The sequence below is a fragment of the Sorex araneus genome, chromosome 6 (genome assembly GCF_027595985.1).
Source record: "Sorex araneus isolate mSorAra2 chromosome 6, mSorAra2.pri, whole genome shotgun sequence".
In the NCBI taxonomy this organism is placed as follows: domain Eukaryota; kingdom Metazoa; phylum Chordata; class Mammalia; order Eulipotyphla; family Soricidae; genus Sorex; species Sorex araneus.
In genome coordinates, this window is record NC_073307.1 from 25,837,357 (window position 1) to 25,981,535 (window position 144,179).

Genomic DNA, 144,179 nt, shown 5'->3' on the forward strand with positions numbered 1-144,179 from the left:
CTTGGCCAAAGCATGAGTGTGGTGAACAGCCACAGGGTTGGAGAGCTGCTCCAGATTAAAGTCCATTCAAAGAATCCTGGCCACTGAATGCAGTGTGTGGCCAGTGGGTGGCCATGGACTGGAAAGGTTTGGCATGCAGACTGCAAAGCTAGGTGACGTATACAGGGTGAACGCTAACCACCCCAGAGGGAAAAGCTTCCAGTTCTGAAGGGGCCTTTGAAATGGCAATTTTGCAGCTCCTGTTGTCCTAGCTGATCTCTCCCTATAGGCAGGTTGCCTTCACCAGGGAATAAGCAGGTATTCCCGGAAGGGTGCCCCAGATTCAGAAACTCCCTTGGCCCAGCAAGCATGCATGAGCAGAGTGCTCTCGGGTAGACATTAGCAATCAATCACACACCTGTAAGATCTCCCGCAGAAACTGTGGCTGCAACAGGGGCTTGGAAGCAGAAGGTATTTACCCTCAGTCAGAATGGACATAGTCCACAGGCCAAATTCCAATATTCTGCAACTGGAGCTCAGTGACCTATGAATACCTGGCCGCAGCCCCAGGCCCTGGTAAGCCCCTGGGAGGATTCCCCAATCCTGGTGAGACAACAGGAGGTGTCAGCCGTCACCCCAGTGACTCACCCGACATTAAAAACTGGGGGGAGAAGGGAAAGGAAATGAGTGATCATTCATGTTTAGATGCATTTGTCTTCCTGGAGATTTATTCTGGATTATGCCTCTGAAACCAACTCATATACTGACAATGGCTTTTGTGCAGAAAACAAAAGGAAACTGCAAGGGTGCTTTGATTCTGAGTTCTGAGAGGTTTACTGGCTTGAATTGTACGCGGCATCGATTCACCCACAGCTCCATCAGATGGTCCTGGCAGAAGATTCGACAGACCGAGTATGGAGTTTGCATTTTCCATGTCTTCAAGTCTCTTCAAGCAGGGCTGGAATTGCACAATGTTCTCTCCCACGGCCAGGTGGAAGGCACGTGAATCCATGGGCTGTGCAGGGAGGAGGAAAAGACGGAAATTCAGGGAGGGGAGGCAGCTGTCGGCGATGGAAGCTTTGTCAACAGTATTTGCCCCATGCTCCTGGGTCTCATCCGAGGTCAAGATGCAATTCGGGTTCAAGCTAATAACAGGGCCTTTGATGGCAGAGGTCTGCTTATTGGCGTCAAAGCGGCCGCTTGGCTGCCTCTGCTGAGATCACACAGAGAAGAAAAGCAGGGCTGAATTTTATCTCTTGGATGGGGGTGACCCAGAGCCTGGCCTCTCACAGGGATTAAGTGTCTCACAGCAATGACAATGGCCAGAGCAAACGTTCTCTAAGTGAGGGCTTGACAACCAGCAACCCAACTGATTGTCTCTGTCTTTTCGCTCCACAGATAAACACTAGAATGAACTTCCCAAACTGATCATCACAGAGGCATCCAGTGTTTTACACCCTCCCGCTCTAAACAAACAAACAAAAAAGCAATTTCTCAGCCCCCAATCCAGAGAGCGCCTTCCAGCCTCATTGCTTCTCATCTTTGGAAGCGAGGAAAGCATCCATGGCCTGGTGAATAGCTCGATCTTGCAGCCAGAATGTCCCTGCTTGAAGGACTCTCCTCACTTCGTTTTCTTTTCTCTCGCCTCAGGAACATGTTCACTCAGGAGAAGGAAAGCTAAAGCAAATGAACTGACAGTCACTGGGAAAGAAGGTGGAATGACACTGTTCCCCCAGATCCAGTCAGAGTTATTCCCTAGCCAGCGGTAGGAAAGGTGACGCCAACCTGCATCTTTGGGCCGCCTAGAATAAGAGGGAGTAAGGGTCATGAGAGAGGACCACTGGTGATACAGTGTCTTTTTTCCACCATAATTCTGCGTGGGGAGAGGCTCATCATTCCAGATGTGTGAAACCCAGATAATGTTTCACAGCTCAGAATCCTTCTGCTCCTCCTGGGGACCCATAGGAATGGCACCTAGAGTTACTATCTTCTGGTCGTGCCTGAAATCTGTGCTCTTTGCGGCTGCTGAGCAGAGAGGAAAAAAAATGTCAGGATAGCTGCCCTGGGCTCCGAACTTTAGAGGGCTGATGAGGAGCACTCAGCTCTCCCAAGGCTGCTGCTGGATGGTATTCTTCCAGAAGGGTGGGTGGTCTCAGACCAGGTCTAGCTATCAGGATTTCTCTGGAGAGCCCATGAATAGAGGACCAGGCAGACAGCTAGCTGGTGGCACAAAGGTGGGAGCCAGTGGGGCCAGGCGTGTTTGAAGCTCACCTGACCTGTGGGCCCTCAGCCCTGGGTGCTGGGCAATGACTCGGGTGAGCCAGTCGCATCTCTCAGTGAGAGCAGCTGGAGATGTGAAAGGGAGGTGAGGGCAGGAAGGCTGCCTTTGTGCTCAGGGTAAATAAGCAGCTGGTCAGAGGGTGGGTGGGAGGCTGCTTCTGCTCTTCACGGAGGACTGGGAGTTTACTGACTTCTCCCACATTCCTTCTTCTCCATAAAAACATGAGTCGTGTGAAGGAAGCATCCTCTCCCTCTGCAGCAGCTCGGCCTAAGAGATCTCAGTAACCTAAAGTCCAGTTGGCATCACGAACGAGATTTCTTTTTTTTTTTTTTTTTTGCTTTTTTTGGGTCACACCTGAGGCAATGCACAGGGGTTACTCCTGGTTCTACACTCAGGAATTACTCCTGGCGGTGCTCAGGGGACCATATGGGATGCTGGGATTCGAACCCGGGTCGGCCACATGCAAGGCAAACGCCCTACACGCTGTGCTATCGCTCCAGCCCCACGAACGAGATTTCTGAGCACAGGGAACTTCTCTATACAGCGCTGCTGCACAGCCAACAGCAGCCAGCAGGACACAGGCCCGAGAGTTTCTTCCATGTGAAATTCTGAGGTGAGCTGGAAAAGACACAATTTAGTCGCTGCCCCCTCCCAGCCCCACTTTATCTGGGTGTACCCCATGAGCCCCTTGACTAAGATGACTTTAGGAGGCCATGATCTCAGCAATCATTTGGCCTGAAACCAGAGGCCCCTGCCCAGGATTTCAGAAAGCAGGCGGTAAGAACATACCTTCCAGGAGCTAAGGACAACTACCCAAACGTTGGGGCCCACAATTTCATTGCCAGCCCTGACACCTCCCTTCAGACTGGAGTAAAAAGGCCAGGGTTAGGGGCCGGAGCGATAGCACAGCGGGTAGGCGTTTGCCTTGCACGCGGCTGACCCGGGTTCGATCCCCGGCATCCTATATGGTCCCCCAAGCACTGCCAGGAGTAATTCCTGAGTGCAAAGCCAGGAGTAACCCCTGAGCGTGTGTGTGACCCAAAAAGCAAAAAAAAAAAAAAAGAGGCCAGGGTTAGACCTAAGACAGCCACATGTAAACAGTCTGACTTGGAATGGCAACATTTAGGTGGTCCGTGGACCAGTCACGCTGCTGAACAGTGTCCCACACAGAGGCTGTGCTTAATGCCTGTGCTCACCACGGCGGGTGGGGTTGAGCGTGACACAGCCTTTGTATATGAAACTCCCAGGGAATGAAGCAACATGCTTCTCTGCCTGGGCCAAGGCTGCTGTGGCCACACACCACAGCTGTGACTCTAAGTCCCCTCAAGTCGGGCCAAGGAAGTGCAGGAGCAGGGAGAGCCCTGGTTCCAAACCCTCTCCCCCAAGTAAGAACGAGAGCCGCCCCCTCACACTCTGCCCCTGAAGCTCCTAAATGACAACAGCATTTTCAAAGCCAGGGCCACATGGTCCCGGACCCTGGCTTGTTCAAGACCTGGGAAGACGTTTCGTGGGACTGAAAGATGTTTTGCAAGTGAGGTCACTGTATGGCTTTGTACCAAAATGCCCCAAAAAAAACCCCCAAAGCAGAGCCCCACTTTGCGAGAGACTGCAATGGGGAGGTACTTGGATGGGTGGAGCCGAGTGTGCTTAGGGTGGGCTCCCAAATAGGAGCTCAGGAATCCCCTCAGAACAGAACGTTTTCCCTGTGACACTGTGTGTGTGTGGAGGAGGGGGGGGGGGACAGGACTCAAGCAATGCTCCCTGGCTTCCACGTGCTTCATTCCGATGCCCCATGCCCTTCCTTATGGTTTTCCTGCCCTGCAAGCCTGCCTCTGAGGAAAAGAAAGGACAGAGACATGGCACAGGGGTTTGGCACAGGAACTTGCCTGCAGCCAACCCAGGGAAGATCCCTGACATCACATATGGTCCCTGGAGCACTGCCAGGAGTGATCCCTGAACACAGTGCCAGAAATAATCCCTGAGAGCTGCTGGATGTGGCCCAAACCCCTGGAGAAAGAAAGAGGGAAGACTTGGAGCCACGACTCCAAGAAAGGTCTGACCAGCCCGCTGTGCGCCACTGGCCCCACTGGCTCCTGGTTCCCCCTCCCCCCAGCGGCTCTGACAGTACCCCTAGTCTTCCCCTGGGCTAGGGGGGGCTATCTTCTGCTTTCGGATATCACTGACCCTCTGGCCCCAGGCTGCCTGAGCGGCTGTCCAGGCCAGGAAAGGAGGGACCTTGGTAAGACCCTGGCTACCACATTCCTGGATATCCTGGCTCGGTGGGGGTGGGGTGGGGTCCCCAGTGGGGACCCAGGTAGCATGAGTGGGACGGGCACCCGAAGGGGAATTCTGGTCAAGCTGCCTGTGGTCAGACCCACGGGGTGATGGAGGCCCAGGGCACTTGTGTGGCCTCTCCTAGCGTTACACCGCCGGTGGCCAACAGGTGGCAGGAGAGATTTGAGGAGCGCGCACCTGAGGGCCAGGCCGTTTGGATGGCGCTGCAAAGGGCTCTCTCCGCCTCTCCGGGAAGGGCCACCAGGGAAGGAAGAGCCTGGGAGAAGGCGCCACAGCCGCTCGGAGCCGGCTCTCTCCCTCGGCCCCGCTAGGAGGAGCGCACAGCCACCAGCCCGCGGCTCCCGCTGCCCGAGGGGGCCACGGATCCCTTTGTGTGGACCCCTAGAGCCAGCCCCTAGAGCCCCATCTCGGTCTTGGGGTGCAAGTTCCTCCAGAGGCCGCTGTGACCTCTGGGGGCCGGGGGCGGTGCAAGCCCATGGGCCCAGTGGGCAGTCGGGTTTTGAGTTACTTGTAAGGAGCAGGAGCTGAGAGCGGGAAGTGGCAGATGCAGGGGAGCCGGACAGCAGAGGGACACCGGGTGAGGTCGGTCATCAGCTTCTGGGCTTCTCGCAACCCACAGTAGTGATTAAAAAAAAAAAAAATTCACCCTTTCCTCCCCGCCAAGAACTGACATAGAAACGCGGGGGTCTCTTTATAACTAACATTGCTGCTCACCAAAATTCCAAAGCGGACAGAGGCAGAACCTGGGCCCTTGGTTTGCCCTGGCTCCACGGCATTACAGACAGTGAAAGGAATCCATCAGGTTTAATTGGTTCTGCTCGGGTCCTAACGGAAGGCTGGGGAAGGCCCCCTTACACTTCGCAATTTGAAGTTTGAGAGCCCTAAACTAGTGCTGTGAAACTAATGTAGTGTAACACCCAGGGCCCTCTCTGCCAGTAGGAAATCATTTTTTTTGCAGAGCTTCTAAAAACCAAACCAAACCAAACAAATAAATCAAATGATTTTACAATGTGGAAAAGCCATGAGTGTGCTGGGCTGGAGCAATATTCAAGGGCAGGGAGGCGGTTTGGGGGGCGGCTGGAGGCCTCTGAGCCACCCAACACCGACAGCTTTTGCTGGGAGCAGCACTGGGGGCCTCCAGCCCCGCTGGTGGGGGGGGGGAGGAAAAAAAAACCTGGGCCACAAATTCAAAATGACAGTTTTAACAAATGCGATTTCAGCTTTTATATTTGGATTTAGGAAGGGGATGATGGCCTTACCCAGGAATCGCTATTAAATAATAAGCTTATAACATATTTGCTGACGGCAATATAGACCTTGCTTCAAATTAACTTTCAAGTGTGCTGCTGATCCAACTTGTACTCAGAAGGAAAACAAAGCTGGCGACTGGGCAGATTTAGTCCAGGGGCAAATGGACAGAAGGTACACAAAGCTGATCGGCGCTTTTGCTACCTGAACGGCTGAAAGAGTCTTTAAAATTCAAGAGGGTTCTTTCAAGGTTTACAAGAAAACATTTCCCCCCTAAACTAATTAGAAAAAAAAATTTTTTAACATTTAGAACAGGTTCAAGCTCTGACCTTTCCGTATCTTAGAAGACAGTTTTAATGCATTTACTTTATTATGAAATTGCAATATTTGTTAATGAAATAGAATTGGTTGCATCTGTAAGTTTACAAGTTTTTAATATTGACCAGTCATTTGACCAATGTAGAGAGCAAATAAATATCCCCCCCATGTCATTATTTTAATTTCCCAGAAACAAGCACTCCTTTATTATCTTGTGACCTACTCAAATGAGAATTATTGTTAGAGTTGCATGTTTTTTATACCTGCTAGAGTGTTTAGAGGCAACAGCGCCATATTTCTCTGGAAAGAACATTTTTGTTGAACTTAAATCCAATCTTACCTGCCTATCTTATATTACTTGGGGTTGAGTAAACTATCGCTTTGGAAAAGAAAAACTGGCGACCATAAAAGAGGGGAAACGAATAACAAGATCTCCTTCGGTTGTGGCAAGCAGAAAGTTACTATTATTGTTGGGCTGGAAAACATTCATTTTGGAAAACACAAACAAATGAAGGGACAAACGGAGGAGGATTAAGTAAAGGCTGAAATAATACAGCTAGCTGTCTGTCGTCCGTGTCGGCCTTCCAGGGGAAGTTCACGCAAAATTGGGTTCGCCTTTACTGAAGAAATTAAGGTGATCTGACTTCATGCTGAGGCTACAGGTCTACAAATCACTCATTACGCACACACTCATCCAACACAAGGAAAGCGTCTATGGGGACTTGAGTCCGAGAACCTCCGTGGTGCTGAGAGCAGGGCCACAAAAGAGAAGCCTTCGCTGCTGTTGTTTCCAAATGATCCCAGCTAATACCCCGGCTGATTTTCCTGTCGCTCACCGCTTTAGCATCGGAAGCATGTGATCGGCCCTCCAGATGCCCATTATTAATTGCTCTCTCTTTGATGTCTGAACGTGGACGGAATCTACAAAGGCATTAACGTAAGAAAATAAAGCCTCCTGAAAAATTCCCAAGTCACTAAGCAGTGCCGGCAGTGTGTTCCTTGGTCATTTGCTCACCTTCAGTGAAAATAAAATCCCAAACCCCAGACATTTTGCTAAGCATTTCCATTTTTAAAATAATAATAATAATAATAATAATAATAATAAGAAGAAGAAGAAGAAGAAGAAGAAGAAGAAACAGAAAGAAACAGAAAGAAAAAGAAAGAAAGAAAGAAAGAAAGAAAAGGAAAAGGAAAGGAAAAAGAAAAAGAAAAAGAAAAGAGAGAATGAATGAATTTCCAAAAGTTGTCTAAGATTTCTGCTTTGTTGAGGGAAAAAAATCAGGGACACATTTGCTCCCTCCAGAAGTACTTATAAAATTAAAAGCAACAAATTTCTTAAATGCTTATGGTTCAGGAATTTGTATGAAAAGAATTATAAAAGAAAAAGAGATGGAGGGGCACGTTGGATAAGAAAACAAAGGTTAAAGAGTTCCATTGGACGAGTGAATAAAGGCCACCTCCATACAAATACCTACACTTCACCGATGTTTATTTTCTCCCAAGAGACAACTTTATTTTTTTAAAGGCTTATCATGAGGGAAATCGCTGACTATAGGTGAATTTCTTTTCTCAGGCGGAACTCAAATAAAGATATTGTTATAACATGGTTTCTTGTGTGCAATTTCAAAACAAATAGACTTTTGTTTTTACAAACCATTTATTTGGGGGGATTTATTTGAAGAAAAATTTTCCTTTGCAAAGAAAAATTTGTAAAAAGCTACATGTGCAGATCACTTGACCTGCTGCCTATCATAACATCTTTACACATCTCAAGGATTTAACAGAGTGAAAGGGAGAGAGTAAAGAGACTGCAAGGGCAGCCCTGCACGGCTTGCATGGATGGTTGCTCTCCTATGTAAAGCTCAGGAATACATCCATCCCAGAAATATTTGTTTATCGTGAAAAAATATTTCAGTCCCCAAATATTGAATTCTTTCGAATTTTTTTTGGGCAAGGTCTCTTTGCCATCTGGAATTAGGCATGCTAGCAACGCTAGTATTTTCAAAGATTAGATTTTCTCTCGTTCTAAAATGTTCTCAAGCACAGACCTGAGCAATCTTGCTTTTCCAAAAAAACAGAGGAGGAGGGAGACAACCGAAACTGAGAATTTTAAAGAAAAGAAAATTCCCTTCTACAGAGCGTCGCTGAGAAGAAATGGTCTCAACTGAACGGTCTTTCTTGGAATCAAATTAAAGAAGCTTTGAGTGATCTCCAAGCCCCAACTGGGTATTTGCTCTCTGAAATGGTGCACAATTAAAAATGAAGTAAATATTTAAAATGATCTTCCTGCTCAAAAGAAGAATTGAAAATTTAAATATTTACAGGCTGGAATCTTAGAATTCTGATTCTTCTACTCTTAGACATTTCAGGGGCACAAAATAGAAGCAGAGATGTAGTTTCCCGATGTTTAAAGATTCCCTCTGCAAATAATAATATCACAGCTACAGAGCGTACAAGCGCAGCCAACATAACAAAGTACTAGCTAAATGTAAACCCTCTCAGCGTTCTCAGTAAATCTAAATAGGTACGAAATCAAAATTGAAACAAGAGCGAGGTCTAGTGTTAGTCCTTTCAAAATACTAATTTAATAACTCTCCAAGAAATAGTGTTTTAGGAAAGGCAACCCAGATGTCAGCATATAAAATCAAGCTATAAAGTGCCCTTCAAATATATTTCAATCATTTTTAAATATTTACATTTAATAAGGACAAGTTTTTATGGCAAGAGAGAGGTAATTACACTTATCATTCACAGAAAAATGTAGTTCTAATGGCTTGTTATATTGATTTGAAAAGGTGAAATAGTAACCTAAAATATGTCATTGTAATGATTTTTTTTTTCTTTCCTTCTTCTGTTCGGCAACTTGTTGCTTTTTCAAAAGCAAATTATGACATGCTCTCTGTACCTCTGTTTGGGCTGGGTAGGGGAGAAGCAATTGTTAAAAATTATTCCTCTTGGGCCTTCTCCCTTCTTTGCTCAATGTCCCCAGTTATGTTGAACTGAAAGCTCCAGTATTTGTGCTTTGGGGGATAATTAGAAGAATCTTATCGGACTTTTATAGCCCTTCCTAATGAGGCTATTTATTTGGCAAACATTAGCCAGCCAAAGGATTAGTAACACGTTGATATGGGTCTTACTGGAGCTGCTCCCCTCTTGCCTGCTATCCACAAAAGCCTATCTTATCAGCAGAGCAGGCTACTCGGCAAGGCCAGGCCTCTGAAAACTCACCAGGGGTCAGCCTTCCTCAGTCAGAAGTGCTGAGACCAGGGCCATGCAACATTCAGGTTTAGCCACTTCCGAGGCCAGCTACCCCATGCAACTGAGGGTGCTGGAAGACAGGGAGGGGCCAAAGCCTGGGAATCAGCTGGGTAGGTCTTGGGGGGAATATCCTGACATTCAGCCCGAAGTCACCCCTGGGAAGGACCCAGTTCTGTGCATCCCAGGGGCCATTCTCTTTACAAGGAAATACCGACACTTAAGAGTCTGTCTCTCCCCTCTCTCTCTCTCTCTCTCTCTCTCTCTCTCTCTCTCTCTCTCTCTCTCTCTCTCTCTCTCTCTCTCTCTCTCTCTCTCTCTCTCTCTTCCCCCCCCCCCATCTTTCCCCTCTTCCCCCACTCTTCGCACCAGGCGGGAACACAAACAGAGGGAGGGAAAACTAGTTACCTCTCCTGAAACACATCCACAAGTTTGCAGACTCTGACCTGAGTTAATACTCAGGGAGAGAGTATCAACAGGATGGAAAAAAAATGATTTCTAAAGTGATCTAAGATGAATTCATACATAAAATACTCTCACCACTGGCAAGAGGGCAAAGGGCTTTACATGTCTGGACGGGGAAGTCCTGACACATTCTACAACTAAGAAGGGCAGACTAAGGAAATAAATAAGAGTGCCTGGGCCAGCTTTTCCAAATCGGCCAGTGTGGGATTCCCAGCCTAAGGCCTCTGACTTCATTTTGGGCAACCAGGCTGGAGGGGACAGCCTTGAGGTAAGATGACAGGGTTAGGTTCACAAATGACCTAAGGTGGATAAATATTTGTAAAACACTTTGAGAGTTAACGAGCTACACAAGCACCCAAGCTCCAGAAAAGGCCACCCCCATTTGTCACTTAGGAAATGCTTCAGGGGAGCTCACATTTGAGGTCCAGGCCAAAAAGTGGCCTAAAGGGGGAAACCCCTGATGGACTGTGACCAGGCTCTCTGGGTGGAGAAGATTCCAGAAAGAATGCTCTAGTCTGAACTTGCCCCAAGAGTGAGGAATTTTTCTCTTTTTCTCTTTTTCTTTGAGGGGGAGGGGGAGTTGGGGGCAGTACCTGGTGGTGCTCAGGGTTACTCCTGGCATTTTTAGGGAACAACATGATGCTGGGGAGTCAAACCAGGCCTCATACATGTTCTCCAGCCCTCTGAACTGTCTCTCCAGTCCAGGAGAGAAAATTTCATTTCTTAATATTATTATTATTATTGATTTGGGGGCCACATCCCTCAGTGCTCAGGGTTTACTCCCAGCTCTGTGCTTAGGGATCACTCCTAGGGAAGTTTGGGTCATACGTGGTGCTCAGGATCAAACCTGGGCTAGCCATGTGCAAGACAAGCGCCCTACCTGCTGTACAATCGCTCCAGCATTCAGGAGAGAATTTTTTTTTTTTTTTTGCTTTTTGGGTCACACCCAGCGATGCTCAGGGGTTACTCCTGGCTTTGCACTCAGGAATTACTCCTGGCGGTGCTTGGGGGACCATATGGGATGCCGGGGATCGAACCCAGGTCGGCCGCGTACAAGGCAAACGCCCTACCCGCTGTGCTATCGCTCCGGCCCCTCAGGAGAGAAATTTTTAAGCTCCAATTTCTGCAGTCACAGAGCAGTACCCTCATGGTGGGCTACACTACTTACAGCTTATCTCCTGGAATGTGAGGTGACTGTTTCTTTCAGGAGAAGTCCTATGAACTTCAACCCTAAGGATGACCCTGCTGGGGATAGAATGGTCAGTTGGGAAGGCTGTCACCCCTACTCCTAAGGTCAGGGTTTGACAACATCCAATCTCTGGTAAAGAGGCAGAGGTAGGCGGCTCTCAGCGTGGCCTCCCTCTCTTTGTCGAAGACAGGCATCCCAGCCGCAGAAACAACTCTTGCCATTGGCGCTGCTTCCATCACCATAGCAACTGGCGCTTCCAGAGAGGCTTCCAGAGAGGCTAACGTGCTGGAGTGGGACTTGAGGCCAAATTACAATTTCTGCAGCTCAGCTTGTGCCTCACCCACCCCCTGCCTACCCTCCCCCCCAGCCCCACCCCTTCCTTTAGTGCCTTCAAGAGCCTGGGTCCTGAGTAGCAGGATCTACAGAGTTGCAGGCCCTAGCTGCTGGAGGTGCATCAGAGCCCCAGGGGCTGAGATGAGACAGGTGAATTCACCCACCACCCCCACCAGCCTACTTCTGGTTTCTATGGCAACAGATGCTTGGGTTGGACCAAGCGTTCCTTGGGAGAAGGGATATCCAAGAGGATCACTTCCATTCCTCTGAAGGAAGCAACTGAGGCCAATGAGCACCTGACTTCAGAGCCTCCAACCACACCCCCTAAGACCCAGAGGCCCTCCAACTTCGAGGAGCTATGCTCATCCCAAAACCCCATGCCCCTTGCTCTCCGAATTCTTGGATGTGGATGCTGGCACGGCCGGAGAGGCCCTGTCTAGACCTTGGCCTCTTGGACACGACTCTGGCTGCCCAGGCTCCAGCTGGGTGAGATCTCCCTGGCTGACCGGAGTCAGAGTCAGGAACAATTTGCCATGAGGGCCTATTCTGCAAACTCGGAGAGACTGGAGATGGGCTATTAGCTACAGCTCTTTTCATGTGGAATTACTTCTACTGGCACTAATACGCCATCATTTGAAAGCTTTAACCCAAACGGATGGGCGTCCGCCCCGAGCCAGGGCTGCCTGGACCGAGGCCGCGGGTCCATGTGCTAGCGATTACCAGGTTGTTTGGTCCTGTCCCCAGTCGGCATTTGTTGCTGTGCACCAAGAAACTGCTGTCAGGAAATGTTCTTTTCTAAATTACATAATTAGGGTATTGGGGAGTGCAGTGAAGGCAGATTAGGGGCATCACTTGTTCTTACTTCAAGCTATGATTCAAAGCACATAAGTAAACACTTAAAACTCTGTGAATGGTTTAATATTGATTAAACAATGATCTCCGAGACTAAACTCCAAGCATGGTAGGTAGAAGGAGCTGGAAGGAGTGAAAACAAAGGGTCGGCTAAAGAGTGTGCATTGATTTACAGGCAAGTGTGGACTTTGACCTGACACATCAAGATCAGGATTTGAAATGATTACCTAAAATGAAGTCCCAGGGTCCTGCCCCTGGGAGCTGATGGTCAGGTGGGGGGCTAAACGGTCGGGGTCGGGGGGGTCAAGTTCTTCCTTAAGAAAGACCAGGTTCTAATCCACACCCATGTCCAGAAACGGAGACTCGGGCAAAGTGCCCTCCCACTGCACTTCATTTATTATTTCTAACTATGGGCCACAGATTTCAACTGGATTAGAAAATCAGGCCGATGCTTCCTGGGAAGCACAGCCTGAGCCTTCCAGAGGCGCAGCTGAGGGAGCATCTCTGAGCATCGGCTTGCTCCACAGGACTTCCCCACCAGCAGTGCCTGTGGCCAAAATCTGGGGGACCGGAGAGAGCTGCCCTGGAGAATTAGGGGAGAAGACGTGAAAGGGAGCATCACTCACCACAGCAGGTTCTCAGAGCTCCCCAGGGTGGGGAGGGCAGGCTGCCTGCACAGAGTGGCTCAGAGAACAGAAAGCAGCCCGCTCAGGGACCCTGCAGCCTGCCAGCCTCAGGTCTGTGCCTGGCAGGAATCACAGACCCACCTCGGGCCAAGCCAGCAGGCTGACCTCAGCAGCCCTTGCCGCCTCCTGGCCCGTCTCTGTGTCAGCGCTCCATGTCCTTAGTCAGGCTGCTGACTGGGGTACAGAGAACCAAGTAGGAATAAAACCAGAAATTAAAGCCAACACTAATCATTTGAAACTCATTGTTCATGGCACTGAGTCATCAAAAAAAAAAAAAAAAACTCTCAGCGCCTCTACCCATTTTCTTTTCTTTTAAATTTATTTATTTATCGAATCACTGTGAATCACAACGATACAAAGATATAAAACACTAGTAGGACTCTACCCATTTTCTAGATGACAAAACCGATACCCGATAACAGGGCTTTTCCCCCAGGGCCTTGGGTCAAGTTTATAAATTATATTTAACCAGCACTGGCATGACCCATATTTTGTGTAGGCTCTATGCTAAAGGTTTTATATATATTTACTGATGAGCTACTCAAGGAAACCTTGAGAAATAGATGCTATCACTTTTACAGTCATTTTATTTTATCTAGGGGTAGGGCAGGTTGGGCCATACCAGGCAGTGTTCAGGGGACCATGTGTGCAGCTGTGGATTCAAACCAGGATTGGACCATGTACACGGCAAGTGCTTTACTTCCTGTACTCTTTCTCCAGCCCCCTAAGGCATTTTAAAATGAACATGTTTAAAAAACCAGAGAAGTTAAGTCATTTACCCCAAGACACACAGCCAGTGAGTAATCACACCAAGAATCTACTGTGAGCACTCAGACTCCAAAGGCAGTTTCCTAAGCACCACAGGGCAGCGGGCAGTCCCTGGCAAGGGGGAGCTTCTGTGGAAGAAGCAGCGGCGGCCCAGGCTGATGAGAAAAGAACACGGGGATGAGAATCTAGAACTGGGGCACCAGCCCCACCCTGCCCGGGAATGACTGATGAGACATATGCCTGGCCTCACACATAGAACATCAGGTGGTTCCAGTCCAGGAGCACAACAAGGTATCAAGTTTGCCTCGGGACGATGAATGGGGTACAGGCCAGTAAGACTGATGGGTGGGGCAGGGGAGGGAGGGGGAGGGCAGTCTACCCCAGCCCTGCCCCACGTGCTTCCCAGGCCAGCAGTGGAGGTTAGTCCCGACTGTAGAACTCCACTCGCCTGCTGCCTCGGTTCCCTTCCACCCACACAGATCCCCCCGGCTCCCCGCTGCTCACAGAGCCCCCCTCTGGTAGTTCCCTCGCTGCTCGTGGTCTGCAGGACCCACTGGGCAGCACGCAGATGCAGGGGTACAGAATGGACACCCCACAAAGGTACTTTTAATTTTCTTTCTATGTTGAAAGTGTGTCCAAAGCATCTAGTCTCTCTCCCTCTGACGCCTGGAGACCCAGCAGGACACTCCTGTGGACAGCAGGGAGCCCACCAGCACAGCTGTGAGTAGAAGGAGCACTGTGCATGGAGAACGCACCAGCATGCCCTGGGCAAAGCCCTCCAGCTCCACCACCATCCCACCTGGGATCTCAGGACGTCTCTCTAATGTGGACTCAGCTGGCATCTGGGCCTCGGGTCATTTGTGGACTTCCCGAGCCTCCCACAGTCCCTGGAGTTCTAGGGATCAGCGGCCAGCACCCAGCCTTACGTAATTCCAGCAGTGGGTCTGGGTGAGGAGTGGGGTGCCTGCCACATACAGCCCATCCTCCTTGCTCGCAGACTCCACTTGTTAAGGCCCTGTAGTTTACAACACCGTTACTGACAGGATGACACATTCCAGAACCACAACCTCCACCAGCGTGATCACGTCCTTCCACCACTGCCCCGGTTACCCCTCCCCACCCTGGGCTCCCCCTCCCTGCCCTGTGGTAAGCTTCCTAATGAAGACCAGTTCTCAGTTTCTGTTGCCTTTGGGTATTTATTGTTCTCCTACTATGCTTCTTTATATCCCACCTACGAATTCCCCTACATGCCACAATTTACTGACCATAACTCCCGCCCACACACAAAATTAATACTACGGGACTTCTTAGGTTGAGGTGTGTAGAGCTGTGGGAATCTGAGTCATGTGACAAGCATAGCCCAAGTCCAGTGGGGTGCTCTTCCCTGTTCTGCTCACGACTGTCCACATCTACATGATGCCGTGTCTCGCACGAGTGTGTGCTCTGTGCTGGGGATTCCTCTATTTAAAATATCCTCTGTGGGCCACGAAGAGGCTCAGAGGGCTGGAGTGCAAGCTTTGCATACAGGAGTCCAAACAGGAGGTTGATTTTGGTTTTGGGGCCACACTAGACTATTTGGGACTGACTCCTGGCTCTGTGCTCAGGGGTCACTCTTGGTGACTGGGGAGCAATAGGTAGTGCCAGGGAATAGAAGAGGGCTGGTTGTATTCAAGGCAAGTGCCTTGGGGCCTGCACTATCTCTCCAGCCCAAGGGAGTCCCAGTTTTCATTCCCAACACATATGGATCACCCTAACCAAGCTGGGTGTGGCTCCCAAACAAATTATAAAAGGGCCCCTCCAAGCACGTTGCTGAGCTGCGGTCTACTTTTCAGTGCAAGAGCCTGTGGTGTACCTTATGGAGAAAAATTAGATACATTTAGAGTTAGACAAGTTTTGCTGGGAAGTGAGTTGCAGTGCCATTGACCCTGAGTTTTAGGCTAATCAACTAACATATTGAACAACCTGGGTTTCCGCTGCTCCAGACCACACTCAGGGTAAGCACTGTAACACCAGGGTATTTTCCTTAAGACATCCTCAGTATCTTTCCTCAAGCTTATTGCAAGAACACAGTCTCTAGTACTAACGCACCATGCACAAACCACGTGCGCATCCATCGCATGTTATCGTCAGGGCTCCTGGCCAGTGTCAGGCTATTTGTAGTGATGCTTGAGACAGGGGGAGGCGGGAGTATTCAACTAATGAGTGATCCTCATCCCTGTGCTTTTAAAGAACCAACAGCATTGAGACACACACACAAGCTTGTGTATCGGTCAGTTGACAACTGGTTTGGGAACTGTTCGGTATCTGCCGAGTCAACATGCACACAAGGACTATAGTAGCTGAGAACTGCCACAAACCAGAAGACCCAATTTGTATTTCCTTCCAAATACATACACACGCTATGCAGGGTGGAAGGACAGGGGGCACCAGCCACTGATCAGGGAGTTGCTGTCATTCCAGATCGGACCAGTTCCCTGACACTCACCTCATGGAACTCTGTCTTCTTCAATGATAAGTGTTTAAAAGAGGAAGCATGTCTGCTCCCAGCAGTGCCCCACTTGCTGGGAACACCCATCCCACATGCCACATGGCGTCTCTAGAATCCATGGCCTAGGAATATGCAGTTCTTCCATCTCGACACACCCGCTTTGCTGGGCCACCCTGGAGAAGCAGGGCCTAGGGAAGAGTCCTGTTCTGAGTACCTCAAGATTGGCCACCAACTTGGGGTACGTAGGAGTTGAAGGCACTAGGGACATAGCCCAGCCCTGAGAGAGGGTCTGACAGGGCATCTAGCATGTCCACCCACTTCCTCTTTACCCGGGGCCTGGCACAGCAGAGATATCCAGATGCCACGTGAGTGCCAGTCTATGAAACTCACGCTAGCCCTGCTGCAAAGTGAGTGCCTGGGTACACTGACCCATGATAGGCAGGTGGCCTTACGCCATGGTCACCTCGGGTGAAGGATCCTGAGCCAGCGTGACGTGCTTCCAGTGCCCCTGCCCCTACCCTGTTTGTCTTTCTGCCTGTACAGCAGAACAGGAGCCCTCTGCAGCCTGCACATGGCCACGGCCAAGGCTGCATGGCATCGGAGGAGACCGTTTCCACTGCAGATGCCACCACGGGCATGACTATGCACACCAGAAAGGAGCAGAGCAGACATGAGAGCGCAGCACCAATGCTGTCCTGCAGCAGCAGGAAGGGGGGCACACCTCAGAGGGAAACGCCGGGTCCCGCACACACTGCCACCGTGCAGATCCTGGTGCAAGGATACAAACGAAATCCTTGGTGCTGACACACACACATACTCTCTCAAACCCACCACCATGAGGGAAAAGATGAGCGGTGGGAGCCCCAGGCTGAGGGAGAGGGCTGCGGGACAGTGGGAGGAGGGCCCGGGCACATCTCTCTGTCCTGCTGCAGCGTGGGAGCCTGTCCCAGCAGCCCCACCTGCCTCCCACCGGAAACCCACGGCCCAGGCCTCCAGCAGGAGCCCAGGTAAGCCAGCCCAGGTGCAGCAGTGACCTTGGCTGCAGGAAGTCCTGTCTCTTGCGCACAGCTAATTGCAGCCGCCGTGGAGGACCCGACCTAATTACACACAAGTATGCGGCCCCCCGAATTCCTGGGCCACCACACACTTGCGGGCGTCCCTGGGGAGGCAGCCCCTGACTCCCGCTCTGGCCCCCGTCCCTCAACCCTTCCGCCAGGCCCCCAGTGTGGCCCCCTCTCCTGCAGCTCACTAGACGCTGGGGGAGCTGTGCCCCTCCCCCACACACACACACACACACACACACACACACACGCTCCCGCGCCTGCCTCCCAGGCACTTAACCCTCATCTCTGCCTAATGTAAATATTTAATCTGCACATGGAGGAGCTGCCCGTCACCTGCCTCCACCCTGGCCCGCCTCATCCACATGGTCTCTCAGTCAAGCCCGGGAACGCAGGGAGACAAATCCCACAGAGCATCCCACGCCGCATGGCACCTGGTTGCGAGTGACAACCACTCCCTCCCCTCCTCCTGGTGATGAGGATCCAGCTCTCTCTTCTGGCCACCCTTGCTTGGAGCGATGTGGGGTGAGGACCAAAGAGGGTGCCAGCAGGGACAGACACATGTGAGCCAACAAGACAGAATGGTGAAAGCCTAATGAGGAGTGGGGTGGGGGACCCCAGGGCCCAATACACTGCAGACGGGGTTCCTTACCCCACCCTCCCCCCAGGGAGCCCACTCAGAGATGAGGACCCCTCTGGCCCCTTCCCAGAGGCAGACAGAACCAGGCGCCTGAGAAGCAGGCAGAAGGAGGACCACAGAGAGAAGAAAGGCTTAGTGGGAAGGCTGGGCCCAGTTACAATGGAGAGCCAAGGTGGGGTCTCCACGGGGTGAGAACACTGTGGGGCCCAGGACAGAGCTGCCCGTCTTCGGCTTTCCTGCAAAGGCCAACACAGGGGAAGCTTTCCAATGACTTCCGGCTGCAAGCCAGCATATAGAAAACATTCCCCACTGTTTTCTCTTTGAAGCTCCCAGCCCATGAGGAGGTATGTTTTTGTCCCTGTCAAATAATATGAGGAAACCCAGCTCTGCCCACCTGGACTGGGATGACCTGGGGCGGGCCTGGCCAGGCTCAAAGCCTGTGCTAAGCCACCTCTCACACTGTTTCCTTCCATCTCCCTGGACTCTAAGACCTGAAGGTTGGGGGGCACCCAGTCAGTCAACACCTGTCAGTCCATAAGAACGTGCTGCCATGAAGCCAGTCCCCTCCTGAAACTAGGGAGATCCCTGTTCCCCCAAGAGTGTGAGGGAGCCAGGAGGCCCTATGGGGATGCACGGGTGGCCAGGATGGCTGGAAGTGGCCCTTAACTAGCAGTCCTATGTCAGCAGAGCCAGAGGGACTGTGTAGTCAGGCTGATGCCCTGGGCAAGGACAGTTCGTGGGTTCCAGAATGCCAGGGAAGCTTCTAAGTCCACTTATACTAAGATAGGAAAAGCCCATTGTGCCCACCTCAAGCCCACCTGACCGCCTTGCACACAGGAGCTAACACCTCAACATAAACCTGGTCTACACACATGTGCCCACTTACATCGCCACCCCAGTCACGCCAACTCACCAGTCATCTGTTCAAGAATTATTCTGATCCTCAACAGAACCTATACCTTGAGAATATAAATAACTGGGGCACAGAGAACAGAGTCCTTGGAACCACACAAACTTGTGCCCAGGCAAGAAGTCCCTGGCAGCCTCTGCAGAAGATGAAGACAGACAGCTGCTCCACTGACAGTGGCTCACAGGGCTGACAATAGGGTGGAGCCAGCCATGGGTGCGGCTGGGCTGGCAGGGCCCCCTCTGGGCAGGGCAGTGTGCACCATCTGGGCCACTGATTACCTCATGCCTCCCATGGGCCTCTCCTCATTCCCCGGTGAGCAGGGGCCACCAAGGAGGTAGTGGTGGCCACCAAGGCCATGCCCAACAACAGGCAGCAGGAGATGGACAGAGAAGAGCCAGGAGCTTCCAAATACCAGAGACAGGGGTGGGAGGCTGAGGACTTCTTAAGAAGACCAGGGTTGCCACCCCCACCCCACTCCTGTATCCCCCCCCCCCCCGCTTCTCTTCTCACTGACAGGGAAGTCAGTGCTGCCTTCCTGCCAGCCACCATCAGAACAAGGATAAAGGGAAATCCCTGTGCCCTCACCTACTATTTGGGGGTGTGACATTCCCAAGGTCACACAACTACAAGAGAGAGCTGAGGTTTGAATTCCAACTCCTATAGAGCCCCCAACTTCTGAGATACCAGAACAGACTCTGCTTTCAAACCCATGGCCCCCACCCTACCAAGGCCAAGGCTGCCCAAGCCACCGAGATCACAGCTGGGCAAGCCCAGGGCCCCGAACAGCGCCTCTCTCCCAGCTCTAACCCCTGGCTTGCTGGCCCTGCCCTCCTGGTGCACAGAGGACACGATGCTTAAGGGAGGAAGCCGTCCCATCACGCTCACCTGCCCGGAAGCTGTAGTCACCTGGCTTCACCTCAATGCTTCCTGCAGAGCAATCATGCGGCAGCCTGGGAACGGCGGTAAGGGCCTGGCCCCACTATTAGGGTAGGTCTGGGTATATGGGGCTGGGGAGAAGTGAGGAGGAAAAAGGGGGGCCCACCGGGCAGGGCTACGTTGCTGAAACCACGAAGCAAAAATATTTTCATTCATGAGTTCATCCAGCCTAAACATGCATCTAATCCCTGGGAACTGACAGTTCAAAACGGCTCCCAGGAGGGGGACAGACAGTGTTCAGTTCAAAGGCAGAAGGGGCCAGGAGACACACCCAGCACCCAGTGACCAGCGGCGGAGTCAGGAACTGCCACACCACCAGAGACAGGGGTGGGAGGCTGAAGACTACTTAAGAGGTGGAGGAGTGCCCCCCTACCCCACCACCCCATAGCTACTCTCACCACCACACACACACACACACACACACACACACACACACACACACACACACACACACACACACGCCCAGGCCCTGGGGCAGAAAGAGAAGGGGCCTTCCAGCTCGGGGGCTGGGTGCAGCCAACTCTCAAAGATGGGTTCTAACTTGAAGCAGCAGCTATCTGGCGGTATGGGGTGGCGGGGAACTTGCAAAGGGGCCCAGCTGGGCCTTCTGTCTAAACAGACCCCTGAGCTCCACTAGGAGGAGGCTTCCAATGCCTGGGGAGCATGGGAAAGCTGGGAAGGAGAGAAGCAGGGATTCCCCAGAGCAAGCTGAGCACTGAGGCTGAGAGGCAGGTGGGCCACTCTGAGTCTCAGGGAACTGTCCCCCGAGCCCAGTCCGGCTGTGGCCTGATTCTCTCCCTCCATGGCAAGAGGGCTGCAGCAAGGAGGTCTCCAAAGGTGCTTCCTGGCAGAGTGTTTACACAAACCTGTAACCTCTTCGGGGAGACTCGGGAGCCTCAGGGATTTTGATCAGACCAAAAAGAAAAAGAAAAGGCAATTCCCCTCTGGCCCTTGCTTGAGTGGTACTTTCGAGTAAAAGCTGTCTGTTGTAGTCAGGCAGCCCCCTGAGAAGCCCACTTTGTGTGAAGACGACAGGAGGTAGGCAGTCTCCCAGGGGCTGCTTCCCTCCAGCTCGACAGGAGTAGCTGGGATCCCTTGGGAGGCTTGAGTAAAGCTGCCTGGGTTAAAGTGAGGAAACCCCAGCACCTACTCGGCATGCAATTTGCACCCAGAAAGAATTCTGTGCCCCTGCGTCCTGCCTTTCAGGATTGCCCCTTTTCCCACGGAGCCATTCCTGGGGCCCTGGCTCCCGTGGAATGACAGCAAGGTCCCCTGTTGCCGGCTTCTTTACACATTTGCACCAGGGGCTTCACTGCACCCCTGGGGGGAACAGGGTTCAGATGCTCTGCTGATCCCCATCGGACCAGAAGAACACAGGGGCCGGAGAGGTAAGCAGTGCCCCAAGCAGCAACAGAGTGTTGGGAAGCCCAGGGGAAAGACCTGGGTGAGTCTAGGGCCAGCAGTCACCCAGGAAAGTCCTTCCAGAGAAAAACCCAGGGTCCAATAAAAGAGGTCTCCAGCCTCAGGGACCAGAAAGATTATACAGTAGGAAAGGTACTGGTCTTGTACACGTCCAACCCTGGTTTGATTCCCAGTTTTATATGGTCCTCCAGTACCACAGGAGTAAGCCCTGAGCACCACCAGGTGTGGCTCAATTTTTAAAAAATAAAAGTTCATATCTAAAGTGAAATCTAAGGTGAATGTTTCTGAGAATTACTCAGCAAAGATGTAGAACTATAGCACTGTCTGTAGCACTGTCGTCCTATTGTTCATCGATTTCCTCAAGCGGCTACCAGTAATGTCTCCATTGTGAGACTTGTTGTTACTGTTTTGGGCATATCGAATACACCACGGATAGCTTGCCAGGTTCTGCCATGCGGGCAGGATACTCATGGTAGCTTGCTGAGCTCTCCGAGAGGGACGGAGGAATCGAACCTGGGTCGGCTGTGTGCAAGGCAAACACCCTACCCGCTGTGCTATCGCTCCAGTCCAGCAAAGATGAGGGCTTAAAAATAAAACAACAAACTACCAAATTGAAGATCTTTGTAGGGCCTCAGGTGATAGTTCAAAAGTGTGGGACACAAGTCTATGTATTGGTCCCCCAACACTCTCAGGTGCCCCAAGTGGTCTTGTCCCCACACTCCCAGCCTTGCAGGGGAAGCCTCTAGAAAAGAAAAAAGGAAATAGAAGGGCCACAGAGGTAGTACATGAGCTAAGGTGCTTACCTTGCACATGTCTAACACAGGTTCTACCCCCAGCACTGCATTAGGTCCCTGAGCTCTGCCAGGAGTGATTCCAGAGCACAGAGCCAGGAGTAAGCCTTGGGCAGTACCAGGGAAGACCCCAAAACAAACAAAACAAGAAGTCTCTGCTTTAGCGGTGTCAGAGTGAGAGCCAAACTCAGTCGTGGGAATGGCCCCTTACCTTATGCCCCCCACCTGTACCAAGCAAGCATCACCTCTCATACTCTCCCCTGGGCCTTGCCATCTCACTGCCCTTTGCCCATTCCAAAGATTCTTAGAAACCCACTTATGGGGAAGCGGCTCCTTGACCAATTGGAAGATATATCAACCGGAGCATTTCTGGTCCCAGACAGGGACCAGAATGATTTCAGATCCCGTGAGGGCAGCATGTTTGAAACTTCCCCCAGATCCTCCGTACAGGGTGGGGGGTAAAGAGGGAAGAGTTTACTTCATCTTTGAAGACACCTTTAGTGGGGTGTTCTAGAAGGCCCTAGTCCGAGTTCTGACAGTGATCTTTGGAAGTCAGGGTACCCTCTGCAGCTCTGCAGCTCCAACTGCTCATCTGGGAAACAGACGTGGCTGAGAACATTCTGAGGCAGCTGGGATGTGTGTCCCAATGAAGCTGCCGAGTTGTGGGTGTGGCATCCCCCACTATAATGGCTCACCTGCTCTCCAGAGTGAGCCCCTAGGGAAAGGGCAGGTGCTTGGGCAGCAAACTCAGGGGTGTTGGCTCACACACACTTGCTGGCCCTGTACTAGGACCTCAAGCCCCCAACAGATACTGCAGTCACAGGGCTGGAGTGGGGTGCCACGACCTGGCACTCACAGCCATGATTCCAGGACCCCAAGTCCTTATATCTGATTTGTGGTGGGGGTGTGTATTCACGCAAAAGTGGTGTCAAGATGCAACCCCGAGACTTAAGCGCCCTAGCGCTGAGCCACGCTGTCCTTTTATTTGAAATGTGGGAGGGGGTCAGTGTCTATACCTCCTGGGTTTCTTGAGGAAGTGAAAACTATTAAAGCCTAAGCACAGAGTTGGCATGTTAAGTGCCCAGCAAATAGTAGTCTTAATCCCAATGTATGTAACAGCCTCAAACCTGAACTGAATCACAGAAGAATCCAGATCCTCACTGTCCATTAGAAATATGATGCACATACATCACTTTAGGAGAGGCCTTCTGAGCCATGTTAAGGAGGACTGCGGGCCACTTCCAGTGATACTTGACCCACTAAGCTGGACAGTTCGGCGCTAGGACCCAAGAATGCGGTGCTGCTTGGGCTCTGCAGTGACGGAGCCCACCTGGGGCCGGTGGTGCTGAGGTTCAAAGCTAGACTCTGTATGTACAAGACATATACCTCTGCCCTATCTCCCTGTGTCTATATAAATATGTATATAATCTTATTTTTTTTTAATTAGACAGACCAGAGAGATAGCTCAGGGTTAAGGCATGGCCAATCCCAATTCAACCCTTGGCACTGCAAATGATCCCCAAATATCACCAGAAGGAATTCCTGAGCACAGAGTTAGGAGTAAGCTCTGTGCATAGCTAAGTTTGACCCAAAACTCCTCCTCAAAGGTAAATAGACGAGTAAAGAAAATTTTAATATTTTCTCTTTAATCCAATATTTAAAAAATATGCTATCAATATGTAATGTATATAAAAATGTAAAGGACTATTTTGTCCTTTTTTGGTTTTTTGAACCACACTCACCAGTGCTCCTTCTATCTTGGTACTTGGCGGGGTCACCCCTGGTGGGGCTCAGGTACCATGCAAACAAAGGAGCTAACCTGGGCCTTCTGCATGCAAAGCACATGCTCCAGTCCAGCTCTCTGGATACTTAATGAGCTACTTTTACATTCCTTTTTCATACTATGTCTGAACTCTGGCATGCATTTAATACTCACTGCACATGATGATTCAGATTCTAGATTTTGCTCAGAAATACTTGACCAGTATTTAGATCTCAGAAAACATAGTAGAAAATATGAGTTTACATGCTTAAGTGGTTCCAAATACACTTAAAAATTTCCCAGTAACATTTTGAGTTCTTGCATACAGTTCTTATAGTTTCCCTCTCCTCCTTGCTATTCCAATTTTTAATTTTTAAAACCTTCATATGGAGTTTCAGGGAGTAATTCAAATCACTGGAGTAATTCACCGGCTCCCAGTTTCAATCCCTGGCATTGGACTGGTGCCCTGAGCAGCACCACTGGGTCCAGTGAGAATTGCCTGGCAGGTCAGAGCGCTTTGCATCAGGACCACACTGTCAGCTGAGTATCAACAGAAGTGCTCCCAAAACACACACACACACACACACACACACACACAGAGCTGAGGAGTTTCTTTCTGAGGAACAAGAAAATATTTTCAAATGGAAAATGTAGCTCCTTGTCCCACAAATCACATCTGAAGTGTTCCACAGTCTCAGTGACCAGTAGTTTGTGACATAGTCACAGCAGATGGGCCCCTTCCATGGGGACTGGGATAGAAGTACCTCCAGAGACAGGCAAAGCCCCGGGGGCTCTATGCAGACCCTTTGGATCCCCAGCCCAAGATCCCCCAGTCCTATAGCTTACAACATTCCCTGAGGCACCCCTGTGTCAGGAGAGGTCCCTCTTTCTTCAGGTGGAAGGGATATGCCTCTGGTAACAGTTGAAGGCTTTGCTAACAATTCTGAGAGTGCTGGGGAAAAAACTGGAAGATATTTCTCCATGTATTAACTAGACTTCTCCTTGAAGATAGGAGCTGAAAGGATCAGGAGATGAAGAAGAGAACAGAACACTAGCTTGAAAGGGCAGTTACCAGCAGGGAGGAGAAAGGCGGTGATAAGCCGCAGATTCAAAGCTTTAGAAAGTAGAACCCCTGGGACCAGTTAAGGAAGGGTAAACAGTGCACCCAACCCTCACAAGGGGAATCCCTAGAAGACAGCCTGGAGTTACCTGGAGGGTGATACACCTTATTCCCTTTGGAATCAGGGACTATGGCACAGGGCCAGACTGCAGGGAAGTGCTCCGTGCAGACTAGGGAAAGGAGACGGGAAGCACTCCAGGCTGCCAGGAGCTGCCTCTGCCCAGAAAGCCCTAGTCAGACTGCTAGGGACACACTCAGACAAATGTGTACAGGTATTTCTACTTAAAAATAACTACAAAACCCCAAAGGGATGTGGAATCCCTTAAACGTAATTGATGACACCACATAGCATATTCTGAATGCATATGTAGGGGGGTGGGGTGGGGGTTGCATGGTCCCCTGCTCCCCACAGAAGTGTAGATGCTGCTCACTGCTGAGTCCCCAGAACCTGATAAAGAGTTTACTGGAGAGATAGACAGGACACCACCGGCGAGGGAAGTAGTCCTGCTCAGTCGCCTGCTGTTTGTGCAAAGTCCTCCCTTTCACACTCAGGCCATTACAACCATGCCTCCTTCCTTGATTTGGTGCCTCTCTTTCACCTTCCCAATCCAGCTGCAATTCCTCTTGGCCCTCCCTTCAAAGGAAATCTGATGGGAGAGGGGCACTAAGAGATAGTACAGAGGTTAATGCACTTGCCTTGCATCCCCTCACTCATGGGATGGAGAGGTAGTATAGGGATTAAGGTGTTTGCCTTGTACACAGCCAAGCCAGGTTTGAACCATGGCACTGCATATGGTTTCCTGAGCACCACAAGGATAAGCACAGAACCTGGAGTAAGCACTACATGGTCTGTTGAGCACCAAGTTCTGAGTAGTCCCCAAGCACTGACCAATGTGACCAAAAACCACCCCTACCGCCTGCAAAATTATAACCAGGGTCCAGGAAGGCAGCCCTAGTGGTCAAATACATGTTCAGCATGTACAAGGCCCTGGTTTGATCCCAGCAACACATACCTACCTCCAAGCACAGACAGGTGGAGACTGGTATCCTTTAAGCAATACTGGGAATGCCCCCAGAATACAAAGGCATTCCCTTCTTCCATCCTCATGCTGACTCTCTTGGTGCAACAGAGCAGCTTGAATTGTCCTTTTACAAGTCAGTCAGAACTCGTGTCTGTCCTCAAATGTTGCAGCACCCCCTTACCCCATACCCAGGCCTGCCAGCAGCCTTTCAGACTCCACAGCAAAGTCCACACTGTCTGGAGCAAGGAAGCCTGGCAGTCTGGTGAAGACAAATGTTCTCGGACGGCAGGATCCTAGCTGAGAAATGTTTCATGTGCCTAGAAATTACCAGAGTGCCACAAATAAAAGCATCAGTTCTAAATCTGTGATAAAGTGATATATATATATGTATCCTATCGTAAGGTCTTCCTTGCAGCTACTGAAATTTGAAATTAGGAGAAAAATCACTCCAAATATCTGAGATGGTATTAAAGTAAAATAAAATAACCCACTAATTTTCTTTGTTGATAAAATCTACTTTAACAAGATTATTCTACTGCTATGGATTTTTTTTCTTTTTCTTTCTTTCCCCTCCCCCCCATTTTCACAATCAAATGGCATGCTAAATTTTCTGTTAAAAGGTTCCTAATGAAAAAAACACAGGGCCAGGGAGATGACTCAAAGAGCTGGCATGCATACTTTGTATGTAGAGACCCTGGTGACGCATGCATGGTCTCCCAAACATGTCTCAAACATGACCCCCAAAACTAATAAACACATCATTTTCTCACATTTAGATACCCCCGAATGCTATACATTAACCCCTTGTGAGCTGAGAATGACAGAATAAAAAGCCTATACCCCATGATGCACCCCCTTACCTCCCTTCACCCCATCTCCTCTCCACTGTGATGGTCCTTCTCCATATATGTGGGTCTCCCGCTCTGGTTAGACATCCCAGAAACATTCTTGTGCTAGGTCTACACTGCTGCTCCTCTGTCTGCCCCCCCATCCACCCACACACACACATGCACCTGTCTCTCAAGCCTCCTACCTGTTTTCTCTCCTTCACCCCAAAGCAGACCCCAGCATTCCCTTAGGACACCCACCATGCCCCCATTCCTTCTCCCTTCCTCCCTTCTAAAATGCAGGCACCTTAAGGACAAAGGGTTTGGTCTATTTTGTTCTATGAGACATCCCCAGCTTCTAGAACAAAGCCAGGGAGAGCACAGAAATTTGAATTTTTGCTGGATTCACAATAGAAAAAGGAAATTGTGGACAATGTCCTCTGTGGTCTCGTCTGACACCAGTCAGCATCCCAGAATCATCTGGCTTCCCTCATGTCCACATTGGTGCATATCACCTCGTTCCTATAGCCCACATGGTCCCTCAATCATCTCTGACACAGAGGTCTCAGTAGGGTCTCTAAAAGACATGAGAGGGCCCCTGCCCACTTCCTACTTCTCCAGTCCCAGCCCCACCTCTCATCCCAAACGCTTCTGGCCCCCATTGCATAGGACACTGCTTTGTTTTGTGATTAGACTGGTGACTTTCCTGGTGAGACCCCATCTGGTTGGGTTCACCTCCGGGTCCCCAGCATAAGCTCCAGGCCTGGTGCCTAGGGGCTGCTGGATGGCTGCAAAAATACATGAATGAGTGGGCGGGCAGAGGCACCAGGAGCCAGCGGCCCAGCGGCCACAGGCAGCAGGCTCAGTGCCACCAGGCACACGCCCGGGTGGGGCCTGTCACCCTGGCTCCCGGCTGAGTGTTTCACAGGGGACCCACAGAAGCTGGTTCTCAGTTTGAAGAGATAATCCAGCTAATAACAGGATTAGTTCAGGCACATCCCCTAAACCATACGCTTGAAACCTCTACCTGGGCAAATGTTTGGCTGGCCTCTGCCAGAATCCCTACCCTCACCAACCACAGGGCCTTCCCCATCAAAAAAAAACAGTCCTTCAGCTCTGCCAAGTGGTGAGGGGGCCAGACGCTGGGGCTCGAAGATGAGCAGCCAGCTTTGAGAGGCACTGGGGTCCCCAGTGCCCCACGTCTCCACCGCACAGTCCTGCCACCTCTCATGTCTGTGCCAAAAAAGGTGATTATGTGGGCGCGGCAGAAAAGGAGACCCCAAGAGGGCAAACACTAGAGGCTCTCAACTGACAAGTGACATGCAGTGAGTGGCACGGGGGAAGGGCTCAGGGCCGGGCTTCACCCCGGGGGACAAAGGTGCTGCAGTGGCATCTCAGATGCTGGCGTCTAGAGGCTGTGTGGCCCAGAGGGTGGGCCCTGGATTGGCAGGGCTAGCTCCTGCTCCCCTGCGCTCCCCCAGCTGGCTCCCCTAAAGCCATGAAGTGATTGTAGAAGATCCCAGCCCTGTGGGATGCAGAGGAGGAGCTACAGGGTGGGACCCGCCAATGATCAGGTGGCACGTGAAGAAGACAGACACCTGTTCACATTTCAAACAGGCTAGCTTGAAGCAGGAGGTGAGAGCAGGGGATGTCAAGGGGCCACTGAGTCTGGGAAGCACGATATAACCATGGAAATGTACTCGGGATGTCCTTAAGACAGCCGTAGTCCCGCTTTGTAACCTTAGTAACCCGGGAATGTACTCCAAATGCGCTTGTGTCCTTGGGGTGGCCCAGACCCTGCTTTGCAAAATAACATGTTTGAGAATTTCTACTTCTGGGGCTGGAGTGATAGCACAGCGGGTAAGGCGTTTGCCTTGCATGCGGCTGACCCGGGTTCGATTCCCAGCATCCCATATGGTCCCCTGAGCACCACCAGAGGTAATTCCTGAGTGCAGAGCCAGGAATAACCCTGTGCATCGCCAGGTGTGACCCAAAAGCCAAAAAAAAAAAGAGAGAGAGAGAGAGAATTTCTACTTCTGTACTCTCCTGCCTACAAATGCCCATCAGAAAATCTGTAAAAAATCCATAAAAATATGGGGCTGGAATGATAGCACAGCGGGTAGGGCATTTGCTTTGCATGTGGCCGACCCAAGTTCGATTCCCAGCATCCCATATGGTCCCCTGAGCACCACCAGGAGTAGTTCCTGAGTGCAGAGCCAGGAGTAACCCCTGTGCATTGCCAGATGTGACCCAAAAAAAAAGCAGAAAAAAAAACTCCATAAAAATTTATAATCTTGCCTTTGTTTGGGGACCAGTCTGAGCTTGGTCTGCCAGCAAAAGAAGTGTTCTCCTGCATCTACAGGCATGCATGCATGGGTTTTCACTGACTTTAATGGGCATTTCCACAATAGTGACAAGAGCTGAAATGCTCTTAAGTTGAAACTAGAACAGAGAGAGAGAGAGAGAGAGAGAGAGAATCGGCCAGAGGTGACTTAGAGACCCTGTGAGAGGCCTGAGGTCCTACTCCAAACTTTCCCCCAAGCCAAACCCTTCTCTGCCTTCCAAACCCCTCTCCCATTCCCAAGCCCCCCTCCCACTGCCAAAGCCCCTCCCCTGCTCAAAAACCTTTTTCTAACTCCAAACCCTCCTTGACTCCAAACCCCTCCATCAATAAGCCACAGCTGGACTTCAGATAACAGGGGAGTCTACCCTTAATCACGGGTGGCTAGTTAAATGTACATGCATGCACATTCATTAAAATTAATACTAAAATTAAAGGGTCCAGAGAACAAGTACAAGCCTAAGTCCCCTGCCTTGCATGTGGCCAACCCTGGTTCAATCCCCAGCACTGCCTATCCCCAACACTTCAACCCCTGAGCACCACTCAGGAGTGAGCACTGCTGAATGTGGCCCAAAACTGTCCCCTTCAAATTAAAATTAAAGTTGAGTGCTTGGAGCACACTAACCACAGTTCAAATGTCCAGCAGTCCCAGATGGCAGTGGCAACAAAGGAACAGGGAACTTTTCCTTCACTGCTGATACCTATACCTATACTCACCTTCAACACCACAGAGAAAGCCTAGCAAGTGCTCCCTCCCATAAGCTCCAGCCACTACTGCATCCCATCACTACTCATACCATCTCCCTTAAGGGGCTTGTAGTAGGGGTGCGAGCCTGACGGACATTCATTTGCCCCTGACTCCTATCCCTCATCTCCTGCACTGGCTGCCACTGCCCAACTGCCAAATTGCCACCCAACCCCGAGCAGAGCTGTAGAGCCATCTACACAGGATCAACACAACTGAAAACAGGAGATCTAAGCTGCAGCCACTGAAACTTTGTAATGTGCCTGTCAAGCTGACAGGTGTAGATGGGGCGGTGGCTGGGGTGAGGAGGGCATATGGGAGCACTGGTGGAAGGAAGTTGACACTGGTGGTGGGATTGGTGTTGAAATATTATATGCCTAAAACACAACTAACAGTAACTTTGCAAATCACAGTCCTTTCATTTTAAAATACGGAAGAAAAAAAATAAAAGGAAACCTATGAGGAGACATTTACTCCAGGCTGGGAAACTGAGCTAGAAAACTGGCTACAGGTGGGCTTCCAGGGAAGACTTGCAGAACCCTCAAACTGACCTACCTATCTGAAGGCAGTAACAGGCCCCCCAGGTTATTCTTCATCCTTCACACTTGGAAATTCTCTTGCCCAAAGTGTATAGCCACTCAAACATGTTTGTCTTTCTGTGGCTAGGTAATATATAATCTGTTCAAAAGTTCACTGTCACTGTCACTGTCGACTTGCTCGAGTGGGCACCAGTAACATCTCCATCATGAGACTTGTTGTTACTGTTTTTGGCATATGCCACGGGTAGCTTGCCAGGCTCTGCCGTGAGGGCGAGATACTCTCAGTAGCTTGCCAGGCTCTCCGAGAGGGGTAGAGGAATCAAACCCGGGTTGGCCGCATGCAAGGCAAACTCCCTGCCACTGTGCTATTGCTCCAGCCCGCTCAAAAGTTAAAGAACATAAATAAATAAATTTATATGCAGACCATAGCAATAGTAAAGTGAGTAAGGCATTTGCCTCACATGCGGTCAACCAGGTTCAATCTGCAGCATCCCATATGGACCCCAGAAAAAGCCCTCCGAGGGCTTATCCCTGAGTGCAGAGCCAGGAAAAAGCTCTGAGCACCCCCAAGTGTGAGGTCCCCCAAATCATTTTCATCTTGTGTTTAATGTCTTATTGACGAACATAGGGAAGGAAATGTATAGATTCATAAATATGTAAATTTATAAATTATTTGTAATTTTCACAAGTTCACTACTTTGGGAAGCAATTAGCAGGAACCTAGGTGGCGATCGCAAGTTTCACAATAACCAATTAGTAAATGATTTGTCTTCTAGTAATTTTTCTTCCTTCCTTCAAGACAAGACAGTTTTTTTCCTTCCTCCAGGCAATTGATTTATGACGTGAAGTTTCCCATTCAAATTCTGTTCTTTGTAGGACAATTGGTGTCAAAAATGTCTCATGACTGCATGACTAACTTCTTAAATTTATAGTGTTACATAGGTCCATTTTCCTTTCCTTTATACATACTTTGGGCAAAATATATGCAAAAATATATGCATTGATCCCACTAAACTAAACTGGAAAAAAAAGCCTGCCCCTTTTCCCCTTTACTGACAGAATAAAGTCATCATCATGAGAATCACAGCTTGATCCAATAAAAAAAAATCACTTTTGAAATTCTTTTACAGAGTCATCAAAACAAATTCATCACCTCCATTCTTTTGCAACAACTCATTTTCAATTACTCTTTCCACGAAGGTATTTAGTATTCTTTTTATTTTTTGTGACTCAAAGAAACAACTCAGAACTGAAATCCATACTTGGAAATGATAAAAACTAGGTGGAAGTGAAATTTCATGGTAAATCAGAGCATTTTGACTCTTTAGCACAATGTAGTGTGGTCAAGGACAGTGCTAACTGTCAGTGCCTAGGAGGAGTGCTTGAAGTGAAAAGGTTTCTGTACCAGAGCCCATAGGGCATTTTGTGGCAAAAGGGAATTAAGGCAGCCCGTGAACTGAGGTTGTAAATGGGCTGACTTAAGCATGAGAACTAGCCTGAATTATCTGAGTGGGTCCACAGCCAAGTCCCTACTTAGAGCAGACAGAAGAAGAGCCAGGATCAGTGTGAGGCCATGTGAGAAAGATACTGCCCACGATCACTTTGATGGTGAATGGAGTCATGTGACCCGGAGAGTGGAAGCCTTGAAAAGCTGCACAAGTCCAGACAATAAGTCTCCCCTAATGCATCCATAAAAGAGTAAAGAGACCCGATGAACCTTGATTTTAGCCCCCAGGAACCAATCTCAGATTTATGACCTCCAGGGAAATACATCTATGTTGTAGTTCATTAGGATGGTTGTGAGAAATTAATACATACTTTAGTATCAATACATACTTTAGCAACCAGAAGCCGAGAGGGAGCAGGGATATGTGTGTACTGCTGTAAAAAGTATCTAAGAGTAGAAGTAACTTAAAAATTAGGTAGTTGCAGAGGCTACAATGATTTTCAACACACAACAAAAAATCTAGTTCGTCTTTAAACACTTAAAAACTATGAACATTAGTGGCTCTACTAGTAAGGACTCGGAGGAATGAGGAATATAGCTAGAAAAACCTCAGTAATTGTAGAGAATATGTAAGTCACTATGAACAGACTCTCAGCAGAAACGTGTATGTTGATGATGCTGCCAGGGGAAAGCTCAGAGGGTAGTGGGGTCATATTCATCAAAATCAGAAGAAAGAAACTCCTAATCAAAGTGGCAGAAAACATAGTGCAATTGTAGCCTGAAGTTGTGTTGGATACAGAACTTGCAAGAAACACACTTGGGTATTTTAGCTGAAGAGGAATTCCAGACCACAAGTTGTAAGAATAGCTTAGGTTGCTCTTGCTGCTTGTGGCAAAATGCAAAAGGAGAGAGAGAAGTGGAAGAAAGGTCAAATGATAAGCAAAAAGGCACCAAGACTTGATTTTGGAAATTCCCCATTGAGGGTGCAGAGGACTCTAGATTATAAGGCAGTCTCCATCAGCAAAGCAGTTTCCAGGGCAGTGATTTTCAATCCTTTTTCACTTAGGCACTGGCACCAGCCTGTGGAACAAGGATGGAAAACCACTATTTTAAAATAAAACTTGAGGCTGTGGGCCAGTCTTGCTAATTCTCTTGCTAAGTACAGGGTCAGAGTACTCAGCTACACAAAAGAGTACTGGATAAGGTTAAGGGTGACCCACAAACTCGCCTCAGCCCTCTCAAAAGACAAAATGAGGGAGCTGGAGTGATAGTACAGTGGGTAGGGTGTTTGCCTTGCAAGTGGCAAACCTGGGTTCGATCCTCAACATCCCACATGGTCCCCTGAGCACCACCAGGAGTAATTCCTGAGTGCATGAGCCAGGAGTAACCCCTGTGCATTGCTGGATGTGATCCAAAAAGCAAAAAAAATTTAAAAAGGAGGAGACCAATGAGATTCCTGATAATGCTATGCCAGCAGAAACATGGATGGGGCAAGTGTGTGCTAAAGGGGACAGAGAAGACAAAGAAAGTATAGACACCTATAAGGAGCCTCCAAAGTGTCCAGGCAGGAAGAAAACATAAAACTCATCAGATGTAAACACATGCCACGTTTAATGAAGGGCAGGTCAGAGGACAAAGCCTCGACAATAAGGCCACAGTCACAGATGACACCTTAAAACCAAGTGAGATAGCTTTTTTTTCTAAATTGATTAGAATCAGTGGCTGGTTTCTTGTCTCCCTTTTTTAAAAGATATATGTATGATGTTACCCTAGGTCTATTCCAACACTATATTTTGTTTGTTTAATTGATTTTTATTTTGGTTTGGGGACCATGCCTGGTGGTACTCAGAGTGTACTCCTGGCTCAGTACTCAGGGTTCACTTCTGGTAATACTTGGGAGGCCACATTCGGTTCTGGGGATCAAACTGGGGTTGTCTACATGCAAGGCAAGCACCTTAATTCTTGTTCTATCTCTCTGGTCCCACTGTACTTTTCTAGAGGAAAATACACAGAAACCTCACTCAGACTTGATTTGAATCAAGATATTAGTAGAATCAAGAAAGAAGGCATTAGAATCACTGATCACTGGAGCTGAGGTCAGGATATAAACCTGCTGTCACTGCCGCTAACAACCTTTTAATACCACATGACTAGTGCTAGTGCTAAACACCAGAACTCTGGCACAGGAAGGTCACACAGCTCCAGAACCACTTTCTTTCTTTTTCTTGTTTTTCCTTTTTCTTTATTTTTTTCTGATGTGCTTGCTGCTGAGGCTCAGGAAGAGAGTACTTAACTCAGTGTTGCCTTCCAAATTGGTCACAGATTCAGCAGACTGATTGGCTCAGTTTGCATCCATACTTTAGCTATAAAGAAATCTAAGACGTATGCCTCTTTGCCTCTCTACATTTGTATTCAGGAAGCATAGTAGGAGACTAGAGTAGATGGCTAGTACCAATCTATTCCACCTACCACAGTCACCTGCTATTCCAAGTACCATTTCATCTTCATGGCTTCCCAGCACAACAGATATAAGTATTGTTCCCAATTTACAGATAAGGACATTGAAACTTAAAAAACTCACTTAAAAGTACTAAAAGACTCACACAAGATCGGGGCTGGAGTGATAGCACAGCGGGTAGGGCGTTTGCCTTGCACGCGGCCAACCCGGGTTCGAATCCCAGCATCCCATATGGTCCCCTGAGCACCGCCAGGGGTAATTCCTGAGTGCAGAGCCAGGAGTAACCCCTGTGCATCGCCAGGTGTGACCCAAAAAGCAAAAAAAAAAAAAAGACTCACACAAGATCAAATGACTGAGAAGGAACCGGAATAAAGCTCAGAATCTCTGAATTTAAAGTTCCTGTTCTTAATCACTGCATGCACATCAAGATCATCCTGGTCCTTGAGGAATCCAAAATATATGGTAGAAGATTAATGCATGTTCAAAATAATGGCAAAAAACTGCACAAAAAAAATCAAACATAATGGACCAAGTTCAAAGGTGAACCAGAGTCAAGGTCCTCCCAATCACGAAGAGCCATTTGAGTGCACACCATTTTTCAGCTACTACTCGAGGTACAAGAGAAGTAGCAGTGATCCGGACACCCCAAATGAAGACAGAGTTGGGGTGGAGAGAGATTTTGGCCAAAAAAACACAAATTCAAAAGTGTAAGCATGTGAGAACAAGTAGGAAAGGCACTCTGTGCCAGGAGAGGTTATAGAGTGACTCGAAAAAAGTCAGAGAAGGCTGTGTTGGGAAAATTACAATTCTACTGAGAGACTTCTGCTTTCATAAGAGAAACTAATTTGAACTGACTTCTCAGGACACCTTTAGAAGTCTAGCTAAAATGTTTTTAATCTTCTCAAAATAATGCAAAAAAAAAAAAACGGCCAGAGAGATAGTACAGCAGTTAAGGTTATCTTGTATGAAGCCAACCCAGGCTCAATCCCCAGCACTTTATGTGGTTCCCCAAGAACCACCAGGTGTGATCTCTGCGCACAGAGCCCAAAGTAAGCCCTGAACACCTGGTTTGGGCTCCTCCCAAAGAAACAAACAAAAAATTTCAAAAGAATCAAAAAGTGAAAAATTACCAGCCAAAACTAAAAATTGAAAATAAGGTAAAAAGCAAGTTACCTTTGCCCCGATGTCATGTTCTGATCCAAATAAATAAGTACAAGGTTAAACTATATGTATGGGTTAACTCCTAGGATGAGGGGGACAAAAATCAAAGTCTCAGTCCCACCCATAGTGGAAATTTGAACTCCCACATCCAGCAAACTAAGTCTCTAAAGGACTTCATTCTCAGAGTGGTGAACCCGAAAATAACGAGCTCTCTTGGGGGTCTGTGGCTTATGGTTTAAATCACCTGAAGTTTGAGGAATCTCGAGTTTGAATTAACTGTCAGTATGCCCAAAGTCCAGCACTAGCAAGTGACAATCATTCCAAAAAGATATATCTTAAGACATTTTTGTTCTAACTGATGAGCAGCACACGGTCAAAGATAACCAGGCACATGAGAAAATAAAATACTAGGAACTGAGTCAGATCTACAGAAACTTCAGACAACAGAATTCTTTCACCAACTATGGAACAATTATGTTTACAAAGAGAAAGAGAGCAAGATGGACACTCTTTACCAGAACAAATGCTCAGAGAACTGATGTACTGACAGGAGTCAAGTAGGTGGAAAGGGCAAGAGGGAGTGGATAGGAAAGACAGCCTGATCCCAGCACAAGGGCCACTGGGCCCTGAGCCCAGCCCCACCACCAGGCTTATGTGTTAGCTCTCCTGGAGACAGTCCAGCAGAGCTGGAGTACAACACCACAGGTGGTGGCGTCACATGATGTGAAAGGACCGTGAGGAGCAGAGAGGCAAGACTCTGATGAGAATTTTGGTGTCTGTCCTGAGAACAATGGAAAGTTGTCCACTGAAAGAACTTTGAAAGATTTTTAACTGGACGTTGAAAGGGACAATGGTTTGGAAGATCATCCTCATCTCCTGCTCAGCTCCACTGAGACCTTCTCCCTTGCACAGTGGAGCTATGGCTCAAAGGGTTGGAGCGAGCTTCACAGTCAGGAGGCCCAGGTTCATTCCGGTACCCCCTGGTTTCCTTAGCACTGAGCATTCATAAGGAGCCCCCAAGCAATGGCAGGTGTGGCCCCCCAAAAACAAACCAAACACAACAACCTAAAGGCCTCCGGGTGCCCTTGGGGAACTCAGAACAATCCTGAGATGCACACCAAGCTCCCATCCTGAAGGGGAGAAGGACAGTGAGATCCTGAAAGAGGCAGTGGCCCCTTTTGAAGGACCTGCTGAGAAACATAAGTGCATTCATTATGGCTTGTATATGTTATTGCTTAAGCATTTGCTTCCTCTAAGGATACTACAGGAAAAATAGCAGGCGGAGCACTTCCTATTGGCAGCATCAGCTCAAGGGTCCCTCTGCTTACATGTACACAGTCTCCCGTGCCATGGTCTCGGGCAATGTGAGCTCTCGGCAGATACGGGTCCTATAATCTCACCAGAAGAGGCTGTGTGTGTGTGTGTGTGTGTGTGTGTGTGTTATGTGCACATGCATGCATGTAAAGGAGGACTGGGCAGGAGGGGCCAAGATTTCATCCTCAATTGAGGCTCAATTGAGTCTAAACTGAGACTCAACTGAGCTAAGACGTATAATGTGGCTAAGGTTTCGGGGGTGTGCTTACAACCTCCTCCAAGAAAGCCATGTTTTGTGGGAGGACAAACAGCCCTCCCCAGTGTCTCACGAAGCACCTCCCTCCTCACGCCAGGTGGGAGGCCCTGCAGATCCATGACCCGTGCAGCGCCCAGCCGCTCCCACCCATGTGGCATTCATCACCCCCAGGCCACCAGGCCTTTGTTCCTGCATGCCGAGGAGCTGCCAATCTGCCCTGCACCCCCACAGCAGGATCCTGGAGGCTCATCCATGGGTCGTGACCCCAGGCAGGACCAAGAGCCACCCTTGGCCCCCGCTCAGAGCTTCCCGGAGAGCCCCTCAGGGGTGGCAAGCAGACCCCTGTGAGACAAGAAACCCTCGGCCATGGTGGGGTGTTTGCGGGGAAAGTTCATTTCGTCAATCAGCCCATTGTTGGGCTGCCAAGCACAGGCTCGTCCTCCCCCGGTGTGTCACTGGGCGCTGTTGACACAGATGTCAACTGTCAAGGGTGCCCTCCACCCTCCGCCTCCCTCCTGGGGCATCCTGCAGGCCCAGCACAAGGGCCTCTGTCGCAATGCTCCCCACTGGCCCCTTGCAAGCCCCATGATTGCCACACCTTCAGAATTGCCAAAACTTGACTGGATACTTCATCACGCGGTGTGCCATGGAGGCTGCCGCTGACATGGACAGGTCTGGCAGATACTTGACTGTGCGCCAGATGACAAATCCCAACTGAGTGAAACCTGCAGACTTCACAGGATCTGCGGCACGGGCTTCCTCCTGCCCTCCCAGATGGAGAGGCCAGGGGGTAGGGGGTGGGGTGCTCTCTAAGGCCCACTTCCTGTGCGGGAGGGGAGGGGTCACAAGGCTATGACTGACTCACCACTTCAGGCTCAACTTCCCTGAGCCCTCTTTACTCCCTCCCGCACTTGTGTCCAAGACTGAGTAGTGGTGGGCACACTGGGAAACCAGGCCCACATCTCCCGTCGAACTGTTCCCCACAGCCAACCCAATACGGACAAGGGACCAAACAACCACTAGAGCAAGTGAAGGTTCTTGAAAATCTTAAAGCTGAGCCTCCAGAAAAGCGATTAGAACTCAAGGAAAAATATGTGTCTTGTACACTATCTCACTTTCTGAGCCACCTTGGCTGTCAAACTGGCACGTGTGTGATCTCCAGAAATGTTCACTGCGCATGACCAAGCTGTGGGAGATAATAAAGAATATAAAGAGCCGGGCTCCTTCCACATGAGTTCCCAACATACTGGATGGGGAAAGCACATGAGCTTTGTGTGTGTGCTAGTGTGTGCTTACACCCCACAAGCACACACACCAGCACACATAAGCACACACATGCACAGGGGCATGTGAATCCAATGAGTGGGTCAGCAGGAATCCCAAAGCGGCAGCAGGCAGGGTGCTTGAGTGCATGAGGTAGGCAGGCCTCCCAGAGGGGGTGAGTTTGTTCTACCTTCGCCAGGTGGCACCCAGGTAAAACAGTGAAGTGAGGGTGAGCACAAAACAGTGAAGTGCTGTGTGGAGACAGTCAACTTGCAATCAAGGAATGGCAGAGACAAGCACGCAAACCACTGGTGTCCAGACAGAAGATGGAGATTTGAAGGGAATAAGAAACTTCCAGATCTGCCACCAGATGGGGAGCAGTGTCCCAGGCTCCCAAGCCAGTGGCCCACTGCTACCCAGATTCAGCACCCAAACACCCCGGGCCTATTCCAGGAAGTGCCTTCTGGCTCTCCGGTGCTCTCACCCTCAGCATCGTGGATGATTCTTGTCCCTGGAAGCCAATCCCACAGAGCTGTAGCAAGGGGGTGGGGGGGTGGGGGGCAGGGCAGGGGACAGAGAGGAGGAGCCAAGCAGTGTCCCGGTCTGGGCCTAAGCCAGCAGAGTTTGACGTACAGTTTGGGGTTTTCTAATTTTGAAACATCTGTGAAATCACGATTTTGAAATCTTGTTCCATTTGGAAATTTCTTTAAGATAAAAACTGAACCTGGCCTTGATGAGTTGCCATCTTGAGCGCTGGCACAGGATGCAGTGAGCAGTCTCCCCTGTCCTCGTGACCCTGGGCACTGCCTCCAGAAGCCTGACTCTGTGACCTGCAAGCAGGGTGGCCAGGGATCTGCCCCCGAAGATGCTGCCAGCAAGGTGGGAGACAGGTATCAGGTAACAAATAGGGTTGCCTGAGCCCCATGTAACCAGCAAGTGGCATGTGGTGGAACATAGCATGCTTTACTTTGACAGCCTTGACCTTGCCATTTTGAAGATCATTCCAATGCCCCATGCTTCAGTTTACCTGCCAAGTAATGTCAGCCCATTGTTTGCTTCCTCTAAGAAGCTCTACCAGCCCAACACAGGCCTGCTATTTAAAAAAATTCTACTTTCTACCAACCACGGCTGCCATCTGCCATCTGGATTTATAGGTATGAAACTAATCCATGAGCTACATAGGACCCCAGAAGCTGGAGTAGCCATGGCAGCTCCTGCCCCCAACCACAGAGGAAGAATATAGAGAGCTATGGCATGGAGGCTGTTGGTCCTGGGAGCACACAGCCCCTCAGAGTGCATATTTCCCAGACCCATCACATCCTGAAGCAGCACACTGGCATCAAGAACCCAAAGGAAGAAAATAGCTATGGTAAAGAACAGTCTAGAAGTCAGCCTAAGTCTATGTTTTCTCCCCAGGACAGGGGAACAAAGTAATTCATGATGAGGTCCCACGTGGGTGAGGCAGGCTGAGGTCTTTCAGGGCTGGCATAGATGACTCGCAAGTAGCAATGACAGGGATAAGATACTACAAAGACTTCCACCCCCCATGCAAATCTAACCTTTTCTAAACTGAAGTAACACATCATATTTTGTAACAGTAGGTGAGTTGAAGTGTGCATTATTAAAAGTCAACATCAGTACTATCACTATTTCACCGCATCATTGTTGCACCGTATTTTTTAGTTTGGTTTGGGAGCCACACTCGGTGGTGCTCAGGACTTTCTCCAGGCTCTGCACTCAAAGATCACTCCTGGCAGGGCTCAGGGAACCAATGGGGGTTTCAGGGATTGAACCTGGATTGGCCAAGTGCAAGGCAAGCACTTTGCCTGCTGTTCTGTGTCTCCAGTTAGAGTTGCACTATTTTTACGTAACGCCAGCACAGCTGAAAAAACAAAAATTCCTCACATAATAGTCACACCCCACTATTTTGCAAAAAGAAAATAGGTATAAACTCTGCAACAATGGCCCACTGAAATGTAGTAAAAGAACACACAGTTCCATGAGCTGTGCACCCTACCTATGTCAAGATATAAATCCCCCCCCCCCCCCGCCCTCATTGAGCTTTTGTTCGTGTATGAACACTTCTCAGCACTGCTCACTGGCTTCGCTCCAAGCGTCCACCAAGCAGCAGGTGTGGAGCCAGAGGTCACTCTGGTCCAAAGAGACCTTTTTCCTGGGAATGGGGCAAAAGAAACTTTGGGGTAGGGCCTGCCCCATCCTTCGGCCCTGCTCTTCCCCTAGCCTAACTGAGGTAGTTCAGCTCAGCCCTGAACACAGTCAGGAAAGCCCGGTGCACGCAGCTGTACCTCTCCAGACCTCAGCAATCACTGGAGTGGAGATGAGAGGACCGTGACCTGGGCAGGGGCAATCAGTGAAGGTGGTGAGTCTATTCACAACTGTTTAGCTTATTGCTGAAACGACCAGCAGGTCAGGGTCCCCTTCTTTGGAAAGGCTCTCAAGTCTGTCCTCCTGTCCTGGAAGTTCACAGTCACTCTGAATGGGTTTCCTTGCTGGGCCACCACCCTGTACCACTGGCCCAAGCTATGTACAACCAAAGCTCAGCACCTGCCATCCTGCCCACCCATGGCACAGACCAAAGAATTCTACAATTCAAGGCCATGACCAGCCTGCTCAGCTTTCATGCTGGTTAAGTTCTGGGGCCAAGAGGCCATCTCCCCTGTGACTCACCTGCAAACAAGGTCACTACCCGCAAGACTAGGGCTGGCCTGACCCGAAGCTGACCCTGTGCGTTTGGGAGGAGGACCTTCTTCCCATCTCCACCTTAAATTCTCTCTCCCAGCATTCTCCAGGCCTTCCACGCTCATTATTCGAGTGAATATCTTGGGAAGCTGGAGATGGAACCCACATCCAACACCTGTACTCTACCACTGAGCCACGAAGTACTTCAAAAGCACAGGAGAGCCCTGCTAATAACTGTTAACTTTTATAGCCCGGGTACTAGTCACTGCTTTAAACGCCACGTGGATTAACTGATTTAATCCTCCAACACACCTGTGCAGTAGGTGTTCTCCCGCCCATTTCACAGATGAAGAGAGGTGCCTTAGGGAGATTAAGGTGCATCAGAGAGGCTACAATAGCTTGGGATGGGCAGATCCAGGCACTAGAAGCAGGCGGCCTGCGTGTGGAGCCCTCGATCTTAATCACCGTCACCCCTTGTATAGAGGGAACCTGGTTTAGGAAAGCAGCATGGAAATTGGTTCCCAAGGGGCCCAGATGAGACACAGCGGGGCCTCAGGGGCCATGGAAGGTGCCAGAAAGAGCAGAGCAGTATGGCCAAGGTCCTGTGCTCCATTTCAACCAGAGAAGAACCTCAATTTCAATAGGACCATCTGACAACACTTGCAAAGATGGGCCCCCGTCAGCAGAAACATTTCAGAAACTTCTTTCATGAGGTAATCCCTAGCTTTACACTTTGGGGGCTGTGTCCTCTGCAGGGTTGCGAGGCATAGGAGGAAGGTGTGAGCAACATGGACTGGGAGCACTTTAGAGCCGGCCCAGAGCTCCTTTCTCCCCCAGCCTCCTAAGCACAGCAAAAGTATGGGGGACCCACCGCCAATTTAGTTCAGTCTGGAAAACCTCAAAACTGACCTGGCTCCTGCTCAGCCCCACCCTCATGTCAAGTCTACCGGGACACTGCTTCACTGGGATGTAGTCAGTGGCATCCCCTTTGCACACAGCCTGTGTGCAGCTGTCCCGAGGAAGGTGGGACCAGTGTTGCCTCCGGTGAAGCGTGGCAGTGAGCCCCCTTCCCAGCTGATGTCACTCATCCTCATGCCCCAGGGTCTCTTGGTGCCATCTCTCTGGGACACATGGTTACAGAAGGGCCCCTGGACAACAGACCTGGGACAAGGCCCCACACCTTGGCAACCAAAGGCAGGCAGGGGCCAGGCACTGGAGGTCCTCCATATCTGCCATGTCCCTGTCACTGCCAATAGCTTCTGTCCCCTAGAGGTCACTTCGTGGAGAGTGAGTCCCGGTGAGCAGAGAAGGCGTGGGGTACAGTTAGCAATCTCTGCTCCCAATCATGGGACTAGGCAGGATGGAAAAAGCCTAGAAATAATCAATGCTGGGCACAGGCTCCTGCAGTGTCACACAAAATCCCTGGAGACTCCTCAGAGCTCCCAACTGGGCTACAAGTTAGAGCCCTCTCCCAGCCCAACAGGGCGCTTGCCAGGAACTCCTGGTGAAATACCATGCTGCTTCCTGCTTGCCGACCCAAGGAAGGAGGCCGGGAGCCCAGGAGAGCAGAGGACAGGCATGGCTGAAGGGGAACCACCCAGGGAGCACTCCAGGACCACTCAGGAAGGAACAAATTGTTCAAAGGCCACAGCTCAGGGCCCACCAGAACACGGGAAGTTCCATGGCTTATTACTAAGGGATATAGGGTCTCTCCATTCCACCTTGAAGCCCCGGGGCAGTTGGCCCAAGAGTCTTCTTGGCAGCCGTGGCTCAGGCAGCCATGGGCAGCAACCCAGGTGGACACACTCATATGGATGCAGGCTCAAACCAGTGATGGGAAGAGCTTCAACCCTTCTGGAAAGGGAAGCTCTCCACCCCCAAGCCACTGCTCCAGGTCCCCACCCCCCGGACATACATTTCATCTGCCTCACCCAAGCATCATGATCCTCAGCAGAGGGGACGGGAAGGTGTCGGGTCCAGTGCCCTGTCCCTGAGGTGAAGCAGGGGCAGTGGGGAACCAACAAATCCAAGATGTACGACACAGGCCTTGCGAGCCCCAGGGGGCCTAGCCCCCCTTCCCCTGCCCCCACACCTGCAGTACCCTCAAAGCAACCACAGACCCACCCTCAGATGACGCCCAGGTAAAGATGCTCAAGACACACCCCTTCAGTGGCAGGAAGGAGCCCAGGATCAGCTTAATCTGTCTCCCCTGTAACAAGGGCTCACATGAGAACCCCCACACACACCCAACCCCCTACAAAGGGCGCCTTTCTCCAGCCCCACACCCGCAATTACTCCCAATTACACGATGTGACAGGGCGCTGGGGCCGGGGCACTTAACTTGGGTCCTGCATTATGCAACGTTTTTTAATCCTCTTACTTAAGGTGGAAAACCGATATGGTGCTCTGAGTTCACGTGAGTGACTGGAAAAATAATTCCAAGAAATAAAAACATCACCATCAATATCACCTTACAGGCTCCCTGAAAGGATTAAAAGGATGCATAGTTTGGATTTTCAAATGCCCTCTTCTGAACTTTGTTGGAACTTTTCGCAGCAGGCCTCCTTGGGGGAGCGAGACAGAGCAGCGTGCCCAGGAGCCAGAGGCAGGAGCTGGGATGAATACCAGCGGCTGGAAAGAACGCAGGCACTCCGGTCTGTGTCCATGGCCACAGCTGGGCCTGCCTAAGGCCCCCCGGGGACCTGTGACACATCTCTTAGGGTCCCCCAGTACCTATGGGCATGGCTGATGTCCTGGCACCATCCAAGCCGGAACCCCAACCATCTGCCTGCCTAAGCCAGGTCCCACCTTACAGGGATGAGGAGACTCCTTAGTGGCCCCGCCCCTCACTGAATATCTGGTCCTCTGGATACACATCCCAGTAGCCCATTCATATGTGACCCCCACAATAAATAACTACATTCCTTGAGTAGCTCAGACTGAAAGGGCCTTTTGCCCACCCTGGGCTCCCCATTTCCTCCAGGCTTAGCTCTGGTGTTCATTCTTTCCCAGCCACCAGACCACACGGAACTCACCTGGGGCCACTGGACAGTCCAGGTGTCTTCCAGCCATGGGTGGGCAGGTGGGCAAACACAGAGCCAGCCCTCTGACACTCATACCCCAGCCCAGGGCCTGGACTTGGGATAGGAGGCAGCAGCCCGACACCAGCAGGTACAATTACAGTGGCTGGGCCCATTAAACCTTGGGAATAAAGAGCTGGCCTGGTAATTACCCCTAATCCCCTTCGAGCCTTTGTCTGTTAGCAGCACTGCCCTAAGCCTAATGGTGTGAGATAAGTGGTGACTCCCCAGCCCTCCCCAGAGCTGCCTCAGGCAGGTCTCAGGTGGGGGCACTCAGCTCAAGCCCACCAGGATGCCTTTCATAAAAGACTCTTCTGACAGGACCCTCCACGAAGAAGAGAGATGTCAAGAAGAGAGCTGTCCAGGTCGCTGTCGCCTCACTGCACGATGAGGTCCGTGGGGCTACAAGATGGAGGCAGCCTTGGTGACAGAGACAGAGGAGTTGGTGTTTGACCAGGAGGTTTAGGCCAGGAAAACTGAAACCATCGGGTCCCAACAGCCATTTCCTCTCCCATATTCAGGGCACACAGAGACCGAGCTGCCCGTGAGTCAGCACAGGACATGGCTTCCATTACACAGCTCAGCCCTCAAAACCGGAATGAGCAAATAACGTGCCAGCTACAAAGAGTCTAGAGGCTTCCACTAGGGGTGGCGAGCCCCTCAGTTCCTGGTAACAGCAGGTGTCTCTAACCCTGAACCTAAAGCCTAGTCTTTGTCCTGAGTCCCACAACCACCCCACTCACCTCCTGAGTAGCAGGGGTTGCAAACTCCAAGCTATGACTTGCATGGGAAGTGAGCCCAGCATGTACGTCATTGGGCAGAACAGAGCCCACTAGTGAACGCTCACACTTATCCCTCCCCACCTCACACACACCCCCTGCCAGAAAAACCCACAGCCCTCCAGATTCTACTACTCTCTGAGTGAAGATGTGGTGCTCATCCTTCGGCAGAGGGGAGTTCCCGGTGACTTTTCTCTAAAGGAATGAGGAATCTCCGTGTTTAAATCTAACTCCAATAATCGAACACACCGGCAGTGTACCAGCTCTGCTGTCTTGATCTGTGGCTTGCAGGGTCCTCTATCCTACTCAGAGCCAGGCCAGGATGTCTCACAGCCCCCACACCTCACTCAGCACCTAACACAAAAAGAGGTTCCTGAAAGGGTGGGTGGATGAGTCAGCAGTAGTGAGGGCTGTGGAGAGTGGCATGTGCGCAGCGAGCAGCAGCCAGGGTCAAAGCAAAGGGATCTCGTTTGAGAGAAAGTGTGCCTGTCAGGCTTTCCCTCTGCCCTGCATTAAAAATAAGAACCCATAAAGTGAAATTTACCAGTTACACATGCGGGGTGGGGGGCTGGGGAAGTGAGGGGAAGGGGGGAGGTATACTGTGATTCTTGGTGGTGGAATATGTGCACTGGTGAAGGGATGGGTGTTCGAGCATTGTATAACTGAGACTTAAACCTGAAAGCTTTGTAACTTTCCACATGGTAATTCAATAAAAGAATAAATTAATTAAAAAAAAGATAAAGAATTTAGCAAATTACCAGGCTATAAAATCAACATACAAAATTTTAAATGGGGGTAATAGCTAACCATAAATAAACATTTATCTTAAAACTCAAAAAAAGAAAAATAAGAACCCTTCTTTCCTTCCAAAATGTTAACTATGGTTGGGGGGTAAATTCAGTGTGGCAGTTGGCGCTGCATGGTCTATGCATTAGGTACAAAAGTTTTCAGACCTGGGAGTCAGGTATAGCTTGATCCTGGGTACTGCATGGCCCTCTGAGCACTACTTGTGCAGTCCTGGTGGGCGCCCGACTCTTGACTGTCCCTCCACACAGCCAGACTGGACACCAAGTTTGACCCTCATGGCTCCTGAGTGCCACCAATCAGAGAAGTGTCAGCCAGGCTCTGCTAGGAGTAGCCCCTATTTAAAGGAAAATAGGCCTGAGCAACACCCCCCAAATGCGGAAAGAATGGCTCCTCCTGAAGAGGAACCCAGCTCTGAACCTAAGCAGCCCCTCTATTCCCGTCTTTTGAATCCTGCAACCATCAACATACAATGGGGTTTTTACAAGGGGTCTGTGGGTCACAGACTCCCAACCTGGAGACCGGAGACTGTGCAGTCAGTTACCAGCCTGTGAGGCAGAGCACGGATGCTCATCGTCCTGTTCTGGCAGCAGCTGGAATGAGCCAAGAGAAAGGAAAATGGGAGCATGGGAGAGAGGTTGACTGTTCTGGAAGCTACTAGATTGGTGGATGTGGGACACTGTGGTGAGCGCAGTCTGCCTGGGCCAGCTTTCAGGACACTGGCTGCCATGCATCGAGCTGCTCAGAAGCAAGCAAAGTCCAGGGAATGAGGCCTCTGAAGCAGGGCTCTTGGGAACAGAAAACAGTTTAAACCCTGAAGGGGAGTGAGATGTCCCCTTTATCTTCCCTGCTCCTTGTCATCAAAACCACAGTTTCTCTCCCAAGCTTTCAGAGGGAGTAGGGTTAAGTACACAAAAACCAAAGTGCCTCATGGGGACAGGGGCAAGGGCAGGTATCACCCTGAAAACAGGTGAGAAGGGCAGAGTTCTCTGATGATTGACACACTCAAGAGTTTGGGGCCAAGAGTTTCATGTATAAGACAAGGCCCACTCCTACTTGAAATCAACCCGCCTTGGAAAAGCCTCCAGAGGAGACTCACTGGAGGGCACTGCCTTCAGAAGAGCTTCTAGCTAGTATTGTTAGAGCAAAGTCCACTGGCCGGATTTCCCACCCACACCCCAAAGGATACTGAGTATCATATTAGGGCCTCATCTTCAGTAGGGGCCAAGAATCACCGGATGTTAAGTTGAGTTTTCAGAGTAAAATATATGCTATATGAAGATCAAGAAAAATCTAGAAAAATAATACTTAATAACTTCAGTCAAGTAAGAGCACTTACAGAACATATAAAATAAGAATGAAATCTGGGGCCAGTTCAAAGGGCTTGCAAAACATGCTTTGAATGAGGGCGGCCTGGGTTCTATCCCCAGCACCATGTGGTTCCCCCGTGGGCCCCAGCACCGCCAGGAATCACTCCCGTGCTCTAGCTAGGACTAGCCCCCGAGCATAGCTAGGTGTGGTGCAAAAGCGAAGGACAAAAAAAATTAATTTTAAAATAAGGAATGGAAAACAATAGAGATAGACTTCTAAGAAATTGAAAATTGGAAAGTAAGAGTAAAATATCCAGTGGATGTGTGTAAAACTGAAAATACAGTCAAGAATTTCCTATGTTGTGTTCTACCAGAACCTACAAGGATGCTAAAGTCCTTCCAGGGGGTCTGCAAATCTGCTGCACTGACATACACCCTAAAGGTACAAGAGCAATTGTGGTTAAAACTGGTCTCTGAACAGAAATCAAGGCACCTTTATTCACTACCACACACTAACAGTAAAAATCTGTCAGTCTTCTCTCAACAATGAGTGAAGTCAAGGGAAACAACTGGTAATATTTTTTAGTGACACTAAAATTTGAGCTTTTAAGCGAAATTAGAACTTTGGGGAACCATAAACTTGATACCAAATTTTTCTGTTAATATTGTAGTGATATTTACAAATACAGGAATCTGGCACTATCTAGAGAAATACATCTGAATTTATAAGATCTGTGTAAGTCAGTGAGCCAATTTTTTACATATGATCAATGAATGGTGCCACAAAATCATACACAGAAAAATTCAAAACACAAAAGAAATGCATGAATTTCAGCATCACTAAGAAGAAAAAGTTCAGCAATTAGATTTTAGATCCCACACCAACAGTAACTTGTGGAAACTCACCATCATAGAGTTGCAGTGTAATTTCAAGCAGAATAGCCACAACTTTTTAAAACAATGAAAACTGTTCTTTTCTTTTTCAAATACACATCCGAACAAGACCAGATTGCCTTCATTTACTTCATCTCTATAACCTATACCACAAGATAGAATGCAGAAACGTGGTAATATATTCATCTCTAGTAAGCCACACATTTTTTTTTAATGCAAAGTTATGCGAACTGGATCGATAGCACAGTGGGTAGGGCGTTTGCCTTGCACACAGCCAACCCGGGTTTGATTCCTCCGTCCCTCTCGGAGAGCCCGGCAAGTATTGAGAGTATCCCACTCGCACACCAGAGACTGGCAAGCTACCTGTGACGTATTTGATATGCCAAAAACAGTAACAAGTCTCACGATGGAGATGGTACTAGTGCCCGCTCGAGCAAATCGATGAATAAGAGGACAACAGTGCAACAGTGCTACAGCAAAGTTATGCAAATTGGTACATTTACACTAAAATTTTGTTTTAAAAGTATAGGTTTATGTTAACATGTATTTATTAAATTAAATGAATCTATACTTAAATTTGTTTCATTTCATATGTGGCAAATAAGTATGATCTACATTGATAAAATGTACATAAAGAAGAGCTCTTTAAGATTATCCAAGATCTTTAAGTATATAAAGATGCCACTCTGTCTAATGTTTATCAATTTAAAGAAGGCCTTCGATTCTGTTGAGACTGAAGCAGTCATCAAAACCCTAGCCAAACAGGGCGTTCAAACTCAGTACATCAAAATCCTACTCGATCTGTATTATAGATTCACTACCAGGATCTCATCATTCTACAAGGAAGTGACCACTGACATAAAGAGAGGGGTTCAGCAGGGTGATACCATTTCACGAAAACTCTTCAGTGCCACCCTCAAGAATGTCATGCGACGACTGGAATGGGAATGAAGATAGACAGTCGGCAACTATATCACCTCCACTTCGCTGATGACATCGTTCAAATAACACCAAATGGCCAAGTGGCACAAATGCTAGCTGACTTCGACCTTGAGTGTGGAAAGATTGGACTGCAGTTGAATCTCAGCAAAACAATATTCATGAAAAACGAACTAGTCCCTGATGTTCCATTTGCTCTCAATGGAATGAACATCTTCAAATGCAGCAGCTATGTGTACCTGGGTCGAGAACTCAACATGAGGAACGACTTGGTGCCAGAACTGCGTAGGAGGAAGAGAGCAGCGTGGATCACCTTCAAGAGCTTCGAAGAAGTGGTTAAGAGGACAAAGAACCTCCGGCTCCGGGCACATCTTTTTGACTTCACCATTGTTCCTGCACTAACATACACCTCAGAGACCTGGGCCTTACGAAAACAGGATGTGAACAGTATTCAAATATCCCAAAGAGGAATTGAAAGAGCTATGCTTGGAGTATCACATTTCACTCAAGTGAGAGAAGGAATCCGGAATTCCGACCTCCGTCGATGGTCAAGAATCAGGGATGCTGTCTTGTTTGCCAAGGCATCAAAAATCAGATGGGCCAGACACATAAAAGCAATTCAGTGACAACCACTGGACTAGAGCTGTTACCGACTGGATTCCACGGGACGTCAAAAGACCGAGTGGCCACCCACCAACGAGATGGTCAGACTTCTTCGTCAAAACCCTGAATGAAGGGTGTGAGGCTCTTCCTGTTCCTGGAGCGAGCAGATATCATTGGGCTACACTAGCATGCAACAGGGACAAATGGAGGCGTTACTGGTGCCCGCTCGAGCAAATCAAAGATCATATAAACAGATTCTGAGACTATTAAAGAAAAAGAGACCAAAAGTTTTGAGAACATTTGGTCTAGAAAGAAAAATGGAAAGATAAACACAGAAGAAAGAATTAATTAAAGCACCAATTAAAAGAATGCCAACATTAAAGATCGTAATAATAATTCCAAAAAGGAGAAAGTAGATGGGGTATTTTTAATCAAATAATTAAAATGAAACAATTAAATAAGGGAGAAAGATTGCGTCCTACACAGTTACCCAGCAGTGCCCAGGGTAACTCCTAGCTCTGTAACTACCCAGCAGTTCTTTGGGAGACCATATAGTACAGGGATCACACCCATGCCACATGCATGCAAAGCATATATTCTAGTCCTCTGAGGCACAAACTGTCCCCTTACATTTTCTCATTAAGAAAAATTTTAAGTTAAAATTCCCAGAGTTTAAGTTTCTACACTTCCAGTAATAACCAAGTGTCCAAATAATAGATTTCTTTAAACTCATATTTGGCAATGGAAACATAACATTTCAATACCGTTATTATAAAGAAAGATTGCCAAAAGTTCTGCATGGGGAGAAATGGGAAGTATCCTAGAAATAGACGCATCTAAAGGCTGGAACACAGTCATGCCAGGATTCTCAATAGCAACATGGAAAACTAGGAAGCAATGAAGTACCATTTTTGTGTTCTAAAGAGAAAACAGTTTTCAATCTAGAATTTTGCATTTAGCTAAACTAGCAACCAAGTATAAAACTCAAACAAGAGGTCCAGAGAGATAGTACAGTAGGTAGAGTGCTTGCCTTGCATATGGTTGACCCAGGTTTTATCCCCAGCATTGTATAGTCTCCCAAACACCACAGCAGTGATCCTTGAGCATAGAGCCACAAATGGGTGGCTCTTATGATCAGAGACAACACCAATGGGTGTGGCTTAAAACCAAAAACATACCTCAAGCAAGAAAATTTTCGAAAATGCAAGACCCTCAATGTCTTTGCCTCCTTTGGCACCCTTTCATAGAGCTATACCAGAAACTATGCTCCCTGACAGAGAGATGACAGGGACAGAGAGAAACAGAAAAAGGCAGGGAATTTGGTGAATAGAACCAGAAGAATGCCTGGAACTGGGAAGAAAGGACTGGGACCATTCTAGTTGGGCCCGGACAGTCCTTCCAGGCTACAAGAAAACACAAAAGATGATCTGATACACCTGAACAAAATTATTCCAGTGTAGTCAAGGAATTGAGGCATGTATAAAAAGTAATAGAAAACCAAGCAAACAAAAAAATCAAGTCAGTGGCTATGTACTTAATTAAAAAGTTCCTTAGGGGAAAAGTGTGGTCACACCATACCACATGTACACTTACACAGTATTCACAGTTATGACCTGATGCTGCTGTGCTTTGTGCAAGAAAGGGGATGTTTGTGTGTGGGTGCGTGTTCGCACATGTGTGCATGTGCACATCTATGTGACCAGAAGAGAACTGACACTGAAAACTGTTCCACATTTGAAAGTCAAAAAATAAAACATTTTTAAGTCAAGAAGTGGTAATACAAGTCTACTCTTTTAAAGTAAGGTCAAAACCAAAAGAAAGTGAAGAATTAAAAAGTTCTCTGTAGCAACAGCACAGCAGCTAGGGCGTTTGCTTTACACATGGCCAACCCAGGTTCGATTCCCAGCATCCCATATGGTTCCCCAAGCACCGCCAGGAGTATTCCTGAGTGTAGAGCCAAGAGTAACCCCTGTGCATCGCTGGATATAACACAAAAAAATAAATAGTGCTCTGTAGAAGCCACAGATGGGAATCATGGTCTTTCATCCTAAATTTAGGATCACTGGACTATAAATCGGTATACCTCAGATAAAATTAAAAAGTTAAATTAAAATCTATCCAGGCACCCAAAACCATAAACTCCCCTCCTCACCATCTCAACCTAAACAGCATTGCTTAGATTTTCATTTGCCTCCTCCCTTCAACTTTGGAACCATTCCATTTCAAGTGGCAAATGTGGCAATATTTGAGGATACAGGCTAAGAATGTGACCTATGCCCCCAGGCTAGTGAAGTGCAGAGGGAGGGTGTGAATTTAGATATTGGGAGGTGTGTCTCTGTACTTCCAAGGTCACTACACCTGGGATGGCTTTACCAGTCTCCCTATATTATCAAGACACACCCGATCCCACCATGTTCAGGCAAAGATGGGCCATAGTCCCAATGGAGTCTGCAGCGCCGGAGGAGCAGAGTCAGGCCTACTCTGCCTCACTTGGTCTAAGAAGAGACCCATAAAAGGACTTGTCTTCAGCCCCATGAACGGACTCCAGGGGCCTCACCTTCCTCTCTTCAAAAATTTCCCATGTGAGGCCCTTCCTTGTTCTTGTCCAGACTCCAGGGTTGGCCAATTTGCAAGAGAAAGAACCTCCCTTGGGTCCAAATTCTCCAGATGAGTTCTCTCCTCCAAGCAAAGTATGTCAAGTGGATGCAAAGTGGCTGCCAGGACACATGCCGTCCTGTCAGGAGAAGGGAGGGCCGGGGGCCCAAAGCTGACTTTGGCCCCAGGGGTAGTCAGAGTTGATGTCTGCCAGGTGTTATGATAGGCAGGTGTAAGGATCAAGGTGGTCACTGCGTTGTAGTATCTGAGAGCTCCTGAATGTGGTAGTGATACTCGAGCTTTAAGGGAAGCATTTGCCTTCCCATAGGGAACAGACCCATGCCTGGGAATCTAAGCAGAGCTCAGGGGCCCAGGGAGGACATTATGGACAGTGTGAATCTCACATTAAAGCAACCCTCCTGCAGGCTCCCCACGGGCAGCTGCAGAGCACACAGCACCATCCTTCCACATCCAGCAGACTGACCCCTGTCACACACAGGCTGGACCCAGAGGGTATGCCAGTGGAAGCCAGCTCAATGACTAAATCCCAAAAAATCAGTCACTGCTGTGGGGCCGCAAGTCAATTCTATCTGTGTAGGAGGATCTGGCTCATTTCTTTTATTTAAAAAATAATTTTTCAATTGAATCACCATGAGGTACACAAAGTTGTTTACAAAGTTGTTCATGGTTGGGTTTCGGTCATAGAATGCTCCAATATCCATCCCTTCAGCAGTATACATTTCCTACCACCAATGTCCCCAGATTCCCTCCCACCACCACTCCCATTCCCAACCCCCATCCCAGCTGGCCTCTATGGCAAGCACCTCTCTTGTCTCCTTTTCTCTCTCCCTCCTTCTGAGCATTATGGTTTTAAATACAGGTACTAAGAGGTTATCACGTATATCACTTTACCTACTCTCAGCACTCAAATTCTTGTTCAGAGTTATCATTTCCAGCTATCATTGTCATAGTGGTCCCTTCTCTATCCTAACTGCCCCTCTCTACTTGTAGCAAGCTTCCATCAGCGGACAAGTCCTACCGCCCTTGTTTCTACTGTCCTTGGCTATTAGTTTCAGACTATTTTTTTATATCCCACAAATGAGTGCAGTCATCCCATATCTGTCCCTCTCCTTCTGACTCATTTCACTCAGCATGATACTCTCCATGTCCATTCATTTATAAGCAAATTTCATAACTTCATTTTTCCTGGTGGCTGCATAGCCATTGTGTAGATGTACCATGTTTCTTTATTCAGTTGTCTGGCTCCTTTCTAGAAACAAGCTGGTTCTGTAGATCCTGAGAGTCCTTCCACCAAAGGCATAGATGATAACTTCTCTGCTCCAAAGATCTAAAGAGGTACTTCTTAACCTTTCCCACTTGAGACCTATTTATCCAAACAGTAAGTGCAACAAGAGTGAGTGCTGCCAGAAACACCTTGGATTCAATAGGCAGTTGATTCTGAATTAATGTTTTATCTGTGCCAATTCAGAAAAGTTTTACTCACCCAAATTATTCTCAATCCCCACCCCATTCAGTTACACAACCCTATATGGGGTCTCAACTCACTGTTTTAAGGAGTTGGTGACTAGAGGATCTCTGATTCCACCACTTCCATCCTCCCTCCCCCAAAAAAACACATGCCCTTCTCTCTTTAGCTGGGAAACCCTCAAGGTGTGGTCCCCATAATGCATCAGCATCATCTGTAGACCTGTTAGAAAAGCAAATTTTCAGGATCCACCTGCCCACCCACTATAAATGAATCAAAAACTGAACATCAGAGGAATCCAGAAATATGTTCTCACAAGCTCTGCAGGTGATCCAAGTACAAGCAAGTTTGAGAACCTTGATCTGGATAAAGCCCCCTCTCTCCCCACCCCGCACCCCACAAACGATGTCTATACAAACAAACTTCTTGCCCTAAACCAGGAAAAACAAAAACAAATAGTTGGTCTCACAGTTTTCTCATCACAGTTAACATCAAACCCAGTTCCTCCAAAATCATTCATCCAGCCTCTATGCGTGTCTGTAGAAACTCGCATGAACATGCGTGCTGCTAAGCTGGAAAGGAAGGCCGGGACACTGCGGCTTGTAACTGTTAGGTGTGTTTATGTTTGCATATTTTAGAAGGACACCCTAAGCTATTCCGAGCACCCTGGGCATGGGACTCAGTTCACTGTCCCCAGATAGGTGGGACACGGCCGCAGGGCTGTTGAGTACTTCCTCAGTGGACAAGGAGCTCAGACTCCAATTAAGATCATGCTGTCCTGTGGTCCTTTGCTCCTGGACAAGGGAGTGCTCCATGGCCTCAGTTAGCTCTACTAGTCTCACACACACAGGGACCTGGCAGAAGGCCTGTCCCCTGCTCCTCCACCCCAGGCTCCTCCCTCTCCTTTCCAGACCACCTCTCCCCCACGTGCCTCACTACTCAAGGGTGCAGCGCCAGGGTCCTGCTCCCTGCATTACTCAAGATTTAGTCACGGGCTCCGGGTGCAGCCCTCAGAGTCCAGCAGGGGTCCACTGAAAAGCAGGCCCCAGGCCAGCCCAGCTGGAGACCTGGGGCCTCCACACAGGGACCCTCAGAGAGAGCCTCATGAAAGCATTCCAGGATGTAATAAACCCGTCAGGCCCCGGCTAATTTATATCGAAGCGGATGATTTCCCATTTTTCAGAATGTAAATGTTTAGACTGCAGCATTCCCCTGCTGCGGCATCCGGGGTCCTGGCACGTGAGTGGTGCGCCCGGCCCACTTCTGCACAGGGAGCCTTAGATGGAAGCACGCGCGCACACCCGCTCCATCATGCATGCACGCGAGCGAGCCTGGCCCCACCCCAAGAGCCACCAACCCGCCTCTGCCTCCACTTCTCCTCACTCTCACTTTCCCAGGGGAGGGCAGGAGCCAAGGAGCTCTTCAAGGCAGGCCCTCTAGGCCCGGGGAGCAGCTCCAACTCGCAAGGTCCTCCAAGACAGTGCTCTTGCGTTTGCTCTTTCCAAACTGGTCCTCATTTGCTCTGGTCTCAAATACAATTTATTAGATCTTTGAACTGTATAAACAGGCAAGAGAAGTAGATTAGCAGGAATAAATATAACAACACAGTCCAGGGAAACAGTGAGCTTTGGCTGAGTGAAGCCTGAGTGTCCTACTGCCCGTGCTGCCTGGAGCCCCATACTGGCCCTGGAGCCCCTGCCAGCCCACACCCTGGGTGGTCATCCCAGAAGACTGAACCCTAAAAAGAGAGAAGCCTCACCAAGGGGGTCACCATCCCAGCGGACACTAACAGCCCTGCTTCCTGACATTGAACAACCCACTCCCAGAAACCACACACAGTCATCAGTGCCTATAAGGACCTAGCACCAAGCACCCCCCACGGAGTAAATGGGTAGCTGGGGAAGGAGGGTGACCTTCAGACTGCCACCTGGTTCCTTCATTTCACACTCTTGCTTTCCCACAGGAGGCCAGGAGCCAAGGAGCTCTCCAAGTCAGGCCCTCAAGGCCCAGACATAGGTGAAGGCATGTGCAGGGTCCCCCCAGATGCTCAAGCAGAATGCTCCACTTCACAGTGCCAGGTGAATCCCACTGCCCTTCCCAGCCGCCTTCTCCTGGCTATGTGTTATTGGACAAGTATCCTCACCTCTCTGAGCCCTGGCTGCTTTGACAGTGAGGTGGGTTCGAAGGAGTATCCCTCTTCTGGCTTCTCCCCGGTAACTGACATGTACTGCTCCCCTAACCCAACGGGTAGTGATGATGACGAGATGAGATGATCCGGAAGCAGACGCTGACCCTGGACCAGAGATCCAGTCCCTGGGGAGCATTTGAGCTGGACAGTGGTGACCTATCACTGTCATCCCGTTGCTCATCGATTTGCTCAAGCAGGCACCAGTAACATCTCCATTGTGAGACTTTTTGTTACTGTTTTTGGCATATCGAATACACACAGGTAGCTTGCCAGGCTCTGCTGTGCGGGTGAGAGATACTCTCGGTAGCTTGCCGGGCTCTCCGAGAGGGGCGGACGAATCAAACCCAGGTCGGTCATATGCAAGGCAAATGCCCCACCTGCTGTGCTATAAAAAAAAAAAAATGGTGACCTATGCTCAGCAAAAACAGATTCCTATCTGAGAGCCTGAGGTCACCAGGTTTTTAGTAGAGGTAGCAGCACGGAATGTCTGTGTCACCAATCAGTAGCTTATTCTAGGAACCCTGGGCCCTAACCTGGCTAGGGCTGCCCCTCCCTGCTGTGATGCTGGGCTTTACCAGTGGGACAAAACTTTGCCTAAGGACAAGGTTTTCAGGAAGATGCTCCAACAGGAGCCCTCCAAGTTCCATCTCAGCTCAGGCAGGGTCCAGAGCTCACTGGGGCTCTGAGACCAAATTTCTCATTTTCTCCAGCTCCAGAGACTAGTAGAGTCTCCTCCCATGTCAGGGCTCTGCAAATAAAAACCGGATCCAGTTTCCTGCTCCCTGTCCCCCCCACCCCCGCCCCTGATTTCACACCCTGGTCTGGATCCAGGAGACAAAGTTAGGTTAGCAAGGACCACCCCACTGCTGTCCTGTGCACTAGACACTCCCTCCCCTGGTGTGCTCTATGAATCTTTTACACACACACACACACACACACACACACACACACACACACACACACACACACACACACACACACGACGCCTCCTGGCCAATCCTAACCGCATAGCACATGGCAAAGCCCTCCCTGCCCCGCCACAAGGCAAGGCAGGCTGGTGAGAAGGAGGTTTTATTCCATTAATTTTCATCTTGGTAATTGGAAGCAGCTCCCTTCCCTGCATCTGTAGGGTTTAATGAGCTATATCGCATCACATTTCCCATAAGGCAGCTGAATCCCGCTACCACTCTGTCATGCCCCATGGCTACTACACTGCCCAGCCCTGCCAACTAAGCAGCCTTTCTCCCTCTCTGGGGCCCATCCTCCTTGGGCCCAGGAGCTGCGGCCCACACAGACCTTGACAAACCCCTTGGTAGACAGCAGAACAGAATCCTCTTTGGGCCCACGTCCACATTATGGGTCATAAAGGCCTTTATATGCCTATAAAGCAAAGTTCCCTCAAAGCCTTTCCATCTTTCAACTCCACCTGCCACGTGCGATCAAGGACCGTAGCTCCCTCACAGCCTAACCCCCACTCACCTTGTACCCCTGCTGGCACCTGCCCATTGAGCAGCTTGGGTTTAACTCATCACTGGACCCAGCCTCATTTCTCTTTCTGCAGCACAGAGGCAGGAAGTACTCTTAGCCCACCTGACTGCTGAGAACCCAACTTGCATTGATTCCTTCCACCATTATAAGCAAATGCCTACTGAGTCCCTAGCCTGTTCCTGGTGAGGCCTGGGGACAGAAGACAGCATGGGTTAGCAAGACCCAGGCCCTCCTGGAGCTTCCATTCTGGGAACAAGTAGCACGACCCACGCTGTGCTGGTGGGGGTGAGGGTGGGGCTAATTCAGACTGAGCGGTAGGATCAAGCAAGTGCACACACATGAGTTTCATCAAATCAGAAGACAGAGGTGATCACACAGTGAGAATGACACACATCACAAAGAACGAAAAACAACCAGTGCTGGCATGGAAGCTGGCAGGGTCATGCAGGGTGAGGTGGGAGGGGTGCAAGGTGGCTATGCCGTTAGAGACTGGCAGCAGGAATTGATCCCTCACCCTGAGCAGACTTTGGTCTGCGTGAAACATCTGGGTCAGCTGAGTCCCCTGAGTCCCTCCACCAAATGTGCTCCCCCTCCTCCTCTAAGAGTCCTGCAGCCTCCATGGCCCTTAGCCCTACTGTTCACAGTGGGGGACCCACATGCCCATTAGGGGAGAAGGTCCAGAAGGAAGATCAGAGCCCTGCAACTTGCAGGGAGAGGAAGCCAGCAAGAGGGGAATTTCACAAAGGGGAATCCCTGGACTGGGGGAAAGAGGAGATGATGGGGGCGGGGGGGGGGGGCCTGGAGGGTCTGGAGAAGTTGGCATGTAGGAAAGAATGTTCTAGACTCAGAATAGAGCAGGTTCCCTATGAGGTCTGAGAAGAACAAGACAAGCGGCCAGACTCAGGCCTGTGAGCTTCCTCCCCTCTCTCTGACCCCACACATAACCCACTCCAGGTTCCTAATCTGGGCTCTGATCTGCAAAAGCTCCTCCAGAGGTGCAGAGCTTGTAAAAGGGGGCCCTGGTGGCATCCAGCACTCAATTACTCATTCATGGGCTGGAAAGATGGCTCGAGGAGCTGGAGCACATGCTTTGTATGTGGGAGGCCTGGGTTCCATCCCTGGCACTGTATGGTCCACCAAGCACCACCATGAGCACTGGCTGTGTCTCAAATAACTGTCACTGTTATCCCGTTGCTCATCGATTTGTTCGAGCGGGCACCAGTAACGTCTCTCATTGAGAGACTTATTGTTACTGTTTTTGGCATATCCGATATGCACGGGTAGCTTGCCAGGCTCTGCTGTGAGGGCTCAATACTCTCGGTAGCTTGCCGGGTTCTCCGGGAGGGGCAGAGGAATCGAACTTGGGTCAGCCGCGTGAAAGGCGAACGCCCAACCACTGTGCTATCGCTCCAGCCTGTCTCAAATAACAAAACATTTTTTCCCATTGGCCTGCTAATTTATTCATTCCCTCCCCGCTCCCCTCTCCTCACCAACTTTGCTCTACAGCACAGGAGGCTTGTCTAGTACAGCAGGCCTCCTCCCTTCCTCATCCAACCCTAGTGTCAAACTAAAGTGAGGTGGCAAAGGATGGCCCAGAGCCCAAATACTTTGCTTTTATCCTCCCTTGAGAACCCATCCTTGAATAAGCAGAAGGGGCTGGGGGCCACAAGAAAATGGGGTGACCGTTCCTGCCCTTGGAGAGCCGGGTCTTTGCCTAGACTCTGGGATGGGACACCCCACCCCACCCTTTACCACAGCAAACATTCAGTATGTTCTAACTCCATTGTCAACACCCATGAGGAATATTTCAAAGCTTCTGCCCCAGGTTCGACCTTGCAGTTGGCACTCCTCTGAGCGTACACAGGCCTCCCATCAGGCCGCACACTGTCTCCACACTGGTGATGCAGACGGGCCAGATGAGGGGGTCCTGGCCCTCACTGAGCTGAATTTCAGAAGGGCAGACAGACAGACATGCAAACACGATTAATAATGAGGACAATGAAGGTAATATTACAGAAATCATGGGGTGGCAGAGGGGGGAACATTTTAACTTTGGGGGGAAAGTCGGGGAGGCTCTGAGAGGTGACAGCTGAGCTGAGAGCTGAATGATAAGGAAATTCTCATGCCAAGAGTTTGGGAAACAGTGGTTCTAGGAAACAGGACAACTGGAGGAGCGGAGGAGGGAGGAAACGTGCTGGCCCACTGCAGACAGAGGAGGCAGAACTGGCACGCACAGAGCTGGTGGCACAGAGGGACAAGCCATCGTTTCCCGCCCCAAGAAATGCCAATGTTTCGATGCCAGTTGAGGCACCAGTTTGCTCCACTCTCACCATGAGAAGGGTGAGACTGGGGGGTGTCACAGCTGCAGACCCGCGAAGTCCACGGGCCAATAGTTTGAAACCACTGCAGTTAAGCTTAGAAAAACCACATCCCCAAGTCTCCATGGCTTCAACCCCCCAGGTTCCATCTCGCTCGTCCTGATCATCTGGCCCCAGTCAGCTGGGGCACGTGCCCTGCCTGCTCCTCATACTAGAACCAGAGCAAAGGCATCAGCGACGCTCCACAATGCTAGGCGAGAGGCAAATGGGCTAGTGAGGCCAGGGAAGTCCCACTCTTGCACACCCTCAGCGGGGAACACTGGCCAGGTCAGGCTTGGGGCTGGCACTCAAAGCCTAGGTGAACAGGTGGGTGGGGTCCCAGGGTTGGCGGTGCACCAGCTCCTTGCTCTGCAGGCACTGTCCTGGGCTGACCTTGGCCGCGTCTCCAGGGAAAGCAGACTCCATGTAGCAAGGTGAGGAAGGGGTGCTCACCACCCATGCTCCTCCCTCTCTGTCCGCAATGAGCCTCGCCTCCCTCATGGCTTCTGCCCACTTTCTTGCCAAGGCCCACAACACGCAGACTCATGCTTGCCCGCCTTTCCTGGCCCAGAGCAGCCTGCAGATGCCTAACACCAGCCCCGGTCTGACGTGGACACTGGTGGGAGCTGTAGTCTGGAATTGCTTACCCATTCGTCCTCACTGGGAGCTCTGTATTCCCACCCACCCCCACCCCCCACCTTCCTGTATCCCCACCCCAACCAGCCTGTACTCCCCACTCCGCTCTGCCATTCCCCCCTCCCCCTCTCCCACCCTCCCCATTAGCAAGGGCCTCAAATTCTGATGCAACAGCACAACTCCTCTGGGTGAGGCCAAGAAACTTCCACCACCATAAAGATGTCTAAACATTGGCCCAGCTGCCTCCACACAGACATGACCAGCCTCGCGCACATCCGGGCCTGGCCCAGCCCTCCTCTCTGCCCCTGGCTCCAGGGTTGGGGTGGGGGGACGTTAGTGGGGACAGGGGAAGAGGGAGTCACCACACCCAGCCCCATGGCTCCAGGGGAAGGGAGCCCTTTGATGGCGCCTACTCTCTCTCTCACCCCTCGGCAGAGCGGTGACAGCTTGCACACTAGACTTGGTGCCAAGCCGCCTGAAATCCAGTTATTTTTACTCTGTTTGTTTATCCCGTTTGGAGCTAAGTCTGTGTCACCACTTGTTATCATAACAGAGAGCACCTGGATGTGTGCTCCGAGAAGCAACTAATAAGCTCTGGGGAGTGGGGGACTGCCAGGAACATCAACTGTGTTTGCTGCCTGGTGTCCGGCTACGACAAAACAGATTTCATTGCCCCCCCCTCCCTCACACGAAAGGCCTCGCCCAGACCAGCCAGCCACAGTGGCGGCCCCTCCTCATCCTGGGCCTGGGATGGCACTCACAGCCTATGACACGGCCCAAGGTTGACAATGACCCCTCCTTCCCAGCCAGCTGGGGCCCACCTGCCAACCAATCCTCAGAGCAGGCAGGGACCAGAGAGCCTTACAGGACCGGAAAGATGGTGACGGACACCAACATTGACAAGCCAGGAGGGCATGTGAGGTCATCACCATGGCCTAGGAGAGGCCCAACAATTCGCACCAGGGCTCACTTCCACTTCTGGGGCTGGGGAGCACAGCCCTCACCGGAAAGGGCGGTGAAGGGGGAGCCAGGAACAGGGCATTCTTGATCCAGGGTGCCGTACTTATACCGACCTGACTCCTGTGGGGTTCCAAGACCCCAAGACCCCAGCCCTTTCACCATCCCACTCCCTTCACCACCATCACCCCACCCTCTATGTGCCCCTGAACCCTTACTCTGCCTGACTCTCATCAATGGGTTAAATGAGTCAAAGGTGGGGCTAGACTGGAGGGAGAGAGGGATAGAAGGAAAGAGAATGGGGAGAGAGTGAGAGAGAAAGAGAGAAAGCAAGAGAGAGAAAGATCTGCCATAGATACTGGGGGGTGGGGGAGCAGCGGCAGGAGGTAAACTGGGGACATTGCTGGTGGGAAATATACACTGGTGAAGAGATGGTGTTGGAACATTGTATGACTGAAACCCAATCGTGAACAACTTTGTAACTGAGAATTTCACTGCGGGGGGTGGGGGTGGGGGTTAAGCAGAGCTGAAGAGGTTGGACACTTGCCTTGGTTGCAAGGGTTGGACACTTGCTGACTCCAGTTCACTCCCCAGCACCACATATAATCCCCTGAGCACTTCCAGGAGTGATCTCAGAACAGAGAGCTGGGTGGGAAGTCCTGAGCACAGCAAGTATGGTCTCAAAACAAAACAAAAATGAGAAAATAATAACAAAAGGTAACCCAGCCCTTAGGAGTTCAGGTCCCACCCAGTTATGACCAGAAATCAGGGGTGCAAATGCAACCTCAGCCAGTAGCTCCCCACTGAGCACCTGCTGTGTGCCAGCCAAGGGTAGGGTGCTACCCAAGAGGAGGACACAGAGGTCATGCTGCTCCCAGGGTACTCAGCCCAGTGGAGAGCATGTTGGGGGGGGGTGGAGAGTAGAGCCCACTGACTCTCTCCCTTCATCCAGGCCTTCCTCCGCAATCACCCTCTCCTTTCCACACCATGTGACAATGTGATTGGGGTGGGGTGGGGAGCTCTCTCTGACAGGATCGTGCTCCTGCTGCATAGCCTCCCATGGGTGGCCTCTCCTTACCCCTCACCCATCCATTCACCAATGACCAGGCCCCCCCCTTGCACTGTGCTCAGGGCTGTGGTAGCCAAGGTGCTCGGGGAACATGCAGCAAACAGATCCCAAAGACCAGCAGGCACAGAGTGTGTTTATGCTGGGGTAGGGGGAATGCAGGGGCTGCCGGCTGATGTAGATGGAGGAACTATCTCCCCAGAAGAGAGGGACTCTTCCTTACCCAGGGCGACTTCTGAGGCAGTGCCTCACCCAGACCTGCCATGAAGGGGTGAACCAGCTGAGGAACCACACTGTCAGCTGGAGAACACTGAGGGGACAAGTGCATGGGGCAGGGTTCGAGAGGTAGAGATCAGGCCTTCTGAACACCCAGGCCCTGAGACACCGGGGAGGGCTTGCCCACCCTGTGGGCACTGGAGTATGGGAAGCTCTGGATAGCCATGAAGGGGCCTAGCTTGGAGCCCAACCACTCGTCATGGATCAGGTGTCCCCCAGTAAGCAGGGGTCCTGAGCTCAGTCCCACGGAGGGAGAGCAGAGAGACAAATGGCATAAGCTTCCCTGCCCTCCCAGATAGAAGGCAGGCCCATGTCCCCATTTTTCCCTTTATGGAGAACACAGTTTCTTATGCTTTTCCCACTTGCAACCCCTTTTGCCCAAGAGATGTAAACTGGGTAACTATTGACAGAAACATCTCGGATTTATTATGCAATTTTGTTTTGGTGTTTGGTTTGGGGGCTACACCTGGTGATGGTCAGGGATTATTCCTCGCTCTGTGTTCAGGGATCACTCCTGGTGCGACCAAGAGACCATATGGAGTGCCACGTACCACCCAAGACCCCCCAGTCTGAAGCTGCTCTACAGCCTGGATGTGTTGTGAGTAAGCGCCTCTCAATTCCCTCCCCACTTTACAACTAATGATCTACATTACAACACTGGGGGTTTCACCTCTGGGGTACATGTCCTCTTAGACACTCAGTGCCACAGCACTGCTGAGCACCGCGAAGTCCAACAATGGAGATGCAGGACTATAATGATGCGCAGTCCGGCCATATCACAGAACAGTCAAAGAACAAGGGGGTCTCCTCAGAAGCCAACCCAGACTGAGGGCTGACCCAGAGATGCAGAAAAGGGCAGCTTCTCAGAGAGAGTCTACGGTGGCAGAGAGATGTCCCTGCCCTTCTCATGTGGCATGGGCTCCTTGCTGAGAGTACCCAAAGACAACGTTACTTCTGTGAAGATGGGACTGTGGTGGTCGCCATTAACCCGTGGTACCACCAACACACACACACACACACACACACACACACACACACACACACACAGAATCCCTTAAATTTATGAAGTAAAAATCAAGAATTCACTGATAATAAGTGATAATAAGTCATAAAAATGAATGAAATAAAATTTGCTGCAACATGGTCAAAACTGGAAGATATGTTGAGTGAAGTAAGTCAGAAGAAGAAAGACAAACAGAGGATGATATTCTGTGGTATACAGAATACTGGATGAGGAAATGTACTACAGTAAAAGGGGGATGCCTAGATCATCCTTAATCCCAGTTTTTGTAGAGGAGAAGAATAGAGAAGGAAAGAAATCAAGGGGTGAGAAGAGAACCGGAAGTAATGGGTGAACAGGCATCAGGACATCAGCCATACTGGTGATATGGGTGACTGGTGGAACCATATATCCCAAACACAGACTCGACAACACTGAAAACATGAGATCTAAGTTGTGACCGCTGAAATTTTGTAATGTTCCTGTCAAGTTGACAGACAGGGATGGGGTGGGGGTTGAGGTGAGAATATGAGAACACTGAGGGAGGGAAGTTGACACTGAAGGTGGGGTTGATGTTGAAGTATATGTCTAAAATACAATTATCTATAACTTTATAAATCACAGTTCTTTAATAAAAATGAAATCTTATTTTTCTTTATTTGGTTTGGGAGGGGGGCCATACCTGCAGTGATCAGGGGCTACCCTCAGCTCAGTGCTTGCAGTATGCTAAGTGGTGCAAGGGCAGCCAATCCAGGGATTGAACCTTGGCCATGTGCAAACAAAGCCTGTGCGGAAAACTCAGGTCCAACGGCTTAATTTTATTAATTATTGTTGCAGTTTCTGAACCACCCCTGGCAATGATCAGGGTTTGTTGCTTTCTCTGTGCTCGGGGGGTCACTCCTGGCAGTGCTTGGGAGAACCATGTGTGGTGCCAGGGATAAAACCCAAGTCAGCTACAAACAAGGCAAATATTACCTCTCCAGTCCCCCATGAACTTTATAACAATTTTTTTAAGTCACGTCAACCTAGAAGGGGGTGACAACCCACAGTTTAGGACACACGGTCACAGGTCTGCCATGGTTTCCCTGTGTCCCCATTCATGCAAAGAAATCCGTACAGAGAAGCTGCATACAGACCAGTGTCTCTGCAAGCCAGATGGTTCCCACCCCTCCTCTGACAGAGCTGCATAACCGTGTCCAGGGCTCCTGAGTCCCACGCACCCTGCCTAGAAGACAGGGGCACAGCAAGAGATTGCAAGACACACCTATAGTCTCCTCTTCCCCTAGCAGCCTGTCAGAGGCTAGAACTCTACTCCAGACACACCCTCATATGCAGCAAGAATCCTGTGGTCCATAATGGGAAAAATTGTTTACCCAATATCCATCAGATAGGGGCTTAATATCCAGGATATACAAGACACTGGTAAAACTTTACAAGAAAAAACCCTCCATCAAAAAATGGAGAGAAGAAATGAACAGAAACTTCCTCAAGAAAGAAATTCAAATACCCAAAAGGCACATAAAAAAAATGCTCTACATTGCTAATCATCAGGGAGATGCAAATCAAAACAACAATGAGATATCATCTTACACTACAGAAACTGGAACACATCAAAAAGAACAAGAACAACCAGTGCTGGCACGGATGCGGGGAGAAAGGGACTTTCATTCATTGTTGGTGGGAATACCAACTGGTCTAGCCTTTTTTGGAAGACAATATGGACCTCTAGTTTTGTTTTGTTTTGTTTTTCTCAAAAAACTAGAAATTGAACTCCCATATGACCCACAATACTATTTCTGGGAATATATCCTAGGGATGCAAAATAAAAAACACAGTAGAAATGACATCTGCACGTGCATGTTTATTGCAGCACTGTTCACAATAACCAGAATCTGCAAAAACCCCGAGTGCCCAAGAACAAATGACTGGTTAAAGAAACTTTCATACATCTATATAATGGAATACTATGTGGCTATAAGATAAAGTCATGACATTTGCTTATAAGTGAATGGACATGGAGAGTATCATGCTAAGTGAAATGAGTCAGGAAGAGAGAGAGAGAGAGAGAGACAGACAGACAGACAGACAGACAGACATAGAATGACTGCACTCATTTATGGAATGCAAAATCACATGAGACTAACACATAAGGACAGTAGAGAAAAGGGCTAGGGGGATCACTCCACGGTTTGGAAGCCAGACTTACATGCTGAATGCTGGGGGAAAAGGCAGTTGGGATGGAGATGGGACCACTAAGTAAATGATGGTTGGAGGGATCTCTCGGGATGAGAGATGCGTGCTGAAAGTACACTAAGGACCAAACATAATGGCCTCTTAGTATCTGTATTGCAAATCATAATGCCCCAAAGTAGAGAGAGAGTAAGAAAGAAGGTGCCTGCCACAGAGGCAGGGGGTAGGATGGGATGGGAGTTGCTGGAAGAAAATCGGGAACATTGGTGGTGGAAAATGCGCACTGGTAGAGGGATGGACGCTCGATTGATGTATGACTGAAACGTAATCATGAAAGTTTGTAAGTGTATCTCATGGTGATTCAATTAAAAAAAAATAAAGAATCCTGTAGTCCTGGGACTGGCCTCTCCTGACCTGTACATAATTCCGCCTAGGATGAGTCCACAGCAAGGCACACAGCCCCCCACAGCCCAGCTCCCACTGCTTGGCCCCCATGGCTACTGGCAAGAGCAGGCAAGTATAGCACTGGGGCCCCCCTCAGATCGTCACCTCCATCTGCTTAGGGGTGTCTACGAGCATCAGCCCCAGACTGTGCCATGAGCTCCCAGCAGCACCCCAGCTGGCCCCTTGCACCATCACAGCCTCTGCTCTGTCAGCTGGGCAGGCCAGCCATCCTACCAGATTCCACCCTACCACACTGAAGTGGCCACTGATGGCACAATGCCACCACTTATCAAGCCCATGTCCCCCAGCAAATCTCAGTGGCCTGCCAGTGGGCCTAGAGGCTAACCCTTCCGATCCTTGCCAGGGCCCTGCCTGCACGAGTAGGCCTGACCATGTCATAACCCAGCACACTATGACCTGAGTCCTAGGTAGGCCAGTTTTCTCACTGTGGGTACCTCTGTCTCCTGGCCATCCAATGGTCTTGAGGGTCTAGTGAGAGCTGAATAGGCCCTACACCCCACACCTGCTGGGGTTCAGTAGCAGCATCCCCCAGAATCCCCCACGGCCCACAGGCTGGGCAGCGAGGAGCCAGGAAGCACCCAGGAGGGGAGGCACACCCCTGCCCAGCCTCACACTCTGCGAAGACCAGTAGCAGTGCTGCGTCCACACCTTTGTTTGCTCTCCCATCTCCTGTCCTCGGTGCTGGCCTTCCCAGCCCCAGCCCCTGCTCCTGGAGCAGCATCAAATCCTTGTCAGCAAACAGCACATTAATTGCTTCTTGGCCGGGTTTCAAATGATATCACAGAACCGGGCTGCTCGATTTGAGCGAATGGAAAGGAGGAAGGAGGGGCGCCCGGCAACTCACGCAAGAGCCCGGGATGATGATGGGGAGCTCCAATTACTAATTAATTGACTGCTCAGATGGAACAAATCTAAAACCCCAACAGGTTGGGAGAGCGAGGCCTGGGCTCCGGGCCAAGCCCTTTCATCAGAGCAGAGCAGAGCTCTGATTCTCGACCACCTTCGGGAGGGGGAGCCCTGGAGTCCTGCCACCCACAGCCCAGAGAAGTGAACAGGGCCGGGGACCCTGTCCTGACCTTGTCCGAGTCCATTCACTCTCTCATCTCAGCCCGCCAGCTGTGTTGCACCCTTGCGTATACCCAGTGTAGCACCCACTGCTGTATCCCAGCCCTGGCATAGTGCCTGGCAGATGGTAAGAAACAAAGGCGCCCAACGGGGCCAGGATGTGGCTCATGCAGCAAAACACAAGTCTCCCATGTGCCAGGTCCTGAGTCTCATCCCTGGTGCCACATAGCCCCCTTGTGTACCACAGGAGTGGCCCTTACGGACCCAAGCACCATTGGGCATAGTCTCCATTGAAAACAAAAAACTGCCCAATAAATACATTAAGTGAATAAAAGAATGAATGAATGATGAGCACAGCGCTAGGTTCTTAGCTACAATATTAGATCCATGCCACATGGGTCCTGGCCCCAGGAGGTAAACACTACTACAGAGTCAGGTTTGCTGTTAACCAAATGAGCCAGTAATTACACCCAATATTGTAACCATGTCCAGTGCCCTGAAGGCCCAGTAAGGAAAGAGAGCAATAACTGCGGGCCATGTTATGGGAGAGGCCAAGGGCTTCTCTGGAACTCAGAATGCAGAGGGGTTGGCCATCACCTGGTACGTGGACCCATGGCAAACTCCACCCCACAGCACAGAGGAGCCCCCTGCTCACCAGCCCCGAGCACGCACAAAGCTCCCTCGCCCCCCAGGTGGGGCATGGATGGTGTGCAGGTAAGGTTGACTGAGAGGGAGATTTTCTGATGAAACCACACCCCAGGACACTACAGAACTACAAGGGGGCCTGAAAGGAACACTCATAGGGCCCCAGATGCCCAGCTGTGTTGAACCCCAGACTTCTTTGTTCTCCCTAACAAGATTCTGTGACTTTCTGAGACCTCAAACCAGCACTCCCATCCAGTCTGATGACTGAATGCTAAGGTGTGAACCCACCACCCCACCCCTAGAACTGATATGGATGGCTCTAAAACATGCCCCTGTGTGTGTTGGGGGAAAGCACAGGCTCAGGGGGTATCTGAGCCCGCTTCTTCCAAGCTGTAAGCACTGTAGCACTGTAGCACTGTCGTCCCGTTGTTCATCGATTTTGCTCGAGCTGGCACCTGTAATGTCTCCATTGTGAGACTTACTGTTAGTGTTTTTGGCATATCGAATACACCACGGGTAGCTTGCCAGGCTCTGGCGTGTGGGCGGGATACTCTCGGTAGCTTGCTGGGCATTCTGAGAGGGACTAAGGAATCGAACCTGGGTCGACTGTATGCAAGGCAAACGCCCTACCCGCTGTGCTATTGCTCCAGTCCAAGCTATAAGAGGGGGGGGAATAAATTCCTGAGCAACGTCTCTTCTATAATATGGGCAAAACTCAGCAGGGAATAGCCACCATGTCACTAGTAGACTAAAGGCTTATGACAAGCCACTGCTGCCTTCCATTACCCCCACTTCCCTTTTTAATCACTGTTGGATGGGATATAGGACACCCTCCTGGACCCTGCCCTGTTTTACCCTGCAGAACTTTCAGAGCCCACCATTTTAGCACCCCAGGTGCGTTATCAGCTCTCACCTGCCTCCTCCCTAAACTAGGAGTTGTGCTCCTCTGGGTGAAGGTCCTTTCCCACCCAGGGCTGCCCAGTACTTAGAAAGTGGTGAGTCATTCAGAATTGTTATTATCTGTAGCTACAGTCATCAGTGATGGCTCCAAATTTTCTAAAATTAAAACCAAGGCACTAATGATGACCCTACTCTAAAAAGGCAAGGGGCATAAGACTGTGTCTAGGAACTGACCTTGAGACTTAGGGTCTTTCTGGGAGGTGCTGATGGAGATTGAGAGGAGGCGCCCTTGACATAACCATCGCCTTGTTTGCAGTGCCAAGGACCAAACCCAGAGAGGACCAAACCCACAAAAAGCATGTGCTGAACCTCTGAGCCACATGCCTGGACTCTACCATGCATTATTATTATTAATTGTAACATCTTAAATAATATATTTTAATAATACTAATAGTGGCCACCCTCCCCTAGGATACGGAACGCCTCACACAAATGGCCTTGTTTCATTCTGTCAAGGACCCTGAGGTACCAGCACGCTTCCCAGGTAAGGAGCCTCAGAGGCGAGACCCGGCAGCTGGCTCAGGGCCCGCAGCAAAACTGGAACCCAGGTCTGCGGGAGGCACCTCCACCACGGTGGCTGCACCCCCCGCTGCCCTCCTGCCCCCCGCTGCAGTCCCTTTCCAGTTGAGGACACCCGTCCCACCCCACCCGACCACCCAGGCCGCCAGTCTGCAGCTGGAGGGCTTCAAACTTCAAACTTCCCGCAAATGGATTTCTGAGCACAATCTTTTTTTTTTTTCACCCCCTGGCGGGAGACTGAAAAAATGATTCCTCTTGGTTATGGCAGTCAAGGGCTTTTGGATACATTAGTGGGGCTTAGACCAACTCAAGAGGCCAGCGGGTGCTCGCTTAGGCCTGAGCTCCTGGCTCAGGTCCCTCCCCCACAACTGAGGTAAATGCAGGGAAGGGGGACCAGCTCCAAATTCCCCTCTTAGGCGTCTGCACCCTTCCCAGCCACACCCATTGTGCAGGAACCCCCCCTCCCGCCCCCCCAGCCCAAGCCCGCATTGCACAAAGGGGCCCGCACCTGCACGGAATGTCTCTAAATCCTGGGGCTCTGCACAGGGCAGCCAGCTCACAGGGGACGGCAGCCAATCCCAGGATGAAAGCAGAAGCCATCCTGTTGACAATTCATTCGTATTTCTCCCCCAAATCCATCCACAACAAAACTGTTAAGCTCATGTTTCCTCTCCTGTTGCAAACAATTGTAAAAATGATTGGTATCTGCCCTCCTTGAGGAGCCTGCCTGCTTCATCCCCAGGCTAAATCTTTCTGGAAGGGCTGCCTGTGTGAGAAACGTGCATTCCCAAGACACACAGATAATGGTTACTCTTAGAGGCCCTAATCACTCAGCTCAGAGAGGAGAAATGCAAAGGCTGGCCAAGTGAAGCCTGGACTGGCCAGGCACCCCAGGGCAGAGAGGCTCAGGCTGCATTTGGCTGTTTGATCTGGGTGTTTGCTCATCCATCTCTGGACCTCCCCTAGGGAGTCCTCTAGCTTCCTGCAGGAGTCTCTCTTGCCTTTGTCTAAGAATCTGCAATAGCTTGGCCAAGAGGAAATGGTATGAGAATTAGAAGGGTGTGAGGAAGAGTCCCCATCCTAATCCTAACTTTGATCCACCCCCCCCCGCCCTCCCACCCCCACCTTGTACCTTAGGCCCCAGGATTGAGCCTTCACCCTGCAGCTTTCTCCTCTGCATTTGAAACCCATGACCTCTCAGGAAAAGGCCTGAGTGAGACAAGCAGATGTAGTAAGGTTTAAGCCAGAAAGAGAGAGGAGCTCAATGCCAACAGCCTGACCCCGGAAAAGCCTGGGGGAGGGGGATAGCATCTGGGGACAACTTGGCCTACCATTTACCTGTGGAGCTGCAATGATTCATGTAGCTCATTAAAGTGTAAACATCTTTTAAACTGGAAAGAACCCAGAAGTAGTGCACAATTTAAAATACACACACACACACACATATCTATTCCCTCTTCTTCCAGTTACTTCTCATATTCTAGAGAAGGATGCATCTCCTCTACACTCCTCTCACTCCCTATAGGATAGAGCACACATCCCAAAATGCATTTTTCCAGATCTAGTAATGGGTTGAAGAAAGGGCACGTGACTTTATCCAGGTGAGTCCTAGGAACTCCACGAGGAGTGCTGGAAGAGAGACTCTCCATCTATCCTAAACAAGAGCAAATGGGGCTAAAGCTGCTGCAAGCCAACTCTTAACCATGTAGGGACTGAGAACCGAACTAAGAGGCCAAAATGAACCAAGTCCAACCCACTGCTCTGTAAGTCTAATCTGATCTCAGTGGAAAAGAAAAAAGTGTGCAAAGAAGATTAGAAATCTAAGGAATCAAACGTGTAGCTTTCCTAATATTCTCTGAGTAATCCACAGGTAGACCGGGTGTCACTTGATCTAGCCCCCAGTCTATCTCCATGACAGAGTTTCTTCCTCTTCGTTCTTTGGTTTACTTAAGCCTATTAATTCTGTTCTCAATCCCCACACAGTTTAGAGATGTCCGGCAGCAGCTCTGCCACCTCCATCTCATTTGGTCCAGTGGCACTGATGGAGTCTGTCCCAACCTTCTTAGTAAGAGTTCTTGGGGCTCACTCTGATTGGATGGGTTCTGGTCATGTGCCCTCCCCTCAACCAATTAGAACATCCAGATGAACCCCTGGGTTCAAACCTGATTTATCCACCTGTTGATCCACGGTTACTTAGTGTCAACTCTATATTATCAGTGATAATAACTCCAGAAGTCTCCAACCCATGAGGAACAACCCAAAGAGTCGGGCAGTTATTCTGCTCTCTGCTAACTCTAGCCTTGAGCACTGGGGCTGTGGACACAGAGCCTCTAACCCAATGTGGGGTCAAGTGGGCTTTCTGAGGGTGTCATAAGGCACCCTCATAGCCTCTTATTTTTAGAACTGGTGGGCCCTTCAAAAATCTTGGCAATCCTCAAAGCCACCCCGTGTCAGAAGGCGGGCAGAGACCACCATGTCCTTGTTACAGAAAAAGAGGCAGAGACCCAAGAGAGCTGGGGATTGCGCGACTCTACCCAGCAAGGAGGTGCAAAACTCACTAAGCCACTGGCCGCATTGTCTGACTTGAAGACTGCACAGCGCCCCAGAGCTAGAGTCAAAAAAAAAAAAAAATGCCATGCCATGCGCCCGGGTCAGGGCTCTTTCGGGAAGATGCTGGAGGCACGGCGGGGGGAGAGCACCCCAGGCAGGCCATGCATCTGCTGGCCCATGCTGCTGCGCTCCCCAAAGTAAACGCCACACACCTGGGCGGGGCCTCCTCAGCAAGGAACGATGAAGCTTCCCAGAATCCTCAGCGCTTCTCTCCTACCTCAGCGAAGCTCTGTCTAGCCAGTGGCCCTGTACACGGCCCGCGCTGCACCAAGTACACTGCACACGGCCCGTGCTGCACATGGCACATGCTGCACACGGCTAGCGCTGCACACGGCCCACACTGCACTTGACCCATAGTTCACATGACTTGCACGGCGGCACACGGCCCACCGCTGCACAAGGTCCGCACTGCGCACAACACGTGATACACACGGCCCCGCACTGCACTCAGCCCGCGTGGTGCATGACCCGGGGCACAGCACTGCACAGGGCCCTTGAGTAAAGAGCCTGTCCCTGCTCTGGGCCAGAGGCAGGAGGTGAGGAAAACAGCCCTTGCCTTTGTTTTATAGTATGAGGAAGCCCTAAAGAAAACAAAAGCTTTGGAAAGAGCCAGAGTGCCCAGGCTGAGAGGCCTGGGTGCAGCACTGGACCCCGCCCTTCCACCCGCCCCTGCCCCCCAAGGCCCATGAGGGCCACCCCCACAAGGAGTTCAAGGCTGGGCTCAGACCCTGCACTTCGTTGCCCGGAGGGGCCTCCCAGATGCTTCCAAGGAACTTTGGAACTCCCTGGACACGGAGCCCCTGGTCACCAGCCCTACGACACGATTGTGTGAAGGGCCCTTCAGTTGCCTGCCAACAGGCGGTGCGGCCAGGACGCTGTAGGTGTCCCTCGATCTCCTTTGAAGCAGGACTGATGGCCCCTCATGAACAGGGGAGGAGGACAGTAGAGGGTGGTGACCAGGGCCAGGAAGCCAGGCCTACAGGGCGCTACTCTGCTGCACAGATCTAAGGCCCCAGAAGCGCCAAGCAGGGACTTAAGCTCAGACACCCACCTTGCCCTGTCCCCACACTCTGCAACAGGTGGTTTCAGGCTCCACACAGCCCCACTCCCAGTGCCAGCCTTCTCCTGCCTCCAGGCGGCCTGAGCATCTCAGGCAGAAGCACCTGTTCCCTCCTGGGGGTTCAGCTCTGAGCCCTACGTGGTCTGTTTTGCACCTCCCCCAGCCGGGCATGGGTGACCAGATGCAAACATGACTTTGTCATCTCTGTGCTAGTGCCTATGCCAGGGGGGGTCTCCTGGTTTCACTCTAGCAGCCAGCACAGCTAACACCTGTGTGCCCATTATACAGATGAATGAGCCCAGGCACTCAAAACCTGTGTGTGCCCACAAAAAGTGAATCCAGAATTGCCTCTGCAGAAAGAACACCAGTAGCTATCTGCATTCCACCTTTGCCACTGCCTATTCAGGGCCTCACTTCAAATAGTATTTGCATCTGTGATCCACAGCTAACTCCAACTGAGAATATGCTCAAGGAGTTTTTAAAAGCTCTGTGCTCAGGGGGTGAATGAATTCTCACAGTTCTGGGTCTCTGGGGGGAGGGGACGGGGTGCTGGTGACCATCCCCCAAAAAACAGGAAGAGGGAGCAACCAGCCCCGGGTGGTAGATATCCATCCAAGCAAGATGTTTCTATCCTATAACAACATAGCATATAGAGAGCCCTCCATCCCCAAAATGCCAACTATACATTCTTCTCCAATACATACAGACATTCTCCAAGACAAACCACAGGCTGGCTCATAAAACATATCTCCATATATCAAGAAGAAAGCGAATCAACTCTTCTCTCAGATGCTTTGAAAATGGAAGTGAAACACTATTAGTCAATTTTACTTAAAAACTTAGAAATCATTTTCTCAGTTCAAAAAAGAAAAAGAAGGACTGGTGCAATAGCACAGCAGGTAGGGCATTTGCCTTGCACACGGCCGACCCGGGTTTGATTCCCAGCATCCCATATGATCCCCGAGCACCACCAGGAGTAATTTCTGAGTGCAGAGCCAGGAGTAACCCCTGTGCGTGACCCGGTGTGACCAAAAAAAAAAAGGGGGGGAAATACAGTAAAGTTATACCCATTAAGAAACCATTAAGATTATACCCATTTTGAAAGAGAGAGAGAAAGAGAGAGAGGAAGGGAGGAAGGAAGGGGATGGAAGGGGAGGAAAGGGAAGGGAGAAGGAGAGGGGGAGAGGGAGAGGGAAAAAAAGAAAAGGAGGGAGGGAGGGAAGGAGAGAGGGAGGGAAGAAGGATGGATGGACCAGAGGCAACAGGCCCGTAGAGTTTATCTACAGCCTTGAGCTTACCTGCAGGGAGAGGGATGGAGGGGACATTGGTGGGGGGGAGCTGGTGTCTGATGGTAGTGTGGTGCTGTGACAACATAAACAGGAAAGTGTCATTAATAACATCATAAATCGGGGCCGGAGCGATAGCACAGTGGGTAGGGCGTTTGCCTTGCATGCGGCCGACCCGGGTTCGATCCCCGGCATCCCATATGATCCCCCAAGCACCGCCAGGAGTGGTTCCTGAGTGCAAAGCCAGGAGTAACCCCTGAGCATCGCTGGGTGTGACCCAAAAAAGCAAATAATAATAATAATAATAATAACATCATAAATCATGATACCTCAATAAGAATGGAAAGAAAAATGAGAAGAAGCAACAATATCTCCCTCCCAGCTTCCTGGTGAGGTTCAGTGAATGCCCAGTGGGTACTAGAGCTGTTTCTTTTCACTGGGGGCACCAGGGCCACACCCAGCAGGGCCACGGAGCCTCGCAGTGTTAGGATCAAACCCGGGACTTTGCATAGGCCAGCAGATATTCTACCACTTGAGCTACATTCCCAGCCCCCCCCGAACCATTTCTGACGTGTTCCTACATAGTTTTATAATTTTAAAATGTTTTCCACTTGTTAAGTATTAACACTAAGCCTCAGAGAAGAACACCCCTCCACCCCCACAAAAAAAAAATGCCTCTCCATTTCTGTCAGAGCAGCCTTACTTTGTCGGGCTATGGATAACCCAAGGGGCCACCAGCAGACCTCACTCCCCGCAGCACAGGACACCCCATGGATGCCTACTCTGTGCTAGCTAAACAAAAGAATTGAGACCCCCTCCCCCAGTCCTCAGCCCCCTTGTTACTCTGGCCATCACTTTATCTCTGTCCTCTACACTGTGGATAGCCAAGTCTTGTATGAGTTTGCAGGGTCGCAGGAAGCCAGACACAAATGGCCCAGGAGGAAAAGCCACTTGGGGAGACAAGCTAGGGATCAGGACCAGAGCGCTGGGGACATGTCTCCACCCTGTATCCCTTCATTCATGGGGCTGTCTCCTTAGAGGGAAAACACATTCCCACCTGAAACCAAAGGCTCCAGGGCCTAACACCATCGAGCCCCATCCACCTCTCTATCCTAGGAGCACGGGGCTAGGGGCTGTGTAGGTACCCGCCCCCCCCCCGCCAAAAAAAGACCCCCCAACTACTGAGAGCCAGGATGGAGCACTACAGCAGGAGCTGCAAGTGCCTGCATGTCCACAGGCTGCCTGGGGCAGTGGCGGGGGGCACATCTGTACAGACAGGCCCCTGGGGGTGCTGAGCAACGAGGCCTGCCGCCCCCCTGCATGATGCAAGGTGCCAGCCGCTGTGAGGTTTCCATTGCACAGGAATTCCTCGGCCGAGACCACAGGGGCCCACGCTGCTCATTTCCACCCAGGGGAGGGGGAAAACGCCTGGAAAGCAGCAGAAGGCAGCTGCCTGCACCCCCTCTCACATGCCTGTCGAAGGGCTCCTGCCACTAATAAGCAGTGAAGCAGAAGCAAAATGGGAGAGGGAGGGAAGGGGGAGAGGGAGAGGGAGAGAGAGATTACACGAACTCCCCCCGAGCACGGACTGGCTTTGAGACCAGTCAGAGCCCAGCCCCAAGCAAAGGGGGCCCCAGGCACTGAGACTCACTCTCCTTAAGAGCCTGGTCTGTGCCCCAAAGGCTCACCCCCGTGCCCAGGAGAGCACCGGAAAAGTGCCAGTTAAATATGTTAGGCTGAGAAACTGCAACCAGGACGACCTGCGTCTTTGCCATTTTATTCAAAAATGTTTACTTCATGTTTCCCTATTAAATATAAGCAACGTCCCCCCTTGTATATATTTGCACCACATTCACACAATGTGTTCCCCATCAGCTTGTGAGTTATGAGCCCAGGCCCTGAAATGTTAGTTTTGTGCTAAGATAAATATTGGAATAATATTCCCTCTGCTTTTTTGAAGTAGTCAGCATCGCCATTTGTAAGTGAGGAGCCAAGGCCTCCTTGGCTTTGTGAAATAACAAACGGATAACCAACAATCCTCTGGGGAGGGGGGAGCGGGGGAGGGGCGGGGGAGAGAACCTTGGCCTCTAGGAGCACTTTCACTGCCTCATGATCATGGGGTCAGTTGATAGGGGACCGGCACAGTTTCTCAGGAGGCAACAGGCCACCTCCCGTGCCCCCCAGCCCCTGCGTCTGCACCTGCCACCATCGGCCCCAACTTCCTGATGCCCCCAAGGGAGCTCCAGAGAGGGGGGAGGATTTGCACATAGCCCCTCAGAATCAGTGCCCTGTCTGACCCCTATTTGCATGCAGCAGGAGTAGGACACTGTTCACCCACCCTGGGACCTCTCCCGAGTGCTCCCCAGAAGGCCTGTCTCTGGGGGCTCCCCTCTGAAGCTCCAAGGGGAACAGCTCAGAAGGAGAGCCTGTGCCAGTGCCCAGGAGCCACACAAGGGCCAGGTAGTGGGGAGCCACTGGGCAGAGAGCCAGGCCACCCACAGTCAGCAACCCGCCTGCTCCTGGCCAGTGCGCTCTCCTGTCTGACCTTCTGAGCAAGAAGAAGGGCCGGGGGTCAGGCAGGGAGCTTCTCCCTCCACAGGTGAGGGTGCTTGGGGTGAGAAGCCAGACCTTCTGGCCTCTGGGACCATGCATGAACCCTCAGGGCCGTTCCCAGCCAGCTCTGGGAGGGAACTGGGAGCAGGGGTTAGTTAGGGAGGCCATTTCACAGATGTGGAAACTGAGTGTCGATACTGGGTGGGTGGGGAGGGAGGTTTCCTTGTGGTCCTCTCCTGACACTGTCCTGTGTCCCCTGGGAATCAGTGTCTGTGCGCAGCACACAGGAGCCTTCCCTTTGTGTCCTGGGGCACCCAGAACTCTGGATGCCAGGACCACACAAAGCTGTGTGTCGGCTAGGTTTCCTTGTCTGTAAAGGGGTTACCTGATGTCCCCATTCCAAGTTGCTGCTACCACCTTATTCCTTATGGATGGTCCCTTCCGACCCCGCTTTATCATCCTGACCCTGAAAACACAGATTTGAACATCTGCAGAATCCACACAGAAGGCCAGGCCCTCACCTGGGAGCACCTGCTGCTTTGACCCCCTCCTTCTCCAAGCTCCTGCACACCCCCCTCCCGGCGGCCTGCACCCCCTCCATCACAACCAAGCAGACTCCATGGAGCAGAGCCGGGCGCACAGCTCTGCGCCTGCCTCCCCTCACGAACACTGGCACGGCCGGGGCGGCCTTGGAGAGCCTTTGGTGGGAAGAACTTGAGCTCCGTTCAATTACTCCTATTAAATGCATGAGCAGAAACACTGTAGCTGGTGGGCTGGATTCTTATTAAGAAAAATAAGTGGGCTTATATTTCAAACTGGAAGCCATCGCTCACCAAATGGATGCGGTAACTTTAGACGGCTTCCTCACGCGGGGGAACTGGGCCGCGTGTCACCGGGTTCCGGACCCATTCCGGTGATGAGCTCGGCTGCCAGCCAGCTAATTAAATTAAGCCACAGCCACCTCACCCGCCAAGGGTGGGGGGCATAAATTACGCTGCCCTGAGCTCCCCACAAATTGCCTCTCCCCAAAGAGGGCTTCGCCATTTGAGAAGATGTATCCAAGACAGTAGTTGGGGGCGGGAGGTGCAGAGGCTCCCCGCTAATTGGCCCTCCCCTTGGCGTGGCCTCTCACTCGCCTGCCAGTGGGGAAACCATGAGCGAAGGAACGTGGGGCAGCTCCACAAACGGGCCTGGGCTGCAGACGCCAGGCCAGCTGGCCCAGTCTCCCTCCAGCCAGCTCAGTGCAGCGTGGGGGGGGGGGGGGTTGCGGGTTGGGGGGGTGCACAGGAACCTTCTGGGTGTGGCCTCATTGCTCCACCTCAGGCACACCTCTCCCAGCCACCTGGCCACAGGGAGCAGCAAGGACCTAGACTTCGGGCAGTTGACAGGGCCAGAAGGGGCTGCACGTGGCACAGCTCACCCTGTGCCAGGCCGGGGGGGACACCTGCAACGCCCCCCTCAACTCTGCAGAGTAAGTAAACCAGAAGGGCTCCCTGGAGGAAGAAGGGGAACAGGAACAACACTCAGGACTCCCACAAGGTTAGCTAGAGAGGGGCTTTCCCTCAGACTGGTCCTCCTTGAAACAGCCAGTGTGAGCGGGAGGCAGGGAAGGCAGACAGGAGGGGTGAGTCTTCGAGAGTATTAATTCTTACCCTCTATGGTCTCTGCACTAGAGACTTTTTTCTACCCAAAGCGAAAGAGAAAGACCTTCCATCATTTTTAGCAATGGCAAGGGGTGTGTGTGTGTGTGTGTGTGTGTGTGTGTGTGTGTGTGTGTGTGTGTGTGTGTGTGTGTGTGTGTCTCTATGTGTGTCCATGCACTTGGGTTTTAGGGATGTGTATGTGTCTCTCGCTCTCAGTAGGAAGGGAGGAGGGGCAGCAAGAGCTGTGCATCAGGGGAAGCTGGGTTGCACACAGGCCTGGGACGGGGAGTCAGCCGAGCACTAATCCCCCCCGCACCCAGGGACCGAATTTAACAAGGCAGGCTGCTGGCGAGGCACTTGGGGTCGCCACGCGTGCGCTGCGGTGGCGGACTCTTCAGCTTTGTTCTGAGCCCAGAAATTTCTCATTCCGTTCTTCCTTACCCCGCAATGACGGTGCTCTGCAAAGCCAGCCCTGTTTTAGACAAAGTCTGCTCGAGGAAGCTTGTGTTTGCTCGTCACGGCTCAGCCCCACACTGGAGTGAGAAAGGCAGGGTGGAGAGGGTGATGTCAGGCTAACCCTCCCACCCCAACACATCTGCCTGCGCTCCCCGCTGAGCCTGGCCCCAGGACCCTGGGGAGGAGACAGGGCCCTCCTCAGAGGGAGGGGAGTCTGGGTAATTGGGTTCTGCAGCTATGAAACCCAGCCGGCCAGCCACGGGAGAGCAGGGCACACCCCCACACACACTCCTCCCAACACACATACACACAGAGCCCAGATTTGGACAATCACTATAATAGGGGACATTATTACACCCCAGGCACCAAGCCAGGCACTTTAGATTCACTCATTCATTCCATCCTCACAGCAGCTCTGACCTGGGTGCCATTATCCCCGAGTCCAGACAAAGACACTGACGCTTAAGGGCGTTAAGGAAGTGGACCAAGGTGCCACAATTTCCAAGGATGGTGCCAGGTGTCTAAGCCCCTGGGCTGGGCTCTAGGAGGCGTGAAGGGGCTCAGGGGTGTAAGGGAGCTGGTCTGGAAGAACCCACAAGCATACACTGAAGGCAGCTGAATCTCCCATTTTCCTGGGAAGCCAGTCCAAGCATGCCATTGGGAGGGCGTGTTCCCAGGCGTGCCACAAACAAAACTGCCCCAGACTGCAGGGCAGCCAGCAATGCCGGGGCTTCCTGGGGCCTGCGGGGCAGCGTGTGGGGAGCAGAGCCAGCAGCAGGGACACCATAGCACCCCGCCTTTCTGCACCTCTCTGCACCGCCCCCTGTCATGCCTAGCAGAGGACCCGGGCAGGAGGCAGCTGGCTGGGCCACTGTGAGTCACAGCGGGTGTGGAGACACCAGGAAATGGAGCTGACCTTCTCCCTGAGGTCACACCGAAGCCATGCTGGTCACGAGGCAGACATTCGCCAATGGCTGAGCCCATTCCAAGGCCACTGGACCGGCAGGTGATGAACCCGTCACTGACCATCCGCCAATCCCATCTGCCCGCCACAAGGGTCAGTAGGGAGTGTCCCCAGCAAAGCCAGCACCATGAGACAAAGACCATCCCTTAGGTGGCCCCCAGCTTCCTGCTGTGTCAGCAGCATGCCAGGGTGAGGCCACCACACCTTGCCCCGTCCCATCACTGCCCTCAGTGACCCCCGACCCGCACCCCCAAACAGCCACATGCCAGCCTGGCACACACTTTGAAATCTGAATCTCCAGGACGGCGGGCAGGCGGGATCTCTGAGCCAGCAACCTCTGCTGGCCTGAGCAGGCCAGGCCCCCGGGGCTGAGCCCGGCTCGCCTCGCGGGGTGTGGTCCCCCAGCAGCCCCAGCGGCCACATCTGCTTGCATTTCATCCCCCAACATGGTAAAGTTTGACTTTCAGCTGACCTTGAAATTCACAAACTCCCCCCGGGGAGGGGAGCAAAAGTGGGGGGGTGGGAGCCCAGGGAAAGCCGCTAAAAGGAAGCAGGAATAAGACAAGCCTGGGCTGCCCTGTGCCCCCCCAAATTAAAACCAAATGAACATATCAAAGGGCACTTTTCCCAGCTAGCTCGGCTCCAACACTCCGCGGCTTTAATCAAGTCCCCGCGAGAGAAGGCCTCAAGTGGCTGTAATTTCCTACCTGCCTTCACTTCACTTCACCTGCACCTCCCGGCCTGGGTCTGGGAGTTATTTGGGGCTGATTGTCCCCTAAAGCACAAACCCTTCCACCGTGCGTCCTCAGCCTACTCCCTAGGCCCCGACAGAGCAGTCAGCCACTCTGGGCTTCTTCCAGCCCTGGGAAAGGCAACGGAGTCTCTGGAAGGTTCTGGAATGACCCACAGTTCTGACAGGCACCCACACCCTCCCGGCAGCAGCATAAGTGGGCCTCGGGGTGTTTGCCATTGGCCCTCCACCTCAGGGTGCTTCCAGAGAAGTCTGGAGGAAGAGCTGCTCCCCATCACAGCCCTGCCTCCCCCACCCCGACCTGGGCCTAATGTATCGGGGCCCCTGCCTCAGAGGGAACCGCCCGGGAAAGATCCGGGGCAAGCAAGCTGCTAACTCAGGGACACAGGGCAATCTGTGTGACTCCAGGTTCTCGCTTCCCAAAGACCTTTCATTCTGGCCTTACAAGAGACCCCAAAGGTAGGACATGTGGAAGAGCAGCTCTGTGTGTCCGCGCCCAGCAGAGCGGCTAGGCTGCCCCTGGGCCTCGCCTGCTCTGGCATTTACACATTGCTCCCGGGGCCTCTCCCCCAGAGAAACAACAGCATCAGTGCACTGCCAGAGCCTCCCAGCTCCTGAGCAGGGTGAGCTCCAACCACGAGAGACCCCACGACGGGGCACCTGCAAGCACTTATGTAGTGCTCACTGTATGCCGTGACTCCGGGTTTTCCCACCTGAGAGCACCCCCATCTGCCCACCCCCCACCTCTGTTTCACAATGGGAAAACCCCCCGTGCTCGAGATTTGTGCCACAGTTCTGCTGACCATGTGTCCATGCTGGATGCAAAGGCTGTGGTCAAGAGAACGGTCAACGCACCTGAGAGGCCTCTTTGAATTGGGGTGCAATCTCTAGCACACCAATGCCTTTTATGGGGACCTCACAGTCATCTCACTTGTTCCTTTCTGGACTTATCTCCATCTTTTGTTTGTTTATTTTGAAAGGGGGGGCACACCTGGTATGATCAGGGCTTACTCTTGGCTGTTCACTCAGAGATCACTCTTGGCAGGCTCAGGGGACCATGAGGGATGCCTGGGGTTGAACCTGGGTAGGCTGCATGCAAGGCAAGTGCTCTACCCACTGGACTATCTCTCTCCGGCCCCTAATTTTTTTGTTTGTTTGTTGGAGGGCCACACCCAGTGGTGCTCAGGGCTTACTCCTGGGTATTTACTCAGGGATCATATCTAGCAGGCTCAGGGAGACATATGGGGTGCCAGAGATGGAACCTGGGTCTGTCCATGCAAGGCCAACACCCTCCCTGATATACTATCACTCCAGTCCCCAGAGGCTGCCTTTTGGGTGGTATGTTCTAGAAAGTTGACTCCTGCATGAAAAACTCTGAGCAGATGCTTGAGGCCTCCCCCATAGTTTCTGACCCCCACAATCAGCTGGTAGTGGAGTCAGGCTCCCCTGGTAGGCCCATGTGGTGAGTTCTGAGGCAAAGTCCCTTAGGGCATCTCACACCAAGGCCTCTAGCTCCTGGGCACCCCCTCATAGTCACACTCCTCTCAGCAGACAAACCCACCTCCCACACTGGCAGTCCCAGCCCCAAAGATCTGAGCCTCAGGCCCTTGCTCTGCAGATCCTCCTCCTCCAAGCAGTCCCTTCTGTTTGCAGCAAGTATTCAAGCACCTACCAAAAACACGAGTGCATGGGGAGAAGCGTGCAGAGCAACTCCAGGTCTGGGCTACCCACAGCTCCAGAGGGGGTCCTTGCCACAGACAAGAAGCTTTGACCCTACCTGCTGGAGGCTCAATTCCAAGGCCCCGGGAGAGCATGGCACGTCTGCTTCCCAGGCAAGTCAGACTTGCCCAGAGCTCAAGGTCCCACTCTCAGAGCCTACCGGGCCCATCCGGGTCACCCACCAGCAGTAGCAAAAATCCCACCATGGTGTTCATGTGCCCAGGTGCAGGACATGCCTCCCATCCTCAGGGAACCCCAGATCCTAACTGGGCTCCCCAGCATGGCCATGGGGTGAAGATGAGGACACAGAAGGGAGTAGCAATCCCGCTGGCATGAGAATCATTAAGGCCCAGTCCAAAGTGGGACCTTCCATGACAGCTGGCTGTGACCCTGTGTCCTGAAGGGGTAAACCAGTCCCCTCTGTCCTGTGGCCCCCTGGAGGTTAAAGCGAACAGCTCTGTCCTGCCTCAGGCCCAATGCCTGCCATCCACTGGATCCTGGGGTGCACGGGGCGGGGGGGGGGGATGAAAGGACTGATGTGGGATCCACAGGTAGGTGCAGCAGGGCCCCTCAGCCATACTCAAGCTGCTGAGAGGCTTCCTGGGGACCGAAAGAAAGTGCCCAGGCCCAGAATGGCGTCCTAAGGGGTCCCCAGAGCCAGGGCACTTCCCCTCTTAGAAGTTGTGCCACAGTCAAATCAAACGCCCTCCTGTAGGGTGGGGGCATGGGAAGCGCCCTTGGCAAGAGGGAGGCCCCATCCTCTCATCCCACTGGGATGAGGTTCAGGACGAGACCCCTGTCTTGATTCGATTCCCTTTGGGGAGCGGGAAATGACCCCATCCCCAAGCAAAGCTGAACAGGAGGGCGGGGCTGGCTGCTCCGAGGCTGGAAGGCTCCTGACAGTTATTGGAGGGCTGGGGGAGGGGGAGTGGGCAGAAAAGCCAATTTCTTTTCCCGGGGAGAAATGATGGCCGCTGACAGCTGTCCGTAGGAGAGTGGAGGCGCGTGCCCACGTAATCTACACCCGAGCTGCCCAGGTCTCCCCTCAACCCAGAAATGAGCTTGTTAGAAGAGCCTGGATCCTGGCCGTCTCCCTTGGCGGCTTCCTCCCCCTAATACACACAGCAAATTGGCCAACCTGTCCTCGGGCATTTGCATCGCTCGTCCCTGGAGGCAGATATCTCTATTATTCTGTTTTGGATAAAGGAGGCCGTTTGGAGATGACAGGTAGCAAACGCCTCTCTAATAAACCACTGCAGGCAGCCAGAGAGCCAGGCAGTGGAGAGGGACTTGACAAATGGGTAGATTTGCAAGCCGGGAGCATTAGCCAGGCCAGGCAAAGCGCACTGAGCAAGGGAATGTTGGGGTTGGGAGATAAATCACCCCCCTTGTTATTCTGATTTAACCATCTCACTGCTGGAGCACGTATCCTCCCGGCCTTCCAAAGGCCAACTCAGGAGCTGGAGACCGCCCTATCCATTTGCAGGCTGCAGCTGGTTGCTGAGCTCGGGAACCGGGGAACCTCGCAGTGCGGCCGGAATTCCCAGCCAGTTGGCCGCTCTCTAAAGAATGATCCCTGCCCTTCTCTCATCTCTCTCCCAGACTCTGCTGCTACTTTTCTTTCAAGGTTAGGAGCCATAAACACATACTCACTGCTAAGCATGTTTCCCCGCTCAGCTAGCTACCCTGAAGTCACAGAGATTTGTCCCTGGCCTTTCACTTCCCTTGATTCAACTTTGTCCCCTGCTACCCGGATTCTCAATCATTTCTCCCTAGGCCAGAAGGTCCAAAACTAATATACCCTACCATCCCTTTCCAAGAACAACCAAAAAATCCCTGAACACAACTCCTCCCCTGAAATCTACCGTCTCTAAGGGAACAAAGAAGAAAGCATTTGTCCCCCAATTGCACCCAATATTACAACTGCCCCATCCTTTCGGCTCCTGGACCTTTTCTGTCCCTCTCTGGGAAGCGGCCCTCGCCTCCACGGGGCTCACAGGGAAGACACCTGGAAAGCTGCTGCCGGCCGGGTCTCACCTGCCCAGGGTCTGGGCTCACAGGTCCAGGTGGGATGCTGGTCCCTTTCTCCAGGTAGTTCTAATGTGCAACCAAGACAGAACACATGAAGAGTACTGAGCCCAGCAGCCCGAGGGAGCGGCTGAGCACGCATGTGCACCGCCAGCTTCATTCCAAGCCTGCTGTGGCACCGGGCCACATTTGGATGCACACAGCCTGGTACCCAAGCCCGGATGCATGGAATGACTGCTGCCAGAGTGGCCCACAGACACCACGTCAGCAAGAGGATCCCAGGACCCACTGGGCGATGGGCAGGGCTGCCCAAAAAGTCCCTCTGCCTGAATCCCTGGACTCCCTGCTGCCCCCCTGCCCCTTGGGTTAGTATCTCAAATATCCCAGCTCTTTGTGGCTACAAGAACCCAGGAAAGGGAGCCAGAGTGATAGTCCAGTGGGTAGGGCACTTGCCTTACATGCAGTCGACCCAGGTTCGATCTCCAGTATCCCATACAGTCCCCCAAGCCCACCAGGAGTAATTCCTGAGTGCAGAATCATGAGTAACCCCCTGTGTACCACCAGGTGTGACCACCTGCTCCCCACCCCCCACCCACCACCAAAAATACAAAGAACCCAAGAAAGGCCGTGATGGTATGAAGGCGCAAAGCACACACCAAGCCTGCAGGTGGGTGGCTCAAATTCCAAGTGTCCCCCTACTCAAAAAGGGGGAGCAGTGAGTGGAACTGCTGTCTCCCAGTCTGTTTAGCACATGATGCTAATAATATGAGAGAGGCGTCTAAGGCCTGTGAGGCAGAGAGGCTGGCGCTGGGGTGCAGTGAGGAAAGTAGGGCAGGCAGTGGGATCCAGTCCTGGGGACAAGACACCCCACAGCAGAATTAAGCACCTGAGCCACGTCTAGAAGAGGGGGACAGATGCAGGCGACCCAAACTCAGAGGCGCACAGCCCTTCCCTCACAAGTGTCCCCCAGGACTGTGTCCCACATACACACAGCTGAGGCTGGGGAAGGTCAGACGGGGCTCACAGGTCCTGCCACCAGGTCTCAGGGTAGCAGTCCCCCAAGGACAGGCCCCGGGAGGAGAAGCTGTCCTGGAGCCAGAGATGGGAGCCCCTGCCCAGAATCCACTCCGGATCCCCCCGAAGAGGCTAGAACAGGCTTGGGTGAAGCGTGGATGATGTAAATATGTACGTGGGGACTTTTTAAACACAGATTATTCACCCAATTAACTCTAATGGCCCCTCGGAGCTGAGAGAGACGATTGTGTAAACATGTAGAACTGAACGTGGCCTCGGCCCCAAGATTTCCTCCAAAGAGGGGGTTTACGAGCCCCCCATGAGGGTTGCCTCTGGGCCCCAACTTGGCAGATAAGTTCATTGGCTAGAAGGGAATTCTTGCCTCAAACGTGAAAGGGGTAAGACTGAAAGAAAGGACCCGGCCCCTGAAAGCGAGCAGGGAGTCCTTGGGGTACAGATTTGACATATACTTTCATTTGCCATGAAACATGCACTCTATGACACAGAACATCTGGGTGCCTCTGGGCGCCTCGTTCTTTCCCAGTAAGAGGAGGAACTGGAAGTTCTGCTCCAGCAGCCACTTACACGCGCATATTCTAAATGCTTCCCACTGGAGACGGCACAGCCTGCCTCGGGGAAGGCCGGGCACCCGGACAAGCACCAGGAGAAGGGGCCTGCGTTGGGCTCCCCAGCACAGGACGCCCCGGCATGTATGGACTGTGGCCATAGCCAAGGCTGCTGGCCAGGGGCTGAGGTGGGGGTGGGCAGAGCCTGAGGATCTGTCCCTGCCTACAGGGACCATACAGACCTGTAGGAGGAGGACCGTTGACCTTCCTTAGTCCCATTCTACCCGCCTATACCTACATCTTGTCACAAGAAATCTGCGGGTATTCGCTCTCTCCAACTCCTTCCCAACCCCTGCCCTACCCAACTCAACACTTAGCGTGGCCTTGGGACCCCTGCATGGCCATAGATGCCACCCCCCAACCAGCCGCCAAGTCTCTCCTGTGGTCGCTGCCCATCCCTACTGTCCCCCTAGCACCCTCATGGCTCCTTTTCAGCCCTAAACACAAAAGGCTGCGGTGGGACCGAGGAGAGACATCATAGGGCGGGAGCACATGCCTGGCACACGTGAGGTCCCCAGCACTGATGACTTCCTGAACACCTCAGGTATATCCCTGGTGGCTGCAGCAAGGCCGGGCCCCAGGATGGAACTGTCAGGCCCAGCACAGAAGGGTCAACTACCACAGGGAATGGCCCTGGCACCCCCGCCCTGGCAGGGACCCCGTCCCTCACCCTCAGGGCAGACCCCTGAGCCGGCTGGTGGCAGGTCGGGTGCCTCTCACCTCTTGCTTCCCTCTCCTCAAGCTCTCCACCCTCCTCTCTTCTCTGTGTTACCGAGCACTTCTTCGGGGACCCCAGCAGGGGCTCGCACCACCTCTCAGGCCGAGTGTCCAGATCAAAGTATTCCAATGCCCAGCACTCAACACACATGCGAGAGACCCCCTGCACACCACACTCAACACGCATGTGACAGAGTCCCTCCCATGCCCCACACGCAGCCTTGTATTTGCCAGGTGGACGAGCTTCCGGAGACCATCAGTCAGGGCAGTCAGGGCACCACAGGCCTAGTGGGAAGGACGGCAGAGACAACTACCACAGCTCATCCTGGGGGTGCTGCCTGTACCCCCTCCTTTAATGCACACCACAGTCCAACACTGTGAAGTGCACTGTGAACTGACCCAGAGAAAGAAGGCAGACAGATGGGATCTACACCCACACCGTCGGGCTGACTGAACTCCTATGGGACCCACAGTCCCCTCGGGAATCTAGTCAGGAGAGAGGGGCTCCATCACGCTGATGGTCGGGGAGACGGGCTCAGCAGAGGGAGCACAGAGCCTGGGGAAGGTGGCCATACAGACCAGCCCTGGGATCCCGGGGTCGCCTGCACCCTAGCATGTTGAAGTCACAAGCAGCCGAGACTTCTAAGGTGAGCCTGCTCAGTACCGCGCCACCAAGCCCCGCGCAGGACTCGCACACTGAACAGCAAACACACCAGGCTTCTCTCCTGAATTGAGCCCTTGGTTAGCACTGAGCACACCTGGGGATCTTGGGAAAACACATCCTGCTCCTGGCCCAACCTGAAGAGCATCACTGGGGCCAGATCCAGGCCCAAAAAGGGTCCTTAAGGATGGACTATACCCCAATGCCTAATCCAGGTCCCTCACCCCTCTTTCAGGGAGCCTTTGAATGAAAAGAACAGCTGAGTTCTCCCAACTAAACTCTGCCTCAAGGGCCCTGCCCACACCCCACACCCCTCACCCACTGCCCGAATGTGTCCTTTCTCACTTGGCAGGTGAATAAAGGCTGGCCAGATTTCCCCCAACACCCCCATCCCTAAACATCTTGGTGAGCGCTTGTCCTTGGGATCCTTGTCCATCCTCACCTAAGCTCTCCTGTAGGAAACCTCCTCTCACAGTCTACATTGGCCCTTTGGATGACCAGCACCTGAATGCCCACTTAGGCCTGAAAGTATTTCATGTGCTGTTTACTTGTTGGCCACCTCCAAATCTGCAGGTGACCTATGTCTCCTGAGGACCCATTGGCATCAGACCCAGATGAGGTGCAGAGGGCCCTGCAGAGACCTGGGAGATTAGACTGGGCTTTGCCCAATTCCTTTGCACCGTGTCAGCAAACCCAGAGCTGTCCGCGCTGCAGTGTGGACATAGCAGGCCTCCCCAGAGGCTATGTGGTACAGAATGCAGCCCACCTAGGACCACTCCCACAGGCGACTTCAGCCATGCCAGCAGGTCCATCTCTGAGATGACACTGGCCTCAGGGGTATGGGAGGCTGAGTATCTCCAACTCTTCCCAGACCAGACCTGGGCTCAGGGCAAGCTGCTGTTTCTTGTGGTCTATGGGGCAGGAGAGGGCAGTGTGATGGGGTGGGCTCGATACCACACACTTCTGGGTGTGAGTCCTGACTCAGCCCATGTAGGACCTGTGCTCTTGTGTAAGTGCTTTACTCTGCAAGCCACACAAATGTTACCTATGCAGGGAACACTGGGCCTTACTCCCCCGGGGAGTTAGGGAAGAGTGGAGACACACTTGTAAAATACCCAAGACAAAGCAGGACCTCAAAACTTGGTGCTTCACAGCAAAAACACACTGAAGGCCAGACACACTTGCAGGACAGACAGGACAGACTAGATTACAACCTCCCCATCCCAGAAGGGAACTCGGCATCTGATCTGGGAACATCTGTAAGGGGAAGCAGCGCAGGGCCATTCAGAAGACGGTGTGAGACAGGCTCTTTGTTGGAGGGTGGATTCTGAAAGAAACGAGCCAAACCTCTATTCTTAAACATGGCCCATTCTAGCCAGAGCAGAGAGCCAAACGGAAATAACAAAAACTTTACATCTTCTAGAAGAAAACACGAGTGAAAGGGTTTGAAAATCTTGCAGAGAGAGAAATGTTTGCTAAGCATGTCATTTCAACAAAATGAAAATCCATAAAAGAGAACTGTTTAACCACATAAAATGAAAATTTCTCATTAAAAAAAAACACATATAAATAATGGTTAAATGAAATCTTAGCAAGACATTCAACAGAGAGTTACTTTGGTGGAGGGCCTCCAAGCACCACTTGCCGTCCCATTCAAAGACCACTCACCATTGTTTCTTTTGGGGGGAGGGGAGGTGTCATACCTGTCTGTGTTCAGGGCTTATTCCAGGCTCTATGCTCAAGGATACTGCTGGCGGTGCTCAGAGGACCTTATAGGCATATTGGTTTTCTATAGGAGAGCTGTGGTGAGGAGGGCTCACAAGATGTTTGGGGCTGGGAGGTGGGGGGGAATCTGTCCGGCCTTTATTTACCTGACAAATGAGAAAAGAGCACATTTAGGCAGTGGGTAAAGGGTGTGGGGTGTGGGCAGGGCCCTTGAAGCAGAATTTAGTTGGGAGAACTCAGCTGCTCTTTTCATCCAAAGGCTCCCTGGAGGAGGGAAAGGGGACCTGGATTACGACTGGGGTAAAGGGTCCATTTTCAGGGACCTTTTTTGGGTACAGTCTGGCCTCGTGATGCTTGGGGGTCACTACCAAGAAGGATGTGAAAATACTCCCTGAAGAGGAGTTTGTACCCTGTGTTCACAGCTGCACTATCCACAATTGCCAAAACACGGAATCAACCTAAAATCCTATCGACAGATGATAGCACCATTAAGAAAGATGGAATTGTGGGGCAAAGATATAGAATAGGGGTTACAGAAGACCCTAGTTCAGTCTCCAGCATCCCACAGTCCCCAAACACTACTAGTAGTGATCCCCAAGTACAACCAGGTGTGGCCCAAATTTCCTCCCAATAAAGATGGAATTGTGCCCTTTAGGATAACATGGATGACTCTGAGGCAATTACATTGAGTGAAATAATTGAGGAAGTGAAGGACAATTACTGGATGGCTTCATTTCCTATGCGGAATGGGAATTACTAAGGCAAAAGAACTGGCAAAACACAACAGAAATAAGACTCTGAAAACCACGGTGGTTACTGGAGAGTAATGGGATGGGTGGCAGAAGTTAGAGGAGGGATGGAGGGTCTTTTTGGAGATTTGGGGGAGCCCTGGGTGGTGGCGCAGGGAAGTATATACACACACAAGGGTGTGAACCTGGGTTTTATATACACACAAGGGTGTGAACCTGAACTCCCAAGAGTCTGTGGCGTTGCAAAACAACGGCAAACCAACACAATTTGATTTCAAAAGAATACTACACTGTTTACATGAGGAACTTGGGCATCGCAAATGTTGGTATCGGTGGGACAAAGACTTGGGGAGGACAGGACTAAGGGGGGATGAGAAAGTCCTGTTTTGCCAGACCCCAAATTCTAAGGTTCCCCCCGCCCCCGCTAAATTCATCCACTGGGACCCTACCACCCACTGCAACTGCCACCCTCTCCCATAACATTGGGCTCTTATCTGGGCTTCCCAGATGAGACAGCTTCGTGTCACCGGAAGCTTAGGACACATAAAAAAGAGCTGGGAGGTGGCATCAAAGAAGGCATGTGCCAAGACAGAGGAGCCCCAACCACATGGCCACCATTGGCCAGGTTCCCTGGAATCGAGCACTCATCCTGCTCCAGACCCCCAGGACTCCCTGGGTTCCAGCTGCCAGTTGTGTCCCTACTCAACAGGAAACTCGAAAGAGTCCCGTCAGCTGCCCCAGGTCACAACTAGCTAAACAGGAGTCAAACCCAGAGCCCAGAGCCCAAGCCCTGCACCACGGCTGCCCAAGTAAGGAGCAGAGGATGCAGACCAGAGGGGAGGCTCTGCAGGCTATTGGCACATGGCTCTGGGGAGCAATGAAAATGCAGCATGGCACAGTGCGGGGCTGCAGAATGGTGGTGAATGATGGAGAAGAGGCAGTAGGCATGAGGGGTCTGGATGACCGCCATGGGGGCTCAGGGCTCAGGGTCCACCCCCAGTGCCAGCCCAACCAAAGGGAAGGGTAGAGGGCAGTGAGGTGGTGGGAGGAGGCTGTGCTCTAACTGTCAGACAGGAAGGTCCTGGGAGCTGCGGGCAGGCACTGAGGACCCAGACTCAGGTGGAGATAGAGACTCAGGAGCCAGGCCAAGCCCTGGGCGGAGTCTGCAGCCCGTCAGCCACAGTGGGGCATGTGGCAGGGGTATATACAGGGTCTACTCCTGTACTGGTGGCGCCCAGATAAATTCACTGTGGTGCAGAGGAGTATGTGTCACTGGGGCCACAGTGCAGGCCAGGGGTTGTAGGGCAAGAAGGAACTCAGGGCATCAACGACACCCCTGTAAGAGTTTGGGGCCCAGGGTGGCTGCCTGGAAATCCTTCAGCCTTCTCTAGACTACAGAAACTTCTGCTCCAACGAAGGTGCACACACTGAGGGGACAGGCTCAGGTCCGGGACCTCTGAGGGCTGTCACACTCGCTCCCCTCTGAGCGGAGATGAGCAAAGGGAGGCTGAGGCCTGTCCCCCAGCGGCATGAGGCCAGGTATGGGGGGGAGGAGGGCGCCTGGAGGGGCAAAGCCACATCCAGAGTCCAGGGAAGAAATGCCCAAGGACTGCCCTAAGAAGAGGTCACTGCCAAAATCGGGGGGAAGCAGGAGGATCGTGCCTGGGCGGCCCTGCAGGGAGGCCGCTCTGTAGGCGGGAAGCAGGTGGTCAGTCAAACCAGGCAGGGGGCCCCAGCACAGGGCAAGTGATGAACCAAGAGAACCTGCAGAAACAGAGGGGGGCAGGGCTGTGCGTGAGTGGTAGAGCACATGCCACCCACGTGGGAGACTCAGGGTTCAAGTCCCACCAGAGCCCCCCCAAAAAATTCACAGCAGAATGGGGGGCACTATCTGCTTCCAAGGCTTCCAGCCTTCCCCTTGCCCACTTCTCCCTCCTGCCCTTCGCCAGTGCGGCCCCCAACAGAAAGCTGAGCACACAAGGGGTGTGAGCAGAACCATGAGTGTGGACTTGGGGAAACAGCCCACACTTGGCCACGGCCCCTAAACCCCTTACAACCAGACAAGGCCTCCCTCCTACCACGACTCAGCCAACGGAGTGTAAGCAAGCTGGGGTGCAAGCATGTGGAGGCGCGGTGGGGAGTGGGTCTGAGCAGAGCCGTGGGCTACATTGTGGGCAGCTGCATGCCGGGCTGTGCAGAGCTGGGAGCCAGGGCAGAGGACACAGCATTCTGAGTGCCACGTCCCCACTGGGCCCCCGCTGTAGCTCTTTCTACAGCCAATTCAGTCCACCCTCAAAGCCCTACCGAGACGAGGCCCAGGACCATCCCCAGACACAGGCAGCAAACACTGGCAGTGAGAGGAGGCCGCAGAGCCAGGCTGGACCCAGTGACCCACAAAATGGTCACACCATGGAAACCGGGACAGGGTAGGCAGAGAGGGTAGAGATGGAGGAAAGCAGAGGACCAAGGCCCAAGGCCAGCGCACCCGCAGCAAGACGCTGTGAAAGTCCCCTGCCCCCACCCCCAGTAGGAGGGCCCGGAGCTGACCGGGTACCTGGGGGCTCAGTACACGTTACTGAGCCCTGGGTGACTAAGGAATAGGGGTGAGGCCGCACTGTAAAGCAGACGGTGGAAGGGGAGGGTGTGGACACCCCAAAGAGGCCATGCGGGCCCCAGGTTTGGAACGGTCAGAAGCTAGTGGTCAGATGCGGCCACTGGGGCTCTGTTTCAGCCAAGGAGAGTGATTCTCACCCTCTGCCTCTAGCGCTCTGCTAAATCAGTTCTCAGGAGGGAGAGCCAGATCTGCCCCCCGCCCCCCACCGCACCCCCAACATTTCACAGCTACACGCTCCTCCTGCACGATGCTGCCTATTTACAACCAGAAATTCCTGCACCGCCGGGCTGGACCTCGACGGCGTGCGAGGGGGCGGCAACCCCATATTGTCTTTGATTTTTGTTTTAAATAAGAAGAGCTGAGAATTGAGTCCTTGACCATATCCAACTTACTCCTTTTCCCCATATATGGCCGCAGGCGCTGTTTGCCAGGACAGCCCGTGTTTTCCTTATTAAGCAATATACAAAGTGAGCAAACAGCCCCGCCGCCCCATCCCGACGGTCAGAGCTGGGTGAGGGCAGACCAGGGCCGAGCCGGACACTGGCCTGGCGGTGGAGAGCCTGGCCTGCTGGTCCCCCACTGCCCCAGCCCTGGGCAGCCACAGAAACAGTGTCTACTGGGTGCCAGCCTCACGTCCATCACCCTATCAGCCTGAGGTGAGGGGTCCACTCTCTCAGTCTTACAGAGAACACAGCCAGACTCAGAGGACAGCCACCTGCGTGGGGACCCCATCATTAGGGTCAAGGTGAAGGACAATTTCTGGTCCGGGCACACAGCTTGGCTACTTCTCCTCATGGGTCATCAGCCCTCCCCCTTCGAGGCCTTAGTTCACTCTGCTGCCACCCTCTTCTGTCAAGAATATGGCAATTCCCACCCCTCAATGCCTGCCATCCTTTCACCCCCTGGAGTCAAGGTCCAGAGCAGAGGAAAAGTCACAGGTGTGGGTACAGCAGGGCCCTCCGGGTCCCTGGCACCCACCTCACTGCCCCGCTCCTCTCAGCTCATAGAATGTCCCCACAGCATCCTGGTGTCCACTCCTGGGTCAGCCTGCTGGTGCATGTGTCCACCACCTGCTGTCTGGGCCTCCCTAGCTGGCTCAGGCTACTCCAACTTTGGAATCCCCTACCTAGGTAGGGAGACTAAGTGACAACAGAGCCCCCTGGTGTGGCCCTGATACAGAGGAAACCTGGGCCCCATTCAGCTACATGGACATCCCCAGCCTGGGGCTCACTGGTCCACTTCTGAATGCTCCTGGCTCTGAGCTCAGCAGTCACTCCTGGGGGTGCTTCGGAGACCGTATGACGCGCCAGCTGCGTATTAGACAAGGGCCTTACCCCCTGAACCATCTCTCTGGCCTGACCTGAGGTGTCATTCCAAAACTTCGCCCCCCACTGCCCCCCACTGGTATGTGGTTGGAAAAGGTACGTTGGGTTATGCTACAAGACAAACTGTCATCGGGGATTAAAGGGATTCTCTGATCCAGGGCTGAGTCTCTCCTCGGAGCATTTGCTGATGATTGTAGCTTCACTAAAACAAAGCAGCTCAGTGTGGAGATGGCGGCTTCAAGGCCCTGGGTTTACCCAGGTGGGGACCCATGCCACTGATGGGAGCTTCTGCGAGCTGGCCCCAACAGTGAGAGAGGGAGTCCAGACCCAAGCAGCAGGGCGCCACTGGGGCTCACTTGCCCCTGGCGTGGGTTGCGGTGCTGCGGCGTCTGGGCGGGCTGCTGGGCGTGCAGCCTCATGAACATGCTGATTGCTGTTGGATTAAAGTAGGAACCACCGAAAAGTGCAGACGACCAAGAAAAAGCCACCATTGTGTAGGGTGTGTGTGGACAGGGCAGGAGACCGCATGTGCCGTTCCAGAGGGTCACCTGGTCCCCGGTGCTGGTCACACAGGTGTGGGGCACACAGCAGACATGCACACCAGCCAGTGGGTCCAGGGCTGCCCTGCAGCTTCAGAAGTGGGCCAGTGAGCCCCAGGCTGGACCGTGCACTGCACAGCACTGTCGTCCTGTTGTCCATTGATTTGCTCGAGCAGGTACCAGTAACATCTCCATTGTGAGACTTGTTGTTACTGTTTTTGGCGTATCAAATATGCCACGGGTAGCTTGCCCGGCTCCACTGTGCTGGCGGGATACTCTCAGTAGCTTGCCAGGCTCTCTGAGAGGGACGGAGGAATTGAACCTGAGTCGGCCGCATGCAAAGCAAATATCCTATGCACTGTGCTATCGCTCCAGTCTTTCTGGACCCTAATTATTTAAAATTTTAGAATTCCAGGAGTATGCGGCAGCCACATGACATCTCATACTATTCATAACAAGCAATATAAAATAAATTATCTAGCATCTGTCTATTGGGCAGGCTTGAGTGGTGGTGGGAAAATTCAAAATAACGGTGGTGGGAAGATGTAATGCCGGTGGGATCACTGTTGAAATATTGAATGTAATTCATTATTGTGAACAACTTAATGAAAATAAAATTTAAAAAGAAAACAAAAGCCAAAACATAACAAAAAGATACCTCATCTAACACTGCAGCCTGACACCCCAATTTGCTGCAACTAGAATCAGCTCAGCCTACAGCACTGGAAGCAGATGGTCTCCTTCTTTATCAGAAAAAGGTGCACCGCTTTTATTAGAAGCATGTCCTTTTGTAAAATTGTCAAACAACACGAAGTGTGCATGGAGAAAAGAGGACCAGCACGCCCCCATTGTGGAGCAGGGACGGTGCCCTCTGACCTCAGGACATCCCCTGGCCTGTGTCTCTCTGCAGGTCCCTCAGAAGGTACCCCTGCTTCCTGCAATTACTGAACACCTGGGTGGTCCTTGGTACCAAAACCTCCCTGTTTGGCCCCCACAGCCACTTATTTATACCCCAAACCATTTCACTTAGGATACATGGTCCTTTCCTCTTTGATGGTCTATGTTGGCATCAAAAATAGTAACAGACGAAAAAAAAATGCTCTCTATATAGCTAATCATCAGGGAGATGCAAATCAAAACAACAGTGAGGTATCATCTTATACCACAGAAACCGGTACACATCAGAAGAACAAGAAAAACCAGTGCTGGCGCAGATGTGGGGAGAAAGGGACTCTCATTCATTGTTGGTGGGAATGCCAAGTGGTCCAGCCTTTTTGGAAAACCATCCTCCAAAAACTAGAAATTTAACTTTCATATTACCCAGCAATACCACTCCTGGGAATATATCCCAGAGATGCAAAAAAGTACAGCAGAAATGATATTTGCACTTGTATGTTTATTGTAGCAGAGTTTACAATAGCTGGAATCTGAAAAAAACCTGAGTGCCCAAGAGCAGATGACTGGTTGAAGAAACTCTGGTATATCTACACAATGGAATACTATGCAGCTGTTAGAAGAGATGAAATTATAAAATTTGCAAATAAGTGGATGGACATGGAGAGTATCATGTTAAGTAAAATTAGTTAGAAAGAGGACAGATGTAGAATGTCTGCACTCATTTGTGGAATATAAAGTAGCATGAGACTAAAACATAAGAATAGTAGAGATAGGCAGTCTGGTGAGCAACGCGGCCGGAGAAATGCTCCAGACCCGAATCCGGGCCAACAACACCAGAGATCCAGACGGAGGAGGTACAGCTGGTACACCTTCTCCGGATGGGGCCCTGGCGACACTGAACAGCAACTAACACAGCTCCGGGTTGCAGGACTGGAACACATCCGAGCCGCGCGGCCGCAGATGCGGCCACTCGACCTTTTCTAAAAACTGAAAACATACAATCTTTTAATGACAAACCAATTATCAAATGCTTCCTTAGTAGGGCTGTCTTCCTTGGGGGGAAACTCCAACAATAGTAAGTTTTGTTTTGCAATATGGAATGTAATCAAGGTAGAGAGAAAATGAAGTGAAATTCATCAGTTATACAGTTGTGGGGGGGCTGTGGGGGGGTATATTGGGGATTTTGGTGGTGGAATATGGGCACTGGTGAAGGGATGGTGTTTGAATATTGTATAACTGAGACATAAACCTGAAAACTGCAACTTTCCACATGGTGATATAATAAAAATTAAAAAAAAAAAGAATAGTAGAGATAAGAAACAAGAGGATTACACCACGGTTTGGAAGCCAGTACCATGTGCTGGGGGAAAAGGCAGTTGGGACTGAGAGGGAACCACTAAGTAAATGGTGTTTGAAGGGATCACCCGGGTTGGGAAATGTATGCTGAAAGTAGACCAAGGACCAAACTTCATGACCTCTTAGTATCTGTATCGCAAATCACAACGCCAAAAATGAGAGAGAGAGAGTAGGAATGACTGTACCTGCCACAGAGGGAGTGAGGTACGGTGGGGGTAGCAGGTGGGACACTGAAAACAATGGTGGTGGAAAATGTGCACTGGTAGAGGGATAGGTGCTCAAGCATTGTTCGAATGAAATGCAATCATGCAAGTTCATAACTGTATCTCACAGTGATCCAATAAAACTTGCTTAATAAAAAAAATTAGTGACAGAGCATCACAGAGACTGGCACATATCTGAAAAAAAAAAACAACCCAGTGGTGGCATGGATGTGGGGAGAAAGGGACCATTCATTGTTGGTGGGAATGCTGACTGATCCAGCGTTTTTGGAAAACAATGTGGGCATTCCTCAAAAAACTAGAATTGAGCTTCCATATGACCCAGCAATACCACCTCTGGGAATATACCCTAGAGTCCCAAAAACCCACAGCAGAAACACCATCTGCACTTCTACATTCATTGCAGCACTATTCACAATAGCCAGAACCTGGAAACAACCTGAGTGCCTGAGAATAGATGACTGGATAAAGAAACTATGATATATCTACACAGTGGAATGAATAATATACCGCTATTAAGAAAAATTTAGTCATGAAATCTGCTTATAAATGGATGGACATAGAGAGTAACATACTGAGTGAAATCAGAAGGAGAAGGACAGATATGGAATGATTGCACTCATTTGTGGGATATAAAAAAATAGTATGACACTAATAGTATGAATTCAAGGTCAGGAAAAACAGAGGACTGGTCAATGACTGGAAGCTTACCACAAGTGTGTTGGGGGCAAAGGGCAGTTAGGATAGAGAAGGGACCTATATGACAAGAATAGTTAGAAATTATTACTCTGGACAAGAACTGAGTGTTGAAAGTAGGTAAAGGAATATACATGATAATAACCATTCAATATTTGTACTATAAACCATAATGCCAAGAGGGGGGAGCAAGAGAGAGAGAGAAGGAAAATGCTTGCCATAGAGGCAGGGCGGGGGTGGGGGAGCAGAAGAAAACTGGGGACATTGGTGGTGGGATATGTACACTGGTGAAGGATTGGGTGTTGGAACAAACAATATATTACTAAAACCAAATCATGAACAACTTTGTAATTGTGTATATCATTGTGATTCAATAAAAATATGTGTGTATAGACACAGCTGGGGGCGACGGAGGCAGGCAATTGCTGGAGCACATTCCAGGCATGCACATGGCCTGGGTTGCATGGCTTCCCAGCACCAACTGGTCCCCCAGAACCTCAGGTGTGGCCCTGGTGGCTCCCAGGCTGGTGTGGTCGCCACAGTAATGCTCAAAGCTCGGTACTTTGGGTTCCTTCCTATTCCAGGCTGCCAAGATCCTGCCTGCCTGCCTGCCGTTCCAGATACAGCCCGCTCATTCGCCCTCATGTACCACCACAGCACCCCACCCAACCTCCCCTAAAAGTCCCCATCTCCTGTTTTCCTTATATGATCTTCTGTGTTTCTTTGGTACCTGGGGTCTCACCCAGGACCTCATGCCACAGGCACGCACCCTACCACATCCCAAACATGCTCCTGTCTCTTACATTTGTCCCTGGTCTGTGCCACCTGGAAGTTTTCTCTGTCTAACTGTGCAAGAGAAAAATCACCTGCTTTCACCAAGACTCACCCCTAGGGCCACCTCCTCAGTGTAACCTCACCAGGTGCTCCCACTAGAATCAACCTAGAGTGCTCCCTCTAAGCTGACCATGAGGAGCCATCTCCCTGCTATACAGCCACAAACCCTGCTGGGCAGGAGCCATATCTTATGCTTCAGGCCTTGGAAGCCATAGCATGCAACAGAACCACAGACGAACAGAGCAGGGCTCCGCTGGCTGAGTACCACGCCGCCTGTGCACCAGGAACGTCCCAGGGAGGATGCTCAGGGAAGGTGCTGGACTAACCATGACCAAGCCAAGGAGGTGGGGAGCCCTGGCTTCCAGCATGTGCCCAGGAGACGCGGAGCCATAGGCAAGGGCCACAGTCCACTGGAAGCCAAGCACGGGAAGTGAGCAGGAGGAGGAGAGGAAGAGGGGCAAGGCCAGGAGACTCAAAGGCATTTAAGCCCAGGGGGAAAGTTCAAAGTCAAAGACTGACCAGGCGGGACAGCTTAGCTGGATTCCTCAAACCAACCAGCAGACTGAGCTGAAAACCAAACAATAAATTCTGGGACAGGAGAGACTGAGTGGGTCGGGAGCTTGCCTTGCATTTGCCTGATGCAGGTTCGATTCCCAGCATCCCATATGGTCCCCTGAGCACCGCCAGGAGTAACTACTGAGTGTGGAGCCAGGAGTAACCCCTGAGCATCGCCGGATGTGATGCTTCGAAACAAAACAACATCAACAATTTTTAAAATATGATAATAAATCTTAAGGGTCTTCCCTGAGCATAAGACTTCCTCTGCCTTCAAAGTAACCTTCTTTACCTTTGTCTTCACAGGATCTACACTGTCCATTCTCCCAGGCTCCCACATCAGCACCCTGCCCGCTGAAGCCAAGGGCTGAAACCAAAATGTAGAACATTATATGAGTGAAATCCAATCATGAACAACTTTGTAACTGTGTATCTCATCTGTGATTCAATTAAAAAAAAAAATATATATATATATATATATATATATATGTGGTAGCATGGGGGTGTCCGAGGTAGGCAGGGTAACTCTGCCCATCATGAGAAGCCAAATACCAGAACATGTCTGGAAAGAAGGTTCTAAGAGGGTGTCACAGGTCTTTCTCAGCCTGGGGAAGTACTGTTGGGGAAGCCTGGAGAAGTTGGCTGAAGCCAACAATGGGTGCTGATATGTGACAGGTAGTGGGTGTTGGTCCCTACCCCAAGGAACACAGATTTGCATTCATGAACCCAGGCGACAGCAACAGGGAGTGAGGAAAGGAGGCTTAGGGAGACTGCCAGCCTTAAGAGATGCCATCTGAGGCCAGAGCGATAGTACAGTGGGGAGGGTGCTTGCCTTGCAGGCAGCCAACATGAGTCTGATCCCCAGCATCCCATAGAGTCCCCTGAGCACCACCAGGAGTAATTTCTGGGTGCAGAGTCAAGAGTAACTCCTGAGCATAAACGGGAATGACTAAAAAGTTGAAGGAAGAAAGAAAGAAAGAAAGAAAGAAAGAAAGAAAGAAAGAAAGAAAGAAAGAAAGAAAGAAAGAAAGAAAGAAAGAAAGAAAGAAAGAAAGAAAGAAAGAAAGAAAGAAAGAAAGAAAGAGAAAGAAAGGGAGAAAGAGAGAGAAAGAAAGGAAGGAAGGAAGGAAGGAAGGAAGGAAGGAAGGAAGGAAGGAAGGAAGGAAGGAAGGAAGGAAGGAAGGAAGGAAGGAAGGAAGGAAGGAAGGAAAAGAAAGGAAGGAAGGAAGGAAGAGAAAGAAAGAAAGAAAGAAAGAAAGAAAGAAAGAAAGAAAGAAAGAAAGAAAGAAAGAAAGAAAGAAAGAAAGAAAGAAAGAAAGGAAGGAAGGAAGGAAGGAAGGAAGGAAAAGAAAGAAAGAAAGAAAGAAAGAAAGAAAGAAAGAAAGAAAGAAAGAAAGAAAGAAAGAAAGAAAGAAAGAAAGAAAGAAAGAAAGAAAGAAAGAAAGAAAGAAAGAAAGAAAGAAAGAAAGAAAGAAAAAAAGGAAGGAAGAAAGAAGTGTCAAGTTGTGCAGGTCAAAAGAGTCTGTTGGCCATTTGCTTGGAGTCTTTTTCTTCTTTTTTTTTTTAATTTTATTGAATCACCATGAGATAGTTACAAGCTTTCATGTTTGGATTACAATCTCACAATGATAAAACACCGATCCCTTCACCAGTGCATATCCCCAACCACCAATATCCCGGGTATACTCCCCCTTTCCCACACACACACACACACCCGCCTCTATGGCAGACAATATTCCCCATATTCTCTCTCTCTACTTTTGGGCATTATAGCTTGCAACACAGACACTGAGAGGTCATCATGTTTGGTCCATTATCTACTTTCGGCATGCATCTCCCATCCCAACTGGTTCCTCCAGCCGTCATTTCTTAGTGATCCCTTCTCTATTCCATCTGCCTTCTCCCCTCTGCTCATGAAGCAGTCTTCCAGCTATGGGGCAATCCCCCTGGCCCTTGTATCTACTGTCCTTGGGTGTCAGCCTCATGTGATGTTATTCTATACTCACATTGGAGTCTTTTTCACTGGAGAAGAAGGGGACTGTTTGCTAGGGGTCAGTTCACTGAGTGCCTCAGAATGTGCATACGGAGGGGAGCAAGGTGGAGGGATGGGAATGTTCTGGGTGCAAGACACAAAATCTGCACCAAAGTCAGGGCATTGCTGGATTGATGGACCAGAGGATGGACCGGATACAGATGCAAGAAGGCAGATGTAGGTGAGAGAGAGGAGGGAATGGGGTGGTTGCATAAGAGGAAGCAGAGACAGACTCTCTGGAGTTGAGCCATAGACAGAGAGATTCCCCCAGTGTCCAGCACAAACCTGGCCCTGGGGATTAAGGCTTCAAGGCAGCCGGGCACATTCACAGGGCCAGCTCTGCACCTGGCCAGCTTAGGAGCTGCGACTGGAGGCACAGAGGGAGCCACAGAGCAGGACATGGTGCCGCCAGGGCTCCCCCTGTAGGCTGGGTCCTTTCTGTTGGAGAGTAGGACACAGGGCACTGTTGGAGAGTAGGACAAAATGAGCCTCAACTCTTGGCCAATGTACACAGGCTGCTTGTTCAGTGATGCACATTACAACCAATATCACTTCAACACCAAAGAAATCCTGCGTCACCTGAGGGAGGTGGCTCAGCGGTGCAGCATCCGCCTCGCAGGCTCCAGACTGCAGGTTGGATCTCCTGCAGCAACGCTCTCCCCGCCCCCCATGCCAAATGCCATCCCAGAGGCACTGCTGTGTGGTATCCTCACACTCAGCCACTAAGGGTATGCAATGCCAGGCATGGCAACAACAATGCGGAGGAGGGAAGAGGGAAAGCAGTCAAATAAATGGATAAGTAAAAAGTAGCCCAGAGGGCTGGAGCGGTAGCACAGCGGGTAGGGCGTTTGCCTTGCACGCAGCCGACCCGGGTTCGATTCCCAGCATCCCATATGTTCCCCTGAGCCATGGGTGATTCCTGAGTGCAGAGCCAGGACTAGCCCTTGTGCATTGCCAGGTGTGACCCAAAAAGAAAAAAAAAAAAGTAGCCCAGAGACCCATCCATGAGACTCAAGGCATTTGCGTTGGCTTCTATGGCTAAGGGTGGGGAGATCATTCAAGCTGCCAAGCACAGACCTGGCCTGAGGCGCACATTCTCTGCTCTCTGCAACTCCCCAGGCACTGGCGAGGTGAGCACTGAACAGTCGGTCAGTCCAGTCCTCGATGCTGGGATAAGCATCACATGGAGTGGCCTTGACCCCCCCCCACCCCCACCCCGAGCTCCACCGGGCCTGGTTAGAACAGGGAGCGAGAGCAACAGAGGCCTGGAAACTTGAGAGTTCCAACATGCATGATGCTGACTCAAAGACCTAAGGAGATCAAAGGCTACAGAGGAGGCAGTCAGGACTTCCAGGGGTTTGGCCCACAAGTGTGGAGGCCCTGGGGATGAGAGACCCTGTGGCCTGGGAAGGGATAGGGGGGTGCTAAGCACAGAGGAGAGTGACAGCAGGAAGCTAGTGGCTCAGCTCCCCTCTCCAGCAAGGCGACTCCCACTCCCTGATGGCAGAAGACTGCAGGATGGTTTTCAATGAAGGCCTCTGATTTGCAGGCACCACTCTTAGCTGAGAACAGGGGACCCCACCCAGGAAACCAGGGATGGAGTGAAAGATTTGATGCTGAACATGCATGGTGATTCAACAAAAATAAATAAGCAAATCAATAAATCAATAAACAAATAAAAAGTTCATCTCTGAGGGAAGAGGCCACGGAAGGAGAGTAAAACTTGAAATATTCACAGTTGACACAGAAAAAAATGATGCAGCTTTCTTGAAATAAACATAGGATGTTACAAAGCAATCACAGCATGCAAAGAGTACCTAGAATTTAAAAATATGAGAGCAGGAATGAAAAACTGAGTAGAAAGGATGAAAGATGCTGCTGAAAGACCCTTGCAGAAAGAACAACTTAAAAAACATATACAAGGTTGGAGAGATAGTACAGCCAGCAGGGCACTTGTCTTGCATGAAACTGACCTGGGTTCAATACCGGCACCTTATATGGCCCCCTGAGTACCACCAAGAGAGACCCCTGAGTGCAGAGCCAGGAGTAAGCTCTGAGCATGGCTAGGTGGTAGTGCTCAAAAAACAAAAATAAATAAATACATAAACTTTAAAAATTATGTGTATTCTAAGAGGTTCAATGAGATATATCAGTTTCTACTATGACATTGCTGAGTAAATAAAGACAACTATAACACTCCAATACAAAGGACTTAGCACTTGGGGTTCACTGGCAGGTTGGCCCTGTTCCATGGGTTTTTCATCCTTTTCCTAGAACCAGCTGGCTAACCTGGACATGTTTTTTGGGGGGCTGGGGGGTGGGGGGGACTGCAATGACCATCTCCTTGGTCTAGGGAAAACCTCATGTCATAATCAAAGCAGTAGGAGGGACACACAAAGTCACATGGCAACAAATACGAAACAGAGTCTGTATTTGCAAGTGACCACAAGAGCCAGGGAATGGAGGAAGACAAAGTAAAAGAAGGAAAAGTTGTAAAATCTGTCATTGTAATATATTTCCTAAAATTAAAGCACCTGGGTTTCTAATGAACTAGCCATTCTAAATGCCTGTAAATATCAAAACAAAATACTAAAATTGATACTAAATATCAATTTTGGCACACTGAAAACAACAAATGGTTCCTGAAAATCTCCACAGGGGAAATAACAGTTTTCTTCCAGAGAGCGGGGCAGAGAGAGAGAGAGAGAGAGAGAGAGAGAGAGAGAGAGAGAATGGTATCTAAAGCTTCTACAGCTGCTTCAGAAGATAGAACACAATGGACAAAGCCTTCAAAACTCTTACGCAGAATTACTTCCAAATAAGAATTCTATACCCAGCTGAACTATCAGACTTGACACTAAGGGGAAAGCATTTGGACATGTCTGGGGACACCCCACCCACCCACGAAGCCAGCAAGCCATATTCCCTTTGACAAAAAGCCATGGCGTGTGCACTCCACCCAGGGAGGGAGGAAACCAAGGAGGAGGAAGACTAGGGCACCGGGCACACCAAATCCCCCTTGGCAGAATGAGGCCTTGACTCCCGGTGAAGGAACAGTGGGGATTCTGGGCAGGCCCCAGGCAAAGAGGACAATGTGCAGACAAGGCCCACCTGGCTGGTCTGAAGGACCACCTGAAGGATCCAGAGGGGCTTCCTCAGGGAGAGAGAGACAGAGACAGAGAGACAGAGAGACGGGGGGGTTGCATGTTGTACAGAACAAAAGTGATTAATGTGCAGAAAAATTGGGGCAAAAGGTCTTTTTTTTCCTTAACAAGTCTTAATAGTAGAAAAGACAAAAAGTTGTGTAGTCAAAGAGTAAGAGTCATAGTTTCACATGACATGTAACAGGGCCAAATGATGTCAACCCTGAGCGCTGAGCTAGCAAAACACACCAGCTACCTCTCGCTCGGGAGCAGAAGGGAACCTTTAGAGAGCAAGTGTGTACAAGAGGGAGAAAAAGACAGGAGGGAGCTGGGGGTTCACCTTCCACAGTGGGAAGTCAACAGAGAATGGTTAAGGCTGGAAATTTTTTAAGTAGCAAAATAAACATGCTCATTAAAGTTATAGAAGTAGGTAAAAAAAAATCAGCTACAAAGGTTGATATTGATTGTCACTGGAAAGTAAAGACAGGAATGGGTATGTGCATAGGTGGAAAGAGGCTTCTTTTTCAAGTGCTGTATAAATATTTAACTCTTTATGTTCGTGTCTGACTCCAGCAATAAGTGAAAACTAAATATAAAAAGCAAACACAAAAGCCCACCCCATGCCCCAAAGAAAGGCAGAGAAAGCAGTGTGCTAGCCACTCAGAAATCAGCAGACAAGAAACCCCTCTGGGCCAGGCAGAGGAACAAGTCAGGGACAAAGACGCAGCTCCCAGGTAGTGGGGCCCAGGAGAAAGGGGCTGAACTCTCGGCGCCCAGACTGGCTCGATTGGCAGGGGCTTCTGAAAAGCAGGTGATCAATAATTCCTTGCATAAAGTTAATGTTCTCTAGAACTGGGGTGGGGGCCTCCCGAGCAATGTTCAGGGCACTCAGGGGCTACTCCACTGTTCAGTGCTGGGGCCCAGCCTGTCAGTGGCTCACTGTTCGGCCCCACTCTGCTGAGAGGTCTCCTGGGTGACAGCCAGTGGTGCTGGTGGGAATCGTGTGCTAACCGGGCTGGAACCAGGGCTGCACGCATGCAAGGCATCTGCTCCAGTCTTCTGAGCTATCTCCCCAGTCCCTCCAGATTGTTTTTTCAATAATCTCGGATAGTTTCTTTCTTTTTTTTGCTTTTTGGGTCACACCCGATGATGCACAGGGGTCACTCCTGGCTCTGCACTCAGGAATTACCCCTGGTGGTGCTCAGGGATGCTGGGAATTGAACCTGGGTCGGCCACGTGCAAGGCAAATGCCCTATCCACTGTGCTATCACTCCAGCCCAAATCTCAGATAGTTTCAAAATAGCATTTGTAACATTGTTTGAAAATAAATAAATAAATTGGAAACATCCCAAAGTGCGGTCCTTCAGGGACTTAAATAAATTGTAGGCTATTCATACAAAAGAACACTAAGCAGATGTCTTTCAGGAGGTGGGAGTGTGTATATGTGTGTGTATGTGTGAGTGTGTTTGTGTATGTGTGTGTTGTGGAGCAAGGGGATAGGGGGTGAGCGAGTGGGGAGTGGGGAGAAATGATGTGGAAAGAGGATGCCCAGGACAACACTTAACCAAACGAACGCAGAACAATTTGTGTCCTTTGAGTCTGTGTAAAGAGCAAATAGACACACACACACACACACACACAGACACACACACACACACACACACACACACACGCCTAAAATCGGTGGGGGAGGGAGGTATCACATTCTTCAGCTGCTACTCACAGTAGCTGGGAGAGAGCAGCAGCAGCCTGTGGCTCTGAGACTGTATCTGGGAGCTGGACCAAGGGAGCCGCTGCGTCCTGCACACCATTCATTTGCTCTTCCAATATTTACTGACACCTCAATCTGCTGTGTGCCGCTCTGTTTGGACATTTCACAGTATCAGCAGGAAAACATAAATATTTAGAAATTTTTAAAAATTAACATTCAAGTACTTATTCCCAACTTGCTTGCTTTCCTTTTTAGAAATGAAATGTCACCCCAAGGACACAGGGAGGATGTGCGTCCAGCCAAGCCAGGCCAGAGAAGGACCCGCCCCTGCTTCCGGAGCCCGGAACCTGAGCAGCCGTTGGTGGGGAGCGGGACCCCAGCTCTCTGCAGTCCTGGAGCCCATGGCAGAGAGGGTGCCTGGGGGTGTCTGAGGCAGTGGGCAGGGGCCCAGCTAACCTGCACCTGCACGGCGGGGAACCAGCACCACTGGGATCCTATTCCAGACCTTTGGCTCTGGGCAAGTTGTTCCAAGATAAAGAGACACTGACTCCTGCCTTGGGAGGGTGACCAGCAGCTCAGAAAGAGAAGACACATCTGCTTCCGCCTTCAAGAGAAGTGCTCGTTGGCAACAAAGAGAGAAGCGCAACAGCAGAACAACCCTGTTTGAAATGGACCCCTGCCTGCCAGCCCCCGGCCACCTGCCCCGGCACAGCCACCAGGGCCCTGCGCCCCACGGCCTCCAGCTCTCAGGAGACAGGATGCAATCCTGAGAACAGCTCAGGGAACGATGCCACCACCATCACCTCACCTCACCTCACCCTGTGGCCGGGTTCTTGGAAATGGCAGCTTTCAGCAAAATGACACATAACCAAATCATCTTTACCACCACAGGCTAATAGATATAAACAAAGGTTAAGTTCCCATAGCATATTTTTCAAATCAGTAAAGAAAAATCATCATGAGATCAGACATGTAGCTCAGTAGTTCAGTGGATAAAGATCTGCCTCGCATATACAGGTCCCTGGTTTTGGTCCTGAATGCTGGAGAGAGAGAGAGAGAGAGAGAGAGAGAGACAGAGACAGAGACAGAGACAGAGACAGAGACAGAGACAGAGAGAGAGGAAGGAAGGAAGGAAGGAAGGAAGGAAGGAAGGAAGGAAGGAAGGAAGGAAGGAAGGAAGGAAGGAAGGAAGGAAGGAAGGAAGGAAGGAAGGAAGGAAGGAAGGAAGGTCTCCACACTTCTGCAGAAATACCCAGTCACTTATAATATCAGATATTGGCATTCCAGCCCTCATTTTCCAGCCCAGAGGAGTGGATAGCTGGAGCTGATCCCCACATCTGAGGGAGAAATTTATGCAGCTCACCCACTCATCCACATTGGGACCAGAGATAGCACCTCGCATGTACATCTTTAGAGTGTGGTGTTCTAAATGAGGAAAACCAAGAACCTGGAGCAAATCCACACAGACATGAGGAGCAGGGAAAGAAACAACGACGAAGGGGCCAGAGCCATAGGGTAGCGGTAGACACTTGCCTTGCACGTGGCTAACCCAGGTTTGATCTCTGGTGCCTCCAGGAATAATTCCTGAATGCAGAGCCAGGAGTAACCCCAGAGCATTGCCGGGTGTGACCAAACTACAACAACAAAAGTCATGGGGAGCAGGGGCAAATTCCATACGGACATTCCAACAAAATTAAGACTGCATTCAAAGACCTGCTGGATACCTCCATGAAATTTGAACATTATTTTCTTTCCTTTCAAACAATTGTGTAATTAAACTATCACTAGTCTGAAATATGTTATTTCTTTATTGGCAGATTGAAAAAAAAACTGTCCAATATATATTGACTTAAAATCTGGAAACGACTCCAGTGCCCGAGAACAGACAACTGGTTAAAGAAGCTTTGGTACATCTACAGAATGAAATACTATGCAGCTGTTAGAAGAGATGAAGTCATGAAATTTGCTTAGAAGTGGATAGACATGGAAAGTATCATGCTAATTGAAATGAGTCAGAAAGAGAGGGACAGACATAGGACTGCACTCATTTGTGGAGTATAGAATAACATAACTTAAGACTGACACCCAAGGACAATAGACACAAGGGCCAGAAAGATTGCTCCATAGTTGGAAGTCTGCCTCATGAGCGGGGGGGGGGGGGGGGGGGAGAAGGCAGCTGAAATAGAGAAGGGATCACTAAGAAAATGATGGTTGGAGGAATCAGTCAGGATGGGAGATGTGTGCTGAAAGTAGATAAAGGACCAGACATGATAACCTCTCAGTAGCTGTATTACAAACCATAATGCCCAAAAGTAGAGAGAGAGAGTGTGGGGGAAATTGCCTGCCATGGAGGCAGTGGGAGGGTGGGAAAGTGGGGGCTGTATACTGGGGAGATTGGTGGTGGAGAATGTGCACTGATGGAGGGATGGGTGTTTGATCATTGGGTGATTGTAACTCAAACATGAAAGCTTGTAACTGTATCTCATGGTGATTCAATTATATGTATACATATATATACATATATATATAGCACTGCACTGTAGCACTGTCGTCCTATTGTTCATCAATTGCTTGAGCGGGCACCAGTAACATCTCCATTGTGAGACTTGTTGTTACTGTTTTTGGCATATTGAATATGCCACAGGTAGCTAGATGGATGGATAGATAGATAGATAGATAGATAGATAGATAGATAGATAGATAGATAGATAGATAGATAGGCTTGTAAAATAACGTGATTATAGGAACTGGAGAGAAAGTATATGGGTTAAGGCGCTTGTCTTGCATGTGGCTGATCTGGAGTCGATCCCTGGCACCACATACGGGTTCCGAGCACTGCCAGGAATGATCCCTGTGAGTGCAGAGCCAGGGGTAAAGTGTGAGTAACACCGGATGTGCACAACCCACTCCTCCAGTGAACTATTGTACATGACAATTCCCACGGGCAAAGCCCACCTCAGTGTCTGAGCATAACTGGCCGCCATGAAACCCCAGCCCGAGGGGGAAGCTCACGAAAGGCCCCCGGCCTGGTTGCACCTGTCCCACTGGGGTTTCAGGCACGAGTCCCAAGACTCACCTCCCTACAGGGCCAGAGCTAAAGAACTCTCTGACTTTGGGCAGCAGCAGCGGGAGCGAGGTGTCAGGGTGTCAGGCTGGGGGGAGAAGCAGACAACCCTCCCCGGAGAACTGGGGCCCCGAGGGAACAAAAGGGGCAGGGATTTGCTTCTAAGCACCCCTTCAGCTCAGAGGGTCCCCCATTCCAGTCATGGAGGAACGCAAATGAAGGCACAAAGAAGAAAGGTCTTTCTGACACCCGGTCAGCAGAGTTCCTAAAGGGACCTTGGGAAGGAGACAGCCCCAGAGCCTGCTCGTATGAATATGCCCAGACCCTGCCTTGCAAACAGGCAGGCAGCTGCAAAAGTTGTGAAGGGCTGAACTCCCCACCCTGGCCGTCAGCTGCAAGCCCCTTTCCTACAGGTACACTGTAGGTATGTTATGTCAGCCGTGACAAAATGGCAGCCTTCAAAGCTGGCCCTTTGGTGTTGACAGCCCCACTGGCCAGGGACTAACTATGCCAAGGCCAAAGTGGGACACTGCCCAGGAGATACTATTAAATAGAATAAACTTGTCATACTGTGAGAAGAGTCACAAATCATTATGGTTTTGTTTTTATTTTTGTTTTTTAGTGATAGCACAGCGGCAGGGCATTTGCCTTGCAATTGGCTGACCCTGGTTCGATTCCTCCGCCCCTCTCGGAGAGCCCAGCAAGCTACCGAGAGTATCTCGCCTTCATGGCAGAGCCTGGCAAGCTATCCATGGCGTATTTGATATGCCAAAAACAGTAACAATAAGTCTCAAAATGGAGATGTTACTGGTGCCGCTCGAGCAAACCGATGAGCAAGAGGATGACAGTGACAGTGACAGGATATACACAGACAAACACACATTCACTTTCAGAAGAATTCCCAGGAAGCTGTGGACTGTGGCTACTTCAGAAACCAGTAACTAAAGGTCTTTAAACTCTTGATGTGTCCTGTCCTGCACACTTCAAACATTTTACCATGGTCTCTTTAAAAGCATGCATGTCCTTTAGTCCAGAAAAATCCACTCCTCATCACTTATTCCAACAAAGGGGTACCTTGCACTACACAGGTACTGGTGACACAATGAATATGAGTGGAATTCTGGTGCTCTGGTGCTGCTTAGGTTGAGAATGCAGAGGCGGGTGGGGGGCAGGATGGTAATACAGCAGGTAGGTGTTAGTTGGCCTCGAACACAACTGACTTGGTTTGATCCTCGGCATCCCGCATTGCCCCCCAAGTCCACCATGAGTGATTCCCGAATCCAGAGCCTGGAGTAAGCCTGGAGTCAGCACCACTAGCTGTGGCCCCAAAACAAAAACAAATTTAAAAAAATGCAGAGGCAGAAGCAGCCTACATGTCCATCCTGAGAAAAGGGGGCTCCAGTCTAGGAGAAGAGACTGTGTGGCCCACAATATGTGGTCCAGGAATAGCCACCGGCAAGCACAGCACAAAATTCACCACAAAATTGGGGACAAAAAAAGGGTTACAAAAGTTTGTGGTCAACATCATCCCATTTCATTTTGTAGCCAAATGGTGGAATCACCACATGTTCCCCCCTTGCTTTGTATTTTCTGACTTCCTACAATCCTCCCATTCTGCCTTGTCATAAAGAGGGAACTTCCTGGTGAACAGATGATAAATCTAGAACAAGGCTTGGACGAGATGCTTATCTGTGCACCAAGCTGAGGACGTCCTTGTGCCAAGCAGAGGGGAGAAGTCGTGAGGGTGGAAGCCTGAACCACCGCCAGCCCCTCCTCTGGCTCCAAGGGACCCGGATGTCCTTGCTGTGACAGTGTGGCAAGGTCACTCTCAGAGTTATTGTGGATATACAGCCTCCACGTCTGACGTCCCTCCATCCCTGTCCCCGTGAGGCCCCAAGAGGTGAGGGGGCAGGGGGCCTGTGGCCAGGCTGGGCACAGTAGCAGCAGGGCACCAATTCAGGGACCCGACAGACCTGCTCGAGTGTTTGACAATGCCCTTCATGGATGTCCTCCACCACCACCGGCTGCCTTGGGGCACTGAAGATGCCCACACGTGCCAATCAGAAGGTGGTGCCACCTGCCTCACAGCTCAGGGACAGGTATCTAGAGGTGTCCCCAGGAATGTGCTGAGGAGCAATCACAGTCCCCCTGCCTGCCCCCCCCCGACACACACACGTATCCAGCCTGCACCTCTGAGAGCCCGTCAGCCCCAGCCCTGCCCCTGCATGCTGCATCTTTCAAGAAAGTCAGTGTCCCGGAGGAAAGCGGGCGCCGAGCCCCTCGGGCAGCCTGCTGTGAGCAACAGTAGCCTACTGTCCCGGCCAGAAGATTCCCTGTGCAAAGAAAGGTCTTACAAAGAGAACGAGAAGCAGGGGGGAGGGGGGCACGGCAACTGAAGGGCAGAGCAAACCATGTCAAGTCCTGACACGGGCGGCGAGCTCTGAGAGTCACCTGTTTCAGAGCAGGAACGCGAAGCTCTGCCCCATCACGCCACACAGCTGGGGCACCGGGGCACAGCCCACTGACTTATATAAGCTCGTGAAAGCCCCACCGTTTGAGTTCCCTGTTTGTGCAAACAATGTCAGGACCGCATCCGAGCAGCCTGGCCATCCATCATCGCCGGGCCTTTCCCAGGCGGGCGGTGACTCACCTGGGCCCGAACCCACGCTGTGTACACACCCCCCTCCCCCCAAGCCCGGCCTTCTGCGGGCAGTGTCTGTCACCGCTGGGCCTTTATCCAGTGATGCCTCTTTCCCATGCACACATTGGGCCCACAATAGCTGCATGAAGGAGGAAGAAAGCCCTAGTGCAGCAGGAGAGGGAACGGGCCACAGTGGCGGAGGGGACATGACCTGTGGTTGTTTTGGACATTTAACTCAACCCAAGCTTCGAGGGGCTCAAAACCACCCCCTCTGCCCTGGACAGAGAGAGAGAGAGAGACAGAGAGAGAGACACACAGAGAGAGAGAGAGAGAGAGAGAGAGAGAGAGAGAGAGAGAACCCAGGGTCTGGGAAGGAATTTGCAAGCTGTAAGCATACCAGTACCAAGCAAGAGAGTCAAACAGGCCCAAGTTTGGGGATCTTAACCTCTGCTCCCCTGAACATGAAACCATGGGCTCACAGGACCTAGGCTGAGTAGGTCACCAGCAGCCATGAGCTGCCTGCCTGGTAAGCATGAGGTTGGGGACTCTTGGCTCAGAGCCCCTGCGACACCAACATGGACGCGCCTAGATCAACCACACCCTACAAGTGGCCAAGTCTGCCCCAATTTATGCCAACTCAGTTAACGAAGCCTCAAACAGGAAGTGCTCCTCTAGAAAGCCTTGCTCGTGAGAAAACACACCCATTTGTAGTCTCAGAGCACAAGTTCCAAAGAGAGTGAAGTGCTCAACTGCACACACACACATACACACACACACACACACACACGTACACACACAAGCAGGCACCCACAGACCACAGTCTGTGTTCAGGAGCATGATTTGTGGCTGTATAATCCAGAGCCTTGATTTTACACGGCAACAAACACCAGGCAAAACAACAGCTAAGCCCTACTGGCAGCCCTGGAAATGAGTTCCGTTTGCTTAGTTACATATTTGACAAGAGCTCAGGTAAGCAAACAGTGCGACAACACATTCCACTATGATATTCCTGAAACGGAGGGCTTAGATTGCCCGTATGTAGGAGTTTTTGCTGTTTAAGTACATGAATGAATGAGGGCACAATGCAGGCACAGTCGCAGGCCTACATGACGATAGTGAGTGGGTACTCGCCAGTGGAAGTCGACGCCATGCCGTGAGACGGGGAAGCGTCGCACAAACACGCGACACAGGGTGAATCCATTAACACCTTCCCCAGATGGGACTGGGATTACGGGCACAGATGGCTCAGGGGTACAGTGCATATGTGGCAAGGGTGACACCCCTGAGTTCGATCCCCCATGTTGCAAAAGGGAAGTACACAGATTCTTCTGCAAATCAACTTGAATGTGCAGCCTCTCAGATGCAAGCATCTCAGGAACAGGATGGAAGGCTTGGCTGCGCTTGGGTCCTTTCCTCCTGAAGAATTACTCATTGCAGAAGTCCGATCCCGAAGCACACCTCACTCCCGCAGGATAAACTGGGAAGGGTCTCTCCAAGCATGCCACTGATGCAGGGGTGCTGGGGAAGCAGCCAGGAGCCCACAGAACAGACACACACATGAGGAGTGGGCTGGGTAATGAAGAAGTTTGCTTCGGCCAATTAGTTTCTTCATCAAAGAGGCAAGCGCAGTTCCACGTCCCACTCTTGGGGAAAGTTGGGTTTCTTTCAAATATTGACACCTTGGCTTCAGCCAATATGGACCCGTTGTCTGCTCACAGGGTCAGAGGCTGCTCTGTTCAGAGAAGAGAAGTGGGGCAGGCGTGGGCGTCTGTGTCCTGTCGCTGTGTCACTGGGATGGCCGCTGGTCTCCATTTGGCACCACTGACTCCTGTCATTCTGTGTGGGGAGACAATCGGTGCCCACCTGCCCCTCAAGAGCTCAGAGCGAGACCTCAGAGGTCTCTGCCATGGCCTTGAGGGAAAGGCCCAAGGTGAAAAACTCTCTCTCGGCTAAACACATGGAAAGAGAAAACTCGCCTGGTAGCATCTACTGGTGGGTCAAAGTTTGTTCCACAAGAGAAAATGAGGGTCAAAAGACAAAGTGCAGTGGGCAGAACACTTGCCTTGCATGTGGCCAACCCGGATTCTCTCCCCCACATAGCCAGCAGTGATCCCTGAGCACAGAACGAGGAATAAGCACTGAGTACCACCAGCTGTGACCCTGATTCCCCCCACCAAACAAAAGAGCGGGAAACACATGGAGCTCTGTACTCCCCTGGTGCCCAGGTCACCTGCAGGCCATCTGGTCCCAGAATGTCCAGGAAGAGCCTGGAATAAAGGATAGCTGGGACCACTGTAGTGGGGCTTGGCACTCAAGGGACCAGCCTTGTGAGGCAGAGGTGGGGGAGAGGCAGGGGCCAGTGCAGGCTCCTCGCTGGCTGTGGCCATCAGCCTGCCCTCCTCGCCTATTTTGCTCCTCTCAGGAAGGGCCACCTCCTGGCTTCCTTGGCAGATGGGGAGAAGGCGGAGTGTTTTCAGGTTTGTCCTCCTGCTCTGACTTGACTCCCAAGAGCCCAGGGTCAGGCAGCCTTGCAGGGTTTGCTCAGAAAACACACACACACACACACACACACACACACACACACACACACACAGAGAGAGAGAGAGAGAGAGAGAGAGAGACATATATGTGTGATATTCAGAAAACACCTCTCAGAGAGTTAGTGCCTCATTCGCCTTTTCAGAGTGGTTATAATTACAGTATTTGTTTCATAATTGCTACCTACTCACACATACAAAATCCCTGAATCTTAAAATAAATTACAGCTCCCTCCCCCCCCTTTCTGCTCAATAGTCATTGTGTTGCTCGTTTACAAAGAGGAGGAGATAGCTTCCAACTATGATTGTAGTAACAAGCCAAAGGTGAGCAAAGCTTGAGTTTCCAGCAGGGGACGTGCCTCATTAGCACAAAAGAGAATTATGGAAAATCATTTTAGCGAGCAACGTAATTAAGGCAGTCTCTGTTCCAAGCTCAAGGGCCAGTGAGAACCACCTTTGATCCACCCTCTCACTGCTGACCTGTGCACAATCAGGAAGGACATTTAGAGCTGGCCGGGGTCCGCAGCTACAGGTCCAGGGGAGAAGAACCAACTTCAATGACACAGTTTCCTGAATTCTTATTTAAAGAGAGCTCTGGGAGTCTCTGGGGAATGGGGCATGTGACATGGATGAGCCATTACTCTGCGTCCAGGGGGCACCAAGACAGACTGACAGCCAGGCCTGGGTAGGGGAGTGGGGAGCGGAGGCGGCCAGGCAGCAGGTGGGGGTCTGCGTGCATGGGACAGGCAGGACAGGCAGGGAGGTGCTCGGACTCAAACCTCCTCTGCAGGAGGCCAGAAGCTGACACAGGATGTCTGCAGGGACTCCGTGCTGCTATGCGGGGAGGAAACCCCGCCCGTCCCTCCCATCCCGGGAGATGTTTGAGCCAGGTGCGCGCAACAAAAGGCCAGCCTGCCGCCCGCTCCTACCTGCAGCGCTGCCCGCCCCGTGTTTGCTCACCAGCCCGGTGAATGTCTTTGCACTCCAGGCTGCAGGCAGGACCCAACCCCGCCCCGACACCGTCCTCCCTGCAGTGAGTGTGCTCAGCCGAGCAGCTCTCGATCACAAAGACCCCCACAAAGCCTGGGTCCTCACACCCTGGCCACCACCTGCCCGCCCCAGGTTGTCCAGGGGGAGGCCCTAGCACAGGACAGGACGGGGGTGGAGTGTGACCGTCAGGGGCTACACAGTCCCGCGGTGTCACTCACAGAGGCACCGTCCATGGTCTGGGCCCTGAGCCAGATGGCGACACTGGGAGAGTGTGAGTCCCTGCCTCAAGGAGCTGGGGCCGGAAGTCCCTCCCTGCTGCCCACTGCCAGCCACAGGACCAAAGACCAAACGCCCTTTAACCTTGGGCCTCAGCCTCACCCGAGGACAGAGACAAGATGGTCTGGTTGAACGACAGAGCCAGCCTGATGCGCGGTTTGAAGAAGCCCTGGTCGCAGGCTGCTCAGGTTGGGGGCAGGGGGGAGCAGCTCCAGTTCACGAGGGCCCTGTCACTGGGCCAGCCTGACTCTGGGTAGCGCTTCCCTCATGTGGTGCTCGGGAGGGGGCCTGCACACCCCACATCCCAGGCTGGTGTGAGGGTCACTGGCTAAACAGCTGCCCATGCTCGGGGCATGGGCAGAATGCCTGTCCCAGAACCTGTCCCAGACTGACACTCAGGAAATCCTGACCCTCACTGTCCTTCCTCGTCACCATCCTGATGAGTCTACAAGCAGAGCAGATAGCCCGGTCATCAGAGAGGGCAGTTGACCATTAACCTGTTTCACTGGGAGCGATCACTGGTTCCTGGATCTGGAGAATTGTCCCCATCCTAACACGGGTGGGATGGAGGATGTGGGGGGTGGGAGAGGGTGCAAGGGGGTCAGAGACAATGGTTGAGGCCTGGCAATGGAGGTCACCAGCTAACCCAAACAAAGGTGGGGGACTGGTAGAGGGACTTGTGTGCCCAGGGGCAGACCCAGCCCTCCAGGGCCCAGGGAGGGGCACGGGAGCTGAGTGCTCTTGTGGGGTGCTGAGGGTCTGCAGGAGAGTCGGGCGGATGCCCACCCTAAGGGCACAGAGAGCTGGGCCTTTGCAGGTGCAGGGAGGGTGCTGCTTTCCACCAAACCCCAAGCTGAACACCTAAAAGCAAATGGTGTGGGGCCCAAGATAGCCCCGGGCGCAGGCAGAGCCGGAACCAGAACCCTCAGCCCGGTTCAGGAACTCCAGGGTCCCCAGCCAGATCACAGCACTGGGAGCAGAGCTGCTGGCTCCCACTGACATCTCCGAAGGGGGGCCTTGAGTGCAGGCGCTCTGGGGGGGTCTGCAAGGTGCACGGGGGCGATGCTTCCTTGAGCCGCATCCTGGACAGGCCCACCTGCCGTGCTGCAGGGCCCCAAGCCCCGAGGTGGGGTGAGGTCTGTGCTTCTGTCCCTCACCCCGTGGACCTGAACTGTGACACTCTTCCCCGGCCAGTCAGAGGTCCTGGATTTTTTTTTAATCATTGAGAAATGTATTTCCACCAAGAAATTAAAATTCCTGTTGGTAATAAGCTTATTTAATGTGATGACAATTGAGTGATGGTAAAGTTGCCATCTTAAAGCTAGCAGAAATAAATCTCCATTTAAAAAAAGGAAGGAAACTAGATAGAGAAATAGACAAACCACCAGAGCTTCTCCCAGTGAACACTGTGGTGGTATAATCTAGTTTCTTTTTTTTTTTTAGGTTTTTTTTTTAGTTTATTTTTAATTAGAGAGTCATCGTGAGGGTACAGTTACAGATCCATACATCTTTGTGCTCATGTTTCCCCCATACAAAGTTCGATAACCCATCCCTTCACCAGTGCCCATTCTCCACCACCAGTAAACCCAACATCCCTCCCCCCCTCCCCAGTCCCATCTCCCCCCACCCCACCCTGCCACTATGGCAGGGAATTCCCTTTTGTTCTCTCTCTCTGATTAGGTGTTGTGGTTTGCAATAAAGGTGTTGAGTGGCCATTGTGTTCAGTCTCTAGTCTGTATTCGGCCCGCATCACCCTTCCCCCACATGACCTCAGACCACATTTTACTTGGTGGTCTCTTCCCTGAGTTACCCAGAATGAGAGACCAGCCTCCAAGCCATGGAAACAATCTCCTGGTACTTATTTCTACTATTCTTGGGCATTAGTCTTATAGTCTATTATTCTATATTCCACAGATGAGTGCAATCTTTCTATGTCTGTCTCTCTCTTTCTGACTCATTTCATTTAGCATGATACTTTCCATGTTGATCCACTTATATGCAAATGTCATGACCTCATTTTTTCTAACAGCTGCATAGTATTCCATTGTATAGATGTACCAGAGTTTCTTCAACCAGTCATCTGTTCTAGGGCTCTCGGGTTCTATAAGAAGAAAACATCCAACCCCATCAAAAAATGGGGCGAAGAAATGAACAGAAACTTTACCAAGGAAGAGATACGAATGGTCAAAAGGCACATGAAAAAGTGCTCTACATCACTAATCATCAGAGAGATGCAGATCAAAACAACCATGAGATACCACCTCACACCACAGAGACTAGCACACATCCAAAAGAACAAAAGCAACCGCTGTTAGAGAGGATGTGGGGAGAAAGGGACCCTTCTACACTGCTGGTGGGAATGCCGGCTAGTTCAGCCCTTTTGGAAAACAGTATGGACGATTCTCAAAAAACTAGAGGTTGAGCTCCCATTCGACCCAGCAATACCACTGCTGGGAATATATCCCAGAAAAGCCAAAAAGTATAGTCGAAGTGACATATGCACTTATATGTTCACCGCAGCACTGTTTACAATAGCCAGAGGTCCTGGATTGACACGTGCAGGCAGCCTGGCCCGGGCAGGGATGGTGCCAGGTCACGTGGAGACCACACAGCCCCTGCTCCACTTTGCGGAGGGGGGGAGGCGCCACCAGCAGCCTCCCAGGCAGCTGTGGCCTGAGTCTGGCCCACAGCAGGTAATCGTGAAGGGCCAGACACGGATGCGTGGGTCAGCCATGGCATGCGGGGCATGAGGGGGTCTGGCAGCTGACAACCTGCCTCACAGTCCCGAACCATCACCATCCTGCTGGGTGATCTGAGGCAGGTCCCTGACCCTCTCTGGGCTCCTGGCTGCCTCCCCAATGGTCAGGAGATCTAATCTCTCCATCCCCTCCAGAGGTTGTCGGGGGATTAAAGGAATGAACAGGAGGGCCCAGCAGACCAGGCACTGTGGCCATGATGCTACTGCTTCCCCAGAGGGAAGCCAGTGAGAAGCTGGCACTGGCCTCTGCACCAGCATCTCCCACCCTCCTGCTACGGGCACACTCAGGGGTAGTAGAAATAATCCTGAGTGGGGGCTGGACGGGCAATACAGCAGGCAGGGCATTTGCCTTGCATGCAGCTGACCTGGGTTTGGTCCTCGGCATCCCATATGGTCCCCCAAGGCCAGCAAGAGTGACCCCTGAGTGTGGAGCCAGGAACAAACCCTGAGCATTGCCGCAAAAACCAAACAAAACTTTTTTAATTAAAATAATTAAACTTGAATAGATGACTTGTTTATAGGGGGGGTTCTAAGTCAGACTTACTGCCTACTGTTCCCTGTTCAGAAAAAAAAAAAAAAAGCACTCAGTGCCCCGTTCCCTGAAACCAATCTTCTTTAAATGAACATTTAAACTCTCCAAATTGCACCAGACACTGGAGGCTACAATTGCCCCCCTAAATGGCTCAGATGCTCCCCACCCACCCACCCACCCCCTTGCCCCTTGAGATGGCCCAGTTTGGGGCTCTAGAAGGAAAAAAACATTCATGCAAATGCTTGTGCACACTTTTATAAAATCAGATAAACCCCCAAACCAATCCCCAGCTCTGAGGAGGTGGCCAGGGCTGTGTGCGCTGAGGGGTGGCTGGCCAGCTGTGGGCAACTTTGATGCCTATAACCTACCACATGGAGGGTGGGGTCCTCCACCCTGCTGCACCTGCTCTTGGGGACATCCAAGTACCCCAAGCCAGAACTCGAAGCCCCTGAGAAGATGGGCTCAAGGGCCGTGGCTGGCAGCTAGAGCTTTGCAGCCATAACGGGCAGCCACGGGAAAGTCACAGGAGCAGCCACATCCCCAGAATGCCCTGCAGGGATGCTGGTCTCCACTTTCCAGCCTGACAAGGCCTCCAAGGCCGCTACAGCCCATCAGCCAGTGCACGGAGACTTGGACAGTTTCCTCATAAAGACCCCCCAGCCCGTGCTCCTGGAGCCCCTCCCCCACTCTGTGAGCTGTCCACTCATCATGGGGACCAACCCCGAGGTCGCCCCCAGCTGCACGGACAGCTCAGGGCTCAGGAGCAAGCAAGACCTGGCCCCTGAGCCCAGAGTCCGCACCTTGTAATTAATTCATCCAGAGCCCGGGATGGGGACAATGGGCAGGAAACCCAGCACGAGGACAGAGGACGGAGGACTGTGCGTTAGAGCCCCGTCTCATGCCAGGCTGCACCTTAATTACACAGTCAGGAAGGCTCCTCTCTCCTGAACTCTCACCCCGGCTGTGATGACACAAAGAAAGGATTAAAGGAGCCTGCATGGGGCCAGCCCAGCCTAAAGCAAAGTGGCCACCACAAGTGCCAGCCAGCACAGAACAGGGAAATCGCACAGGTGAAGGAGTGGGCAGACTCCGAACCCGCAGGGACCCCTTACGACCTCAAACCAGGGGGGGCCTTCTGGTGCTCAGAAGTGGGGTGGCCCTGGGGCTGGAGTGATAGCACAGCGGGTAGGGCATTTGCCTTGCACGCGGCTGACCCGGGTTCGATTCCCAGCATCCCATATGGTCCCCTGAGCACCGCCAGGGGTAATTCCTGAGTGCAGACACAGGAGTGACCCCTGTGCATTGCCGGTGTGACCCAAAAAGCAAAAAAAAAGAAAAAAAAGAGAAAAAAAAGAAATGGGGTGGCCCTGGATGGCCCAGCACCTGCCCAGGTGGGGCCCATCCAGGCCTCCATTTCCATCTCAGCTGAGGCCATGCCGGGGAGCAAAGGCCCACCAGGTTGCAAGGGAGGGTCTGGAGTCAGGTGTGGTGAGATAAAGGTAGGGGCTCACCTGGAGGTCGGCCCCGAGATCACAACCTGATGAGGGAGGGTCCCTCTCCCCAAAGGTGTCCGCACACACCCCTCAATATCCTGCCTCGGGTCACAGCCCCCCCACCCTAGACCACACAGTGTAGGATAACATAGCCTCAGGTAGTTTAGGTTTATTGGGTTACTCCCGTTACGGTGCTCCCATTCCTCTGTGTTTATTTGTAACTTCTTTCTTAGTGTTCTGTTGACTTGTAAATATTGTTTTTCTCTTCTCTTTGAGTCCTTTGCATAGTTTATTCAGAGCCATGTCCTTTTTGTATGGACACAGGAAGACTTAGCAAATGCTATGCTCCCCTAGGCCAGCGCCTAGGACACCAGCTGAGGCTGGTCCCCCTGCCCCAAGGGGCACCACCCAAGCCCACCCCTAGCTCCTCCACCTGTGGGAAAGAGGCACCGAGCTCCACGGGAAGGTGAGAGGGTGGGAGAGTGGCCGGCTGCCTGGATGTCCAGAGCCCAGGCCCGGCAGGGCAGCAGCCTGAGCAGGGTGTCTGGGGACAGAACATGCATCCCTGCCCAGCGTGACAGGGAACAGGAGACACCCCCCAACAGAAGCCCAGGGAACTCTGCAGCTCACTCTGAGCACCACTTTCTTAAAAGGGGTTTATGATCGAACTCTCCACACTCAGCGCTCGTGCAGCGCCAGGGACAGAACTCAGGGCCCCACATGCTAAGCATGTCTCTATTTAAATTTTTTTTGGGGGGGAGGAGGTAGTCCCATCCAGTGGGATCATCCAGTCCCATCCAGTCCCATCCAGGGTCTACTCCTGGCTCTGTGCTCAAGGATCACTTCTGGTAGGCTCGGGGGAGTCTATGGAGACTGAGATCGAATCCGAGTTGGCTGTGTGCAAGGCAAGTTCCCTCCCCTCGCTACTATCTCTCCAGCCCCAGGATCTCTTTTTTTTTGAGCTTTGGAGCTCCATCCCTGGCCCTCTGAAGATCACATTTTTGATGGCCTCCCAAACAGTGCCCTGGAGGCCCACGGAGGACTCCTAGCCATGCTCAGCCAACCAGGACAGACAGCCCAATGCTCAGGTCCCGTACTGCCAGGGGTCACACCCTGGAACACCGGGGTCACACCTCGGCAGCACTTTGGGACCCATGTGGGACATGCCAACCATGCATCCCTGACCACTAAGCTATCTTCCTGGACCCTGAAAATCTCTTTATCAGAAAATGTCCACACTTTGGGCCCCATTTAATTGCAGACACCATCCACTTCATCACTGCACCACGAGTATTCACAGATGACCACAGCAGGCCGGGAGCACAGAATTTTAGTTACCTACCACAGGAAGAGAGGTCATTATTATCCTTATTCTGCAGAGAAGAAAACCAAGGACTCAGAGAGGTGAAGCAACTTATCCCAGGGCACACAGCTGAAGAGTGGAGAAAAGTGTCACAACACCAAGGCACCAGGACAACAGCCAGCCTGCACCATCCCTCAGCAAGGCATGAGGACCAGAGAGGGCAGGGGTGCACAGCAGGTGAGGGGCGAGGCCCTCCTGAACTGTCTGTGTAAAGAGAGATGCAAAATCATAAGGAAAAACATTGAATGTTTGCTGTGCAAAAAAAAAAATCTCTGAGGTTTTAGTGTGGTTCATAGGTAGAAGAAGCTCTGATGCATTGGACAGGGTGAGTTTCTTTGAGAGGAGGAGGAAGAGGGCCACATTCAGCAGTATTCAGGTCTCATGCTGAGTGCTCAGGGAGCACTCCTGATGGTATTTAGAGGACCACATGTAGTCCAGGGGACCCAACCTGGGTCAACCACATGCAAGGCAGGTGCCTTAACCCTTGTATCATCTCTCTAACCCTAAGATGAATTTCTGCTGTGCCTGACAGAGATCCTAAATCATCCTAGAGTCGGCGGAGAGGCGAGGGGATGTGGGGGCGGGGGGAAGGATAGAAGCTTCACTCCAGGGCTGACCAGGGATCAATCCCCAGCATCCCATATGGTCCCTCGAGCACCACCAGAGTGATTCCTGAGTGCAGAGCCAGGAGTAACCCCTGAGCATCACCAAGACTCAAAAAGAAAAAAAAAAATAAGATCAGGGTGTTGCCCCTATGGTGGCCTGGGGTCTCTCTCTTCGCACCTGACCCTTGGAGTCCAGATCACCATCCCTTTTCCCAGTGACCCCCTGTCTCAGAACCACACAGACCCAGCTTCACATCTGGGCTCCCCAACCCACAGCTCTAACCACTCACTTTGCCCCTCTCTGAAGCGAGGCTACTCAGGGGCCCCCTCAAGATGTTTGTGGCCCTTGACCTTAATCAGGCCCAGACCAGGAAAGGCAAGGCTCACGGTTATTCAAGAGACCTCTCGATCCTGCCAGCTACCACAGGGCTCCCCATTCTCACGGCACCCTCAGCAGGCTGCAGGCTCCCCGGCGCAGTCAGACCCGGAGGCCCCGACTTCTCCACTGACCCCGATGCAGAGCTGCATGGCCCTGGACGCAGAGCACATCAAACCAGGCAGCAGGCTCACACCAGCCCCCAGCCCAGCACTGGCTCTGCCCACAACCCAGGAGGAAGAACACAGGCCCTGGTCACCGATCAGGCCCCAGAGACAGGTGTCCTGGGCTGCAGGGTGGCGGCTTTGCCCCCTGCTAGGAGGAAGGAATGAGGCCCCTGCTCCTCTCTAGCTGATCCATCCTCTCTGTGAACTGACTGGCCCAGGCCAGGCCTTCCAGCCTGCGCTTCCCAGGGGCCGTCGGGCTGCCCCTCTACAGTGCCAGGCAGGCGGGCAATGCTGGTCACATGGAACCTTTGTTTTATTTTGGTGCCTAGGACCCAACCCAGAGCTTTACACACATGAGGTAAGTGCCATACCCTCCCACTGATCTATATCCCTGCCCCTACAGGAGGTGGGGGGGCATTTTTATTAAGAGGGGCCCCACCCAGTGGCATGCGTTGGGAGCGATACAGAGAAATCAGGGCCACAGCCAGTGGCACCATGCCACACCAGGAATCAAACCCAGGGCTTGAGCTTTGCTGGCCATGTGGTCCACAACTTGAGCTATTTCCCCAACCTCCATGTATGTAATTTTTCATTTCCTAGTAGCCATATTTTATGAGCGTCCACAGAAAGCTGGGAGGTCAAGCTTCGTAATAGAGCTTCTCTAACCCAGCCTCTGCAGAACAAGGTCTCAACGCACCCTCAGTACAGAAACGTGCCGGCGAGACGCGTGAGAATGCTCGTTCACTCTCAGAACCTGGAATCCCAGGTGGACCTCACTGCACATCTCCAGGTGGGCCAGCTGCAGCACAGAGGCTCCTGGCCCAGGTGACAGGTGTGACAGCAGTGCCCACAGCCGGGAAGGCACCCGAACGCCCCCGCACTGGCCAGCCCGACAAAAGAATTAGGACTACAGAGCACAAGACAGTCATCATGATCATTACTTCCCTAGGGGTCAGGCAGGTCCATTGCCCAAAGCACAAGAGAGGACCACACAAAGGGGAAACAGAGGCACAGAGAGGGGAGTCAGCTGTCTAAAGACACACAGTTCCTAAGAGGTAGGTGAGGGACTGGAACCCCACAGCCGGCCCCCATCCCAACCCTGGTTCCAATCACTGCTGCCCTCTGTCATCTCGCTGACCACATGTGGCCACACCTCATCCTGTCCAGGGCAGGCAAGGAGGGACCAGGAGCTTGGACCTGCTCAGGCCCAGCCCACTCTGACCCAGCGGCACCTGGTGAGACTGGCAGGCACAGGCCCTGGCATGGTGCGTTCCCGCTCAGGCTGGTGCAGTGGCCGATTAAACTGTGCCCGGTCGGGGAATGCAGCCGCCTCTCTGGCCCTGCTGCCAGCCGACAGGCGCACGGGAATGCCACACAGAATCCAGCGGCGGGCAGGGCAGGGCGCAATCCCTCTTTATAGAGTTATTTTTGCTGTGGAATTTTCACTGGCCTATAAAATATTTTTATATTTATTACACGTTTAACGGGAGCTCCTAGAATCCACAGGGTGTAAATAATGAAAACTAGGGCCGTAAAGGCCCCCATAAACCTCGCACCAGCCCTTTGATGCTCCCTGTGAACTCATTCCTCCTTCCTCCCCAGACCCCATCCCCGTGCCCCGGAGCCAGCCCGGAAGGCCGGGGAACCCTCAGCAAACCCATCCTGGGTGCCCAGAAATTGGGCTCAGCCACTCCTGGGCAGCCAGCAGCAGAGGCCCATTGCAGGTCAAACTGTGCATGTGGCCAGCACCGGAGATGATGGGCCTCGGGTGGGGAAGACCCATTGAGGCCCCCCCACTTCCCCCAGTTCCCTGAGTCTCAGGTCACCCTCAGGTGCCTTGGACTCAACCCCACGGCACAGGCTCGAGCTGAAATGACAAGTTTCCCGTGCCCTGCAGCACAAGGTCTCATTGGGGAACGGGAAGAAGGTTCTCGGAGAAGGTGCTCCATGCACGGGGCCCACAGCTCCCTGGCCCAGAACATCAGCAACCCGTGCCCACAGAAATCTCCCTCTGCACCCCACAACCTGGGCCCCCCATAGTGTCCTCAGGACATATGCTCCCACTGGGTAGAACCACTGGCACCAAGAAGGGTAGGGAACACCCTAAGTGTGGGAGTCGGTCCCCCCACAGAACAACCCCCACCCCAGGGCTGCATGCCCCCTCCCTAGGGAAGGACTTCCAGCCTGAGCCCCTCCCCGGGCAGGGAGCCAACAGCATGCTCCACCTCTGCCTGCTGGGGACCCTGTGATGGGAATCCAACCTTGACCTCCTGTGCCTGTCCGCCCGGGCCACTGAACCCCCAGACGCTGAGCCCAGGCACCAAGAGCTTCCCGGAAAAGCCCCGAGCACACCTACACACACCCCCTTCCCAGAGACATCCCAGTCCCCAGAGCACCCCCAGCTGAGGAGAGACCCAGCACTCAGGGTGCCCGCGCCCAACTCACGTAGCACAGAGCAGCTGATTCCTTCCAGAGGGTCCGTTTGACCCTCCAGGACCAGCTTCAGGCACTGACTTCCAGGTCACCCCCATGCGACACTCTGCATTTCTCCTAAGGAAACGCCCCCCACCTCCAGCCTCCTCAGGACCCGAGGGGGGTGGGTTGCCTCTGCCAGCTGAACACCAGGACCACACAGGGTGCCTGTCCCACTCACACACTCACATTCACAGTGCTCCCCCCAGCCATACTTATTCTGCACAGTGTCCCCAAAGCCACATGGAGTGGGGCTGCGCAACACAGAAGAGAGAGACGGGTGACGGAGGGAAGAGAGATGGGAAAGAGAGATGGGGTAAAGGAGAGAGAGATGGGGTGAAGGAGAGAGAGATCAGAGGTGAAGGAGGAGAGCGATCAGGGGGTGAAGGAGGAGAGACATGCGGTGGAGGAGGAGAGACATGGGGTAGAGAGGAGAGAGATCGGGGGTGAAGGAGGAGAGAGACGGGTTGGAGGAGGAGCCGTCGTCAGCTCCTCAGACACGAGTCTGGCTGGAGCGGCTCCTCTCTGGGGACAGAGCGGGCGGCTCCCGCCTGCAGCTGCTCAGTCGCCAGAAGATTCCTGTCTCTCAGCCCCGATAATTATAGTCCCTGGTGCTCGGTTAACACCCGTGTCATTGCAGGGTGTTGAACAAGCAGGGTCGGGGTGAGGAAAGCCAAACAACAGCGTTTGACAAGAGGCCCAGCCCCGGGGCCGCACGGGCCCACCCGGAAGGAGCCCTCAGCCCAGGCAGGTGGCCTGGGACCTACAGGGAGAATTGAGGGGCAGAGAGAAGGGGACCCACAAGGGCCCCGGAAAGAGGGTCGGAAATAGCATGGTCCTTGGGGAGACTGGTGAGTCCAGCAGGACACCACCAGAGAGGCCCGAGGGACGAGGCACGGAAGCCCGTCCTCATGGGACAGGAAGCAGCATCTGCGCTCCGTGTCCGTTCCCATAATGAGTCTCCAACGGAGGGAAGTTCCAGGGGCCCCAGGGGACCATGCCCAAGACCTCTCAAGGGCAGTCGCAGCTGGATTCATCTGTCCCACCTGTCCAACATCACCGGGAGCCACCACAGATGCTGAGCCCCATGCACAGGGGCTGCCCAGGGAGCGTCACCCTGCCACAGATCCCCAGTGGGTGCCACCAACCAGCACTCACGGGCACCCTCTGTCTGTCCTGAGTTCCAAGAGCCCCGATGCCGGCAGCTCCAGGGCAGATGCGGGGGACGGGGAGCACTGCAGAATCTTCCTGGAACCCACTACTCCTGCCAGGCCCCCACAGCCTCCTGCAGAGCCCCAATACCAGCGGGCCAGCGTGCTCACTGCGGCCCTGCCACTCCCACCCGCAGTTGCTGGGAGACCCCAATCCTTAAGTGAGGAAACCGAGATCCTCGGAAGAGGCAGATCCAGGATGTTAGCCCAAGTCTGATTTGCTCTGAGTCCCAGCGAACAGGCCCTTCGATCTACAGACGTGTCACCTGGGCTTCCTGTCACAGAAACACAGATGTACATCGACTAATAAAAATAATACAAATTTCCATTCTGGGAGACCCTCCCAGTAACTCTCTCTGAGACCCGGGGTCTCCCGTGTTCCTCAGCCCTCTCCCTGTGCCGAGCTTTAAGGGACAGGCACGGTTCCCCCAAACTTACCCAAATGGAGGTGCTGAATAGACATCAGCTTCCTGGCACGGGCTGTGAGACGGAACACATGTTTTCCGTGCTCCCTCCCTCCCCGCTCCCCCAACATGCTGGAAATATTATTATTATTTATTATTTGCTGAGTGCTGACAGCGGGCTGAGCATCAGGCTGGGGAGACCGGATCCTGCCAGCACCGCGGGCTCCCCGGCGACCCAGCCACCAGACGCCCAGCTGCCGGCAGCGCCTCCGAGACGCCCTGCTCCTGCTGCAGGCTGCCTGTGCTGCGGGAGCCTCGTGTCCTCAGCCGGCCACAGTGCAGGGGAGCAGTGCAGGGGGCGGGGTTCCTTCATGGGAGCAGCTGGGCCAGGAGAAACCCCTCGGCTCCGTCCACACTCTCACCGGCTGGTGGCCAGCCCACTGTCCTGCCGGCAGAGAGAACTGCAGAGCGAGTCTCCGGGAGACCCGGGGCCCCGCCCTGCAGCAGGAGCAATGGAGAGTGAACAATCCCCAAGTTTAAGAGACATAAACCATGAGGTTCATTCATGAGAAACATATGGGGGGCCCTCTCGGTGGTGCTACGAGGCCTGGGGACCACTGTCGGCAGTGTTGTGGGGTCCTGAGGGTTCAGGGCTCCCCCCATGCCAGGCACGGGCTGCAGCCTTTTCAGACATCTCTCTAGCCCCTAAAATTTTTTTTTTTTTTTTTTTTTGCTTTTTGGGTCACACCCAGTGATGCTCAGGGGTTACTCCTGGCTTTGCACTCAGGAATTACTCCTGGCAGTGCTTGGGCGACCATATGGGATGCTGGGAATCGAACCCGGGTCCGCTGCGTGCAAGGCAAACGCACTACCCACTGTGCTATCGCTCCAGCCCCTAAAAATATCTTTTAAAAAACCTAAGGTGAAAAATCCATAATGAATAAAAAATCATCAACCTGAACTGTCCGTGAACACAGGATGAAAGAGACTCACTTCCTTTGCCTCCGGCTCCAAAGTGGCTCCATACAGCCAGATCAGGACAGACTGAGACCCCCACCCCCACCCCGACCCTCAGCAGGGAAGAACAAGCCCACCAGCAGGGAGGGCCCTGAAGGCCCACCTGAGAGCCCACCTGCCCGAGGGGCGCCTGGGGCGGGGTAGGCAGGCAGCACCTAGGAAGAGTGTGCACCCAGCCGTAGAGCTCAGAAGTCCCTGTCGCCTGCTGTCCACAAGCTGAGCCGGGCCCCATGCAGCCCCCACTCTGCGGTGAGCCCCCGAGACGCCCTGGGTGCAGAGGGACATTCTTCATGGTCAGAATGTCCCCAGCAGACCCCCAGGGGTGTGTGAAGCCTGTCTGAGATGCCCGGTGCCCTTCCACATTCACACCGGGTGGCCGTGGCTTCCCAGGGGGGTCTGGGGAGGATGCCCCCAAGAAACCAGGCCCCATCACATCAGTCAGCTAGAAGGATCTCCAAAGAGCCAGAGGGGGGAACCCTGTCCTGCACAGTTCTTGGCCGCAGACTCTGGACCTTTCTTCCCGCCAGCCCTGTGGGCCCTGCCTTAGCGTAGGGCACAGGCCAGTCTTGGGGAATGGACCTGTCCGAGGTGCTAACAGACCAGGTGCTGCTGCCTGACCAGGAATGGGGTTCGCAGCTGCCCGCCAGCCCTTGAAGCATGCCGACAGGGCTAGTGAAGGACCAGGGGTTCAAATACCTACACTGGAGGGACCCAGGAACAGCTCAAGAGAAAGCACCTGCCTTGCAAATGTGAGACCCTGAGTCCAATACCCGGCACCGCCCCCCAAACAACGGGCACAACCCCAGCACTACTGCCATTTGGGTTCCTCTGAGCCACAACAAAATTCGGGACCCCCCCCATAGGTGCCATATGTGTCTGAGCCCCAACCATTGCAACAATGTGACAGGAAGGGAGGGGGAGGGTGACAGATGGGAGGGTGACAGATAAGTTTTGTTTTAGTTGCATCTGTCCACGTGCGGGCAGGGGGCAAATGCAGTGTCCCGGCATGAAGTCCAGCACCACTCTGGACAAAGGGTCTCACACACACACACACACACACACACACACACACACACACACACACACACACACACACTCGGGGCTGCTTGGGGCCTCTGAGTCACTATGGGGAAGGACAAGAAGAGCTGGGAAGAGCTGAGTCTCTCGGGTTCCTGTTCAAACACCACAAAGCACTGCACATTCCCTGGCTGCCCCAGCCCCCGCAGGGGCTGTACACAGTAGACCCTCAATTCTACCAGCCGCAGCGGCTACTCCCCAGAACAAGCTCCCTGCGCCAGAAAGGCTGTGTCTGGGCGTCCCAGCAGCCGGCACGGCTCAAGCCTTCACACGCGAGCCCAGCGCGCGGGCGGGCGGGCGGGCGGGCGGCTGCGGGGCCTGCAAGATAGCATCGCGGACACTGGGATTCGTGTAGCGCTGTGATTCATAGCTGGGGACAACCCTCCCCAGGCTACTGCGGAGTTATCGGCCCCAGCATCTTCAATTACCAGCCTTGTCACTCATCCCCAACCATCAGAAGGAAGTGAGCGAGGAGATTAATGTCTTTTTAAAAACTGCTTTCATCCTCTAAAAGGATTCCTTCACAAATGCCATTTGCACTTGCAGGAAGAGGGGTACTGGCAACCCCCCTCCCCGCCACCACCCCCTGCTCTCTTTGATCAAGTCTCTGCTAGGACCTTGCCTAGGCTGTGAGGCCACTCGGGGAAACTCTGCCAGCTGAAGGTTAGGGTGGGCTGGGACCACACCCACCTCCCCTGGGCCCAAGCAGCTACCCCAAACACAGAGTTTCCTTGGGGAGCGAGAGGGCTGAGGGGCAAGCAAAAAGCAGCTCCAGAGCATGGCTCCTGGCCCCTGGGGCTTTCCTCGGGGACTCTGTTGAAAATACAGCCAGGTCCCCAAAACGCAAGCAGAGCCCCTAAACCCACAGTATCTCAGAAGCCAGAATGGTTTAGAAGTCAGCAGATGCAAGTGTTAAGATGATGTCATTTGGACCAGAGGGACAGCACGGGGGTGAAGGCACCCTGCATGCAGCAGACCCTGGTTCCATCCCCAGCACCACAGACACGGTCCCGGAGCACAGCCAGGAGTGATCCCTAAGCACAGAGCCAGGAGTAAGCCCTGAGCACAGCCAGTTGAGGCCCAGACATCTGGTGGTAGAGGGTAGGGCAATCTTTCAGATGACGTCATTCTGCACTGGGGGAGCCCAGCTCCAAAATGACAGGTGGCCTTAGCAGAGGGGAGAATTTGGACATGGGGGAGCAGGCCCAAGGGAAGATGAAAGCAGAGACCACCTTGGCGTCTCACCCGCCAGGGCCTGTTGGGGAGCACTGGGGAGTGCCGGCTGCCCCTACCCGCTGGAGAGAAGAAGGGAGGCCCCTGCCAGGACCCTGATTTCAGATGTGTGGGCTCTGGACCAAGGCTGGCTATGCGGAGCCATGCAGGCTGCGGCACTTGGTATGGCAGCCCCGGAATGCCAATTTCAAGTCAACCCCCAACTGCCTCATCGAAGACACCTCACTTGTGCCAAAGGAGAAGCACATGAGAACACAGAGCACAGAGAAGGCCCCCTGGTGGGGCTCAAGACACCCCCCCACACACAACCTCACTGACCAACTAACGCTCCCAATCTGTCAGGCGAACACAGAGACTGCAGGAGGGCTGAACTATCCCAGGACTACACACGAGTGTGGCCGAGTTGCAAGTCCACTTTCCTGGGCCAGGGAGAAAGTCCAAGGGCTGAGGCACTTGCCTTGCATGCAGCCTGCACCAGTTCAGACCCCAGCACCAGCGCGTATGGACTCCTGAGTGCTTCAGGAGCGAGCCCTGAGCACAGCTGCGTGTGGCCCAAGCCCCCAAGCCCTCCCCAACCAAGTGAAATCACAGTAGTCCAAATCCTCCGACCAGGCTTCCCAGGCCTTGTGTAAGCAGAACTCTGGGAAAAGAAGCTGAGGGAGGCCTGCGGGGCTCTCGGAAATGTCCCCGGCACCTCCTTCCCCACTGCTCAAGGCTAACACAACCAGAAGTGGGCACTGCCAGGGATTTGGATCAGGCCCGCCTACTAGACATGATATCCACACCAGGTGACTTGGCCATGCTCACGGGGCTCAAGGGGACATTTCTGTGCGCCCCCAGTGTCCAGCAAGCTGACAAGCAACAAGAGCTTCATGATGGAGGTTTAAAAATTGTATGTGGAGGCCGGAGAGATAGTACAGCAGGGAAGGTGTTTGCCTTGCACGCGGCCGACCTGGGTTAGATCCCTGGGCATCCCATATGGTCCCCAGAGCAATGCCAGGATTAATTCCTGAGTGCAGAGCCAGGAGTAGTCCCTGAGTATCACCAGATGTGACCCAAAAAAATAAATAAGTAAATGTTTTAAAAATTAAATCATTTTTCCTTTGCATATAAGTGCATCAACATGGAAAGTATCATGCTAAGTGAAATGAGTCAAAAAGAGAGATACAGACATAGAAAGATTGCACTCATCTGTGGAATATAAAGTAACAGGATGGGAGACTAGCACCCAAGAATATAGAGATAAGTAGCAGGAGATTGGCTTCACGACTTGGAAGCTGGCCTCACACGTTTCTTTCTCTATTCTTCAAATAGAGAAGGGAACACCAGGTAAAGTGTGGTTCGAGGACCCGCTGGGGATGGGAGATGCGTGCTGAAAGTAGACTATACATCAAACACGATGGCCACTCAATGCCTCTATTGCAAACCACAACACCCAAAAGGAGAGCGAGAACAAAAGGGAATGGCCTGCCACAGAGGTGGGGTGGGGTGGTGGGTGGGAGGGATACTGGGATCATCGGTGGTGGAGAATGAGCACTGGTGGAGGAATGGGTACCCCAGAATTGTATGACTGAAAACAAGCACAAAAAGTTGTAAGTCTGTAAAAAAATAAATTTAAAAAAATTAAATCATTTTTTTTTAAGTTTCACCAAGTGAGAAAAGAAATCCAGAGTTTCAACCTCCGTCAACGGTCAAGAATTAGGGACACTGTCTCGTTTGCCAAGGCATCAAAAATCAGATGGGCCAGACACGTAATGCGATTCAGAGACGACCACTGGACTAGAGCTGTTACCGACTGGATTCCACAGGACGTCAAAAGACCGATGGCTGCCCACCTATGAGATGGTCAGACTTCTTCGTCAAAACCCTGAATGAGTGGTTTGAGGCTCTTCCTGTTCCTGGAGCGAGCAGATATCATTGGGCTATACTAGCACGCGACAGGGATGAATAGAGACATTACTGGCACCCGCAAATCGAAGATCAACGGGATGACAAGTGACACAAGTGATACAAGTATGTGGGAGGCGAGGGAGTGGAGAGGCATTCCTGCCCCCCAGCCTCCACCTGGCAGACCACACCTCCATAGCAGAGAGCAAGAGTGGGGAAAGAAGCCTTTCAAACGGGCCCAAGTATTTGGGGAGCTAGTTCATGGCTTAAGGCATGTGCCGAGCGTGCGACCAACCCAGGTTCAATCCCCAGCACCACACAATCCCCTGAGGATCACGAGGTGTGGCCTGGAAGCCTGTTAACATGGCTGGGGAGGCCTGAATAAAGGAAAACTGACCCGATGAGTCAGAGCACTCGGCCCTCGAGGGAAACCCCCACCGGCCATGCACCCATGCACAGTGGCCAAGGGCCATCAGCACCAGGAACCACTGGGCTTGGGGCCACCCTACAACCACTGCCACCCTCTTAGTGAGCCAGTAGCGTGGGGTGTGAGAAAAAGCATCTGTCTGCACGGGTCCACACCCCAGCTCAGAAGCTCTCCGGATGTGTGTGATCCTGCCCAGGGACTGGCCTCAGCTTCCTCATCAGCCTAAGGAGGAGGTGACCACACCTGTCTCCCAGTTGTGGAAGGTTCTGATGGGCAAACACGTGAAATGTGTACAAGCTCCGTGCAGGAGCCAGGTGAACGCCACCCATGTCTGCTGTCCTGGGTCCTTACAGCCCCTGGGGCTGGACCCTGTACCATACCAGCTTCCCAGCATTTGCTAATATGTTCTCTATGGAACAGGCCCCAATGGCTATTGATGGAAGAAATGTGCCTTGGGCTAAGAAGGCAACGTTACCAAGGCCCAAGGGGAAAAGCAGACTCCAACAATTGGAGAAACTGAGACATAAAACATCATCTGCAGTAGTGAGAGTGGCCGAGGAGGCATTTCAGACTATTGTATGCTGGGGCTTTGAGGGAAGAATAGGAGTTCATCGAGTGAAATCTCTCTAGCTCTTAGCAGGTATTTCATCAACAGTGACCTAAGCGGACAGAGCAAAGGATGGCAGTCCAGCCCCAGGGAATTTACATTTATAATGTGTGAGAGGATAAAGGAAGGAAGAAAGATAGGGGTTCTTGGGGACACTGGTGGTGAGGTGAGAGGACCATGTACTGCAAGACCATAAATGTCAACATCATTGTAAACATATTACCTGAACTACAATACATTTTTAAAAGTTTTTTAAGAAGGGCTGGAGAAATAGTATAGTTGAATGAGCATTTGCCTTGCACACAGCTGAACTGGATTTGATCCCTAGCACCCTGAGCCGGTCAGAAGTGATCCCTGAGTGCAGAGTCAAGAATAAACCCTGTCAAGCTAACTCAGAAGCAAAGCAATGTATCAGAATAGGATTTAGAGAGAAGACTTTACAGGGCACACAATTGAAGGCAGGTGACCAGGTAGCAGGCGTGGCAGACACATGGGCCATCACCACTGAGCCATACCACCATTCACCCTCAAATTGTCTTCCCTAGTTAAGGGTGTTTTCAAGTTCACACCCAAGAGGCCTCTCACTCCCAACTCTTCTGGCTAAGGACAGCCCAGAGAAGAGGTTCTGGGTCATTGCCTTTAGGGGACTGTTGGTGTCTCCATGCAGACCCCCCACTGACAGATGGAATCATGCCAAGAGGCCAGTTCTAGCCATTCTGAGATCCCTGATGGGAGGCTGTGGACCACCTCCCCACTCGAAAGACGCCGCCCCCTTTCCCTCCACACAGCCCAGGAATCCCGGCCAGGGAGATTTCTTCCTAAACACAGTCTGCGTCATGGACACTTGAGAATCCCGTGGCTCCAGGCTGGGCTCTGTGCCACCTCACCCGCCTGGTAGAGATGCTGCCAATGCTGCCAGCCTTTCCCCAAGCGTCTGCCTGCAGCTGGGGCTATATTTCAGCAGCTGCCCCAGCAGGCGCTAAAATTAGGTGACCCACCAGACCCAGGACATGGTAGTCAGGGGTAGGCTGCCAACCCTGCCTAGGGCTCATCACCGCCAGGACAGAACCAGAGTCTGCTCTTATGATCAGGGAAACTGAGACCAGGAGAAGTGCCGACACCCCTAAAGGAGCAGAACTTGGATTTTTATTAATTCATGTAGTACATGAAAGGTACTTCATGCTCTTAGCAGAAATGTAAAGTATGGGGTCCAGAAAGATAAGTAGAACAAGTGGGCACTCGCCAACCTAGGTTTGATCTCTCATACCCCATATGATTCCCCAAGCCCTGCCAGGAGTGATCCCTGAGCATAGATCCAGAAGAAGTAAGCCAAGGAAAGAAGGAAGGAAGGAAGGAAGGAAGGAAGGAAGGAAGGAAGGAAGGAAGGAAGGAAGGAAGGAAGGAAGGAAGGAAGGAAGGAAGGAAGGAAGGAAGGAAGGAGGGAGGGAGGGAGGGAGGGAGGGAGGAGGGAGGAGGGAGGGAGGATCATAAAGGTCTTCTATCAAGAAGAAAGAATTGAAAATATCTCCCCTCCTCCCAGTCAACCTCCACTTATATTCCAGTGATTTTTTTCCCTCCTCCTTTCCAGATTGTTTTCACAAACAGAAAACACAGAGTTTGCAAGAAATCCGCAAAAAGTTTCCCTTTTTCTGCATAAAATCATACTGACAGATCATTAAAAGGCCAGGCACTTAGCCCAGAGAACTGAAGCATGGCTTCAGGCTTTGTATGCAGGGAATCCGTGTTTGTATGCAGGACACAGGGTACCCAAAGAACTGCCAGGTGTGACCCCAAATCAAGAAAAAAAATATTGCTATACCTCACTTGGAATCAAGGGATAACATTCCATTTTATCCATAGATCACGACTGGGAAGATGTGCCACTCTGAACTCTGGGAAATGACCACAGTGAACCTCTCAGTACCTGACTCCACCCCTGGGACCATCCTTGGTAGGTCATCAGAGAAGCTTCTGGGAGGGCCCTTCGCCCAAACTGCCCCCTTCTTCCCAAATGTCACCCATGAGTCCCTCTGAGGGCTCCGGCCAGGCTTCCTTCCATGCAGTGCGCCTGTTTCTGAAGGAATTCTGGGTCTGGGGTGCAGACAAAGGCAGAGCATCCTGGTTCCTTCTCCTGACACCAGATCCAGTGCCCAGGGGACAGGAGAAATAAACAAGGCCCAGACGCCGGGCCTCAGAGGTACCGCTCCCGTGTAGGGGAACTTTCACGGAGGGGTCAGAGTGAAAGCTCCGAGGTGCCCCCTGAAGGTCCGCAGACCTTCCCTGGCCCTGCTTACCCTAGATACCGTGGCCCTGGGGTGTTGGGGGTGGGGCTGCCCAGCCCCCGCCTGAGGAGCCCACACCCCCGCATGATGGCACCAGACCTCGGCCAGCAGCCGATAAAGCAACTTGGCCAAGAGCGGAATTACGTCTGTGCTTGCCGTCAAGGAGAGGCAGCTGCGGGCGCCGAGGAGGCTGTCTCCCGTCAGCCTGTGGCCGGCAGGTTACAGATGGCACAGGCCTGCGCGGCGCGTCGTAAATATGGCCCCTCGGCTAAACAAAGCCGACAGCTTTGTGCCAACAACCTTTGAAGCACTCAAGCCCAGTGTCAATTGTATCTGCCTCCCAGCCGAGGGTTCCTCCAGACTGTTTGCTACTTCAGGGCTCCTCCGGCCGAGATAACTCACATCTATTACAGGCACCAGGCTGGATGCAGGCGCCTCCCCACATGGCCCTCCCAGGCTGCCCTGGGTCCCCCTAAGCACACAGCCAGTTTCCCCAGGGACATGGGACAGACCAGGAAGAAGCGGAGCCTCGGAAGCCAGCAGTAAGGCTGGTCCTGGAAGCATGCTCTCCTGTGACACCCCCAGCCCCAGGAGCACCCACTTCTCCTGTATAGGGGGACAGAAGAGCACCTACTTCTGGAGGCCTGTCCACGTGTCCCTGAACTCTGGGGCACCAGGGAGCATCCCACCCCAAGGACACCCTGACCCGAAAGAGACGAAGGGCCCTCGTCTGGGACATAACTTGGAGATGCCTCTGCAATGAGATGGGCGCGGTGGGCCTGGGACCCCACAGCCGGGCTGACGTGTGCGATCAGCTTTCCCTGCCCACCCAGGGCTGAGAGTGGGGTCCTCAGAAAAGTGCTGCACCCCCACAGCCCCTTCTCATCTGGGACCCTCGATGTCACAACCCAGAAACTGCAGAACTTCTTGTCCTTTGGGGAGCTTTGCCTAAACCCAGTAAAGCATCCCAAACTGGAGGACTCTAAACACCCCACTGGGAAGAAGGGGGAAGCCCAGAGACACTCCGATGCTGCTTCAGACAGTGAAAAGAGCTACTCCAGGGTGAGCTGCAGGAAATCCCACTTGAAGGTGAGGGGGAAGAAATCCAGCAATGAAGCCTCGGCGAGGAGCAAAGGGGACAGGGACAGGGTAAGCCAATGTCCCCTCTCCGGTGATCCGGGCCCTTCAGCCATCTGTAAAGCAAGAAGAGCATGTCCCACCAGAGTCCCCAAGAGCCAGCTGAGAAGGGGTGATGTGGCTATTCCTGGTACCCAGCCGGGCTCCAGCAACTGGGACAGGGACTTCTCTGGGAGAAGGCTGCACCCCACAAGGATGCAGGGACCCCATTCTCCTCTGGGTTCCACTTCTAAGTCTCTGCAAGGCCTTGGGCAGGTGCTGTGCATGCACGTACACACACAGACACATACATACTCACATACATACATACATACATACACACAAATATCACACCCCCATCCCAGGGCGCCACCAGTGTCCCAGAGGCTGGCTCAGGCTGGAAACACAGTGCCCTTGGCGTGGACACCCGAGGGACTGATTCTGTGACTGTGTTCACTCCCACCAGGCCACAGTAGGGGACCCCAGCCATAGATCACGACTGGATCCCAGCCCTGGATCAACTCCTCCCCTTCCCTGCCTTCATGAGAGCAGACAGGGGGCGTCTGGGCCAAAGATGTCACCGGCACTCACTTTTCAGGGCCTCGCCCTATCAGGGGCTTCCAGGACCATCCCGGCTCATCTGTGCCAGCCCCCCAGAGAAGGGGCGCCTGGACCTTCTCTCTCCCATCCCCGAGCCGGGAGGAACAGAGAGAGCCAAGTGGGCGGCAGCCGAGTGGGCAGAAGAGAGACATTTATAAATGACCCTCTTAGCTGTTTACGAGACACCTTCTGAGGGAAAGCAGAGGAGGAGAAATAAACTTGAAGGAGGGAGGCCCCGGCTGGTGTCCGAGATGCTTTGATAAGCGGCCCAGCCGCATTTCTGCTGGGCTTTTATGGCCCCCGACGGTCCTGTGTTTGGGACTCTTTATCAGGGGCCGGAAGGCGGAGCAGCCAGAGTGAGGCAGAGAGCCTTCCCAGCATCTCCTCTCCATCAAGATAACCCTGTTTCCCTCCCAGGGCAGGCCGCTGACCCCCAGACACCCAGATGTGGGTGCACAAGGAATTCCTGAGCCCAGCAGTAAATCTCAGCAGTGCCCACACAACCCCCACCCCGCCCCCCAAAGCTCAGCCAGGCTGCAGTCACATGAAGCCAGGGCTGGAACAGGGCCTCCTCTGACCAGCAAGTCCACCTCATGGGGCCACTCTACATCCCTAGCCTCTAGCCTCCAAACCCACATGAATCAGGCGGGTCCGCAGGGCTGCTTCCCGCATGCCCTGGTACGTCTGGCTGGCTCTGGGGGCATGACAACCTCCCAGGGGCATTGGCTGGGGACCACCAGCCTATACACATCCCTGAACTTGCCTGGATTTTGCCAACAGTCAATAAAAAGCATGGTGGCAGGTAGAGAAGATCCTCCTTTGAGCACCCCAGACCTGACACCCAACTGCATCCCCTTGATGTGGGGGCAACAAGTCCTCTGAGCCTCACCACTCTTATCTGTGAAATGGGTTTCAGGGGCAGCCTCTCCCCTGCAGACTGAGGCACACAGAGAAACTGAACCAGCAGCACGTGCCCGAGGCAGCCATGTCGGCACCCATGGGACTGTGCCCTGGGCAGTCCAGACCCTTCCCCACACGGCAGATGTTACCAGGTCCCCCCCACCCTGGGACATGATGCTTGTGGGTGAAGGGGAGGCATTATAGAAATGGAGGATCACAACCTGTGGCCCAAAGTAAAGCTGCAGACAAGGCTGTGCTGGGGAGCAGCACCGAGGCCGGCCAAGGCTGCTCCCAAGAGGGTGCTCCAGGAGGGGCCTGGCAAAGTGAGTAGGAGTTTGCCAAAGGGAAGAGAGAGAGGAAGCTGTTCCTTGCAGCTGGTTTCCAGCACAGGCAGGATGAGAGGCGGCAGGCATTAGACAGGGGTGAGAGGAGGCTGTGTCCGGGGTCGGGCCAGCAGGCACCCTGAGTGTGGCTGGGACGCTTGCATGTGGGGGCAAGGCTGCTGAAAGGGGACCATCGCATGGGGACAGAAAGATAGCACAGGGGTTAAACATCTGCCTGTCACAGCTTTGACCCCTGGCACCGCATATGGTCCCTGGAGCTCCCCCAGGAGGGATCCCTGGGCACAGAGCCAGGAATAACCCCTGAGCATCTCTGGGTGTGACCCTAAAGTCCAAAAATAAATAAATAGATAAATAGCCTATTGGGAACTTCCCTTGGAACACAATGGACAGTGACAGGTAGGGGAAGAGAGGACAAAGCAGCAAGTGACCAAGCCACCAGCAGGGGCAAGGCACAGGACCCTGGCTCCTGGCTCTCAGCTGTGCCCAGAAACCACTGCTGGAGGAAGTGTGGGCAGTATGCAGGGTAGGGGGTGAGCACCGGACATGGAGTAGACGCTGTAGAATCACCGCTAGGGGCGGCAAATTCCCCCTGCAACAGAAGAGAAAACCAGGGGCCCTGGGCACCCCTCCCCATCTCACCCAAACCTACGCCCACTGCACCTTGAGCATGTGTGGGCTGGTCCCTCACCCTCAGAAGCTCTCCATTTCCAGGGGGCTCCTTGGCACGGGCAGCCGGGCTGGCCCCTCCAGCCCAGCTCCCACCAGAGCCCCAGAGACTCTGAGCTCAGCCACAAAGACCTGAATCCAATTCAGATCCCAAACATTCCCCATCCCCACACACAGGGTCCCCTGTTCCCCGAATGCCCCTATGGCGTTCCTCACCCCACATCTGGGGAGACTCCAGAGTCTAAGGCCTGTCCCCTGTAGTCTCGTCCTGCTTCACCTGATGCCACTACAGCCCAGGGCGGGCAGAGGAGAGCTGGCCGAGGAGAAGGTCCCACATATTAAGCTGAGGAAAATGCGACCCAGGAGGAGCGTGTCTTAGCCTTCCCCCCTCCAGCCACCCCCCCTTTGTGCCTGCCCCCTGGAGAATGGGGGAGTGGGGGAGAGGCACTGTCGCTGTCAGGAGCTTCCTGGTTCCCAGAGGAAGAGGGAAAAGGGGTGTGCAGGTCAGGCTGCCCGCCCAGCCCAGCCCCCCCCCCAGCTCCCAGGGCTCCCCGGGAGAAGGGAAGCTGGCCAGCTGGGGTGAAGTGTACAGGAGAAGCCGGAAGGACGCATGTGGGACCAGCCCCTCCTCTGTCCTCGCCCCATCAGGGCCCTCCTGGAGGCCGAGCTCCCCTTGGTCCTGCCAAACCCACTCACTCCCGACTCCCACATGGGCAAACATTAGTCAAGAATCGGCCCCTCACTGGGTGTTTGTCTACACGAGAGAGAGCTGGGCTCTGTGCAGCCAGGCTTGACCCCTAAGGCTAGGCAGGAACACCGCCCCCCAACACCCCACTGCAGCCCCCAAGCTCAGCCTCAGCCACAAGGGCTGAAAATGCCACCTATCCTCCAGGGGACATCCAGGTGAGCGCCCAGCAGGTCCTGTCGGCCAGAGTCACTCCTGCATTTGAGGAGTCTGAGGAGGGTGGTAAGGACTTAGGTTTGGGGGGGCGCTGTGCCTGTGTGAGCGAGACCCCCCAGGAGAAGCCCACAGGAGTGGTGCACTGGCCCAGCCCCCCACGTCCTGGAGTCTCTGGGCGGTGCCACCCAGCAACCCAGGTCACTGTGCCCCAACGGGACAGTGACAGTGCCCAGGAAGGCGTGTCCCTAGGGCGATGCCAGGCTGACTAGGCAGTGCTGGGGAGCAGACAGCAAAGGCCTGTGCCAGACAGAGGCACAGAGGGCAGCGATGTCCTGCAGGGAGCGGGACCTCAGATCTTCAGGCGGGCGTGTAGGGCACAGGCCAGCAGGAAAGCGCCCTTTCACCTGGGGCCACCAGCGCAGGGCACAGAAGCACAGGGCCAGGCTGGGGATAAGCATGACCCATTCGAGCCAGCACTTGGTCAGTCCTGGCTATGGAAACGGCTCCACTTCCCAGACCTCTCAGAGATGTCAAGGCACTTGGACCCAGGGGCACATGAGCAAAGGTGGCGTTAGGGGTGTTCAGAGCTGGCTTCATCCTTGCTCATCCTTACTCTTACCAAAAGACTTGCTGAGCCACCTTGGCAGCTGGGTGTTAGAAGACCCGCCCCCACACACACAAACACAGACACACAGACACAAACACACACAGAGAGACACCCACCCCCCACCCCACACACACACACCCCAACCCACATAGAGCAAGCGCTCAGGACTCAGGACCACTGGCAGTGGGACTGACCGCCCTTGTGCCACCCATCACTGAGGGCTAGCGGGGGGGAGCGCAAGAGCCTGGGTGCTTCCACAGGATGAGGTGGGCATCCTCATCACCCCCTGACCTGTGCCTGAGGCTAGGCTGCACAATCTGGCGAAGAAGCCCTGAACCCCACAGACTGTGGCCTGGATCCCCAGGGCTCCAGGAAGGAACATGGGTGTGGGAGGCCAGAAAGACCACCTTTAATCGAGCACTGGGGATGCCCCCCACCCCCACCCAGTGAATGGAGTGTTTGGGAAACATGCCCACAGCTAAGAGTGGCCCAGCTTGTTTTCCAAGGGAAGACAACCACACCCAGGGGGGCCCCAAGGCATCTCAGTGCTGTGAGGCCCTTCTGGGTGCCTCTCCAGTGCCCCTCAGGCTGCTACTCAGTCACAAGGGTCCAGGGCACCCCTGGGCTGTGGACAAGGATCACCAAGGCTGAGCCTGCCTTCCCCAGCTTTGTCTGACCCTGCCCCTGGCCCAGCTCCAGTGCAAATTCCCACAGCCCCCACCGCTGAAAGGGAGGATGGGTCTTTGCAGAGTTCTGTTGCCCACATCACCGGGCCTGCCTGCTTCTAAGAGGCCTTCATCTTCCGGTCGCAGCCCTCGTGGTGACCACCTCACTAACCGTCCTCACCCCCAAGTCCTTGGCCTCCTGTCCAGTGCCAGCCCAAAGTGCGAGTGGACTTAACTGATAATTGCCTGTAGATCAGTGGGGACTCCACCATCCTCATCTATAAAATGGGGCACATAAGTCCTGCTGGGCTGTCCACTCCCAGTCCTGAGGGTGAGCACCTGGGCAGCCAGCACCCCTCTTCTCTCGGTCAGGGAGGGCAGAGTCTCTGCTCCATAGACAGCATCCCAGTGAGGATGCAGCTAGTGTCCCTGACTCACACCCCAGGCATCTCACCCAGCCAAGGAGTCCACCAGGAGAGTGCAGTCATCCCCAACTCTAGTATCTATTAGGGCTTGCAGAGAAGGGAAACACACAAAGCCCTGCACTGGGGGCGAGGGGGTGGGGGCGAGACGGCAGCAGCTCCCCTTGCCAGCCCTGGGCATACCTCAAGACTCACCTACCAAGGGCTACTCCAGAGGAGCTCATAAACCTAAGGCTGAGGCCTGACCCTACAAATCTGGGCACCCCCATTTCTCCCAACCCTACAGGGTAGAACCTCATGGCATCCCCCATGACAACAGCCAAGAAAGTCTGGCTTATAGTGGCCACAGGCTTGCAGTGGCCACAGGAGAACCTGGGATTGCCACCCAGTAGGACTCTCCATGAGCCCTGAGTGCCAAGGAGAAGCAGGGAGTGAGGGGCACACACGCCACAGGGCCCCGTCAGTCCCAGGGGTGTTTGGGAGAACTTTGAAAGCCCTTGAATCATGGCTCACAGCTCTGAGTAAGGCAGTAGAAGTCTGATCCATCTTCTAATTCTACACAATACCATGTCCTGCTCCTGTAAGGAGTGACTGGGGTGAGGAGGGGGTAGGGGTGGGAGTGCCATGGAGTGGCAACCTCAGAAGACCCAGAAAAAAAAACTGCTTTGCAATCACCCTGCCTCCAATAGCACCCAGGACTCCCGGCTGAGGGGGAGCAGCCCTGGAACACCAAGGAAACATCAATATTTCATGGGCAGCTTGCTCCTGGCCGCCAAACGTGTTTCAATTGTCATGAAACAATTCAGAATTTCCAACTCAGGGCTAATAGGCTGCCGTCAGCCAGTCAGCCAGAGCGGGCAGGGGTAATTATATTAAAAGCTTCAGACAGGGTTATTCTCCGCATGGCTCCCCCAAATTGTCCATCTGGGGTGGCGGCTGTACCCTGTATACCTCCCCACACAGCACCACAGACATCTGGGGGACTGCTGGGTGACCTGGGGCTCTCTAAAGGGGAATTCCAGAAAGTCAGGGCTTCACAGTGTCCACGTCAAATGATGCCCCATCCCCCCTCCCACACACACACAGAGTACCTGGTGTACGGACAGACTGGCAGAGAAAAGGATGCAGGGAGTGACTGAGTGGCACGGCATTACAGTAACTGCTCCCCGCTTCAACCCCATCCTCCATTCTCTAGACACAATAAGCTTCTTTTCCTGTGGTGGGGATGGTGGATGGGGACCATACCTGGTGATACTCAGAGCTTACTCCTGGCTCTGTGCTCAGGTATCACTCTTGGTGAGCTCAGGGAACCAGATGGGATGCTCAGGATCAAGCCCAGGTAAGCTGCATTCAAGCCAAGCACCTTGCTGGCTATTCTACTACTCCAGCCCCTTAACAGATCTTTCTTTCTTTCTTTCTTTCTTTCTTTCTTTCTTTCTTTCTTTCTTTCTTTCTTTCTTTCTTTCTTTCTTTCTTTCTCTCTCTCTTTCTTTCTTCCTTCTTTTCTTTCTTTCTTTCTTTCTTCCTTTCTTCCTTCCTCCCTCCTTTCTTCCATCCTTTCTTCCTTCTGTCCATCCTTCCTATCTTTCTTTTTTTCCTTTTCTTTCTTCTTTTTTTTTTAATTTGGAAGGATGAGCTTTCTAAAGAGTAACTCTCACTATGGAAGTCCCCCAGCTGGTCCTCCTTGCCTTGGGGGTAGCAGCCCCATCCTTCTGATAGGGACTGTAAAGGCACTGTGGCTCCAGCTCCCACTTAGTTCTCCAGCTTCCTTTCTCCTTCTGCTCCGCCTTTCTGCTGGTCCCTGTTGTATTCACACTAAAAAATTACTCCGTGTAAACTGAAGGCCCGTGTGTCGCCCAAGGCTCTTCAACACCAAGCTGCAGACTCCCTCTCTGAAGAAGCTTTGCTCCAAATATGGTTATGGGTTGGTGCTGCAGAACTCCGGAGCTCAACCCAAGGAGCAAGCACTATTCATCTTTGCACCTCTGCACCCACCAAGACTCTCTAAATACGACTCTCTAAATCTTCATTGACCCACGCAGACACCGGTGTAGGAGGGTGCTACCGGCAGCAAAGAGGCCAGGTACTCTCCACTACCCCCACACAGAAGCTCACAGTTTGTATTAAAAGATACCTTAGCATGCCCAAATGTGTGGGGGGTGTTTTTGGTGGTATATATATATATATATATATATATATATATATATATATTGCTTTGGCTGCCAGGAAGCTCAGTGAGTAATACGATAAGACTCAAATGAATGAATACCTTGCCTGATCCTAGGGATTCTTTTCTACATGTAGAGTCTCTAATTCCCCATTCACCGATAAAAAAGAAAGTAGAAACAGATGCCACCAGCAGCAACCCACCCCCCCACCCCCCGGCCCTGTTATGCTGCCCCATCCCTACCCATGAGTCAACAGACACTGAGCCTCATCTGAGCCTTCCTGGCAGTTCTCTGCCCCTCCCAAGATTCATGCAGGAACTTTCCTGGTGGACGTCCCAAGACACTGTCCCGACTAGACAAAGCCAGCAGCCCCTTCCCTGAGAAACTTCCCAGTACCGAGATCTCCTGAAGAACACAGCTCTCACTACAGCCAGTAGCTCAGAGAGCTTGTTCGGGACAGCAGCCAGCATTCCAGGGGCTGCAGCAGATACTTCTTAAGATAGTAGAGCTTAGGGCCTGGGATGGTTCAATTGACACAAGTTCATGCTTTGCATGCAGGAGGCTGGGTCCAATCCCCAGCACCACACGGTCCCCGCTGAGCATGCCAGAAGTGACCCCTGGGCACCAGATCTTGACCACCTAAGGGCTTGGCCCCTAAGCAAGACAAAAAAGATCCCACCCCACCCCTGCATCTTTCTGGGGTTGAGCCTGT